Source organism: Carcharhinus amblyrhynchos, chromosome 24 (assembly GCF_965287045.1).
Source record: "Carcharhinus amblyrhynchos chromosome 24, sCarAmb.v2.hapA, whole genome shotgun sequence".
Classification (NCBI taxonomy): Eukaryota; Metazoa; Chordata; class Chondrichthyes; order Carcharhiniformes; family Carcharhinidae; genus Carcharhinus; species Carcharhinus amblyrhynchos.
The window spans coordinates 36852268-36996446 of NC_137347.1; the positions used below are offsets into that span (position 1 = coordinate 36852268).

Consider the following 144179-nt stretch of genomic DNA (forward strand, 5'->3'; position numbering starts at 1 on the left):
CACACTTGCCAACATTAAATTCCATTTGCCATTTCCTGGCCCATTCGCCCAGCCTATCTAGATCCTTCTGCAGACTCTCCACACCCTGGAACAAGTTTTTATTGTTGCGCAAAACTCAAAAAAGTTTTGAGTGAATTGGATCAAGTTCAAAGAAATTCTAGTGTGGATAAGTGACTGCTGGCTAAGAAAAGAATGTATTTTGTTCAGACTTGCATAGAGTCTCATTATAATTGTCAATAACAAACAGACCATCAAAGTGAACTGCATAGGACAGCCCAAACATGAAACCTCAGTTCATATTTGGGCCATGAGTTAGACTTTAATCAGACTATTGGATGTCTTGGATAGCTGCTAAAATCTTTCAGTAACTGAGTTAATTCAATCTTAAAATGCTTCTTAATACTCACAATTTCATGCCTAAAACTGCTGAGGATATCTGCTATGGAAATATAATGCTATTGTAGGGTTTTCTATTCTCATACCTCGTACTCGCTGAGCTGGGGAAGTCACTAAACAATTCTACCATCTTAACAGTTCTACCATCATGCCAATCAAGCTCACATGGGCTTGCACAGTTTGGTGTATAACTCCAAGTCGCATGTGCTGCTTCTTAAACTATAGGAAGTTCAAGTGTCTATAATGCACAGCACCTGATGTATGCCGCACCTGCACTGATGATTGGTTCTCATGTCATTTGTAGGGCATATCTCATGTTCATTATGATACATGTGGTGCACATTGAGTCCTAAGATGTTGTGGTTGGAGCAATGTCCCAGCACTGGACCACAATTGTGAACAGGTTTTGACTCAGTGAAGTTTGGTTCATATACTGAATTACACCTCTGTGTAATCTGCCATCCTTACCTGGTCTGGCCTACATGTGACCCCAGACCCACAACAATGTGGTTGACTCTCAAATGCCCTCTGAAATAGAGGACAGTTAGGGATTGGCAATAATTGCTGATCCAGCCAATTACCCCAAATGAATTAAAAAGAATCTGAACAGATAGATGGAACTTTGATTTAATATCTTAACCACAAGTACATTGCCTCACTCCATGTTGCTCCTGTGAGTCTTTTCAGCAAAAGACTCTATTGCAGGTATATGCAGTAACTAGTTTCCACACAGCAAGAGCCCACAAACAAACTTGTAACATTTTAAAAAAATGCCAGTGAGGAAAAGCCAGGATTCCTGATTCAGAGAAAGTCATAAAGGCTCAAACAATACGTACGAAAGAATAAACCTTCCCATGCCTATCCTTCAGTGATCATTGCTTAAATTTCCTTTTGTTGATATTTACAACATTGAAACAGGTTATTTGGTCATAATACAACTCCACAGAAGAATCCCATTGGAATAAATAGGGGTGGTAGAGTGGCACAGTGGTTGGCACTGCTGCCTCACAGTGCCAGGAACCCATGTTTAATTCCTGGTTTGGGTCACTGTCTATGCAGGGTCTGCACATTCTCCCCGTGTCTGTGTGGGTTTCCAGTGAGCGCTCTGGTTTCCTCCCACAGTCCAAAGATGTGCAGGTTAAGTTGATTGGTCATGCTAAATTGACCCTATTGTCAGCGGATTAACAGGGTAAATATGTGGGGTTAAAGGAGTATGGTCTGGGTGGGATTGTGTTCGATGCAGACTTGAAAGGCTGAATGGTCTCCTCCTACACTGTCGGGATTCTATGAATCTTCAATGAATAAAACTCTGTAAAGTTAAAGACACCAGTTGTTTTCATGTAATCTTGCAGTTCTCTGTGCTCATTTCAGGTTGTTGCATATCACCTACTTCCACTGAGTTTGAAACACATTTTGTACATACTGTACTGGATGTTTTAAAACGAGGCGGTAACATTGAGTGAATTACAGAGATGCCTTGCCTCGAGTTTCTTACTAACTGGCTGGGGGATTTCTGTAGAGCCATATTCAGAAAATTATATTCTATTCCTTGCATACAACTGAATACCTGCTTTGTTACTGTGTTATATACTGTGTGGAATATTGGCTTTGGGGCTTCCTGCATCTTATATTTTCAACAATCATGATCAGCAATGATTATTGAAATGAAAATTCACTTTACCCTTGAATTTCTCAATGTGTGAGGTGTACGTCTTACCAACATCATGTGATAACTGATGCACAATCATTGACAGATCAGTCTTGGTGGGTTAATTTTTTTGATCTGCCTTTGAAGGATATCAACTGGCATGCACTGTGCGAAATCTTTAGCCACAGCAAAGTTCATACAGTTGCATCTAATTTATTCTGGAATTTGTCTGCTGCTAGCTAACCTTTCTGAATCTCACTTTTATAAACCTGATGAATAATTTTCCAGGTTAAAATGTAATGCTTCTTCAGGACATGTTAAGTTCTGTCTCTGAAGGTTGATCACCATCTACTGGCCTTCACTTAAGGATGCAAATGGGCAGCATGGTAGTACAGTGGTTAGCACTGCTGCTTCACAACGTCAGAGAGCCAGGTTTGATTCCTGGCTTGGGTCACTGTCTGAGTGGAGTTTGCACGTTCTCCCCATGTCTGTGTGGGTTTCCTCTGGGTGCTCCGGTTTCCTCCCACATTCTGAAAGACGTGCTGGTTAGGTGCATCGACCCAAACAGGTGCCGAAGTGTGGTGATTAGGGGAATTTCACAGCAACTTCATTGCAGTGTTAATGTAAGCCTTACTTGTGACTTTTACTTTTAAGTGCAAGAGGTTCTGTTTTCAGGATTGCTTTGACAAAATGCAGCTTTCAAATGGATGAAAGAAGGGAGGGAGCAAAACTAAAGTAATTCACAAAGTACCCCTTTTCTATTTGTAATCTTTAGTTCTAACAGTTTACTACAATTGTCTTGTGGAGTTTGACTAAGGTTTACCTGTTACTTATGCTTCATTACTTGTATCCTCATAATTCCAGCACAATATGCCATTTTGGAGAATATTGAATAATGGTGATCTGGTGTCATTGTATCAAGCTTTGGAATTGGACTACCTGTGAGCAACTGGGAAGGAGCAAGAAGCTGCAACAGACGCCTTGCACCCTGTTTGAGGGTGGACCACTAATTTTGTTCATAGTGATTCTTGTTTAACCCAGGACAAACCAGTTGGGATAATTGGCAGTCGAACTGCGTGAATAATCTGCTTGTTAACGCCCAGCATTAACTTAAAAACAAACACAGATACATCTAAATACACACACTCTACTGGAATTTGAGAAGGTTAAATTGTCACTGTTTTAAAAAAAAACCTATTCACAGAATCAAAATGTTGAAGTGGATGTTTAAAGGAAGAAACAATCCTGTTCTGGACTATAGTCGAGCAAGTATCTGCTCCATGTCAAATGCACTGAAACCTCTGCTGGCATTAATATTGAGGCTTTGTGCAAAACATTCTTTGGAAACTTACTGTATAAATGTTCATGGATATCTGTACTTCAGCGCTCTCTACAGACCAACCCGGAGGCAACAATGTTTTATTACTGGGAAGCTCAGCTGCAGAAATGCATTGGAGATTTATTTGATGAATATAAAGGCGCAGTTTTATCTATATCTTTTTGTTTCCAACAGATCTTCATTTCAGCTGGGAGTCTTTTTAAGTGCAATTTTGTGTAGTTTTAAATAAATACCTTTCTCTGGTTGTATACCAATTCTGAATGTTCCCAAGGAGATACAGTGCCACTCGGTACCAGACTGAGCCGCAAACACAGCAGTGTGAACCATTTCAGTTGAACACTAGATGGTGGCAGAGGAAAGAGATGATGTGCTGATCTTCTCCTCCTCTGTCCCTCAGATGTTAAATTGCTTCTTTCTATTTCTTTTGTCACCGACGGAATCGCTACATTAGCGATTTCCCGTTAGCAGCTCCACTCGGATTGTTATTTAGACGTATTTTTACAATACTACAAGTGGACTTTGCCATCACTCTTTTTATAGTCAACCGCCCCTTAGAAAATATCAGACTTGAGCAATTTGGATATTTGAGATGCTGATAATGTGTATTAATTCATCTCTGAATGAATAAAGAGACGGAAGATCCACAGTTGGCTGTGCCTACTGCTGTTTGTTCAAAATATTTGCAAACTTTATTTATTCCAAACTGTGGATTCTAAATGAAGTTTTGAAAATGAATTGCCTGTTTATCTGATGCAATGTGCAGTCTGTACATTTTATCTTTCAAATTAACTGCAACACAAGTTGCGGATAAATTGGGTCCAGTACAATGCCGCAAATATTAAATGACAAGTTAGACTGCAACTCTTTTCCATGAAATTTGAGTGGAATACCTTGTCTAAGAAGAGTGGTTTGCTTTCAGTGCATGCTGCTGTGGCCAAACTAGATTCTTTATAAATAACTCCTTGGCCTTTGTGATCATTACTGCAGCTGAGAACAAGCCATCCCTCGCCTAATTGTGAAGACCATTTTACCTCTGTTAACAAAAAAAAATTACTTATAGAAAAATCACAATTTCAGAACACTTGGCATCATGACATTTTAACAAACAAAATAATCCCCCTGCCATAATTCACTTGAGTCTGATCAGTTAGCACCATTCTGTTTTGTAATTACTGGATGGCGCTTGTGCATTCTTCCTTTCTGAAATCTACTTAATATCCATTGTGCTTACATCAAGATTGTTTACAAATGTCAAAAACCTCCTATTGTTAATAAAAGTGGCCTGGCTACTTGCTTTGCAGAGGCAGAGCTGTTTATGATACCCCCAGTAAGTTATATACACCATGTGACGAAAAGCACATACAGCCATTTCACTGATATCTCCAAATCAACATCTATTTTCTTAAAAGCATTACTAAACCTCTTTACATACAACACTTGTACAGGAATGTTATTAAATCATTTAAATGGGGATTTGGAAAAGTGATACCTCAACCAAAAAATCTCAGAGAATCACTTGAGAGGAGGCTGGAGGTATTGTCACTGGACTAGTAATCGAGTGACCCAGGGTAATCCTCTAGGGACCTGGGTTTGAATCCCACCACAGCAGATGATGAAATTTGAATTCAGTAAAAAAAAATCTAGCATTAAAAGTCTAGTGAAACTGATTGTTATAAAAACCCATCTGGTTTACTAACGTCACAAAGCTGCCATTGTTACCTGGTCTGGCCTACGTGACCCCAGAGCCACAGCAATGTGATTGAGCTGAGAGCCTAGGCAACTAAAGGTGTGGTCACCAATAATGTTGTCATTAAAATCTACTTGCACTGTGCAAACTCAATTTTCTAGATTCCACATTGTGAATCATTTATTGTGTGGTTTTATTTGTAGAGTCAAATTAGAAATTCAAGTTTTTAATCTGTTTGGGTTAAAAGCAAAAGAAAAGATTTTATAGTGGAGATTGGCACGTACTGTTCTGTATGATTGTTTCCCTGGTCCCTATTCCCCTTCTAGCCATTCTGTACTTCCCTTCAGTGATGATAAATTGAGAAGATGGTTTGATTCCTTACTCCAGAGCATAATGCAATAAAGGCCTGCAGGGTTAAAATAGAGATAAATTTTTCATTTCAAAAGAGTTGAAATTGCAGTGTATCTTTTGACTGAATTAGCCTGAAACTTTCTGCTGTGAAAAAGGAGCCCTAAATTGTAGACATGCAAGAAACGGCAGTTTTCTTCCCCATTTATATTGGCAAATGTCTGTCTGCCCGGGGAAGCAATGCACTGCACCCAGGGTGTCTGTCACCAATAATTTGAACATGTAGCTGTAAAGGCTGACCCTTGAGCAGCAGTCCCTTCTGCAGCTGACACAAATTAATAACATTGGCCTGAGGTTGACTGCCATTTTCCTTTCCAGAGGGCTCTCTCTTTCCTCTAACTGGTTGTTTCTTTTTCCTCCTCTGTTTTTTCCTTCTTGACTGCAGCAGGTGGTCAGGAAGGCGAATGGGATGCTGGTCTTCATAGCGAGGGGGATTGAATATAAAAGTAGGGAGGTCTTGCTGCGGCTGTATAGGGCATTGGTCAGGCCGCAGCTGGAGTACAGTGTGCAGTTTTGGTCGCCGTACTTACGCAAGGATATTTTGGCCTTGGAGGGAGTGCAGAGGAGGTTTACTAGGCTGATACCGGAGTTGAGGGGGTTGAACTATGAGGAGAGGCTGAATAAACTAGGCTTGTACTCGTTAGAGTTTAGAAGAATGAGGGGAGATCTCATTGAGACATATAAGATGATGAATGGGATGGATAGGATAGAGGTGGAGAGACTCTTCCCGCTCAGAAAGGACAGTAGGACTAGGGGGCACAGCCTCAAGATAAAGGGGGGGCGGTTTAGAACGGAGTTGAGGAGGAACTTCTTCACTCAAAGGGTGGTGAATCTCTGGAATTCTCTGCCCGTTGAGGTGGTGGAGGCTGCCTCGCTAAATATTTTTAAGAAGCGGGTTGATGGGTTTTTGATAAGCGAGGGGATTAAGGGTTATGGGGAGAGGGCGGAAAAGTGGAACTGAGCCACGACAGATCAGCCATGATCTTATTGAATGGCGGGGCAGGCTCGAAGGGCTAGATGGCCTACTCCTGCTCCTATTTCTTATGTTCTTTATGACTGCTTGTCTCTATTGCAATATGCCTTTCAAGCAAAGCAGCATGACATCACTGGAATGTAAGTGTGTCATGTGATTCAGGCATGGTTTCACTATTGCCTTTGAGCGTCTGCTACTGATGTCTCCAAACTTGCTGCCTATGTATTTCTCTTCTCAGAACTCACAATAATTTTTACCCAATCCTTGTAAGTGATTTGTGCCTATATATCAGGGCTGTCCAATCTTTTTATGTGAGGGGGCATTTTTTTCCCTCACTCGAGCCAATGAGTAGATTTCGCTAAGATACATGAATTTCAAAGAATGTTGGGTATGAAGACAGGAAACAACTTGCTGAGCAAAAATAAAGCAACGTCAAAGCAATAAATTGGTATATTTGTAAATGTTGCCTTCTCTTACACATGTACTCGCACACCCCGGTTGCAAATCTCTTCACTTGCTACGGGAGCCATGTAGCGCCTTCTTGCTCTCTCCCCCAGGCACTGCAGCATTTTCTCTCCCTCTTTCTCCCCATCTCTCCCAGCCTCAGCACACACAGTGCTGCCAGTGATCACTGCTCATCCAATTCGAGACTTTTCTCTCCCACCTTTGCTGTTCATGCACTCGTGCATTTGCTGTGCATGAACCTTAGGGCCTGTGATCATTCACACAGCCCCTTGCAGAACCTTCAACTTCAACTTGCATGTTTTATTGACATTTTGAACAGTAATCCCACACATTTACTATGACTAATCCGCCAAAGCTAGATAAGCAAATAGAGGGAAGGGAATAGAAGGATCTGCTGGTAGGTTAGATGAAGTGGAGTTGGGTGAGGCTGACGTGGTACACGAACCCTGGTATAGACCAGTTGAGCCAAATGATCAAGTTGCCATTGCCTCCATGCTAAAAGGCCAAAAGGCAATGAAGGACATTTGTGAGTGGCATTCTGTAGTTGAAAATGCACTAAAGACCTGTATATTTTGCACCAGATCACCCTGAGTTTTGTCATGTTTAGCAAAAGTGAAAATATCAAAGCACCTTGGGTAACTTGGGTCTTGGGTAACCAGTGCAGTGGGCATTGATGAGTATACCACCATGAAGGAAACAGAACCTGGGTGCTATATGGCAGCACATTGCAGCGATATTTCATAAGAGACAACAACCTGGAGGTGGTGAAGGAGCTGTGCAGGTGGAGGCTAATGGAAGTGGACCATGACTGAGATATGCCATTGGGTACATGAAGGTCTGCTGGGACAGTCAATCATCTGTGACGTATTGCCTGCAGCAGAGAAGAATAGCATTCTGAAAATGCATTTGGCCATTTTCTTTCTCAGAAGCATTTGTTCCCCCAGCTTCTGTGTGTCCTCAATGAAGCTGTTATTATAAGGAACAACTCCTGAATGACAACAATTATTTTGGTGACCAGTAGAACATTACGATTCCTGCTCCTAATTTTGTGCCAATTCCTACCAACATTCAACAGCAACTATAATAACTCTCCACAATCCAGAGGTCAGGTACAAATTAAATGATTGATTCCTCAGAAGTCACAAAATGTCACATTTACTTATAAAACTAATAAGCTTTTCCAGCAGGTGATGAGTAGGTTGGTACTCATTGATATGTTGAAGTACTGTTCTCATTGTGATCGATCACTGTTCTAAGTTACAACTCCAGGTGCAATGGGTAGCACTGCTGCCTCACAGCGTCAGGGACCTGGGTTTGATTCCCGGCTTGGATTGCTGTTTGCATGTTTTCCCCGTGTCTGCGTGGGTTTCCTCTGGGTTCTCCGCTTTCCTCCCATGCTCCAAAGATTTGTGGGTCAGGTTGATTGGCCATGCTAAATTGCCCCTTACTGTCAGGGGGATCAGTAGGGTAAATATGTGGGGTTATGGGGATAGGACCAGGGTGGGATTGTTGTCAGTGCAGGCTCAATGGGCTGAATGGCCTCCTTCTGCATTGTAGGGTTTCCATGATAACACTCTGTCCAAATGACTGCTCTTCATGGGTGAGAGTTGTCAGTAAATGGAATGAGGTTATTCAATTGCAAATACAATCCCAGCAAAACTTAATACTCTCCTTGTGTGATATCAGGTACATTCTGGTTCATTAAATAAATCCATGGCAGGAATTATGGCTTTCTGTTCCTGCCTCATCCCAAAAACATCGAGGGCAGTTGTGACTCAAATCCAACTAAGATCGGATGGCTCTGCAATCTCCAAGAAGATACGAAACTATTGATCTGGCTCCTAAAATTCACTTCTAAAACTTAGCGAATGCCATGATTCAAACAGCAGTTGCCATTGCCATCTGGCTGCTCTGCTGTATAATGTTTTGTCCCTAGTTATATTGACACAGAAACGTGGCTTTGTGGCCTCTGCTGGATCTAACAAATAAATACAGAGAAATTCAGTTGCATAATAGAAAAACAAATAATTCACAATATATATTTATAAAAATTAGTACAGGTGTAAAAATAAAGAGCAGTCGATCTATTGAGGTATTAAGTACAGGATGAGAATCTGCTGAAGGTACAGACTTCAGGTATAATCAGTTCATTCACAGATTGCACAGACTGAAGATCCTGCTCGGATGAATCTCAAATTATCAGTAATTCTAACTTACTAAATCCGAACCAGTTAATATTAATACTTGTTTTTCCCCACATTAAAGCAGTGAGGGTCTCCATGATTTAGGCCACCATCAGTCGCGAACATTTCAATTCCAGTATTTGTGCTTTCAATATCATATACACTGTTTGTTGCATAACTGATCGCATGTGACCACTGTAAATGGCTGCATGACCTGGGTGGGAGGGAGGTTTTTAACATTGTTGCACATAGCAAAATCATAAATGCATTCTTTAGAAATGAGGGAATCATTTGCCACGCTGTGCATTAAAGGAAATGTTCCCATCCTCACATATCGCTGTATTTTCACAATCTGTGAGAAGATATTCAGTCAGTGGTTAGCACTGCTGTCTCACAGTGCCGGGGACCCGGGTTCGATTCCCGGCTTGGGTCACTGTTTGTGCGGAGTCTGCATGTTCTCCCCATGTCTACGTGGGTTTCCGCCGGGTGCTCTGGTTTCCTCCCATAGTCTGAAAGACGTGCTGGTTAGGAGCATTGACCCGAGCAGGCACCAGAGTATGGTGACTAGGGGAATTTCACAGTAACATCATTATGGTGTTCATATAAGCTTTACTTGTGACTAATAAATAAACCTTAATTTTTTTTTAAAAAATATTTCATCTGTCATGTGTAAACTGGCTACTAACTTGTTCAGTCATTGTAAAGCTTGGTTACAGTCTCCAAAGTAGATACACAATAACAACAACATGCACTCTGAGAGCTCAATTTTTTCTCACTCCATTTTCTATTCTGCAGACATTTACCCCCTGTGGTTCTACCTCATTCAAATTGCTGCTGTTCTTATGTGAATCTTGATCCAAATACTGGCAGGCTGGCTGACAACATAATAGCCCAGACTAATTTCCACTTGGTCCACCCCCCTCCCCCAAATCCCAGTCCATCCTCGCCTGGCAGGGGACTGTAGCAATTGGTGGACAGAGCCCCAAATCCCTCCCCACAATTAATTTCTCCTCTCCAAGCCCACAGTGCTGTAGCCACTTATTGTGCTGCTCACACTTTCTTGGTTACACTCAAGTGAGCCAGCACAAACTAGGATCATGCCTTGTACTTTCTCATTCAGATTTTCACTCTGTCCTACCCCAATGATCCTTACTTAATGCAATCCATTTTAGCTGCCTAATTTTGGAACTGATTATACATTACCAGTTCTGCAGTGGTACCTGAAAATAATATATATCTCTTGGGAGCACCATGATATAAGGATATTGTGAAGTCCTTTCTGTTTTCAATGAACTCATAGCTGACTGCACTGTGTTAACTTTTAATAACCCAGACAGCAAAAATCAGTCCATTTTTCTTGACTGATTGATAAATAATCCATCTATTGTACAAGCTTATTAAAAAAAAGTAGAAATATAGAACGGGGAACCTGGCAGCTGAAACAGGAAACTTGGGGCCCTAATTACTGCGGCCAATTCAATACTTTCACTACTGCTCCAATTGAGTTCCGCTAACTCAACAAATCTTAGCCTGGGCACACTGAATAAGTAAATGAGATGGAGGACAGGGCAACTGCAAGACATCTAGAAAGTCTTTCGAAATTTACCACATAGGAAAATATTGGACAAGATTAAGAGGCATTGAATTGGAGGAGCAGTAGATTTTTGGGTTATAAAATGGTTAGAGGTTGGAAAACAAAATAGAACTTCAAGGCAGTTTTATTTGAGGGATTGAGGGAGTTGGCAGTGCCTCAGGATTCTGTCAGTGTACATACTATATTACATAGACATAGAAAAAAGGAGCAGGAGAAGGCCATTCGGCCCTTCGAGCCTGCTCCGCTCCGCCATTCATTACGATCACGGCTGATCGTCCAACTCAATAGCCTAATCCTGCTTTCTCCCCATAATCTTTGATCCCATTCGCCCCAAGTGCTAGATCCAGCCACCTCTTGAATACATTCAATGTTTTGGCATCAACTACTTCCTGAGGGACTGTATTTCACAGGGTCACCACTCTTTGGGTGAAGAAATGTCTCCCCACCTCCATCCTAAATGCTCTACCCCAAATCCTCAGACTGTGACCCCTGGTTCTGAACTCCCCCACCATTGGGAACATTCTCCCAGCATTTGCCCTGTCTAGCCCTGTTAGAATTTTATAAGTCTGTATGAGATCCTCCCTCATTCGTCCGGACTCCAGCAAAACAATCCTAACCTAGTCAATTTCTCCTCATATATCAGTCCCACCATCCCTGGAACCAGGTTGGTAAACCTTCACTACACTCCCTTGAAAACAAGAACATCCTTCCTAAGAAAAGGAGACCAAAACTGCTCACAATACTCTAGGTGTGGCCTCACCAAGGCCCTGTATAATTGCAACAACACATGTAATTGAAACCTCTCGCAATGAAGGCCAATGTATTAGCTTTCTTCACCGCCTACTGCAACTGCAATGCTTACCTTCAGAGACTGGTGCACAAGGATACCCAGGTTCCACTGCACACTCCCCTCTCCCAATTTACAGCCATTCAGGTAGTAAGCTGCCTTCTCGTTTTTGCTTCCAAAGTCAATAGCCTCACATTTATCCAAATTAAAGTGCATCTGCCATTGATTAGCTCACTCACCCAACCTGTCCAGATCATTCTGAAGGATTTCTGCATCCTTGTCACAGTTCACCCTCCCACACAACTTGGTATCATCTGCAAACTTTGAGATGTTACATTTTGTTCCCTCATCCAAATCATTAATATATATTGTGAATAGCTGGTGCACCAATCCCTGTGGCACCCCACCAGTTGCCTGCCAATTTGAAAAGCACCCATTAATTCCTACACTTTGTCTCCTCTCTGCCAATCAGTTTTCTATCCATCTTAATGCGCTCTCTCCAATCCCACGCGCTTTCATCTTGCATGATAATCTCTTACGTGGGACTTTGTCAAACACTTCTGAAAGTCCAAATATACGACATCAACTGGCTTCCCCGTGTCAACTCTACTAGCTACATCTTCAAAGAATTCCAACAGATTTGTCAAGCATGATTTCCCCTTCATAAATCCATGCTGACTCTGTCTGATCCTGCCACTGCTTTTGAAATGCTCTGTTATAAAGTGCTTGATAATGGATTCGAGAATTTTCCCTACTACTAATGTTAAGCTTACTGGTCTATAATTCCCTAATTTCTCTCTACCTCCATTTTTGAATATTGGAGTGACATTAGGTACCTCCAATGTGCAGGGACTGTTCCAGAATCTATAGAATCCTGGAAGATGACCACTTCATCTATTTCTAGAGCCACTTCCTTAAGTAGTCTGGGATATAGCTTATCAGGTCCCAGGGATTTACCCACTTCAATGCCATCAACTTTCCCAGTACCATTTCTCTACTAATATTGATCTCCATCAGTTCTTCCTTCTCACTAAATCTTGCGTTCTCCAACATTTCTGGTATCTGATCTGCATCCTCTTTTGTGAAGACTGAACCAAAGTATGGATTCAGTTGTTTAGCCATTTCTTTATCCCCTATTATACATTCCCCCATTTCTGTCTGTAGGGGACCTACATTTGTCTTCACCAACCTCTTTCTCTTCACATATCTATAGAAACTCTTAGTGTCAGTCTTTATGTTCCCTGCAAGCTTTCTTTCAAATTGTATTTTCCACTTCTTAATCAATCCCATGGTCCTGCTTTGCTGAATTTTAAACCACTCCCAACCCTCAGACCTATTACTTTTCATGGCCAAGTTGTATGCTTCTTCCTTGGATCAGACATCTAATTTCCTTTGTAAACCATGGATTGGCCCTCTTACCCATCTTGCTTTTGTGCCAGACAGGAATGAACAGTTGCTGCAGTTCCCCCATGTATTCCTTGAATGTTTGCCATTGCTTATCCACTGTCATCCGTTTAAGTAACTCTCCCCAGTCTATCAAGGCCAGCTCACACCTCATAGTTTCCTTTATTAAGATTCAGCATCCTAGTCTCTGAATCAACTACTTCACTCTCTATCTTGATAAAAAAAATTCTATCATGTTATGGTCGCTCATCCCCAAAGGGTCTCGTACAGCTAGATTGGCAACGATTCTCTTCTCGTTACACAGTACCCAGTCTAAGATGGCCTGCTCTCTAGTTGGTTCCTCCACAGACTGGTCAAGAAAACTATCCCGTATACACTCCAGGAATTTCTCCTCCATGGCATTGGACAAATCAAATTAGCCACAATCTATGTGCAGATTAAAATTACCCACAATCACCGATATTCCCTTATCACATGCATCTCTAATTTTGTGTTTAATGCCATTCCCAACATCACCACTGCAGCTTGGGGGTCTATATATGACACTTACTAATGCTTTTTTCCCCTTGATATTTCTCAACTCTATCCATACAGACTCTGTGTTGTCAGAGCTAATATCCTTTGTCACTATTGTGTTAACTTCCTCTTTAACCAGCAGTGCCACTCCACCACCTTTTCCTTTATGCCTGACCTTCATAAATATTGAATATCCTGGAACATTCAATTCCCACTCCTGGTCACCCTGTAACCATGTATCTGTAATCCCAATTATCTTGTACCTGTTTACATCTATCTGTGCAATTAGTTCATCGACTTTATGGCAAATGTTCCATGCATTAAGGCACAGAGCCTTTAAGCTTGCCTTTTTAACATTGATCCTAATATTTTTCTCTTTAGCCCTGTTTGAATTTTGTCCTTGGTTTCTCTGCTTATAACTTTTCTTATTCGCTTTTCTACCTTTTGTTTTTGTACGTGCTCCGTCCCTTCTTTAACTCCTTACATAGGTTCCCATCCCCCAGGCATATTAATTTAAACCCTCCCCAACCGCTCTAAATTAATATTGAGCTACACAAAGTAGTGTCTCCATTTTCCAGTAAAATAGGCATAATAAATAATTCAGAATACAAATAGAATCTGCAATATGATATTGATATACTGTTGAAATTCAGTTAGTAAGAGCAGTGTGGTGGCACAGTGGTTAGCAGTGCTGCCTCACAGCATCAGGGACCCGGGTTCAATTCTGGCCTTGGATGACTGTGTGAAGTTTGCATGTTCTCTCCGTATCTATGTGCGTTGCCTCTGAGTGCTCCGGTTTCCCCCCCACAGTCCAAAGATGTGCAAGTTCAGTGGATTGGCCCTGCTAAATTGTCCCTTAGTGTCCCAAGATATGTAGCTTAGAGTGAAAGTGTGGGGTTATAGGTAAACTGTGGGGGAAGAGGGCTGGGTAAGATAGAAGGTCAGTGCAGACCCAATGGGCTGAATGGCCTCTTTCTGCATTGCAGGGATTCTATGAAGTGAGGCAGATTTTAAAAAAGATAGTAATTCGATTTTGAATGTGGCAAGTTGGATGATGTGAATGAGGGGACACATTTAAGACTAAATGTGAACAGACTTTGAAGAGACAATGGAAAAAAATTGTGTTCCAAAGATAGAACATAGAAAAACTACAGCACAAAACAGGCCCTTCGGCCCACAAGTTGTGCTGATCATATCCCTCCCTACAACCCTCAATCCTATTAAGTCCCATGTACTCATCCAGAAGTCTCTTAAAAGACCCTATTGAATTTGCCTCCACCACCACCAACAGCAGCCGATTCCACTCACCCACCACCCTCTGAGTGAAAACCTTACCCCGACATCTCAAAGGTTTTAAAGAAAATTACAACCCGAGTTAGTGATTAAAGCAGAGATCACAGAATATTACAGTGCAGAAGAGGCCCTTCGGCCCATCGAGTCTGCACTGACGCGTGAAATGCTCTGACCTGCCCACCTAATCCCACTTACCAGCACTTGGTCCATAGCCTTAAATATGGCAATGCCAAGTAATCATCCAGGTACTTTTTAAAGGATGTGAGGCAACCCACCTCCAGCACCTTCTCAGGCAGTGCATTCCAGGCTGTCGTCACCCTCTGAGTTTTCCCCAAATTCCCTCCAAACCTCCCACCCCGCACTTTTAACTTGTGTCCCCCTCATAACTGACCGTTCAACTAAGGGGAACAGCTGCTCCCTACCCACCCCGCTCATGCCCCTCATCATCAATCAGGTCACCCCTCAAGTCTTCTCTGCTCCAGACAAAACAACCCAAGCCTATCCAACCTCTCTTTATAACTTAAATGTTCCACTCTGGGCAGCATCCTGGTGAATCTCCTCTGCACCCCCTCCAGTGCATTCACGTCCTTCCTATAACGTGGCGACCTGAACTGCACACAGTATTCCAGCTGTGGCCTCACCAAAGTTCTATACAACTCCATCATGACCTCTCTGCTTTTGAAATCTATACCCTGATTGATAAAGGCGAGTGTGCCATATGCCTCTTTCACCATCTGATTTACCTGCCTTTCTGCACAGATCTACGGACAAACACACCAAGGTCCCTTTGTTCTTTGGAACTTCCCAGTGCCAGACCTCTGACAGCATACCTTCTTGTCAAATTATTCCTTCAAAAGTGCATCACCTCACACTTTTCAGAGTTAAATTCCATCTGCCACTTATCCGCCCATTTGACCATCTCGTCTATATCTTTCTGTAACCCAAGCCACTCTACCTCAGTGTTAACCACCCACCTAATCTTTGTGTCATCAGCAAACTTACTAATCCTACACCTAGCCCACCACCGCCCCCCCCCCCCCCCCACACACACACACCCCCTATGTTTGTTATTTATATAAATAACAAACAATCATAAGAACATAAGAAATAGGAGCAGGAGTAGGCCATCTAGCCCTTCGAGCCTGCCCCGCCATTCAATAAGATCATGGCTGATCTGTCACTGCTCAGTTCCACTTTCCCGCCCTCTCCCCATAACCCTTAATCCCCTCTCTTATCAAAAACCCATCAACCCGCGTCTTAAAAATATTTAGCAAGGCAGCCTCCACCACTTCAACGGGCAGAGAATTCCAGAGATTCACCACCCTTTGAGTGAAGAAGTTCCTCCTCAACTCCGTTCTAAACCGCCCCCCTTTTATCTTGAGGCTGTGCCCCCTAGTCCTACTGTCTTTTTTGAGCAGGAAGAGTCTCTCCACCTCTATCCTATCCATCCCATTCATCATCTTAAACGTCTCAATGAGATCTCCCCTCATTCTTCTAAACTCTAACGAGTACAAGCCCAGTTTATTCAGCCTCTCCTCATAGCTCAACCCCCTCAACTCCAGTATCAGCCTAGTAAACCTCCTCTGCACTCCCTCCAAGGCCAAAATATCTTTGCGCAGGTGCGGCGCCCAAAACTGCACACAGTACTCCAGCTGCGGCCTCACCAATGCCCTATACAGCTGCAGCAAGACCTCCCTACTTTTATATTCAATCCCCCTCGCTATGAAGGCCAGCATCCCATTCGCCTTCCTGACCACCTGCTGCACCTGCAAGCTGGGTTTTTGCGACTCATGCACAAGGACCCCGAGGTCCCTCTGCACCGTCGCCTGCTGCAGTTTTTCACCCCGTAAGTAATAGTCCTTCCTACCATTCTTCCTACCAAAGTGGACCACCTCACACAGGAGCCCAGCACAGATCCCTGTGGCACACCACTGGTCACTGGCCTCCAGTCACTAAGGCAGCCACCTGTCACCACCCTCTGTCACCTACTGCTAAGCCAATTATGAATCCAATTTGTCAGATCTCTCTGTATCCCAATGTGCATTAGCCTTCTTAATAAGTCTCCCACATTGGACTTTGTCAAAGGCTTTGCTGAAATCAATATAAACTACGTCAACTGCACTACCCTCATCCACACACTGGGTTACATGCTCAAAAAATTCAATCAGATTTGTTAGGTATGACATCCCACTGACAAAACCATGCTGACTATCCCTGATCAAACCTTGCTTCTCCAAATGAAGATAGATTCCCTCCTTCAGAATCTTCTCCAGTAGTTTCCCAACCACAGACGTCAGGTGCACTGGTCTGTGGTTCCCTGCCTTGTCTCTACTACCTTTCTTAAATAGTGGGACCACTGAACGTTCTCCAATCCTCTGGCACCTCCCCAGTGGTCAGGGAAGAATGAAAAATTTGGGTCAGAGCCCCTGCAATTTCCTCCCTTGGCTCCCACAACAGCCTGGGAAACAATTCATCTGGACCTGGATATTTCTCCACTTTTAAGCCCTCCACTAACTTGTCAGTCCGTATGATAATTTTCTCTAGAGCCTCACAGTCTCTCTCCCCTTATTCTATAGCTACCTCCTCATTCTCGTGGGTGAAGACAGATGTGAAATATTCGTTTAACGCCCTCCCAATGTTCTCTGCCTCCACCCATAAATTTCCCCGTTGGTCCCCAAATGGGCCCTACTCTTTCCCTGGTTATTCTCTTCCCATTGATATACTTGCAGAATATCTTAGTGCTTTCCCTACTTTTACCAGCCAGAGCTTTCTCATATCCCCTCTTTGCTCTCCTAATCGATTTCTTAAGCTCCATCCTGCTCCTGCAGTACTCCACTAATGCCTCCGCAGACTTACTCCCCTTATATTTGTTAAAAGCCTCACTTTTCCTTCACATTGAATCCTGGATGTCTCTGGTCATCCATCGTTCTCTGAGTTTGTTAAACCTTCCCTAGAGGGAACATGTTGGGCCTGTACCCTCCCCATTTCATCTTCTGTAGATTTCCCCACAAGTAACTCACTCTAGTCTACCTTGGCCAGATCCTGCCTAATTTTGTTAAAATCTACTCTCCCACAACCCAAAATCTTTTTCTGCAACTTGTCAATTTCTTTGTCCATAACAAATTTGAATTGAACCATGTTGTGGTCGCTATCACCAAAATGCTCTCCCACCAACAAATCAAACATCTGTCTGGCTTCATTCCTCAGAATTAAGTTCAACACAGCTCCTTCCCTGTTGGATTCTCTACATACTGACCGAAGAAGTTTTCCTGTATACATTTTAAGAACTCTACTCCATCTAAGCCCTTAACATGATGGCTATCCCAATTGTTGTTGGGAAAGTTGAAATCACCTAATATAATTACCCTGTTATTATTTTTACACCCCTCTGTGAATTGTGCAGATATTTGTTCTTCAATTTCCCGCTATCTGTGGGTCTATAATAACCACCTAGCAATGCAGCTGTCCCTTTTTTATTCCTAAGCTTTACCCACAACATAATTTGATGCCCCCTCCAAGGTATCATCTCTTCTTCCTGCAGTAACTGCCTCCTTAACTAATAATGCAATACCTTTTCTTCTTTTACCCCCACCTCTTCTCACCTGAAGATTCCATATCCCGGAACGTTGAGCTGCCAGTCCAGCCCTTCACTCAACCAGGTCTCTGTGATGGCTATTATATCATAATTACACATGCCAATCCTCACCCTTAACTCGGGCAAGTTAAGGTAAAAGTTTTACCTTTAATACTCTTGCCATTAAAACAGAGGCCATCCAGCCTTGTCTTACTCCCTTGAAACTTACAAACGCTGTATTCCTTCTGACCTGATTGCTTCTGGATGTTGTACTGGTGACCCTATTCTGCTAACAATCTGGGTCCCCTCCCCCTGCCAAACTAGTTTAAACTCTTCCTAACAGTATTTACATCATGTCCACATGTAAGGGTGAGATAAATAGTTAAATGAAAGGAGAATAAAGAGATACATGAACTGGGACAAGCATAGGGGTTTAGAATTAGTGCTTACGCAGCTTGGCCTAAATTTCATATTGCAGTTTCTGTGTAACATGGGTTCTGGGTTAGTATCACAGTGGGGAGTCATTAGAACCCCCCCTTAATTAATTCAGGGTTAGCATCTTCACTTGTCAAGGCTGAGTTTAAGTTAACAAGTTTGTTGACATTCAATGCGTCACCTGACAATAACAGGGGAGGAGAAATCTAGACCAAAATTAATTGAAGTAAACCGGTCCTGATTCAGTTCCAACTGAATGATACTGTCGTAGTGCTTTTTGACCTGATATAAATACAGAAAAAGCTTTGTGGCAGAGAAAAACAAAACCTTTGCATAAATTAACATTCAGCAGATCTTTATATTTTTGTTTCCCCTGTATCTGATTGGTGTTTATTTTCCTCGGGTTTAGGAGGGCAAAATGAGTTGGTGAGGATTTTCATTCTCTCATTTATCAAAGGTCTGCTCTCACAATTCGAACGGAACACATCCTCTTGTAGACTGTCTGTTTCATCAGTTAGCGAGTATTCCACTGCGACGGTAGGATGAAAATACTTGTAATAAACGCATTTCATAATCACGCCCAGAAGATATGACGACGGTACAGCAATAAGGAGTGGGAGCGTGTAGGAGGCGGTTGAAACTGGGTCTCTATAAAACCACCAAAATCCGACTAAAATCCCACAATCCACTGCCATGAATGAGTGATAGATAAGCTGTCTGACGATTGTTCTTCCCTCAGCAACATTAAGCCAGGTGAAATACAAGATGACTGCCACTGTACCCCTGTAGAAAATCTCTTCAGACCACTTGCTCATGAAGTGTGTACCTTGTCGCCATGCCCAAATAAACATGGGTAGGCAAATAAGTGCAAAGTGCAAGAGGACATAGTATTTGAATATGGTTGCAAATAGGGCTATGCTTAAAATCCTAGGATAGATGAATAGCAGGCTAAGCATGAAATAAGATGCCTGAGCTACGAATCCAAGATGCTTTTTATCAGGTAGAGATCGGCGCAGGGACTTTTGAAAGTCTAGGAGAGCCCACGCAATGGAGAGGAAAGAAGCCACGATGGAGAAATCTGAAAAATGGAACAGTGAGAGGATAATGCATGAGAAGGCTGATCACATTCTTAACTGTTTAAGCATTTTATTGAGTAACACAGTGAATATAATATGGGTGGAAAACTGCAATACTCTGATTTCCTTTAAGGGATTAGTAGCATTTTAACAGTAATAATAGTTATGAAATACTTGACAATTACTATACAATATTCTATACAATACTACACAAGAATCTGCTATTCTGTGGTTTCAATATAGGATGCTATCTCCAAGTAAAGTTAAAGTTTTAAAGTTTATTTATTAGTCACACTAAGGCTTACATTAACATTGTAATGAAGTTACTGCGAAATTCCCCTAGGCGTAACAATCCGGCGCCAGTTTGGGTCAATGCACCTAGCTAATACATCTTTCTCTGGGGCACCCAGAGAAAACCCACACAGAAAAGGGAAGAACATGCAAACTCCACACAGACAGTGACCCAAGTCGGGAAGCGAACCCAGCTCCCTGGTGCTGTGAACAACAACTTGCATGGTTATAGGAAAAGTAATGTAAAGATATTTCAAAGTGGCGTAAATAACCCCAAAACAAGCATTGGTGGGAGAAAGGTGAAAAGAAAGGTATGATCAAATAATTGAAATGAAAACAGATTACTGAAAATACTCAGGTCTAGCAGCATCTGTGTAGAGTTAACATTGAGTCCAACGTGACTATTTTTCAGAACTACTTCCATTTCTGGAGGAATCATATGAGACAAAGTGAAGAAAAATATATTTCACTAAAAGGGAAGAATCAACCAAACAAATAAAAATATAAGGGAACAAATTAAGGTTAGGAAAGAGGCATACAACAATTACCTGAACAGCAGAGGAATGCGCGATAATTGAGAATACAAGGAGATCAGGAGAGAAATGAAAAAAGCTATTGGAAATGCAAAGAAGAACTGTGAAATTAAATTATTAAAACAATATATTAAAATATTTCATGGGCCCATCAATAAAAATGAATGCGTGATGAGAATAGGACCATGTGGCCCAGTGGTTAGCATTGCTACTTCACAGCATCAAGGACCTGAGTTCGATTCCTAGTTTAGGTCACTGTGTATGCAGAGTTTGCATGTTCTCTGTGTCTGCGTGGGTTTCTTCTGAGTGCTTCCGTTTCCTCCCACAGTCCAATTATGTGTGGTTAGGTGGATTGGCCATGATAAATTGCCCCTTAATATCGGGGGACTAGCTAGAATAAATGCATTGGGTTATGGGGATAGGGCCTGGGTGGGATTGTGGTCAGTGCAGACTAGATGAGCTGAAAGGCCTCCTTCTGCACTAGAATCCTACGATTCTATGAAACGGCAGTGCTAACCACTGTGCTACCTTGCCGCCCTATTTCATCAGCTCTTAACCTGCTGTGCACTTAAGTTACAAATATCATTCAGCTGTATAAAATAGCTCTTTTGCCTCCTCCCTTTCAAATCAAACAAGAATTAAGTTATGGAGTGCCAAAACTATAATGTTATTTTTCACCTTACATTCCCTTCTGCCATTTGCAAAAGGGCTTTGGGATTGGAATTAGTCAAGGGAGTATCATCCAGTGACTCTTCTTAGAAAGTATTTGTGTGTGAGAATAGAATTGGTATGGGATGATACCTTCTATCAAACAACCTGTTTTCACTCATGACGCAAATTTAAATATGGTTAAGTGAAAGAGTCGAGAAGGAGTTAAAATCTGACCCTTGTAATTTTTCTGGAATCCATCTGAAGAACAATCTGACAATATGTGAAGAATGGAGTTCCCTGAAACGAATCCACGATCACAACGGCCTCAGAGATGATTTTGCAAAGTGGTGGAGTGAGGGAAAGGGACAACTTTTTAGAAGTAGTTACAAAAATGTGTAAGTACATCAGTGATGCATTTCACAGGGAAAATAAAACTTGTACCTAAATAGATTGTTTGAACAGTGGAGGATTGTTTTTACATGTGGGAACAAATGTATGTTAAATAACTGCTCTCACAAGTGTTTTTGATGCAAGAGCCCTTTGTGGATTTAAATTTACCATAAGCTATCCTCCTTTGATTGGAATTTCTTTGTTACACTTGCATGAGTTAGTAGTACCAAATGAAATCTATAAAGAGTGGTCTTGACCACGAGTTCCTGAATCCTCCCTCCAGCCGTCCCCTCCCTCCAGCTTACTTTGCCGGCTTTCTAAAATAACCGTGCGGATGATACTGACTGAATCAAACTCATTTTAATGAGCACAATAATATTGAACTGCTATTTCAAAACATGTATGATCTATTTTTAAATGTGATCAACTTGTTCTAGGTTTTGTATGTCACCACTTTAAACTCTGCGGATACATTGCTGCCTTTCTTTTATGGTTTTCGTTTCAAATGAAGGTGGCTGGGTGAAGCTAGATGCAATAGTTAGCACTTACACTGGTGAAGTTCCACCTGGTTCCTCAGCAGAATGATGTATAGCATCAGTGTGAGTTGAGGAGCACTTTCGAAAATGATCTCAAAGAGTCGTAACATGCTGATGTCACTGACCAGGTAAATGGTGTACTGCAGGTCCATATTGTTCCCTTTTTTGTACGCTCGGAATCCCAGCTCTAGTGCTGTTACATACCTGATGGAACAAAGCAAAATTAATAAAGTAACAAATCTGGTACATCTTGCAACTTCTGTTTTATAGGCCTGAAGACTGATTTTTTTATAAATAAATAGTTTATTTTTGAACAGAAAGAGAGAGAGGGAGAGAGAGAGAGACAATGTTTTCACTGAAAGTGAACAGTTGGTCAGGAATATCCTTGGTACATCATCAGAAATTATACCCTCGATATTACCACCGTTCATTTATCGTTCGCATAGTCAGCCGGGTTTTTCCTCAGTAACAGTTCCTGTTCATGGTTGGCCGAGGTATAAATAAGCTATGATAACATAAAGGGAGGAACAACCCGGAGCACTTGACCCCGGAATCGCCTCCACATACTGGGAATGCCTTTGGAGAAATGATTTGCAAATGCCTTCTGTTCAAAGGGAGAGATGGTGTAGGTGACAATGTGCCGTAACCTGGTCAAGATTCCAAAGTGGCGTCCCATTTTGCAGCCACCAAATCCAAAGTTTTTGCTGTCTCCTTGGCTGTGGCTCTAATGGCGGTGCCTCCTCTCCCGCAGGAAGACTGATATGCATGAGGAAGTTAGTTCAGCCCATCATTATTCATCAATTTCATAGTTTACAGTTCCTCATTGTAGCACCCAACTATCTCTTAGAATATTCCTACAAATTCACCGCTACCCAAAAACCTGTTCTAGGCGTTGATCACGCTTTCTGGGAATAATTAGTTAACAACAACCATAACTTATATGGCACCTATAATGTCTCAAGGCACGACACTTCATTACAGATCAAAGTACAACTCCGTACTAGATGTGGAAGACATTAGGTCAGATGTTCAAAAGTTTAAGGAGTGTCTGTAAAGAAGAAAAGCAAGATAGAGAGGTGTAAGGTTGTAATGTCAGAGCTTAGGACCTAGGCAATGAAGGGCCCAACCTCAATGGTGCAGCCATTAAAATCAGAGATGCAAAAGTGGGCAGAATTGGAAAAGGGCAGATATCTCAAGGGCTGTGAGGTTGGAAGAGATAAAAAGGACAGGAAGTGGTGAGGGCACGGAGGGAATTGAAAACAAATATGAGAAATTTAAATTTTTAGTTAATGTTGTCTTCTGGCTGCAACCTTTTGATATTAAATATCTAGTGCATTCCCTTTGAAGGCCAAGGAGTGCAAACTATCAACAAATCTTCAATCGTTCAACAAGTAGGGATGACCCTTGTGGCTGATCCCAGCATGGCAACAGCATCTGAAAGTGTCATCTGGAAAGCGCTTTTTGAACTGTAATCATTGTTGCAATGAAGGAGAACCTCGTGACCCAATCTACGCAGAGCGAGATCTGCAAACATCAATGGGTCAACAAGTATCCAATCCATTACAGTGGCTTTGTTTCTAGTATTCCTTCTGCACAGCACTGGAGTGTCAGCCTAGACCTCCTGTGCTCAGTCTCTGAAATGGGATTTAAAATGATAACTTCCTGAGGCGAGAATGCCAACAACTGAGCCACCATACCTGGCAGTTCAGGTTGACAGAGGAGAGAGCCTGGGGGCCTGTAGCTAACTGCTAAAAGCAGTCACAAGCCAAAGAGTTTAAAACAACTAAAATATTAAATGATACAGCGAAGAAAATAGTAGAATATTACTTTTAAAACAACTAAGGAGATTAAGACCAGGAGATGTTAATTTAAACTAGTAACATATTAGACTAGAAACCTATTGGACAGGCACAGTGGTTAGCACTGCTGCCTCACAGCACCAGGAACTCAGGTTCAATTCTGGCCTCGCTATTATCTGGGCAGAGTCTGCATGTTCTCCCCATGTCTGTGTGGATTTTCTCTGGGTGCTCCGGTTTCCTCTCACAGTCTAAAGATGTGCAGATTGGGTTGATTGGCCATGGTAAATTGCCCCTTAGTGTCAGGGGATTAGCAGAGTAAATATGTGGGATTATGGGGATAGGGCTTGGGTGGGATTGTAGCCAATGCAGACTTGATGGGCTGAATGGCCTCCTTCTGCATTACGGGGATTCTATGATCCATTTAAGTTAATGGAACTGTATTTACAACAAGACAATGTAAAAAACAATAATTTGATTTATTATTGTCACATGTACTAGTATACAGTGAAAAGTATTGTTTCTCATGTGCTATACAGACAAAGCATACCATTCATAAAGAAGGAAAGGAGATGGTGCCGAATGTAGTGTTACAGTCATAGCTAGGACATAGAGAAAGTTCAACTTAGGATGAGGTAAGTCCACACAAAAGTCTGATAGAAGCAGGGAAGAAGCTATCCTTGAGGTGGTTGGTATGTGACTTTTGCGTCTGTGAGCATCACCTCACAGCAGCAGACCAGCCAAGTTTTACTCCCTTGGAGTCAGCAGCACACCGGTGCAGTGGTTAACACTGCTGCCTCACAGCGTTAGAGACCCGGGTTTGATTCCCGGCTTGGGTCACTGTCTGTGGGGAGTCTGCACATTCTCCCCGTGTCTGCGTGAGTTTCCTCTGGGGGGGGGGGGCGGGGGCTCCAGTTTCCTCCCACAGTCCAGAAGATGTTATAGTTAGGTGCATTGGCTATTGTAAAGTCTCCCTCAGTGTACCCAAACATGTGCCAAAGTGTGACGACTGGGGCATTTTCACAGTAACTTCATTGCAGTGTTGATGTAAGCTTACTTCTGACACTAAAAAAAAACAAACTTTAAGACTTTATACTGATGTTCCTGATTCTCTCCTCTTGGCCCAAACTATCACGAGCCTCTGTCAAATTCTGCTTTACTTTATCTCACTCAGTCTTCCCATTTCTGCCCCTCCCTGGCTCCTTCTTTTCCCTCTTTATTCTTTTTTTCCCCCCCTCTCTCTTTGTTTGCTTTTTCAATAACGCTTTCCTCTCATTCCGCGACAGGAAGTTTCCTCATTCTTTTTCCTCATTCCTTCTCTGAGAGGCAGTCTCCATTCCCCAGGCCCATTGCCCCCTCTCTGTCTACCCCACCCCAACCCCCACCCCCACCCCAACCCAACCACACTCACCCCACCCCACCCCACCCCAACCACACTCACCTCAGCAGGAATCCCAGCTGCAGCCCATGGAAGAGCCGCCGGGCACCGGCTCCCAGCTCACTCTTCAAGGCTGGAGAAAGTTCGGGGTAGGAGTGGTCCTGGAACTTCTCCTGGTCCCCGGCTGCCCAGCACCAGCTGAACAGCTGCACCACCAGCGAGCCGGACAGCAGCAGGGATAAGGTGGTGCCCGCCCAGAAATAGTCTCCCGCCAGGAAGAAGGAGGCCACCACCCAGGCATCCGTGCCCACATCGAGCAGGAAGGTGATCAGCCCGAGGAAGATGAAGATCAGGTCGAGGAGGGGCAAGCGGAGGTCATCGTCCGGAGCCATGTTCCAAACACCGGCACTGACATTCGAGCTGCTCGCTGACTTAAACCTGGGGGAGATCTAGTTCCTGTGTCTGCGTCGCATTGCCTCTTCCGTCTGTCACTCCAAACTCTGCCAGACGCGTTCAGCTGCGATACTTCCCCGGGGAAGAGGTGGGGTCAGTTGTAATTAGGAGGCAATTTTTGTCTTCAAAATGTGAGGGAGTGAATGGAGTCAGGCAAGAGGAACTAGCATTAGCACCCTCTAGTGCTGCCTCCCTCACTCCGACTCAGATTGACGGAGCGGCAAATCTGAGACCAACGCTGGACATCCGAAATAAAAAGGAGGATGCTCACTCGGTCTGGCAGCTTCCACGCGGAGAGAGGAAACAGGATGTATGATGTACAGATGCCGGCTTTGGACTGGGGTAAAGACAGTAAGAAGCCTCACAACACCAAACTGGTTGGACTTTAACCTGGTGTTGTGAGACTTCTTACTGAGAGGAACAGGACTTCTCTTCAGAACCTAAGGGAGGTGAAAATGTAAAGCAAAGTAGTTATTTACATGTCGCTGAAAGCATGCATGCAGGTCCCCCAGTGATCAGGAAGGCAAATGGTATAGTGGCCTTCAGTGCAAGGGGAGCAAGGATGTATTGCTGCTGCAGTTCCAGGCCTTGGTGAGACCACATCTGGAGTATTTCCACATTTCTGATTTGATTAATTGTTGTCACATGTATTAGTATATAGCAAAAAGTATTTTTCTTGTGCGTTGTACAGACAAAGCATGCAATTCATAGAGAAGGAGAGGAGAGGGTGCAGAATGTAGTGTCACAGTCATAGCTAGGGTGTGGAGAAAGATTAACTTAATGCAAGGTAAGTCCATTCAAAAGTCTGATGGCAGCAGGGAAGAAGCTGTTCTTGAGTTAATTGGTCCGTGACCTCAGACTTTTGTATCTTTGTCCCGATGGAAGAAGGTGGAAGAAAGTATGTCCGGGGTGCGTGGTGTCCTTAATTATGCTGGCTGCTTTTCCGAGGCAACGAGAAGTGTAGATAGAGTCACTGGATGGGAGGCTGTTTGCGCGATGGCCTGGGCTTCATTCACAACCCTTTGTAGTTTCTTGCTGCCTTGGGCAGAGCAGGAGCCATACCAAACTGTGACACAACCAGAAAGAATGCTTTCTATGGTGCAGTTGGTGAGAATCTACTCTTTACTTGAGAAAGGATATACTTGCCATAGAGGAAGTGCAACAAAAGTTCACCAGACTGATTCCCCGGATGGCAGAATGGTCGTGTGAGGAGAGGTTGGGTTGACTGGGCCTGTATTCACTGGAATTTAGAAGAACATGAGGGGATCTCATTGAAGCATATTCTGACAGGACTGGACAGAGTGGATGTAAGGTTGTTGTTTCCTGGGGAGGTCTAAAACAAGGGATCACATTCTCAAACCATTTAGGATAGATGGATAAACCAGCCTTCCACCTGTTGGCTCTATCTACACTTCTCGCTGCCTCGGAAAAGCAGTCAGCATAATCAAGCACCGGACATTCTCTCTTCCACCTTCTTCGTCGGGAAAAAGATACAAAAGTCTGAGGTCACGTACCAACCGACTCAAGAGCAACTTCTTCCCTGTTGCTGTCAGACTTTAGAATGAACTTACCTTGCATTACATTGATCTTTCTCTATACCTAGCTATGACTGTAACAGTACATTCTGCACTCTTTCATTTCCTTCTCTATGAACGATATGCTTTGTCTGTATAGCATGCAAGAAACAATACTTTTCACTGTATGTTAATACATTTGACAATAATAAATCAAATCAAAAATGGATTTACAATGAAACACACAGTGCCTTGGCACAGGGCCACAACTAACCGGGGTTGGGGGGTGGGGGGGGGGGGTGGTGGCAGTGTGTCAGTGCCGGACCTGGTCATCAGCATGACATGGCCAGAGAGTTGACAGTTAGCATTGGCATCCATTTGATTCAGTTTCTTTTTGGTTGTGCCATTCTTAATCTTGTTTCTCATGGTTTTGCTTTTGGACAGAGTTGTTCATTATGCTGGAATTTATACTCAGCCTGGACAAACAAATCCTTTGTTTCCTTACACAACCACTAATGCTCCCTTTGCCTTTCATACCATGAAATCTTTTGACATAAAATCTCTCTTGTTGTCCATCCTATCACAGATCTCCCCTGTTTTCTTCCTGCTCCCTCCCCATTTTCATTTGCACAAAACCTATTCCACTTTTATCTTCCTTCAGTTCTGAAGTGAAACATTGACCTGAAACATTAACTCTATTTCTCTCACCACGTACGCTGCCAGCTCTGCCGAGCATTTTTGAGTTTTTATATCTAATTTCACTGTTCTTGTCGTAAAAATGTTAGCAAGAGAGGGGATATTTTACCAGAAAAGTTGGAACCAGTACAAGGTAGAGTTTTCCCTTGGCATCTTGGGCCAATATTTAGAACATAGAACATTACAGCGCAGTACAGGCCCTTCGGCCCTCGATGTTGCGCCGACCAGTGGAATCAATCTAATGACCCTCTAACCTAAACTATTCCAATGTTATCCATATGCCTATTCACTGACCATTTGATTGCCCTTAAAGTTGGCAATTTATAAAAATAGATTATCTGCTTATAATTGCATTGCTGTTTGTGGGAGGTTGCTCTGCACAAGTTGGATGCTGTGTTCCTACACATTAACAGTGGCTACATTTCAAAAATGCTTTGTTGGCTGTAAAACAGTTTAGGACATTCAGAAGTCATGAAGGCGTTATAGAAACGTAAGTCCCTTTGAGATTTTGTACTTGCGTTGACGTTATTGAAAGGAGTAATGTCATCCCATTGATAAGTGAGTTGACTACCATTTTTCATTATAAACCTAATCCTACATTTTTCCCTGACGTTGAAGATTTTGTTTTGCAGATGCACCTCCTATCTTCATTTTCATGTGCTTACTTATTTGGGAAACGTAGCAATTCTTCTCTGTCTAACAATGTTTCTATGCTGAAGCCTGCTCATACTGCACAGTTCCTGGCAGTCCCTCAATATATCACCAAAATGGCCATTCTTCATGTCAGCCAAGATGGCAAGCCTTTGTAGGCTATTCCACTGCTGAAAATATCCCAGCCTATCCTCTCCCAACATCTGCACCTTTTCAGCTGACTTCCTTGGATGGTGATCAGAGCTTGAGATTTTTTTTCCCTTCTCAGGCCAAAGCACTAATGTTCATTGTAGTTAATGCCTTTACCCTTCCCGACCTGAGTTTACCTAACAAAGGGCAGAGGGAAACTGAGATTGGGACAGTTTCTGGGTCCCAAGCCTACACCCAAAGGGGGGAAATAGGCAGACTGTTGAAGCTGTTTGGCCAATCAATTTGAAAGATCATTAAGAGAGAAGGTGGTTCAAGGTGGAGGTGCCCTCTCTCCAATCTTATTTAAATTTAAAAAATGGATCTTGTGCCAAAACAGCAATGTGGGGATGGCTGATGGCATCTACCTGATGGCCTGCCACTGTACCCAGGTAGGGTGAAGGTCCTGTAAGCCTGTCAGGAGTCACCCCACTGTCTGCCACTCGGAGATTGCCTGTATCCCTGCTGCATCCCCATCTCTTCCAGGCACTCCCATTCCTCCTCCACCAAATGGCCCAGAACGGGATTGAGCCGGGGATTTTTAGCCTTCGACCCTAGCCCTGCCTGGGAATGAAAGTCCAACCGAGAGAGTTTCCAGCTTTCTTTAACACTGATGTTTACTGATTCCCCTTTCACTGATGTCAGCTGAAGGGAAATAGGATTTCTACTTGACAGAAAATATCTCCGCAAGGGTTCAATGAAGGGTCTGGTGGAAGAGATAAAACTTATTTGCATAAACGATGCATCAAGATACTTTAACTGTTAGCAAATATCCAGCATTTGGCGTCCATTTAAGAATTTTTAAAGTTAGTTTTGTTACTGTTAAAACCTCTCTCTGCTGGTGGGGTGCGTGCTGTATAATTTTAGCATCAATAACAGAGAAAAAGCTGGAGCCCAAAAACCCAGTTTTTATCAGATTTTATTTTGAGTTTCATAAATGTGCCCTAATATTGATTTTTTGATAAGAGAGGGGATTAAGGGTTATGGGGAGAAAGCGGGAAAGTGGAACTGAGCAGCGACAGATCAGCCATGATCTTATTGAATGGCGGGGCAGGCTCGAAGGGCTGGATGGCCTACTCCTGCTCCTATTTCTTATGTTCTTATGAAACCAGTTTTAGCAGGAAAATTGGTAGGTTGGCAGGGGTAATGTTTTAACTGATACAATCTATGGTTAAAGTAGCACATGATCATCTTACATAAGAACATAAGAAATAGGAGCAGGAGTAGGCCATCTAGCCCCTCGAGCCTGCCCCACCATTCAATAAGATCATGGCTGATCTGTCGTGGCTCAGTTCCACATTCCCGCCCTCTCCCCATAACCCTTAATCCCCTTGCCTATCAAAAACCCATCAACCCGCGTCTTAAAAATATTTAGCAAGGCAGCCTCCACCACCTCAACGGGCAAAGAATTCCAGAGATTCACCACCCTTTGAGTGAAGAAGTTCCTCCTCAACTCCATTCTAAACCGACCCCCCCTTTATCTTGAGGCTGTGCCCCCTAGTCCTACTGTCCTTTCTGAGCGGGAAGAGTCTCTCCACCTCTATCCTATCCATCCCATTCATCATCTTATATGTCTCAATGAGATCTCCCCTCATTCTTCTAAACTCTAACGAGTACAAGCCTAGTTTATTCAGCCTGTCCTTGTAGCTCAACCCCCTCAACTCCGGTATCAGCCTAGTAAACCTCCTCTGCACTCCCTCCAAGGCCAAAATATCCTTGCGTAAGTACAGCGACCAAAACACAAATGTTTATAAAATCAAATCTGAAATTGTTGATGCCAAGGAGCGTGATTCTCCGGCTCCACACACTCACGTGCAAATTGTGCCAGACAATCACGGGGGAGAGCCTGTATTGTGGTTAGCGCCAGCGAGAACCCCTTCTGTAAGGATCAGTTTGGAGCTGAATTCTCCCAGCTCCTGCCATTCTCTGACCCTAGGGTCCAACAGGGACCTGGTGTGAATCACTACTGGTCTCCACAAGCAGATGATGGCTACACTGGGGAGGCCACGGATTGGAGGGGGCTTGTGGGTTTGGGCGGGGGTGGGGGGGGGGTGATTGGTGGTAGGGGCTCAGAGCCTCCAAGTGGTCAGAGCAATGGCTAGATAGTGCCCTGTCTCTTGGCACGCTGACAGTGCCAATCTGACAGTGCCAATTGGGCAGGGCAATGGAGAGCTCCTGAAAGGGGGATGCAATGGGAGAGCGGTTCTCCTTAAGGGGTTGGACAAACTCCACACAGACAGGGACCCAAGCTGGGGATTGAATCTGGGTCCATGGCGCTGTGAGGCTGTGCTAACCAACTGTGTCACCATGCTGCCGCCTATGTTTTCAGGTTTGGAGCAAAGAGGTTCGAAAGAAACTCAACCAAAAAATTGCACTTCTGATGACTCACCCTAAAACTTTACTGATGATGGGAAGGAGGTTGATAGGGTGGAACTGGCCATGTTACATTTAGTCTGTTTTTTCGGATAATTGCTAAAGATTGCACCCAGATGCTGTCAGACATGCTGATTTTTCCCAGATTCTTCCGTTTTTATATCAGCTTTCCAGCATGTTTTGTATTTTGCTTTTATATATAAATTATTGCATAGAGTCACTGAGGTTTACGCATGGAAACAGGCCCTTCAGCCCAGCTTGTCCATGCCACCTCTTTTTGTTTTACCACTAAGCTAGTCCCAGTTGCCCACATTTGACTCATATCCCTCGACACCCATCGTACCCATGTAACTGCCTAAATGCTTTTTAAAAGACAAAATTGCTCCTGCCTCTACTACTACCTCTGGCAGCTTGTCCCTGACACTCATCACCCTCTGTGTGAAAAAATTTCCCCTCTGGACTCTTATGTATCTCTCCCCTCTCAGCTTAAATTTATGCCCTCTAGTTTTAGACTCCCCTACCTTTGGGAAAAGATGTTGACCAGCTGATCCATTCCCCTCATTATTTTATAGACCTCTCTAAGAAACCCCCAAATCTCCTACGCTCCAGGGAAAAAAAATCCCAGTCTATCCAGTCTCTCCTTAGAATTCAAACCATCAAGTCCCAGTAGCACCCTAGTAAATCTTTTCCGCACTCTTTCCAGTTTAATCATATCCATTCAATAATCGGGTGACCAAAACTGTACACAGTATTCCAAGTGTGGCCTTACCAATGTCTTATACAACTTCAACAAGACATCCCAACTCTTGTATTCAATGTTCTCAATGAAACCAAGCATGCCGAATGCCTTTTCACCACTCTGTCCATCTGTGATTCCACTTTCAAGGAGCTATGAACCTGTGCCCCAAGATCTCTTTGCTCTATAACTCTCCACAATGCCCTATCATTAACTAAGTGCTGTCCTGGTTCGATCTACCAAGATGCATCACCTCACATTTATCTAAATTAAATTCCATCTGCCATTCGTTAGTCCACTGGCCCAATTGATCAATGTCCCGTTGCAATCTTAGATAATCATTTTCATTGTCCACTATGCCACCAATCTTGGTGTTATCTGTAACCTTACTAACCATACCTTCTAAATTCTTATCCAAATCATTAATATAAATGACAAATAACAGTGGACCCAGCACCAATCCCTGAGGCACAATGCTGATCACAGGCTTCCAGTTCGAAAAACAACCCTCTACAATCACCTTCTGTCATCAAGCCAATTTTGTATCCATTTGGCTACCTTACCCTGGATCACATGAGATTTAACCTTATGCAACAACCTAGCACGTGTTACCTTGTCAAAGACCTTGCTAAAGTTCATGTAGACAATATCAACTGCACTGCCCTCATCTATCTTCTTGTTTACCCCCTTCAAAAGACTCAATCAAATTTGTGAAACATTATTTTCCACTCACAAAGCCACGCTGACTGTTCCTAATCAGTCCTTGCCTCCCTATATGCCAATAGACCCTGTTTCTCAGAATACCTTCTAACAACTTATCCACTACAGATATGAGGCCCACTGGCCTATAGTTCCCAGACTTGTACCTGCAGCCCTTCTTTCACAAAGGCACAACATTTGCCACCCTCCAATCTCACCTCACCTGTGCTGTCAATGATTCAAATATCTCCGCTAGGGGACCCGCAATTTCCTCCTCGCCTCCCACAATGTCCTGGGATACACTTAATCAGATCTCAGGGATTTATCTACTTGGATTTATCTATTTATCTACTAAATAAATAGTGTTCAGTTCTGTTTATAACTTTAGTAAGGAAGAAGCCCAAACAGCTTTCAGGTTTGGTTCAACAGTCAGGTGACAAACATATCCAACCAACTTCCCCTTACTGTCAGTGACATCATCTCTCTGATTTCTCCATCATCAACACTTTGGGTGGGTCCAGCTTAACTGGACCAGATCTTTACAAGAGCAGGACAGAGGCTGGCTACCTGGCTGGTAGCCAGGTGGTCAACAGCCTGAGCAGCTAGGCCCAATATAAAATTGGACACTTTAAATTAATATACAGCTAGACTGCTTCTACGAGCAAGACCTGCTGGAATGTGGACAAGGTTACAACAGGCCAAAAGCCAACAGGGACCAGCCTAGTACTGTCTTGCATTTTGAACAGAGGTGCTTGACCTTATAATAGGGGAGTTACTATGAACTGAAACCCATCAAGAAGTGGCCATATCTTGAAAAGAGAATTCAGACCTTTTACATATTGAATAGAGTTGCTCGATCTGAACAATGGAAGAGTTATACTGACCTGAAGCCTATCAAGAGGTACTTAGCCAGAAGAATAGGAAAAGACATTATGATTGTCTGTTCCTTAGTTTTAGTCAGACTCCCTGCTATTAACCAAATCTTGGAAGGGATATGTACACCTAGAATGACCTGGCCTCACCTCATTTGGTGGTGTGACTCCCACCCTGTGACCCCATTGGCTGGAAGCCAGAGAACATTCCAGAAGAGCTCAGAGAGGGGGATTAAAAACTGCCATTTTAAGGCAAACCATCAGCGAAGACTTGGCCAGCCTACTACAACCTTTGATGATGGTAGAGGGCATGTGAGATCCACCTTTGAACCAAGAAAACCCTGAGTTCATCTGTTGATGTGAGCTCAGTGAATTGAACCCAGTTAACTGCACCAGAATCTGTAGTATATGTTTTTCAGGTAGACAGCCTAGTTTGGGGAAAAGTTAATTTATTATGCAAGAATGGTTTCTTTAATCTGTAAGTATTTTTAATAAAGCTAAGTTCAAACCATATATCTGTATCTGTCTCATAAAGTAAGAGCACCTGGATAAACATGTTTTGAGTGATAAACTGATCAAAATGTCTGTATAGAATATTTCACAGGCCTGACCCCTAAAAGATTCTGCCATCCAGGGTAACAGACACATCCAAAGACACTGCAGTTAGATTAACAGTGCCACTGAACTCAATATCCACTCTTCAATCTACATTGCATTATGGTACCAATACTGTATATAAGACACAGAAATCCACCAGGATTATTTCAACAGCTACTCCTTCCCCTGAAACCTTAAGAAAGACAAGAGCAGTGATGTCATGGGAATACATTCACCTCAAGTCACATACCATTCTAGTGGATGTATATTGTCAATTGTCGATCCTTCAAAATTGCTGGATGAATATTCTAGAATTACCCATCCACCACCATAGTAGGGGCACCTTCACCACAAGGGGTGGTTCAAGGGAAAGTCTATAACCACTTTCTCAAGGTACCTCAGCAAGAAATGACACCTTGCTGGAATCTTCCATATCCTTGGAAGAAATTTTAAAAGCCTACATTTTGCAGGACATTTGATTTCATTTCTTGTTTCATCTCCATTACAAATCAAAATTGCTCCCCATCTTGCTCAGCTGTGTATCATGGATGTTGATCAGTTGTCTTGGTGGCACTGATCATGCTGTTGCCTTTTACTTGTGCTCGCCTATTAAATTTTGACACAGTGCATCTTTCTATGGCTCTTTCATTTTTTCTTCTGGCACTATAGGTTGTCAGTTGTGATAGATATGAGGCAGCATTTAATCTTTCTTCAAATTCCTCTAATCACTTAATATTTCCCCTCAAGTTACCCTCCTCTAAGACTTTTGTACGGAAGCTGAGTCCCAAGTGTGCACGTGCCATATGAATGCTGTCATTACAGATTTAATTTCCATTAATCTGTAAATAGTTTTTAATATTAATGCAAAATACATCTCTGGATTTCCTAAGAACTGTGAGAATTCATCGTTTAAAGGATCAGTTTTTAACTGTTTTACCCAACATAAAGAAACATCTGTAAATTTAGTCGTGGAAGTAAGTAAAAATTGATTTTAAACTTATATTTCTCAACCTACTGCATTTTCTGTTAGCCAATTGTTATGGTCAGGTGAGAAGTGGTAGAATGACCCTTTCCACTTCCACTGACTGCAGTGAGTGCTTTAAAAGATAATTTGCTTGGTGTGTTCACTGTTTAAGTACAGTGACTGTAAAAGACGTACACACAGGAAGTTTTAAAAGAAAAGGAAATAGTATTTATTGTACTTAATATCCAATATATAAAAATTATTCCCAAAAAATGCTGCAACTTTCTCATGCACATATATTTTCAAGAGTTAGAAAGAGGGAGGAGAAGTAAATGATTTAAAAATCCAAAAAGAGAGTCAATCATATACAGTTTCTGTAAATCAATGACAAGAAGTTTCAGGCCAGGTTCAGTGACCTTTTTAGATTCTGTGTTGAAACAGTTTAAAAGTTGACGGACAATTTCTGTCCCTCCTCCGGGAATCAGCAACTCCTTGGTTTATGTTAAAGATGCTGCCTGTGGGGTTTGACTGGTCGAAATGCAAATTGGTGGCTACGGATGTGATTTCGGCACCCGTAACAGAGAAAAGACTAGACTTCATAAGAACATAAGAAATAGGAGCAGGAGTAGGCCATCTAGCCCCTCGAGCCTGCCCAGCCATTCAATAAGATCATGGCTGATCTGTCGTGGCTCAGTTCCACCTTCCTGCCCTCTCCCCATAACCCTTAATCCCCTTGCCTATCAAAAACCTATCAACCCGCCTCTTAAATATATTTAGTGAGGCAGCCTCCACCACTTCAATGGGCAGAGAATTCCAGAGATTCACCACCCTTTGAGTGAAGAAGTTCCTCCTCAACTCCGTTCTAAACCGCCCCCCCTTTATCTTGAGGCTGTGCCCTCTAGTCCTACTGTCCTTTCTGAGCGGGAAGAGCCTCTCCACGTCTATCCTATCCATCCCATTCATCATCTTATATGTATCAATGAGATCTCCCCTCATTCTTCTAAACTCTAACGAGTACAAGCCTAGTTTATTCAGCCTCTCCTCATAGTTCAACCCCCTCAACTCCGGTATCAGCCTAGTAAACCTCCTCTGCACTCCCTCCAAGACCAAAATATCCTTGCGTAAGTGCGGCGACCAAAACTGCACACAGTACTCCAGCTGCGGCCTCACCAGTGCCCTATACAGCTGCAGCAAGACCTCCCTACTTTTATATTCAATCCCCCTCGCTATGAAGGCCAGCATCCCATTTGCCTTCCTGACCACCTGCTGCACCTGTAGGCTGGGTTTTTGCAACTCATGCACAAGGACCCCGAGGTCCCTCTGCACCGTCACATGCTGCAGTTTGTCGCCACGTAAGTAATAGTCCTTCCTACCATTATTCCTACCAAAGTGGACAACTTCACATTTGCCAACATTAAATTCCATTTGCCAGTTCCTGGCCCATTCGCCCAGCCTATCTAGATCCTCCTGCAGACTCTCCACACCCTCCGCACAATTTGCCGTTCCACCAATCTTGGTGTCATCAGCAAATTTCGACACCATACACTCGGTTCCCTCCTCCAGATCATCTAAATAAATGGTAAATAGCTGAGGCCCCAGCACCGACCCCTGGGGCACTCCACCAGTCACCTACCGCCAATCCGAATAGCACCCGTTGACCCCCACTCTCTGCCTCAGGTTTATTGGAGAAGCCCAAGGTTTATTGGAGAAAATTCTTTTCCATTAGCGTCATAAATGGGTATAAATGTGTTTCAATACAAATTTCTATGTCAAATTCATTTTTACAAGAAAAATACAGATACTGCCAGACCTGCACTTGCAGTGGCTGTTATAGCTGATAAAAATAATCTAAGGTTAAAGTAACACATGACTATCTCAAAATACAGGAAGGGCACATTTGCGGAATGACTGGAGAGAAACAGAGAAATGAACTACAAAATCTTCTTGATGTTACCAATTTGTGGTTTTCCTGTACTCTTATCCTAGGAATCAGTGTCTTTTCACCTTATTTTCTATTATGTGACATTCTATCACGTGACAGAGAGACATAGATAAGCTGCAGAGCTGGGCTGAGAGGTGGCAAATGAAGTTTAATGTGGAAAAGTGTGAAGTGATTTAACTTGGAAGGAGTAACAGAAATACAGAGTACTGGGCTAATGGTAAGATACTTGGTAGTGTGGGTGAGCAGAGAGATTTTGGTGTCCATTTGCATAGATCCCCAAAAGTTGGCATCCAAGTTGACAGGGTTGTTCAGAATGTATACGGTATGTTAGCTTTTATTGGTAGAGGGATTGAGTTTCGGAGCCATGAGGTCATGTTGCAGCTGTACAAAACTCTGGTGTGGCCACATTTGAAGTATTGCGTACAATTCTGGTCACCGAATTATAGGAAGGATGTGGAAGCATTGGAAATGATGCAAAGGAGATTTACCAGGAGGTTGCCTGGTATGGTGGAAAGGTCTTATGAGGAAAGGCTGAGGGACTTGAAGCTGTTTTCAATAAAGAGAAGAAAGTTAAGAGGTGACTTAATAGAGGCATATAAGATGATCAGAGGATTAGATAGGGTGGACAGTGAAAGCCTTTTTCCTTGAATAGAGATGGAGAGGGGACATAGCTTTAAATTGAGGGGTGATAGATATAGGACAGATGTCAGAAGTAGGTTCTTTACTCAGAGAATAGTAAGGGCATGGAATGCCCTGCCTGCAACAGTAGTGGATTCACCAACATTAAGGGCATTTAAATGGTCATTGGATAAACATATGGATGATATTGGAATTGTATAGGTTAGATGGGCTTTAGATTGGTTTTACAGGTCGGCGCAACATCGAGGCCGAAGAGCTTGTACTGTGCTGTAAAGTTCTATGTTCTGTGTTGAGTTCATCACCAGTCTTGGTGAGATTGTGTGTACGAAATGTACAACAATAACAATGTGTAATTCTGACAGAGGTGGATAATTCCAAGGATTGACTAGCTAGCATTACTAAGTTCGTATTATTCAATGGAGCAAAGTCTGTTCTGAAACTGGAGCTATTACGGACATTTTGAGATCTTTAGGAAAGTAGTGAAGATCTTTGAGAGAGTGAAGAGGCGGTTTCCCAGAACAGTTTCAGAGATGAGGGATTTTAGCTACAAAGTTAGATTGTGGAAGCTGTGGTTGTTCTCCTTGGAGAAAATATGCTTGAGAGAAGAGAGGTTTTCTATAATTTAATTGCCAGAATATGGGCATCACAAGGTGGCCAGTATTTATTGCTTGTCTTAATTGCCCTACAAGATAGGAATGAGCTGTCTTCTTGAACTGCTGTAGTCCATGCGTAAGTTTATCACAGATTTCGAGAAGATAGACAAAGAAAAGCTGTAGCCATAAGCTGATAGTAGTAAGGGACACAGAGTTTAGGTTTTTGACAAGAGATGCAGGGGATTGTGAGAAAGAATACTTTTTAGCAGTGAGTAACGATGACATGGAACTTGTCCATGAGAGTGGTAGAACAAGAGAAGATCAATGATTTCAAAATGTTATTGGATGAACAGTTCAGAGAAATAACTGAGAAGGGCTATGGGGATAGAATGGAGGAATGGGGACTTTGTGGATTGTGGGGAGTGGCATGGACTTGATGTCCTGAATGGCCATCTGTGCTGTAATGATTCTCCATTTCATGCAATGAAATTGGTTGTCTCCAGAAGAATGTCCATGAAGATAATTTTCAACATGGACTGGTTGCCACAGATGTAATTTAGTTACATTTCTTCTTCCTTAATTGCCACACGATCATACGCAAAGTCAATGGATTTAAAGGATTATTCTTGTTTACTTAACAAGGATCCCAAGCTAGATTAATCATACTGAATAAAGTGCATGTGGATTTTGAAGTATATATTATCATTCGCATGAAACAATGGGCAGGATTTTCCGGCTGCACTCGTTCCAAAACCAAAAAATCCCGCCCGAGATCAATGTACCTTTGCATGATCCTGTCCCACTCACTACAATTCCCATGGTGGGCAGGATGTGAAAATTCCCTCCACTGTGTAGGATTCTTTTACTTTGGCACATTTATATAAATCTATTCTATTGAAGAAGCAGGATGGAAAGCAGCAGAGATAGAACGATAGATACTTGCGCAGGAAGAGTAGAAGCAGAGCTCTCTCTTTTCACACAATCTTCATATTTATCAAAGTCAACTTCCTTGATTGAACAAATTTGATCAACTCTGCAGTTTGCATCACATTCAGTTAAATCATAGTTTACAGAATTATATTCATAATATTTCTGTAGGTATTTGTTATTATTGTATAACTTTTCCAATGCTTTTTGCATAGATTGAACTGTACCATCTGGAATGTTGAATGCCTCTGTGAGATGATATTCTAGTTGCCACTTTGGACCTATTGTGTTGGCTCGGCTTAAATTGAAGTAGTATGTCACCATATCCTAAAGAAAAGTCATAAGTTATTACAGTGTTGAAACTAACTGAATTATTGATGAATAATGACCATAAAAACCAAAGTGCTTAATTATACAAATACATCATTTTAAAAATTGACAGCAATTTCAAGATTTAGTGTAAATGTAAATCATAGAATCATGGGGTGGTTGCAGCACAAGAAGGCAGCCATTCAGTCCATCTGTCTATGCTGACTCTTTAAGAGTTACTCAGCTAGTCCCACTTCCCTGCCCTTTCCTTGTTGGCCTGTAAATTCTTTCTTATATCGTTGTTACAAATTTCACAAAAAGTAAAAGGAAATGCCTTGTTCAATGCGTAACTTAGTTTTTAACTGGAGATCCAAGCAGTAAGTACTGCTGCACAACTTAACTGATGCTGAAAGAAATATGTTCATTGTTGTTTAATGTCTCCATTATGATTCAGTCCTAGACAGACAGCATAGTAGCACAGTGGTCAGCACTGCTACCTCTCGGCACCAGGAACCTGGGTTCAATTCCCGGTTTGGAGATTGTCTGCACGTTCTTCCCATGTCTGTGTGTGTTTCCTCTGGGTTGCTACGGTTTCCTCCCACGGTCCAAAAGACGTGCTGGTTAGATGCATTGGCCACAGTCCGAAAGACGTGCTGGTTAGAAGCATTGGCCATGCTAAATTCTCCCTTGGTGTGCTTGAACAGGAGTGTGGTGACTATCGGATTTTCACAGTAACCTCATTGTGGTGTTAATATAAGCCTATTTGTGATACCAGTAAATAAACTTTATTTCTAGAAATTAAATTTCTTCAAATAATCAAAAAAATGAAGTATTTCATGAATTTCAGCTTCTATTTTTATCTATGTATGTCTGATATTAAGAGTAAAATCTTTAAGAAGTGACTTGATTATTCTGCTTTTCATTTCCTAGTTGACTGTCTGTGAGGATTTTTTAATGTGATTGGCTACTTGGATAGTTTGCTGCCAACATTGCAACTCAACACTGAGAATCACCATTAAACCATGCTACAATTGATTACAATTTGAGAGGATTAAAGTTCTTGCCGAGGAAATGGCAAGAACCCTCAGTACAACTTTCATTGAAATCTGTGCCAGTGTTCCACTAAAAAAAATTAAAATGGTTAAAAGGGAAGTTCACTCATCAAACTCAGTATATCATGACAAGGTCGCAAAATTATTGAATGATGACTTATCCTCATTAATACCTTCATTGGAACTAAAGTCAGACTAAGCATTAATTTTCAGTCTCATTAAGTTAGGAACCATGGAAGTGTCAACCCTGCAAGTTGGCCTACAGGGGACTCACAGGACATAAGCAGAGTTGAATATAGTTTATCCCAAAGTGAAGGTGAGGTGAGTAAATATTTCTGGGTGTGTAGTGCTCGATGTTTGAATCTCAGTTGTATAAAACAAATATTTCATTTTTCTCAGGTTGTTGAGATATGATTCCGCAGATGCTGACAACTATCCAATGCTTTAAAGTGGACTCATATGATGAAAGTGGCCTTCCATCACATGAGTGTAGATGTGCTATTCCTCAATGGAAGAGATTGTGCGTTTACCAACAATGACTTGGCAATAATCAGAAGTAAGAGACATCTAGTTAATTATTTCCCCCTCCCTAACCAAGGACACTGAAGTCAATTATAACACTTCAACTGGTGTTCGAGTTAACTCCTTATAGGCAAGGAATCAAATTTGGGATTTATTGCTTTGAAATACATGGTAGTTCTAAGTGTGGTACTTTTACCTATTTGGAGATCAGAATAAGGAAGGGAGCATTTCAAGTATGTCTATAAAATAATGAAGTGCTGGCATATTTACTGCAGAGAACCTCTTACCTGGACTTCCAATGTATTTGTATCATACTCAAATATCCGAATCCCGGGGTTGTTAGATCCATTCTCCACACCAGGCAGTGTTGTTTTCCATGGAGTGATGCCAGGTGCAATAAACATAACTCCAATGGGAGAACCTGGGAGAGAAACAGAAGATTTCTGTAGAACAGGGTGCCCAGACTTTAGTGACCTGAGATCTACATTTCAACAGCCATCCGAACATGATGTCCATTCTACCCCCTCCACCCACAGGGACATTCAAGCATGTTGCTTAATGCTGGCCTTATATTGTCTGTCTGGTGAATAAAAAGAACAAAAATACACCAAAACTGTAAATAAGTGAAGACATATATTGTGCTGTAGATCCTTACTCACTAAGAATTGGATTGAGACCCAAGGATAAGATCTTACAATAATACAGGAAAGGCTATTCATATTGTGCACAAGACTTTTGTAGTTAACAGGGGTAGGTGGGAGTTACACTTCATCAGCCTGGGCAAAATTTGAGTTCAAAGCTTCAAGGTTAATGTCTAAAGTGCTGTCAACACAGTTAAAAGTGAAAGTTATGTGCTAACTGCATTCTGCTTTCAACTCTTGTTATGTAGGATTTTTGCAGCTGGCTTCACCAACAACGCACTTCACTAAGTAATATAGTTTAGTTTCTATTAAATCAGTGAGCCAGTAACTTCCATATGTTGAAGAAGTACAGAATAGTCATGAAATGATAAGGTTTTACTTATTTTTTCGAGAGGCAAAGCACATGCAAACAATGCACACCACATTGTGCTGACTCTGCGTGTGTGCAGGTTCAGCACTCACGATTTTGTGCATCAGGCCAACAGCGAAAGTTAACTTGATGCCGTCTTTTGGAAAAGTATTTCCCCACCAACCAGTCGACTGCGATCAGCATCTTGGCTATAGAATACAGCATTCTACCTACCTGCTGTGAAGTTTGTGGTCTGCAGCCACAATGTTCTTTGTTATTCAAAATGGAGCTATTGTAATGTTCCCCTAGACACTCTACATCCCCATTATATGAGCATATAAACATATGAATTAGGAGCAGGAGAAGCCACTCTCTTGTAATACCCCTCCGTCTTTTTACTTCTTTGCTCTTTAAAAACCTTCTCAAGGTCCATCCTAGTGGCCTAGTGCTGAGTCACCTTTCCTAACCCTTGCGCATAGATTGAAGTCCATCATTGTTATTTTGTTGTAAAGCGCTGTGGGAACTTGAAAAATTAAAGGTGATATATAAATGCAAATTGTTGAAGGGGATTCCAATGTACATACGCGTGGCATTCAAAGCAAAAAAAAAATTGAGAAGGTCAAAGGAACATTAACTTGTCCAAACCTCAAAGTATGCACTATTGTGATAATTACAGTGCATACAAATATATGTTACTTTGTAACCAGTAATTTAGCAAGAACACCACAGCTGCACTTGGAAATCCTGTGTATTTATGTTCGATACAAATAGACAGTATTGGAGATTTTTCATTTGCCTTTTTTGCTTCAGAGCTAGAGTCGGGTTTGCAGAGTACTTTCAACTTTAACATCTGTGACTGAAGAAGCCAGAATTAACTCTTCCAGATACTTGAAACTATGTGTTTATGATGTGGAGATGCCGACATTGGGCTGAGGTAAGCACAGTAAGACACCCTTACAACACCAGCTAAAGTGCAACAGGCTTATTTGGGATCACGAGCTTTTGGAATGCTGTTCATCACTCACCAAAATACTTTACAGCCACGGAAGTACTTTTGGATATAGCCACTGACGTAATGTAGGAAAACACAGCAGCCAATTTGTGCACAGCAAACTCCATCAACAGCAACGTCATAATGACCAAATCATCTGCTTTAGTGGTATTGATTGAGGCTAAATATTGGCCAGAACACTGGGGAGAACTTAATGGTGTCATATGATCTTTCACATCTACTTGACAGAGCATACTGAGCCTTGGTTTACCATCTCGTTTGAAGGATACACCCCTGGGAGTACGTCACTCCTTCACTATTGCACAGGAGTGTCAGCTTAGAGTGTTGTACCTAGGTCTCTGGAGTCTCTTAAATGCAGAAAATTCTGACCTAGAGGTGAGAATGTTACCCACTGAGTCACAGCTGGAGTATAGAGTCATGGTAATATGGTAACTATTGGAAAGAGAAGGCAAGTGGGACTAATTGGCAGCCTTTTCAGAGAGCTGGTGTAGTCACAGTGGGCCAAAAGACGGATCTCTTGCGCTGTTTAATTCAATGATTCTATCAGTGTCTGTGTTGGGTGGAATTACAGCCAGACTTACAGGCTGAATTCCCCAGCCAGGGAGAACAGAAAATTTGGCGCTCAGCCAAATCTCCAATCATCGCAGCAGGAACAGCTGTGCTCGTGCTCGGAAAATCCGGCCCAAAGTCTCACCCAGTTAGCCATTAAACACAGGGTAGTAATTATGGGGCTGTTGATATACTATCCATGAATTCTACAAATTAATGTATCATCTTGAAATTTTCACCCTCTATAATCAGAACATGTCCCGCATCTGTTTCAGAAAGGATATATACCACCCAGCACAGTAGTCACCTGTTCTTTATCATTATCCCGTAACTAGTACGAAATGGGTGTTTGCAGAAATCTTCTTCAGGCTCAGCTGTTGCGCTAAACATTCAGGTTTTCAACCAGCCAATGCCCATGCTGTAAGCTGACAAAAGAAGGACTATCTCTGGACTTCATTATCAATGGGAATCACTGAAAATAAAACAAAGAGTGCATTTCATTACCTGAATGACTGTAGAACATCCGGAAGCTGTCGGTATGGTGGTGTCCAAAGAACTGACCGGCTATTACACTGTGATATTTTTGAACAATTTCAATATATCTTTTATTGAACTGGTGTCGAAACCAAAATGTACTTCTCTTCTTTTCAAAAAATCCTGGCGGAATATGTCCAATAATATAAACCTAGGAATGTAGAGAAAATGTGGTTAACCCCAGATACCTCTCAATACAATTATCATTTCATACACAAATTGAGTTGGTTTCTGTTGATAATACTAAAGCATCCTTGCTGATCTCTGCTGAGTTAGCTGTACTGAGCAGCGGCAATGCTGGGACTATAAAAATCAGCTGCTGTACCCTAAAAGAAGGGAAGAACTATGACTGTAACACTACATTCTGCACTCTCTCTCATCTCCTTCTCTATGAACAGTATGCTTTGCCTGTATAGCCTGCAAGAAACAATACTTTTCACTGTATGTTAATACATGTGACAATAATAATTCAAATCAAATCAAATTTCTGATTGCTATCTGGTATCCTTCCACTGCAGACAGCAAGAATGTGTGTATATGTATATAGAGATGGTTAATGATATGTTCATTATATTGTTCAGAAGCGGCTGGTTTAATTCGGTACTTTGTGCATGTATAAATGTACATAAATATGTGTAGTTTGGCTGCATCATCACTTAAATTTATTTAGTTACGTTTCCTTTTGATGGTTTATTTTAGTTACTGTGCCCCAAAAAGGTCTGTCTCCCCTCCCAACCCATCGTGTTTCATTTATTAATTATTGGTTTTATTTTATTAAAAAGATGATAAATGTAGTGGTTATCACATTTGCTTTACACACAAAATCTCCATGGTTCAAAACTAGACAGTAGTCTAGTAAGGGGAAGTTCTGTAATTTGTGTTTCCTGTTGAGTATATAGAGGACCCGTGGTTGGTGGGCAAGTGGGTGCATCATCATCCAGAAATGATATTTTAGTTAGTTAGGTTTCATTTGATGAGTCACAATGCCCCACCATAGGCCATCATCTCCTCTCATTTTTGTTTAATTTATTAATCTTTTAGTTTATATTAAAAGAGTATAAATAAGTGACAACTGGGACACTGGATACAGGAGGAGAGCTGCAAGACTGAACAAAGTCAACCAACTCACTTGATAAAAAAACTCTGTGTTTTGGTTTCTGTTCATCAACTAGCTTGGATGCTCTTAACACCATTGTTTAATTTGCTACCAATCATTGTCCAGGATTGAATAGAAAACAATGGCTCTGAATTTATAAACTCTTTGTCTTCCTGTCTTGACTAACTTTCTCCATCCCATCAAGCAGTTAATACCCTCCGTAGAATTCCCTCGGAGATTCCCCTATGATGACAGATTCCCTTTGTGGCAGAATTACTAACAAAGATTTTACAAACAAACTTTGTTTCGCAGCCCCTCCCCCTTCATTTTGTTGCGGTAGAGAAGGAGTTTATTAAACAAGTACTTTATTTCTAGCTCTGTAATATGTTGTATACGTATTCTGAGTTACAACTTACTTTTTCTTTTGCTGCCACTGCACCTGAAAGAACATCCTCAAGCCACTTAAACTGGCCAGCAGGGTCACTGATCCCAACAGTAAGGTTATTGCTCTTGTAGTACAAGTTTGTGTTTAAAACAATGATTCGCTGGTGACTCTGACCCTGCAGCTTCTCAGTGTAGAAAGCTCCTAAAGACAACCACAAGCTTCAGTAAGTAGGTTCATTTAAAACCTGGACATTTTTTCCACATTCCTTTGCAATTCATATAGCCCCTAGGTTTTCTTCCATTTTCCCATATGGCTCTCATCTCTTTAGTGGAAGCCAGTAACCTAATCTCTCTCTATGATCAAAACCAATGTGACTTTGACTCCAGAGAAATGGCCAAGATGATCAAATTCATCTATTCCTATGACATGAGGGATTGCACAATTGTTTGACCACTTTGTCCAGCAGTCTAGCTGTGTCTGCTGGATTCCACTGGCCAGCACCCCAGGCAGCATTTGCGCTGTGAGCAGACTGCTGTGTTTTCGGGTTGCTTTCGTAATTAATGTTCTTTGTCTTCAGGAGAAAACAGAAAATATCCAAAGTCGAAGCACCATCAAATAGTAAACCAGATGAGACCCAGGGGAGCTCAGTCACCCCACATTCACACTTTGTTATAAACTGGATGATAGCAGATTTTTACAAGGAAGACTTTGTAACTGTAACTATCAATTAGCAAATTATCTGAAGAAATAAACATTTTTTATCTGGAAAATTAGTACTTACAGACCTGCTGCTTCCATCTGTACCATTGTCATCCTGAACATTTCCAAAGCCCTTGCTGCCAAAGGAACAGCAGTAGGCCATTCAGCCCTTTGAGTTTCTTCCTCCATTGTGTTAAATCTCAGCTGGTCTGCAGCTTAACTCCAGTCAATGACCTTTACCCCTCACCGAGCAAATCAATCTCAGGCTTGAAAGCTTATCATCCCATCAAAATGTAATGTGGTTCAAAAAATCTGGAGAAGCTGTGATCTAAATGCCTTTAAAAATTCATCTGGCAGGTTGTCTGAAGTTCAATGTTTTCTTATCTGTATGAAGGTAGTGTCATGCTATCTGTAACAGAGGAAATTGGGGGATAGAGGTTTCCCCAATAACATTCTCGTGATGTCCCACTGTGTTACAGAGCCATTGAGCCCAGGAAAGTACAAAGTTCGATCCAACCCCTGGAGTGCTGATGTTGGTGCTGAAACTGACCTCAGTGCCCTCGAGAAAGGAAAGGGAGAAACCAACAGGAAGGTAAAAGAAACATAATTCAGATAAGCCTTTCATCATGTTTTCTAATACCTCCTTGATCTCATGCTTCCCTGTCCCTTTAACCTCTTCCATGCCTACAAAACTGAGAGATTCCTGTCCTCCTCCAAATCTGCCCACTTGTGCATACCTGATTTAAATTGCTCCATCATTGGTGACCGAGCCTGTAGTTGCCCAGGTCCTAAGATCCAGGATTCCTTTCCTAAACTCCTCTTTCCTCCTATGACTAACCTCTTTGACTAAGTTTTTGGTCTCCTTCCCCAACATTGCCTTTCATATCTCAGTGTCAAATTTCATTTGTTAACAGTCCTATGAAGGGCCTTAATAGAAAATTTTACTATGTTAAAATTGTGATATATTTATACAAGTTGTTGTTTGGCCTCAGGATGGCTCAAGATGCTTCACAGCCAATCGCTATTACTCATGGTCACTAAATTAGACGGCAATGTATGCACAGATATGTTGCAAAAACAGAAATGAAACATGTTTTATTTATTTATTAGTTTCACAAGTAGGCTTACATTAACACTGCAATGAAGTTACTGTAAAAATCCCCTAGTCGTGACACTCCGGTACCTGTTTGGGTACATTGAGGGAATTTAGAATAGCCAATGCACTAATCGGCAAGTCTTTCAGACTGTGGGAGGAAACTGGAGCACCTGGAAACCATGCAGACATGGGGAGAATGCACAGACTCCGCACAGATAGTTGTGTTGGTTCAGGGAAAAATATTGGCCAGGATAATGCGAGAACTCCCCTACTCTTCTTTAAAATGGTGTCTTGCAACACTTGAAAGAACAGGTGAGACATTGGTTTAGTGTCATATTTGACTCCTGTTATTATCCGTTGATGCCTACAGGATAGAAATAGGTCTGGACTCAGCTCTGATAGCCACTCTTGTAAAATATCCTGCCAAACACAATGTCAAGATACACACATAAAGAGTAGTCATTGAAACTGTAAGGCTGTGGAAAAGGGGACTCAATGGTGAGAAGAAGATATACAATTTCCATTTAGATTGTGAATCTTTCTTTAGCCAGACCTTTGTTAAACATTGCAATAGATTGATGGTCCATCCAAGGTGTCCATAGCTCTGCAGTTTTGTTGTAGATTCTGTGATAGTTAGGAGGAAACTGATTTTTTGGATGAAAGTCATGATTTCCCATTGCAGAGTAGACTTTAGTGCCTGTGAAGATATATTCATTTATTACAGACCCGAGTTTCATTAAATTCAAAAGGATAAAACAGTTTATGAAGAAATAATCAACATATGTGTAAAACAGATTCATAGAAAAAGCTATGAATTGGTGCTGATTCACCAATTTTGAGAGAAAATGTATTTTATATTTCCTGAATCTTCTCTACATATAATTTAATTCTCTTCCCACACCTAGTGGTGCACTAAGGCAGACTTTCATTTGTTTCCATAGCTAGTAATTTCCAGTATAGGTTGCTAGTCTGTAGCCAGGGGCTTATAGTTTGAAGGACGCCACTCCAAATCAAGTATTACTGACCAGGAGTCTCTCCCGCTCTTACCACCAGCCCGTGGCGTGTTTGGAAGGATATGCAGATTGATACTCAACCTTCTTGACTTCATTAATGAACGCACCTTCCTTGGCCATCATGTCCTTGGGTGGGACTCGAACCCAGAGCTTCTGGCTCAGGGGTAGGGGCGCTACTCACTGCGCCACAAGGTCTCCACATATACTATATAGTACTGTTTAATTATCAATAAATTAGACAAAGGACTGAATGTCTAATCAAAATATATTATCATAATGGAACTGTGTTCCCTAATGAGGGAACAAACTGAAAAAATCTAAACTGCTTTTAATGGCATAGCTCAACTTCACCCTGACTCAGTGCATCTGCTGCTGAAACCCTCACTCATGCCTTTATTACCTCTAGATTTGACTATTCCAATGTAGTCCTGGCTAGCCTGACACATTCTACTTTCCATTAACTTATGATCATCCAGCTGCCTGGTGCTCATTCTTTCATCAAATCCCATTCGTCTGTCACACTGTGCTCACTGATCCCATTGGCTCTTAGTCAAGCAATCCCTTGATTTTAAAACTTCTCATCCTGTTATCAAATCTGCCTTTAATCTACCGTATCTCAGTGACCTCTTCCAGCTCCATGATCCTCTGAGATGCCTGCACTCATATAATTCTGGTCTCTTGAGCGTCCTGAGGGCCATTGTTGTTACTTGTCAGTTACATTGTTAAGATTTGTTGCTGTCAATCACAGTTAAGAGAAACAAGTGATGGATATTATTGGTCTTTGAGCATATTTAAATAGGGGATACAGTGGCCACTGCATGGGCAGGAGTGTATCATCACCCCCAGGAATGGCATTTTGGTTTGACTTTGTAAGCTTCCTTTTGAAATTCTGAATTTTTGTTACGGTGCCCCACCCGTGGGCTGTCACCCTCTCTTGTTAGTTTAATTTGTTGATTGTTGGTTGATAGATGAACAGGGGGTTCAGTGTGCAATGTGGACATTGTCAGCTGGGAATGATATTTTGAGTTGATTTAGTAACTTCCCTTCTGGAGTTCTGATTCTTGTTGTAATGCCCCACTCAGGGTTGCCAACCCCTCTTAGACCATAAGACCAGAAGACATAGGAGCAGAATTAGGCCACTCGACCCATCGAATCTTCTCCGCCATTCAAACACGGCTGATTGTTAGTTTAATTAATTGATGATCTATCTTACTTTAGAAGAGAATATACATACGGATAGCTAAGAAATTGGGAGATTGGGAAGACTGGACAAGTCAATAAACTCTTTCAATCAAAAAAAACTGTTTTGATTTTAGCTTCACCAACCAGCTTGGATCCTGTTAACAATTTGTGGCCATGCCTTGCCTGAGTTCTAAACTCTGGAGTTCCTTCCGTATACCACTCCACTTTCCCTGAAGATTCTTATTAAACTCGCTCTCCTTGAATAAGGAATTGGTCATCTGCCCAAATATTGCCTTATGTGGTCCAGTGTCTAATGCTTCATGAGGCCCCTGTGGTGTTAATGTCACGATATCAAGATAAGCTGTAGTTATTATAGTGCCTTTCTCCTGTCATAGCAGACTTGTTAAGGCCAATTGGCTGCTCAATTAAGTAACTTTGTTAAACTAAAGGGTTTGAACATTGGCAAAGGAACCGGTGGGAAGTACAGGAGAATTTGGGATTTTTTTGTGCAGAAAAGTTGTTGTGATCTGGGATCAGCTGCCTGAGGGAAACAGATCAAATACCCCTTTCAAAAAGGGAATTTGATCAATACTACTAGGGGCCAAGTTTGCAGGAGTATGGGGAAAGAGCGAGGGGTGGTTTGGACTAATTGGATATCTTCCAGAGATTGATTGAATGGTCTTTTTCTGTGTTGTATGATTTTGTGATAACATGATGACTTTCAATTGTTAAATTGCCTGCAGCATTGTTTATTGTTGGTTGGTGAATAGACACATTTTGTAGATATGCGATTATAATTGAGTCAGGAGAAAGACCTCAGAAAGCTTCTTTACAGATTTCAAAAATAACCAGAGTCCTGTGTCTACACTGAGATAGCTAGTGTGGCAAATCTAATGGGAAGTGTTGGTACAGCAATTCACGATGGTAAATGTTAACCATAACACATGATCAAAAGTGCTTACAAGAGGAAGTAAAGGTCAAAGACAGAAAGACCACACCTTATGCAAGAGTTTTCATATACATTGATATAATGACAGACTAACGTCCACCTAGCTTTCATATGTTCTATGGCTTGGTAGGTATGGATGTGATCGGTGCAACTTGTGGGCCGAAGGGCCTGTTTGTGCTGCAGTGTTCTATGTTCTATTAAATAATTGAACATCAGTTCTAAGAATCTGCATACATAAACAATTCACATGTTGTTGTATGAATTCCAATATTTTTGCTCTTATTTTAAGTACAGTAAGAACAGGAGTTGCTTATAAGCCTAGGTGTTAGGCTGGAGTAGGGAGGTGTGGGCAATGCCAAAAACTCTATAGTGGGTGCTGCCAGGACTGCAATGGATCCCAATGGATCCTAGAGTGAGATAAGCCTGTGGTATTGGGCAGAGACAGTTTTTCCAGTTGGGTATGGTGCTTTCAGAGAACCATTGGGTAAGAAGAAAGGAAGGTACTGTATTAATGGGGCAACCTCAACACACAAAGTGTACGCTTGAAGATAGTAACCTCTTTCCTTCTCACCCTGTTAAAAAACTTTTTGTAAAAATAGCCTATCAACTCCTGCCCACCCCAACCATATTACGGTGTGGGCAGCAAATCATTGGGTACTTTGGCTAAGTAACAAGTTCAAATGATTCTTGATTATTTATTTACATATGGCAGGCGGAGAAACCGCCGATTTCAGCGTCCATCCACTGGCCATATTACAGGGTTGAGTTCGGGGGTCGGGGATGGGGAGAGTGTTGGAAAAGTGGTGAGTGGGCATCTGGCCTATATAATTTGATTTGATTTATTATTGTCACATGTATTAGTATACAGTGAAAAGTATTGTTTCTTGTACACTGTACAGATAAAGCATACAGTTCATAGACCAACCTCCTCTTGCCAGAAACACACAAAATCCAACCCCAGGTTTTGCTATGAATTATCAGGATGGCCTCAGTACTGGCTATGAACATGTTATTAGTAGGGTTGTCAGCAAGGAATAAATTAACAATGCGCAGAATCATCTGAACAGGAACACATTGTTAGCTATTTCATTACTCGAGTCAGCGTGATTGCCTTTTCTCTGTCCCTCTCTCTCTCCTGGAGATCTTTTAACTTCTGGAATAAGTTTGACAGTGTGGTGATGACAAATTCAATTGTGGCTTTGAAAAGATATTGGATAATTAACTGAAGTGAAAAGGTTTCAGGGCCTGTGTGGAAAGGGTGGGAGAGTGGGACAAGTTGAATAGTTCTTAAAGTCAGGACACAGCAACGTCTTGTGTTGCAATTCTATGGTGTTGAACTAGTTGTTTAGAGAACTACAGGGATTCCCAATAACTATCTGTTTGGCCTCGATGGTAATCTTAAAAGGCCAACATCTTCATGAAAGAGTAAATCTTCAGAAGTGCCCAAATGAAACAATAAGAATTGCATCAACATTCTTGTGGTCTGATTTGTCTATGATATTGGTGTTTCTCTCAGGCTGTCCTTCACTTATCCATCATTAAAAACTTTGCCAAAACCTTGTTCTTTAGGATGATTTGTACTAGAGAATAATATGTTAAAAATATGATTTGTACTAGAGAATAATATGTTAAAAATTAGCACGTTATAGGAGAGATGTTTGGTTTTGAACTATTTAAGATTGCAGTTCTGGTTGGTGATTTAGTTTACTTCAGGCTAATGCACTTTAGACATTTAAACTTAGCACTTTGCTGATAAAAGTTCATATTGCCACATACCGGGAAAGACCTCTCGTATGAGCTGGGTTAAGTTGCTTATTATCCGCAGCACTGCATCCTCTCCGTCCTTCTCAGCATAATGAGGGGTGTCGTCACTGAAAAGCAGAGCAATTAATTTCTTGAACTTGAGCACAGGATTGTGACCCGTGATTTGTTTTGGAAATCTCTCATGACTAGGCAATGTTTCCAGAGGAAGTTTTGGGCAGGTTCACAATGAACTTAAGGGTTGAAAGTGGAAGTGGGAAGAATTTTCTAGAATAACCAATCCTCCTTACAAAACTCTAAGAAATCACAGGTGGCGCAGTGGTTCGTACTGCTGCCTCACAACGCCAGGGAACTGAGATCAATTTCCTACTTGGGTCACTGTGTGGAGTTTGCACGTTCTCCCTGTGGCTGTGTGGGTTTCCTCTGGGCACTCCAGTTTCCTCCCACAGTCTGAAGGTGCATTGCCACAAACAGGTGCTGGAATGTGGCGACTAGGGTAATTTCACGGTAACTTCACTGCAGTGTAATGTAAGCCTACTTGTGACTAATAAATAATTTTAAGGTTGTTCACATAAGGCACACATTTGGAATGATTCCTTGGAAAATAAGCCTTGGATAAAATTGAAAAGCAGAGAAGTCAATTGAACCTTGATTAGGCCACTCTTAAAGAATCCTGCACTGTTCTGGTCTCCATACTGTTAAAAAAAGGATATAAAAGCACCACAGAAGGTGCAGTCAAGATTCACAATACCAGAACTAAAAGTTATTTTCTTTAGAAAACTGAACACTGAGGCATAACCTGACAGAACAGTTCAAAATTGTAAAGTTTTTTTGATTAGGTTGAGAAAATGTTTTAAAAGCAGAGAATATTGGAAATCCTCAGTGGGTCTGGCAGCATCTATGAAGAGAGAAACAGAGTTTACTGGTGAAATCCTGTTGCTGTTCATGCCTGCGGGATCCTATAGTCTCACCGATGGCGAACCCCTACATGGGCTTCCCGACGGCAAAGGGTGTTCAACAGGAACTCATTGACAACAGCAGGATCATAAGATTCTGCCACCAGTGAGTGGCATGCTACCTCCTGCCGTAAGACTATAAGACTATAAGAGATAGGAGCAGAATTAGGCCACTCAGCCCATCGAGTCTGCTCCGCCATTCAATTGTGGCTGATGTTTTTCTCATCTCCATTCTCCTGCCTTTTCCCCATAACCCCTGATCCCCTTATTTATCAATAACCTATCTATCTCTGTCTTAAAGACACTCAATGACCTGGCCTCCACAGCCTTCTATGACAAAGAGTTCCACTGATTCACCACTCTCTGGCTGAAGAAATTCCACCCCATCTCTGTTTTAAAGGATCATCCCTTTAGTCTGAGGTTGTGCCCTCTGGTTCTAGTTTTTCCAACTAGTGGAAACATCCTCTCCATATCCACTTTATCCAGGCCTTGCAGAAACCTGTAAGTTTCAATAAGGTCTCCCCTCATCCTTCTAAACTCCAAGTACAGATCCAGGGTCCTCAGCCGTTCCTCATATGACAAGCTCTTCATTTCAGGGATCATTCTTGTGAACCTCCTCTGGACCCTTTCCAAGGAAGGAAGATCCTTCCTTAGATACAGGGCCCAAAACTGCTCACAATACTCCAAATGGGATCTGACCAAAGCCTATTACAGCCTCAGAAGTACATCCCTGCTCTTATATTCTACCCCTCTCGACATGACTGCTAACACTGCATTTGGCTGCCTAACTGTCCACTGAACCTGCACGTTAGCCTTAAGGTTAACCACGAAATATGCCACGGAGAGAGAAAAATTCTGCTCAGCTTTTCATTTTTATGATCTTTCATCAGAACTGGGAATAGTTAGAAACGTAAAAATGTTTTCATTTGTGGGGGAAGCAAAACTAGGTCCAAAGACATGGAATAATCACCAATAGGAAATTTGAAAAACACTTCTTTAAACAAGGAGTGGTGGGAATGTGGAACTCACAACCACAGGGAGTGGTTGCGACAAATAACACAGATACGTTCAGGGGATATATTTAGATAAGCACATGATTGTGAAAGGAAGTGAAAGATACGCTGATAGGAGGTTCTCTTGGAGCATAAACACCAACATGAGAAAACTGAAAATGGCATATCTCAGTACTGACGACAATTCTCTCTGTGACCTATTCCCCATTAAACAGCAATGTTGCTATGACACTGCAAAACAATCCTACAAAAGAAGACAGGGATTCTATTATATACTTTATATATAATTATTTTTCTGCCAGCTTTTGTACCTTTTTCCTTGACGGATTTTAGGACCTATTACACTCATAGATCATGATGTGGAGTTGGCGGTGTTAGACTGACGTAGGCACAGTAAGTAGTCTCACAACGTCAGGTTAAAGCCCCACAGATTTATTTGGTAACACGAGCTTTCGGAGCGCCGCTCCTTCATCAGGAGCAAGAAGCGCTCACCTGATGAAGGGGCATGCTCCGAAAGCTTGTGCTCCCAAATAAACCTGTTGGACTTTAACCTGGTGTTGTGAGTCTACTTACTATGACCAATGGCTCATGCATTCAGAGTATGATAGAACCCAATGTAAGGGCAGAGACTTGGGCAGCTCAAGATAAAGAGGATAAACTGGTGAAATAAAGGGTTTTAAGTTCTCTATAAAAGCCAAAATGCTCTCTAACTGGTAGTGAATGATCACAGGAGTGTTTCAAAGTATTTTATCATACGTAGTAAGATGGCTTTTCACCTCCATATCCTGCATTCGACTACCAGTCTACCTCCTCTGGAAGAATCGACATAGCTGCAGGAATATCATCTAATTATTTACCCACCTGCATTGGAGTTCCCTGCCTGTCCTAATTTCCTTGACAAATTGTCCATTGTAACATCGCAGAAAACATTTTGGTTAATAAGCAATCTGCCAGGAAATACAGAAATCTGATAATTAGATGGACAGAAATCTGACGTTACCAGTGGCCTCAGTCACTGAGGTCTGCACATGTACAATAGCTCCCTCTGCTGTTGGTGGTGAATTAAGCCCCCACTCGCTGCCTGTAGTAGCAAGGAAAGGTCTAGCCCATTTTTTAATGCACTATGTGCACAAGAGTAAAAACTTGCCCAAAAGCAGATCTGCAACTCTCCCATTTTCACTCTAGCTGGACACTTAGAAATTTTCTCATATAATTCCACCCCACCTGTTTAAGCGGCCCCATGCAAGTTTAATTTCACCTTCCCCTCGGCTGCCGGGTATGTAAACATTTTCCTTACAGTGAGTTCCTAATCTCTGTACGAGTAATCAGCAAGTAGTCAGGTCCCAAAAAAGAAAGAGGGAATGTTCCCTCTTTACAACTTCCACCATGTTCCACCTCTCCCTCAGCAGCTCATCTGTAGCCGTGCCAATTCTGAGTGATTTTTAAAGCTCTCCAAATTGACCTGCGTGAAATCTAATTTATTAAAGGCACTGCAGTCCATTCGTAGAAGCAGGAGTAGGCCATTCAGTCCTTTGAACCTGCTCCACCATTCACTTTGATCATGAGAGAAATCGGGAGGACAAAAAGGGGACGCAAGATTGCTCTGGCAGGTAAGGCAAAGGAAAATCCTTCTACAAATACACAAAGGGGAAAAGAGTAAGTAGGGAGGGAGTAGGGCCTCTAAAGGATCAACAACGTCATCTATGTGCACAAGAGATGGGTGAGATCCTAAATGAATAGGCAGCAGTTCTAACCACTGTGCCACCGTGCCACCCTGATAAAGACGAGGTAATGCATTTTGGTAGATCGAACCAGGGCAGGACTTACTCAGTGATGATAAGATGTTGGGAAGAACAAAGAGATCTAGGGGTACAGGTTCATAGCTCCTTGGAAGTGGGGTCACAGGTGAACTGAATGGTGAAGAAGGCATTCGGCATGCTGGTTTCATTGGTCAGAACACTGAATACAGGCAAGGGGCTGTTTTGTTGAACTTGTACAAAACATTGGTAACGGCCACACTTGGAATACTGTGTACAGGTCTGGTCACCCTATTATAGAAAGGATATTATTAAACTAGAAAGAGTGCAGAAAAAAATTATTAGGAAGCTACTGGGACTTGATGCTTGAGCTCTAAGGAGAGGCAGGACAGACTGGGACTTTTTTCCTTTGGAGCATAGGAGACTTAGGATGCTCTTACAGAGGTCTGTAAAATAATAAGGGGCATGGATCAATTAGATAGAAAACATATTTTCCAGGTCGGGGAGTCTGAAACTAGAGGGCACAGATTTAAGGTGAAACAGGAGAGATACAAAAGGGTCCAAAGAGGCAATTTTTTCACACAGAGGGTGGTGAGTGTCTGGAACAAGCTGCCAGAGGTAGTAGTGGAGGCGGGTGCAATTTTGTCCTTTAAAAAGCATTTAGATAGTTACATGGGTAAGATGGGTATAGAGGGATATGGGCCAAACATGGGCAATTGGGACTAGCTTAGACGTTAAAGAAAAAGGGTGGCGTAGACAAGTTGGGCCAAAGGTTTCCATGCTGTAAACTTCTGACTGTATGACTCTATGGATGACCATCAAATTCAGTACCCTGATCCCTCTTCCCCCTCCCCGTATCCCTTGATCCCTTTAGCTCCAAGAGATAGATCTAATTTCTTCTTGAAGTCACACAACTTTATAATGCCCACATCTCTGCCTTGCCAATCTCCTGAAGCCCCAGTCTTTTGATTTTAAGATCCTTATCTTTGGTTTTAAATCCTCCCATGGCCTGGCCCCAGCCTCCCTCTGTAATCTATTCTTGTTGGACATGTTCATCCCTCACTCTTCTGCTCCCACGCTACATCTCAAGTTGCCTTTTGGGTTGGGATCTTCTGTTCTGGAGTCTAAATTCAGTGTCCGGTGTGGAAGTGGGAGTGATTCCCACTGGATGGGGGTGACGCAGGATGGCAGATACACACAATCTTGATTTGTTCAGCTCATTACGTAGGCACCTGTGAGAAACTCACCGATTCTCACTTAGGGGCAGAAAGGAAGTTGCTAACCCTACTGTTACCTCACAGGGTTAAAGGCCCAGGCATCATATTTAAAGCTTATCCAGACAGCTTGCATTAACCCTCCCACCTTTGCTGCGCTATTGTTCCACCCTTCACCACTAACCTTTCCTTGGTCACCCTCCACGCAATGTGCCATCTGATCTCAAGTGAAGGCTGGCATTTACAGATTCACCCCAAAGAAGACACTGCAACAGCAACTCACTGTTACTCAGGGAAGAAGTCAAATTCACCAGGCGCACGCCACTATGTGCAATGGTGAAAGTGCGCATTCTGATTTCTCGCTGGCCGGGAACTTAATTTGGAGGGGGTCGGGGGGGGGGTGCGAAATCTTAATTCCTGCAATCTGGTCTTTTAATGAGCATGCATGACATGTTACTGCATGCAAAAGACCTTCCTGACATTGTCCGTCAGAAAGCTCAATCCACCTTTAACCCCCGCCTTAAAGTCCTGAGAACACAATTGCTAAAGTTCATCCCACCCATCAGAAAACTGATGTTTGGCCTCAATTTAAGATCCCCCACCTGCCAAGCTTCCCCCCTGCTGGCAGGACTGGAAGATTTTGCCCCGAGTAACTGCTCCTTCAATCCTTGCCCGGTGGAACTTGCTGCCTAAGTCCGTCCCCGTGTCCATAAGATTTCCTGCTTCTCTAACTCCATCCTGAGTTGCTGTCCTTGTTCACTTCCTGTTCCATTGCACAATAAGTCTCTTTGAGAATGGGGAATACTAGTGAAATATATTCAGATCACTGCCCTCAAACCCCCCCCACAGACATCGCTGGCCTCATTGCTGGCCTACACACCCCCCTATCTCCCCCACCAGCTCCACTCCCCCACCCCCACATCACTGGCCTCATTGCTGGCCCCCACAACCCCTCCACAGACATTGCTGGCCTGTACCCACCCCCACCCCCACTCCCACCCCCACACATCATTGGCCTCATCACTGGCCTGCTCAACATCAACCCACCCCCCCAACAGAGATCGCTGACCTCGATGCTGGCCTGTATAACCACCCCCCCCCCACCCCCACACAGACATCGCTGGCCTCACTGCTGCCCCTCCCAACCCCTTGTCTTCCCCCACACACAGACATGGCTGCCCGCTCACCTCATGGCCCCATGGATCTGGATAATGCGGGTACCCAATCCCTCCATCCTTCGAACACACTGTCCTCACTGCTGCCCTGCAAAGAACTTGCATTGTGCTGGCACGCACGACCCCAGCTTGTAATCATTCCCTCTCTTGAATGAGAGCCTTGAGTATTGCACCCCTCGAACGCAGCAACTAATTGGTTAGGAGCCCTGCATCCACCCCCACCCCCGTCCCCTCGGACACAGCAGCTTATTGAATGGCAGCCAATCGGCATCCCGAGGGACGCCTGACACTCAGCTGAATGCAGCTTTCAAAATCTCTCACAAGTATTTGTTGCCAATGGGCCCTTGACTGGCCACACTGACTGCACCCGCACTCCCCGAGTAAGCCAGAGCTGTGTATAAGCTGCAGGAATGGACACACTACAAAGATGGCTGCGTGGAAACCGGCTCCCAGATGTTCTGAGACCGACCAGGAGCACCCAGTAGGTGCCATGGAAGAGAGGCGTCATCATCTGTTCCCCGGTCAAGGGGTGCATCTGCCACGGCATTGTGGGAGGAGGTGACAGAAGCGGTGAAGGCCAGGAGCCTGACTCTGGCAGGCAGTACCGCAAAAAAAATGTACGACCTTCTGCGAGCGGCAAGGGGGAGTGAGCATCCCACTTGGAACTGCGCATATGCCTGGCACGGATCTCCAACCCTGCTTAGACACCTGAAGGGAATGCAGCAAGTTACCTTTCCCCCAGGATCTATCCCCTCCCCCTCACCCCTCAACGGGCACCGTTCAGTGGTGACCGCTTTCCCTGAAACTGCCAGCACAATGCCTGAGACGCAGGCACACATTGCGCACCGTGCGCTACGATATATCAGTGCTTGCTATCCACCTTATTTGTGTTCCCACAGGAAAAGACCATCTACAACACGCAGGAAACGGCACGGATGAGGTACCTGACCTGCGGCAGCTGACCAGCATCAAAGAGCATTCCATGGAGCTGGATGGTCACCAACATCCAGGTCAGCCTGCAGCATCAAGTGAGCAGAAGGCCCCCTCAACCTAGGTCCTCCTCTAAGTAAGTGTAATGCTGCATGGAATGTTTTGCCTCCTAATATGTAATCTTTTTTACAGCTCTGGACCCAGAGGAACCCGGCCCTTTGTGTGTTGCTGCCATCCCCACTACTCTGGAGCAAACTGCCCACGACTCCCTGGATGACACCTCAGAAGGAGGCACTCAGGAATCCTCCGAGGGCAGCACCACTAAAGCGTCACTGGCATGTACCACACAGCGCACCAACACAGAGATGATCACCAAGGTGGGTACCTTTTGTGTCGAGGCTTTTGTGTCACGAGCTGGCGAGCACGTCGCAGCCACTGATCACATCGGGTGGAGGCGGGCACATCCAAGGGTTCGGGCATACAGCGGTCTGCCGGAGGCCAGGATTCAGCTGCCCCAAGCCAGTGGCTGGGTCTCTGGGTTTGTTCCTCCCAAGGTGGTGCTGACACAGCATGGGGGCCAGGCCAATACTGCAAGAGTGGCGACCGCAGTGGGAAGTCCTGGCTCAGGGGTCTGCCCTCATGAGTGACAGAGTCCAGGCCATCCTGGAGAAACAGCAGGCCATGGGCAAGTGTGTTACCGGCATCCAGGAGGCACAGCGTTTGATGGCCATGGATGTCGGGGGCATGTGAGAGACACTGCTGGCCATGGCTGGGACTCTGGCTGGCATTCTGGAGACACAGCAGGCCATGACTGTTAGCCTCAACAACTTAACCCAGGCTCAGAGGGCTACTGCTAAAGGTCTCCAGAGCCTGGCTCACTCACAGAATGCTGTAACAGAGGAGTTGGCCAAGTCTCAGAGGGCCAGAGCTGAGGGATCACAGATCACAGGTGCCGCACCTAGGCCTCCAGGACTGGCTGAGCCAGGTGATGCCAGAGCTTCTGAAGTTCAGTCCAACTACCCTGGCTTCCCATGGAGTGCTCCTGGGGCATCTGGGCACCCCAAGGAAGGAGGAAGGGCTTGAGGCCATGCCAGGGTCTTCCACCCAGGAGTTCCAGACATCCTGAGACCTTCCGATTCCCCCCTTACTCACACCAGGGCGTCTCAGGGCCAGCAAAATGGACAGGGTGGCACCAAAGCAGTGCCATCTGCAAGTCAGCTGAGGTCTTCCAGGTCCTGGACACCCAGGGGACATCCGCCAAGGGCATCACAGGCAATGGGCTATGCATCACAGCTGGACACCTCCACCTCCGATGTGCATTTTGAGGTAACACCGAGAAGAAGCAGCAGACAGCATAAAGTTAGAAAGTTGTTGTTCACTCAAGGGGATGGGTGAAGGTCAGCATTAGTCATGGTTTGATAATCATTTATGTTAAGAGCACAATTAAACTGTTAATTGCACATCACGCTGTGACTAATGTGTGTCTGATTCTCTCCCCCACACCGGCTCACAGCACAGTGTTCCTGACTCCCAAACATAGAGGTGCTGTCTGTTGAGCCTTGCAGACTCAGCCAGTTTCAGAGTACCTTCTCCAACATCCACCAGACCCTTGGTACAAGTACCCACACCCCCTCTGCTCTTGGCCAAAAAATGTGTGTCTTCAACCCTTACAGCTACATGGGTCAGGGTGGCAGCGTGCGTTCGGAGTACAGGTAGGAATCAGACTTGAGTTGCATCAGGGACAGGATCGCAGTGTGCACAATAGCGAGTCGTCATCATCCTCCAGCCTTCAACCAAGACTCGCAAACATTGCCAGCCCAGGCACATTAATAGGGTCGAATGTTTCTGGGGGGTAGGGTGATGGGATGACAGAGGCAGGGGAAGAGTGATGTGGTGGTTTGAGGGCACAGGTCGGTTTGGAGGGGGAATGGTGACTGCACTTGCTCCTTGGGGTGTGGTGGATGTGTGTTGGTTGCCCACCACCTCTCCCTCCCACCCCATCACTGCACAGCACCAGCTAACTGAAGCGGGCTGCAATTAAGGCGACCTTTGCTGTCCTTCTGTGCCAGACACTTGCCATCGCCGCCCGCCCTCTTTCCTCCGGCTCTTCAACCAAGAGTATTGCAGCGGGACATCCACCTTATGGCCTTATTGTAGCGAGTCTCCACCTCGGTCTTGGGCCTCCACACAGGCGTCATCAGCCATGACCTTAGCGGGTAACCCTTGTCACACAGTAGCCATCCCAGGAGCCTGGGCTGGTCTTCAAAGAGCCCAGGGATGTCCGACTGCCAGATCACTAAGCTGGACACTCCCTCGGTGGCATGCATCGACCTGCATGATCTTCATTTGATAGTCGCAGACAGTTTGAACGTTCTGGGAGTGTTGCATCCCTGCATGGGGGGGGCCGAAAGGCGACGCGCGCGCCGTCCACTGCGCCCTGCACATTCGGATTCCCGGGCCTCCTGTGTGCATGGCCCACGTCAAAATTAATGAACTGCGCTGCCCGGGCATACAGGACGTCTGTGACCTGTCGCACACAACTGTGCAAGGAGGCCTGGGAGATCCCAGCTCGGTCGTCACTGGGAGCCTGGAATGATTCGGAGGCATAGGAATTGAGGGCAACCGTAACCTTCACTTCCAGAGGGAGTGGGTGGCCGCCCCTCCCCTCAGGTGCCAGGTCTGACAGCACCTCACAAATGAGTTGCACTCTGGTCTCGGACAAGCACAGCCGATGACAGCACATCTCCTCCGAGAGGGCCTCGACGGCCTGTGCCTCCTTAGCCTCGGCACCCTCCGCATTCTGTGCACCCTCTCGGGAGGCTGCCCACCCACCTCCTGGTCCTCAGCGGCAGCCCCCTGCCCTTCCTCCTAAGGGTCTGATGGTGGCTGCTCCTGTAGCAGTCTCTCCATGCCCACCATCTCCTGAGCCACCGCCTCCTTCTCCTCCTCCATTCTTGCTGTCATTAACATGGCAGCTCCAAATCGTGCAAACTGAGATCCATCTGCACAGTGGGATTTGGAAAGAGCATAGAATAACAGATTATTCTCATTGGCTACATAGACCCAGCACCACCTCAATCCCTCACTTGGGCCACAACCCCTATTTGTGGGAGCTGGCAACACCAGACAATGCATGGTGCCATGCGTGGCCCGATTAGGGTTGTGTGAGATTCCCATCATGACAAACGCTGGCACAGATTATGCAGCCATGGGCAAAGCGCACCCTTGAGCCACTGCTATGTGTGCAACAGCAGCATCCATTGCAGGCATGTGTTGCTGGTCTGTGTCACAGGGCAGGCAACACCAGGTTGTGGTCAGACTTTTTACTGTGTTTACGCCAGTCCAACGCCGGCATACCCACATCATCACAGGGCAGGGACAGACCGCAAAGCAGTGCCAGATGTGTGCCCAGTGACAGCAGATTCCATGCAGTCTGTGTCTGAACCACTGCACCCCGGCCTGGAGCAGCAGCTACTTCATCTGGTTAGGCCTCAGTCAGCACATGGTGCACTCCTCCCCCACCCCAGAACACCAGCATTCATTCGAGTCCCCGCGGCAAATCATAGAATCCTACAGTGCAGAGAGAGGCCATTCAGCCCGTCGAATCTGCACCGACCACAATCCCACCCAGGCTCTCCACCATATCCCTAATCCCACTAATCACACTAACCTACACATAGGACACTAAACGGCAATTTCAACATGGCCAATCAACCTAACCCGCACATCTTTGGACTGTGGTAGGAAACCGGAGCACCCGGAAGAAACCCATGCAGACACGAGGAGAATGTGCAAACTCCACACTCACAGTGACCCAAGCCGGGAATCGAGCCCAGGTCCCTGGAGCTGTGAAGCAGCAGTGCTAACCACTGTGCTATTGTGCCACTGCAAAGTCCCATGGAGGGGGAGGTGGGTGGGGAGGGAGGGTGAGCAGGATTCCCTGACAGAAGCTCATCCAGATAGCTGTGAGGAAATAGAAGCCCCCCCAACTCCCACCCCTACCCCAGATTTCACTGGTCTATGGGCCAACATCTGGAGGCAGCAGGGGGAAGGCCACCAGGCACCTCCAGGGCCTGTCTGCAATATTCTCCGCCTTCCGCTAGGGGCACTTACCTCCTCACACCAGTTTAAGGCTGCCATGCCAGGTTGAGACTTTTAAACACCTACTCTGATTCACGCCAAAGAGGTGGGAGATGGCAGACATGGGTGGAGATTGCTGTGTGGATCCTGATAATGGCATGTAAAGATATGTAAACTCATGCTGATCAGCAGCCTGCTAGTTTTCTGCAGGTTCCCAGTGGCGCTATGTTACTCCAGCTGGGAGATGCGAGCGAGCTGTAAAAGCTGCTGGGGAACCAGCAAAATGGCCAACAGTCCCATCTCCCAGCCCAACCCGCCAGAAACATTGCGGGTCATGATGGGAGAATTGCGGCCATTCTTTCTGAATCTATCTTGTCTAACCCTGTAAGAATTTTGTAAGTTTATATGATATCCCATCTCCCTCTTCTAAACTCAAGTAAATATAATCTTATTCCCTTGAATTACAGTAACCACCCCTTTAATTACAGCAACAAAGAACAAACAAATTACAGCACAGCCCTCCAAGCCTGCACCAACCATGCTGCCTGACTTCGCTAAAACCCCCTACCCTTCCAGGGACCATATCCCTCTATTCCCATCCTATTCATGTATTTGTCAAGACGCCCCTTACAAGTCACTAGCGTATCTGCTTTCACTATCTCTCCCAGCAGCGAATTCCAGGCACCCACCAACCTCCGTGTAAAATATCTGCCTTGTACATCTCCTTTAAACTTTGCCCCTCGCACCTTCAACGTGTGCCCCCTAGTAATTGACTCTTCCATCCTGGGAAAAAGCTTCTGATTATCCACTCTGTCCATGCCACTCATAATCTTGTAAACTCCTATCAGGTCACCCCTCAACCTCTGCCGCTCCAAAGTTTCTTCAACCTCTCCTCATAGCTAATGCCCTCCACTCAAGGCAATATCCTGGTAAATCTTTTCTGTATCCTCTCCAAAACCTCCACATCCTTCTGGTAGTGTGGCAACCAGAAATGAACAATTTATTTCTAGTGTGGCCTAACTAGGGTTCTATAAAACTGCAACAAGATTTGCCCATGTTTAAACTCAATGCCCCAGCTGATGAAGGCAAACATGCCATATGCCTTCTTGATTACCTTCTCCACCTGCATTGCAACTTTTAGTGACCTGTGTACCTATATACCCAGATCCCTCTGCCAATCAATAATCTTAAAGATTCTGCCATTTACTGTATAAACCTTTGGTACCTACTAAAACAATCTTAATTGATGTAATGTTGGGCAACAACATTGCATAACCTATCATGATTAAAACATGCTCTCATACTGTTCGCCTCCCTATGCAAAATAAAGTTTGCCACACACTATTTTATGTAGAGACAGAGAAACATAGAAACTAGAAGCAGGAGTAGGCCATTCAGCCCTTTGAGCCTGCTCCACTATTCATTTTGATCATAGCTGATCATCGAATTCAATATCTCCCCTTTCCCCATATCCCTTGATCCCTTTAGCCCTGAGAGCTATACCTAATTTCTTCTTTAAATCAAACGACATTTTGGCCTTAACTACATTCCACACATTCACCACCCTCTGGATGAAGAAATTTCTCCTCACCTCATTTTTAAAAGGTTTACCCGTTATCCTCAAACTATGACCCCTAATTCTGGACTCCCCCGCCATTGGGAACATTCTTTCTGCATCTATTTTGTCTAACCCTGTTAGAATTTTATAAGTTTAAATGAGACCCCCTCTCACTCTTCTAAACTCCAATGAATATAATCCTATTCCCTTCAATTACAATAACCTTTGGTACCTATCAGGACAATCTTAATTGGTGGTTATTTTGCTATTACCCGTATAATTTTCCACTGATAACTCCAAGAACTTACCCAGTCCAAAGAATGAAGTCTGGCTGGGGGTGGAACCTTTTCATGGTGTAAATGGACAGGTTGATGAGGTCCCAATTGGAGTCACACAGGTAGCTGCCCCACTTCCCAGCGTTTGGTACAGGTTGAGAAGATGAGGGACACACTTTGTTTGGGTTCTCTGTCACTTCATATTGAGGGTCCCAGTGAAGATCTGTGATGTGCCAAAAGTAACCTGTTGGAGACAAACATGTAATCTGGATTAGGATACACCATTCCCAAACCTCAACAACTGTTCTCAATGTGGAAATCACGGCAGCTACAAAACACACTTAATTATTACCCAAAAGACAGAGCTGAAGGCAGAGAAGCTCTCTCAATCAATCAACCTGTGTAGCTAATCTAATCACATCATATATAATTCCTGGTTTTCTATGGGCAAATGTGGTTTCCATTGGGGGTACCAGTTTGGCTACAATTGGCTTCATTGTCTATGGGGTAAGGGCAGAAAAATCAGCCACAATTCCTCCTATCTATTGACTTCTATTGGAAAGTGCATTTGGGTGGACATAATGGGTGAGATTTCAATCCCTGTGGCAGAACTCTGCCGCAGCAATGAGTTCCAAATCCTGGCCACACACCAATGCAGAAATGACGTGATGGAAGCAGGATGAAGCCAGCAGCAGGCCTAATTTACAGCGAAAGGAGAGATAAGGCAGTGTGATCATAAAAAAGGTCTAAAATTTAAATATTAGCTTATCCTTCCTTTTTATCTGTCTATTATTTTGCAAAAGATACTTCATTCACAAAATATTTGAAAGATCATTACAAAAAAATTCAGAATGGCTATCACACAAAGTACAATAATATTCAGGTTTTCTACACAGATCATATTGCATTCCTAGGTGCTTCAATACAAGTGTGATATTTATAATATTCATTGTATACATTCAATGTGAGTCACATAGCCCCTTAATTCACCAAGGCTGAAAGGTCTTAAACTGGGACCTCTCTCCATTGTGCCTCTGTGATTGTTGTCCAAGGTTTAGTGCATCCCTCAGCATGTATTGCTGGACTTTGGAAACTGACAATCTGCAACACTATTGTGGACAATTCTTTAAACTGGAAGACCAACAAACTTCAGGCCAACCAAAGTGTGTCTTTCACACAGTTGATGATCCGCCAGCAGAGGTTCATAGAATCATAGAGTCCCTACAGTGCAGAAGGAGGCCATTTGGCCCATCAAGCCTACACTGACCAAAATCCCACCCAGACCCTACCCCCATAACTCCACATATTGACCCTGATAATCCCCCTGATACTAAGGGGCAATTGAGCATGGTCATTCCATCTAACCTGCATATCTTTAGAATGTGGGAGGAAACCCAAGTACCTGGAGGAAACCCAAGCAGACATGGGGAGAACGTGCAAACTCCGCACAAACAGTGACCCGAGGCCGGAATCGAACCCAGGTCCCTAGCTCTGTGAGGCAGCAATGCTAACAACTGTGCCAGCATCCTAGTTGATGTTTGTCTCAGTGCGCATCCTTAAGAACAGCCGGTAGAGCACAGAATCCTGCATCACAGAGCTGCCCAGGATGAACCCTGACAAAAGCCACTGCATCTCTCGCCAGACTTTCTTTGCAAAAGCACATTTAACTTCAGTCTGTATTGAGTCCTATCCGTGTATCTTGGCAATTTGTTGTTGTTCACTAGTCTATTATATCTGCTGCCAAAGCTGTGAGGACCATCCCACAATTTTCTCTCCTCAATGTTACCTTTTATCTCTGTCCCAACTCTTAGCCTCCTCCTCCATGTTGAGCTTCTAATGGCACATCAAACCTGATCATGAAATGAAAATCGTGTGTCTATGTGTGTGTGTGTGTGTGTGTGTGTGTGTGTGTGCGCGCAATGAAGCTCAGAGGAGTAAGGCCAAATGTTATAGCAATGCTAAAGCAGACATATTGAATATGTTAACTGCAGGAAGCGCCATTTTCATCTCTGATTGAATTAAACAACATAAGATTAATCAGTCCTTACCTCTCTGGCTGAAAATGATCCCAAAATTAATAATAAAAAGAAGGAAGCCCAGAAATCCCATGTTTACGAGACCAGTGTGCACACTCTTAGCAATCACTCGGTCGAATTAATGGTCAAAGTTCCAGTGCTTTCTCTTTTATTGTGGCTCAAAGGAAGGAAGTTTGATTCACAGCCAATATCCTGTCCCAAAAGCCATAACTGTCCTATTAGACTGCAGGATAAAATCCTCTGCAACTCATTTCTCTTCAAATAGGTCTTTACCCCTCAGCAGAAATTAATCTCGGTTCCCATCCCAGGTTATTTCCTAGTGATTTTATGTTGCTTTGACATTCACAAGTTTACTGTTAAAACACAGCAATGCCTCAGTGGTTGTGCTCTTGCTTCTGCATCAGAGTGTTGTGTGCCTTTGTTGATTGACATGGCCATTCGTCTGGAGTTCAGACGAATGAATGGAGGATCTCATAAAGACTTATAAAATTCTGACAGGACTAGACGGGGTAGATGCAGGGAGGATATTCCCGATGGTGGGGGAGTCCAGAACCAGGGGTCACAATCTGAGGATTCAGTGTAGACCATTTAGAGTGGAGGTGAGGAGACATTTCTTCATCCAGAGTGGTGAGCCTATGGAATTCATCACCGTAGGAAGTAGTCGATTCCAAAACATTGAATGTATCCAAGAGGCTGCTGGATATAGCATCTGGGGGAATGGGATTAAAGGTTATGGGGAGAAAACAGGATTAGAGTTGGATGATCAACCATGATTGTAATGAATGGTGGAGCAGACTCAAAGGGCCAAATGGCCTCCACCTGCTCCTATGTTTCTACGATGAGCCAAATGGCTTCCTCCTACATCATATATGTCTATGAATCTATGTTCGGGTTCCATTACAGGGACCTGGGCACTGGTGGAAATGCCATCTTTCAGTTAAGATGTTAAATCAAGGTTTCATCTGTTTACATCTGGGTGCAAAATATCCCATGTCAATATTTCAAAGAAGAGCAGGGGAGTTATCCTGGGTGTCCTGATCAATATTTATTCCTCAATCAACATCACAAGAGACTGATTATCTAGTCACCTGTGGACAAATTGGCTGCTATGCTTCTTACCTCACACTTTGGGATGGCAAATGTGGAATGATGGTACTCTACAATTGGCACAGCTTTATAAAGTATGGGTCAGCAGAGAGATCTTGGTTTGCACATACAAAAAACCTTTGGCAGGGCAAGTTGATAAGGTGTTTAAAAATGGAGATTACTCATGTTTATAAATCAAGGTGCTTAATGTGAAAACAAAGTGACAATGGTAAATATTTATAAATCGCTGATCAGGCCTGAACAATAACAACTTATATTTATATAGTACCCTTAATATAATAAAATAACCCAACCCACGAGCATTAGAGGATGAAATATGACATTGGGCCACAAAAGGAGATTTTAGGTCACATGGCAAAAAGCTTGATGAAAGTAGGAATTGGAGCTACATAATTCAAGATTTAAACATCTTAAAAAGAACAGAAAGGAGGTTTACTTCAATTCCAAGGAAGATTCACGTTGAATTTGATACATCAACTCTGTCTTTCTCTTCATAGATGCAGTCAGATCTGTTGAGTTTTTCCAGCATTTTTTGTTTTTCTTTCAAATCTCCAGTATTTTAATTTTATTTAGATTCAAACTCATTGCCAAAATATCTAGAAGGAGATAAGACTCTTTTCAGTGAGTTGTCAGGATCTAAAACCCTCGTTCTGAAAAGTTGGTGGGAGCTGTTTACATAAATAAAAAGGGAGTTGAGAGTGAGAATTTACAGGATTATGAATAAATAGTGGGATGTGGGACTAAGCATGACTGCTCCTCCAAAGATCCAGTTCAGAGCTATATTGCCTATAAAGTACGTTGGGGTATTCTAAGGTGAGAGGTTGACCGACCCACCCACTGTCTGAAGTTATCAGTAGGGGGGAACAAAGGCATCAACAATCAGAGGAACAAAGTTTTTATAACTAGATCGAGGGCTGAAGAAAAGTGTTACTTTTACACATGGATAAATCAGTGAAGATGAGGATTTTAAAATTTATGTGTTGTGGGAATGGGGGAGATCAGTGTATTCCACTGAGAATGTTGGCAATCAATGGGAGATACGGGCTGGAAGTTTACTGGCTGACCCGCCATGGGAATCAGAGAGGCTGAGGGGCAGAGCATGGGAAGGTCCCATGCAGGATTTTACAGCTTCGGAATGAGCAGGGAGTACTCCCTGTGTCATGGCCAATATTTATCTCTCAACCAACATTTAAAACTATCATAATGTCATTGTTGTTTGGGGTAGCTTGCTGTGAATTTGCCACTTCTCATCAAAAATATATAGAACTCCGTAAATTATAAGCTGTTAAAGGTGACACATAAATAAATGTAAGTTATTTCTTTCTTTCCAAATTTACAATATAAATTTCATATTCATACACAGATTCCACATAAACATAAAATAGTGCAAATGAAACATACAGAAGATGTTTAAGCATCAATGTGACTAATATTTTCAGCATTTTCATAATATATTTAATTAGAGTTCTACAGGAGGCCTTTTGGCCCATCAAGTCTGCACCAGCTCTTCGACAGAGCATCCCATCCAGGCCCTTACCCTGTAACCCCACTTATTTACCCCTCTTCCAATCTACACCTGTTGGGACTCTAAGGGGCAATTTAACATGGTCAATCTGCCTGGTGCACAGTGGCACAGTGGTTAGCACAGCTACCTCACAGTGCCAGGGACCCATGTTCGATTCCCGGCTTGGGTGACTGTCTGTGCAGAGTTTACACGTTCTCCCCGAGTCTGTGTGGGTTTCCTCAAGGGTGCTCCAGTTTCATCCCACAGTCCCAAAGATGTGCTGGTCGCAGGTCTCTGGCAGCAATGCTAACCGCTGTGATAGTTTTACATACAGTATGTGCAGGAATGAACACCGATGTGTTTAACTGGTTCACAAAATGTAAATTGTCTTCACCCCTCACGGAAAAGAAACTGAGTGACCGTTCTGCCAGTACCAAAAATGGCAGCGCCCAATGTAGCTTCACAATTGGACTGGTGATGACGTTTAACTGACATCCGGGAAGACGGGGATACTTGGCACCCTCTGGGATCCCCGTCAATGATTGGCTGAAGGAGGGCGGGGATTTGGAGTATGGAGGTCTGTGAGTGGCTGGCTGCCTGGCGCCTGCGCGGGGTCTTGCTTGGCGCGTTTTGCGCGGCGCGAGGAGGCTTTTCGTCTGTTAAAGGGTGACCGGAGGAATGATGTGGAATAACGCGGGTGAGAGGCGTCGCTCGCTGAGGGGGTGGTTGAGACCCAGCCGGTCTTGTCTCCCACCCGCCCACCTTCCTGTGTGGAAGGCGGTGGGAGTCGCGGTCGCCGCTTTGAGTTTGTCCCCGGACTCTAGGAACGGCTTCACCCGGTCGGATTCGCTGCCCCCCTCTTCCTGGGCCCGGGTGATGGAGCTGGGGACAGGGAGGGCGATGGGGATGAGTTGGGGGTTTAGTGAGAGGACTGGATTTAAAAAAACTCCTATATATAACATTGAATCCTTAAAGCTGACACAACCTGGCTTTTGTTACAATCATAAATCGCAATTTTTACAATGTTTACCCTTCATAAAATTATTGTATTTAAACTATGCTATGAGTTGTGGAGTGTAATGAAAATATATGTCCAGTTAACTTCAAGGTTGTTGACTCAGGATGTTCTGCACTCTGCAGTGGTCAAAACCCTGAAAAGTTAACTTTGCTTTCTCTACAAATACTGTCAAATTGGAAATGTGTTTAAGGGAGGAGAGAGTTTTTTTAAAAAATAAAACAACGTTTATTTATTAGTTACAAGAAGGCTTACATTAACATTGTAATGAAGTTTTGCTGTGAAATCCCCCAAGCCTCAGCAGTCTGGTGCCTGTTTGGCTAACCAGCACGTCTTTTAGAGTGTGGGAGGAAACCCATGCAGACATGGGGAGAATGTGCAAACTCCTCGCAGACAGTGACCCAATTTGGGAATTGAACCTGTTACTGTGAAGCAGCAGCGCAAACCACTGATTTCAGAATTTAATGGCCTCAGCAGTTGAAGACACAGCCACCAACGGTGGAACAAGTGGAATTAGATCTCACTAGAGGAATTATTTTTAAATTTCAGCATCTGACAAAAATGAATGTAGGCCCCTTACAGTCAGATATGGGAGAATTCATAATAGGGAATAAAATGGTTGAGGAATTAAATTTGTACTTTATTCATGTCTTCCTTTGTGAAGACTGAAGTAATGTTACCAGAAATTCTGAGACAAGTTTTAGTGAGGAGCTGAAGGAAATCAGCATTGGAAGAGAAATGGTTTGGAGCAATTGATGGGATTGAAGCTACTGATAATCTTCATCCCAGAGCATTTAAGGAAGTGGCCCTGGAAATACTTGATCTATTGGTGGTTATTTTCCAAAATCCTTTGGACTCTGGACTGGTACCTATAGATTGGAGGGTATCTAATGTAACCCACTATTCAAGAAAGGAGAAAGAGAGAAAACAGGGAATGTCAGTACTGGGAATGGAAATCCATTATCAAGGATTTCACAACTCAGCATTTGGAAGGCAGTGATATAATCACAGCATTTGGAAGGCAGTGATATAATCAGACAAAGTCAGCATGGAGATACAAAAATGAAATCATGCTTGTCGAATCTATTGGAATTCTTTGGGGATATAACTAGTAGAGTTGACCGAAGAGAGCCAGTGATTGTGGTTTATTTAGAGTTTCAGAAGGCTTTTGACAAGGTCTCACATAACTTTACATAGCAGCCTGTTAAAGCGCATGGGATTGCAGGTAGTGTCTTGAGATGTATAGAAAGCTGGTTAGCAGATAGGAAGCAAAGAGTTGGCATAAATGGATCTTTTTCTGATCGGCAGTCGTAGTCAATGACAAGTGGGGTTTCTCAGGGGTCTGCTAGGACCCCAACTATTCACGTGATATATTAATGATTTGGAAGAGGGAACAAATTTATTATCTCCAAATTTGCAGATGATAAAGTTGGGTGGGAGAGTGACCAATGAGGAGAATGCAGAGATGCTTCAACATGATTTGGACAGGCTGAATGTGTGGACATATGCATGGCAGATGCAGTATAATGTGGGTAAATGTGAGTTATCCACTTTGGTAATAATAATAGGAAATCAGATTGTTACATAAATGGGTGTAAATTGAGAGAGTTGGATACTTAGTGAGACCTTGGTGTCCTCATGCATCAGTCAGAATACTGCAGTGCAGAAGAGGCCCTTTGACCAATCAAGTCTGCACTGTGTATGAAAGGCCCTGACCTGCCCATCTACTCCCACTTGCCAACACTTGGCCCATAGCCTTGAACATTATGGCATGCTTATCCAGGTACTTCTTCAAGGATGAGTCATCCCACCTCCACCACCTTGCCATGCAGTGCATTCCAGATCGTCACCACCCTCTGGGTAAAAATGTTTTTCCTCAATTCCCCCCGAAACCTCCCACCCCTCATTTTTAACTTGTGTCCTCTCATAACTGACCCTTCAACTAAGGGGAACAGCTGCTCCCTAACCACCCTGTCCATGCCCCTCATAATCTAGAACACCTCAATCAGTCGCCCCTCAGTCTTTGCTTCAGAGAAAACCCAAATCTATCCAACCTTTCTTTGTTTCATCCCACGCAACATCCTGCTGAATCTTCTCTGCACTCCCTATGGTGTGATCATGTCCTTCCTATAATATGGCGACCAGAACTGCACAAAGTACTCCAGTTGTAACCTTACCAAAGTTCTATACAACGCCATCATGAGTGCTTTTATAATCTATACCCCGATTGATAAAAGCAAGTGTGCCATGTGCCTTTTTCACCACCCTATTAACCTGTCTTTCTGCCTTCAGAGATCAATGGACAAGCATGCCAAGGTCCCTTTGTTCTTCAGAATTTCCCAGTGTCAGACCTTTCATAGTACATTTCCTTGTCAAATTACTCCTTCTAAAGTGCATCACCTCTCACTTTTCAGGAATAAATTTCATCTGCCACTTATCCACCCATTTGACCATCTCATCTATATCTTTCTGTAACCAAAGGCAGAAGCTCACTATTAACCATCTGCCCAATTTTTGTGTCAGTCTTTCAGTCGCTGAAAGCAAGCTTGCAGGTACAGCAAGCAGTAAAGAAGGCAACTGGTACGTTGGCCTTTATAGCGAGAGGATTTGAGTATAGCGGTAGGAATGTTTTGCTGTAATTGTGTAGGATGTTGGTGAGGCCACACCTGGAGTAGTGTGGGTACCCTCTGAGGCCAACAAATCCTTCCAAAACTGCTCTCAATATTCCAAATGGGGTCTGACTCGAGCCTTATACAGCCTCAGCAAGTATGTCCCTGCTCTTATGTTCTAGCCATCTAGAAATGGATGCTAACGTTGAAATTGTCTTCCTTACTGCCAGCTGAACTTGCATATTAACCTTGAGAGTCCTGAATCAGACTCCCAAGTCTCTGAGCTCCAGATTTCTGAAGCCTTTCCTCATTTAGAAAATAGTCTATCCATTTATTCTTCCTACCAAAGTGCATAACCTCACACTTTCCCACAATATATTCCACCTGCCACTTCTTTGCCACTTTCCTAGTCATCCTAGTCTTCCCATTTCCTCAACACTACCTGAACCTCAACTTATTTATTTTTATCATCTGAAAATTTAGAAACCGTGCCCTCAGTTCCATGTTCCAGATCATTAATGTATATAGTGAAAAGTTGTCCCAGCACTGACCCCTGTGTTGGGATCACACCGGTTGTCATCCTGAAAAGGACCCCCTTATTCCAACACTCTACCTTCTGTCAGCCAATCTTCTATCCATGCCAGTACCTTGCCTCTAACACGATTGGCACTTATTTAGCAGTCTCCTGTGAGGCACCTTGTCAAAGGCTTTCTGGAAATGCAAATAAATCCTGTTCACAGGATCTCCTTTGTCTAATTTCTTGGATAACCTCCTCAAAAACTTTTAACAGATTTGTTAGACATGACCTCCTTTTGACGAAGCTGCGCTGACTCAGCTCTATTTTACCATGCATTTCCAAGTACTCCGCAATTTCATCCTTAATAATGGACTCCAAGATCTTGCCCACAACTGAGGTGTGCAGGATGGAGATTCCTATATGAAAGGAAAATGAAAACTGGAGAGTTATAATATGCTGACAGGTTGTACATGTAGCTTTATTATGTTTTAGCGTTGTGACTGACCTCTAACCCTATTTTATAGGTACATTTGATGGTGGCTATGGAGGTTTTGGAGATAGTAGTGCAGGAGGTGGGGGCTACTTGCAGTCACCTGGTGGATTTGGCTCACCAGCTGGAGGCAGCCAGAGTGACCGGAAAACTGTAAGTATAGAGCCAAAATGTTCATCACTACCATTTTGATTGTAAAATATAATGTAAAAATTGGGTGACGTAACTGTGAACACTTTTGTCTAAAATATAGAAATGTGTGTTGGTCATGTTTAAATATTAATAGTAACCTTGTGTGAGCTGCTGCATCACATTTCTTTGCACTATTTTTGAAATTTGTTTAGGAAGTGATTTTTATTCCCTTTTTTTGAGATTGCTTATTTTACCTGATCCAAAAAGCATGCAAGAATTGTCTGAAATTACCACCAATTTTTTGAGTCTTTTTACTTGATACTGACAATTTACATAATAATGACATGGACTGCCTTACGATAAAACAGCCTGCAGAAACTGTGCAGATAATAATTGAAGTGCATTATTACATTCTGAAAATTAAATCGATCTGAGCAAAACTGATTTTGAACTGATCAGTGTTATCACGCTTACTATCATGGTATTAAATTTGCACCTAGTTGATTTATGCAAATCCATTTAGTAAAAATGTCATTAATTTTGTTTTACACTACCAGCAACTTATTGCAACCTGAAAACTCTATGATGTCCAGGAAATATATGTCATTTTGCAATGTAATCCTGCTATCAAAATCCTGACTGACCACAAAATTGGGGCAAATAAAATACAACTTGGGCCAGGGTATAGTCATGTTGCCATGGTTTCGGTTTTACTAATGCCATTTATTGCCGAGTCCTGTAATAACCTAATTAAAGCACTGAATTGTCTTCTCAGATGCCTTTTAATGGGGATGGAATAAAATCATTGCTTAAGATGTAATTTTACAATCTTAAAATATATTATCTTGTCCTTAAACAAGTAATATGTCAATTGTATTATCCTTTTATGTGTTTCTGTAAACGTGAAATGAAGGGATCTACTTAATTGTAATCTTGCAGAGTTAACTTATTGATTCTTCTGTCAGAGATCACGGGCCCAGCAAATAGTTCCTTGTACAGTGTCACAGCTAATGTCTGCTAGTCAAATAGATGAAATTTTCAGAGTTGGAGAGGTGGAGTTGTCTCAGGTGAGTAAGCAATTTGGGACTATTGAAAATTCGTAGATTGAGTAGCTGTAATGTGATATATCTTTTTCCTAACTGAGTAAGCCTCTATTTTGGATGAGATTTTGTTTTGGCTCTTGTGTCTTTGTTGAATCTCTTTCTTGCTTCTCTAAAGGAAGTGCAGAAGATAATAAAGTGCTATTTTGTTCAAGTTAGGGTTTCAAATATAATCTGCAGTACCGAATGTGATAATCAAATGTGAAATGACTTGTTTATTAATCTATTTTAAAAGTAGAATCACCCAGTGTTTTTATGAGCTGTTTTTTGAGGTGTAATCTGATCATTTTTTAAAAATATTGTACAGCTACAAGGGAGAAGTCAAAGCTTTTTGCTGTTATTTGAATGTGAAATGCCTGAAATGTTGTTGTAGTTGAACCTTAATAGCTTTTAAAAGTAAGTGGTTAAGTATTTTCGAAATGAAATTTGGGAAAAAAAAGTTGGGCAGAAAGATGGGATTATGATTTGCTCAGAGTCAACACTTCTTTGAGCTTTAGGTACAGCAAGTATTAATGAGTGATGTGTGAATTTCTTTTTAATTTTGCTGCTTTTAATTCTAGGGCTCCTGCAGGGTATTTCTACATGGAATGTACAGATTGTAATGAGTGTTTCCTTTTCTTAGGTAACTGTGGTTGGCATGATCAAAGATGCAGAGAAAGCCCCAACAAATATTCTATACAAGTTGGATGATATGACAGCAGCCCCATTGGATGTAAGACAGTGGGTGGATACTGATGTAAGTAAATAAAGTTCTCCATATGATCTTAATGAATACATTAGCTCCATTATGATGTGTGTTGTGTTCTTTCTATATAATACTACAGTGAATGTGCATTGAATCAGATCACTGCATAATTATCTACTTCTAGGCAAGTATAGCATTTTGAAGGAATCTGTGTCCAAGTCTGTTCATATGTTTATTTAGTTGGAGAAAATACCTGTCTTGTTTGTGAATGGAAATAACTTGGTTTTGTGCTCTCAAGATAATTAAATCCCCTGTTTTTATCAATCACCTGACTTAGTTGAATAGCTTAATGGTGTAATTGGCTGCTAGTGGTAAGATGATGGTTCTTGGTGATAATTTCAAACCTTTTGAGTGGTCAATGCCCATTAGTCTGAAACTGAGATTCTACATTAATTGTGTTTCATAACTCTCACCCTATGGAATTGTCATTCTGATCAGAGTTGCCATTTTCTCTCTTTTTAAAAAAAAGTTAAAGGGGGATAAGCTTCATTTTAATTTACAAACCTAATGTGAAGTGGATTATTTTGTAATCATAGAATAATTTGCATAGTGGAATGTTACAGCACAGAAATACACTGATTATTTTCATTTTTGTCTATAAGTGTCTAATTCCATTTTCAAAACAATTAACAGGCCTTCCTTCAGTAGTTTATAACAGACTTACCAGGATGTTGCCTGGTTTCAAGGATGTGGACTATGAAGAAAGCATGAACAAACTTGTATTGTTTTCATTGGAGCATCAGAAAAAGACTGACTATTCACTGTTTCCAAGCCTGTCATAATCTTGTAAAGCTCTATCAAATCCCCCCTCATTCTCTGACACTCCAGTGAAAACAATCCAAGTTTGTTCAACCTTTCTTAATAGTCCATATCCTTGAAACCAGGCAACATCCTGGTATATCTCTTCTGCACCCTTTCCAATGCATCAACGTCCAGTCAGTGTGGCGATCAGAATTGTACAGTCTACTCCAAATGCGGCCTAACCAAAGTCTTATACAGCTGCAACATGGTTTTCCAATTCTTGTACTTAATGCCCTGACCAGTGAAGGCCAGCACGCCATACGCCTTCTTGACCACCTTGTTTACCTGAGTTGCTGTCTTCAGGGAACTATGGATCTGCAAGCCTCGATCCCTCTATGCTAGTATTTCTAAGGACTCTACCATTTACTGTGTCTTTCTACAGTAAACCTTTCAAATTGCTTCATCTCACATTTGTCTGTGTTAAATTTCATCTGCATCTTTTAGCTCAGGTCTCTAGCTGATTTGCATCCTCTGACAATCCTCCTCGCTATCCGCTACTCCCCCAATTTTTGTATCCTCTGCAAATTTATTATTCAGACTATGTACGTTTTACTCCTAGTCATTTTCCTATTTATATTACAAGCAACAAAAGCCCCCAGCACTGATCCTTGTGGAACACTGTTTGTCACAGACGTCCAATTAGAAAAGTACCCTTCCACTGCTACTCTCGGCTTTCTATGCCCAAGCCAATTTTGTATCCATCTTAACAGCTCACCTCGGATCCTGTTTGACTTCACCTTCTCTATCAGCCTGCCATGAGGAACCTTATCAAAGGCTTTACTAAAATTCATGTATATTACATCCACTGCTCTGCCCTGTTCAATTTTTCTTGTCACTTTCTGAAAGAACTCAATCAAGTTTGTGAGACATGACCTCCCCTTCGCAAAACTATGCTGCCTATTGCTAATAAGCCTATTCTCTTCCAGATGTGAGTATATTTTGTCCCGAAGAATCTTCTCCAATCATTTCTCCACCTTTGATGTGAGGCTCAGAGGCCTGTAATTTCCCAGATTGTCTCTTCTGCCTCTCTTAAACAGAAGAACAATGTTAGTTACTGTCCAATCCTCTAGTACCTCACCTGTGGCTAAAGAGGATACAAAGATTTTGGCCAAGGCCTCAGCAATTTCTTCCCTCACGCCTCTCGGTATTCTGGGATAGACTCTATTTGGCTCTGGGGACTTGTCCACCTTAATGTTTTTTAAAACCTCCAATACCTCCTTCCTTTTTATCTTAACATGTCCTCGGATGTCAACATCCTCCTTTCTATACTCAGCATCCACCACATTCTTCTCCTTTGTGAATACTGATGCAAAGTACTCGTTAAGGATCTCACCCACCTCATCTGGCTCCACACACAAATTCCCTCCACTGTTCTTGAATGGAGCAACTCTTTCCTTAGCTATCTTCAAAGTAAAAGTTTATTAGTCACAAGTAGGTTTACATTAGCACTGCAATAAAGTTACTGTGAAAATCCCCTTGACGCCACGCTCTGGCACCTATTTGGGTACACTGAGGGAGAATTTTAGCATGGCCAGTGTGCCTAACCAGCACGTCTTTTGGATTGACTCTCCCTCCTCATATACGCATAAAAAGCCTTGGGATTCTCCTTAATCCTGCCTGCCAAGGAAATTTCATGGCCCCTGTTTGCTCTCCTTAGCCTCTGTTTAAGCTCTTTCCTGCTATCTTTGTATTCTTCAAGAGCCTTATCTGTTTTCAATTTCCCAAAATTTACATATGCCTCCTTTTTCATTAAGCTCACAATCTCTCTTGTCATCCAGGGTTCCTGAATCTTGCCATCTTTATCCTTCATTTTTACAAAGACATACTTGTCCTGAATTATTAACAACTGACTTTTAAAAGACTCCCACATCAGTCTACATTTCCTAGCTCCTGCCTAATACTGTTGCAGTTAGCCTGCCCCCAGTATAGTACTTTCACTCTGGGACTACTACTTTCCTTTTCTACAAGTATTCTGAATCTTATAGAATTGTGATTACTGTCCCCCAGTGAGACATCAATCACCTGTCCAAGCTCATTTCCCAGAACTAGGACTAAGCCCCTTCCCGAATCAGAGTATCTACACGTTGCCTCAAGAAGCACTTAAGGACACATCGAACAAACTGCCCCGTCCAAGCCCCTGGCACTAAAGGAATGTCTGCCTATATCGGGGAAGCTAAAATCGCCCATCACAGCAACCCTGTTGTTCTTGCATTTTAGCATAATCTGCTGACATGTTCGTTCCTCCACTTCATGCTAGCTGTTGGGAGGTCTGTAGTACCATCCTAACAGTGTGATGGCACTGCTCCTATTCCTGAGTTCTGCCCATATGACCTCACGCATGATCCACCAGGGTATCCTCCCTTTGTATAGCTGTGACACTCTCCCTAATTAGTAAAACAGCACCCCCACCTCTTTAGTTACCCTCTCTATCTCGCCTGAAGCATCTAAGTCCTGGAATGCTAAGCTGCCAGTCCTGCCCTTTCATCCAAGTCTCCATAACTGCCACAATATTATAGTATATTTTATATTTATGCATCTAGACTTAAGTGACCTATAATGATGAGGCCTACTTATGTTGCCCATAAAGATTCTTTTTGTTTTGTTTGACGTTTTTAAATATCTTTTTATTTCCAAAGTATAATTACTCCAATTTTTCCTGCTACCTCTCTGTCAACCCTGCTAACTGGTTTTATGTCCTCAATTTTCTATCCCTTTCCCTTCTCCCCCAAACTTAATTGCTATGGGTCAGCTTCAGCAGCATTCCTTTAATTCCAGATTTATTTATGTGGCCTATTTTTGGTGTGTTTTTTTTTATTGCATTTAACAATATGTGAATTATTATATTCAATTCACAGGACCATTTTCATACCCCCAAAAATTGAATTGACAGATAATTCAAATCACTTAGTTTGAATTAACAGGAGTGGCTGAACAGTAAAGAACAGTCCAATATGTAATACCAATAACAATGCGCATTTACATTTAGCCTTCAATGTTATGAGATACCCCAAGCCACTGGAGCGTTATCAACCATAAGCCGCATCCACTGTTCCTTAACAAGTTTAAAAGATTTGTCAGACACAAGGTTGCCTTTTAAGTCTGTTCCAGCTGCTCTCAATTAGCTTGTTTATCCAAATATTTGTAACTTTGTCCTGCATAACCCAATTCAGCCATTCATAACTCAGTTTTAAGTGTACACTTGTCACTTCAGCAATGTTAGTATATTACTTTCTTCCCTCTCCAAAAGAAGTTTGACAATGAAGAGTGCTAATTATAACTTCATACATCTGTTTTTCCTCTTCAGGTTGACATTTTCTCTTGACTGCATTTAAAGTTTGTCTGCTTCTAAGTATTCTATCAAATGTTGACCCTTGTTTGTTTAATGCAGGAAGCAGGAAGTGAGAATATTGTGGTTCCCCCTGGCAGCTATGTAAAGGTAGCCGGCCATCTCCGATCATTCCAGGTAATGCAGACTCCTCTGAATTGTTGGTCATGCTAATTTTTAATGTGATGTGTTTATACAGAGTGATATTTTGAGGATCTTTTGTCCCATTACATTTGTTTATTATACTTGGATAATTTAGTATTGTGGGGCATATGGCTTTTGGAAATAATGCATTTATTTCCCTTTTTTAAATGTAGTGCAATAATTGAAAGTAATGATATTCTATTAAAATATGAAACCTATGTAAGTAATTTAGGAAAAATATACTGAGATGCTTCATTTGTTTAACAGTTTAGTATGACAATGATACCAAATCAATCGATAAAGATTCTGGATTGCTATATGTAAATCTTGTCATCAGGAGGTATCTATCAAGTTGTAGAGTTGTGGTTCTGTTGAATATATTCCTGGTTTTCTCTGATTTCTGAATATTTAAACCATTTGGTGTTGATGGTATATTTGTTAAAGGCAACTAAATTAGCTGAATTAATGTCTTCAATGATGAGGGGATAGAATTAATGCACAATTCAAAGAATAAGATTACTGGAACACTCAGATATTCATGGATTTATGGCAGTTCCTGTTGCTTGAAGTTTAAACTAAATTCTGACTACCTTCTATATGTATTAAAATGAAACAAAATCAAAAGTTCTTTAACTCAAGTTTTTTTACAAAGTATTTTTGACTTGATTGGCACCTGTATTAGTATACAGTGAAAAGTATTGTTTCTTGCGTGTTATACAGACAAACCATACCTTTCATAGAGAAGGAAACGAGAGAGTGCAGAATGTAGTGTTCCAGTCATAGCTACGGTGTAGAAAAAGATTGACTTAATGTGAGGTAGGTCTGTTCAGAAGTCTGATGGCAACAGGGAAGAAGCTGTTCTTAAGCCACTTGGTACGTGCCCGTAGACTTTGTATTTTTTCCGACGGAAGAAGGTGGAAGAGAGAATGTTCTAGGTGCGCGGGGTCCTTAATTATACTGGCTGCTTTGCTGAGGCAGCAGGAAGTGCACAGAGTCAGTGGATGGGAGGTTGGTTTGTGTAATGGACTGGGCCACATTCATGACCTTTTGTACTTAGACACTTGCAATATGTGAGAATGTTGAATGTGCAAATTAATCCAAAGACCTTGTGATCTTGAACTTTTCCTTTTAACTTGGTAGAACAAAAAGAGCTTGGTAGCATTTAAAATCATGCCTTTGGAAGACATGAATGAATTGACATCACACATATTGGAGGTGGTGCAGGCACACTTATTGTTGAACAAACCCCAGGTGAGTACAAAGCCAAATGTGACAAAATTCTGATCAAGTTCAATTTGTAAAGTGAGACATTGTGCTGTGTTGTACAATAGAACAATCAGTAGTCAGTTAGGAATAAAAACAAAATGCTGCAAATACTTCACAGATCAGGCAGCATTTGTGGAGGGAAAAGCAAAATTTCTTGGTTGATGAAATTTCATGACTGGAAAAAGTTAATTCTGCGTAAGTAGATGCAAAGCAGAATAAGTAGGGAAAGAACTAAAGTTGGTAGCAAGGAAGTGGGTGAGATTAAATGACAAGAATGATGATGCAGGGCAAAAGGATATGGTAATGGAAGAAGAAAAGATGAGTCTAGAGGAGAGGGGTCAAAGGGAAAAACAGAATCGTTAGCAACCACAACTCCCAAAAAAAGTACAGAGGTTATGACCTGAAATTGTTGATTTCAAAGTTGAGTCCAGAAATTTCTTTCTGAAGAGCTTCCTTCTGATAGTGTAGATAGTCAAAGTAGGAGTGGGGATAAGAACTAAAATTGCAGGTGACTGGAAATTTGGGGCCATTTCTGTTGACTAAATGGAAGTGTTTGACATCTCCAGTTATTGGGGAAATGGCACTCCGTGACTATCATGTATTAAATTGAAAAAGTGCAAATTGCTCTTCCGCTTGAAGGAGTGTTTGGAGCCCCGAATGGTGAGAAGAAAGAAGGTGAAAGAGTCGAAGTTTCATGGTCTGTGCTAGCACTGGAAGGGGAGAGTGTTAGGGGTGACTGAGAAGTGGCAAAGAGTCACTGAGGAACAGCCTCTTCAGAATGCTGGAAGGTGTTTGATGTCATCATATGAATGTGGTGGCAATTGCACAAGATAATCCATTGAATGTGAAAATTGATGGAAGTTGAGGACAAAGGGAACCCTCTGTGGCTCTTGCACGTGGGTGGGGAAAAGATTTATTTACACGGCATCTTTCCTAACTTCAGGACATCCAAAGATCTTTGAATCCAATGAAGTACTTTGAAATATAGTGATTTTGGTAGGAGAGTTGCAGCTCATTTGTAGGCAGAAAGTTGTTTTTGTGATGTTGATTGAGAATGACCAGGGCACTGAGGACAATTCTAATGTTGCTCCACCTGAGAAAGCAGACCTGGCTTTGGTTTAATTTCAAGCTGGTACCTCCCAACAGTTCTCCTGTTGAGTCTCCAGCACCTGGAAGGTTTTATTTTTGTAGTCAGCTCAATAACTGATTTGGCCTTTGCTGAAATATGCATCAGTTGAATGTTTTTTCAGTTCATGCAAAATGAACGTCACGTGGGAAAAGTGTGAGTGAGCACAGATTGATGATTCCATCTATATCCATTAAAATGGCTTACAATTTGTAAATTTACAGTCCAAACAGTAAATGAGTATTGAACTATTCATTCTGCAGGGATGCAAGATTGTTTTTTGGGCTACAAAGGGATTCTACTCCCAATCAATATTCAATGCATATGTATAGTTGGCTGCAAATGCGGTTGGGCTTGGCTGATCAACTTTGGTCACTTGTCATTGTTCACTGCTTGGCAACAGAAGAGGGTGGCTAGCATAAGTGGAAAATTCAGTACCTTCAGGTGAAGAATGGAAATGATGGGAAGGGATATGAGAAAAAGATAATTAATCATGAAGTGGCTTTCTCTGAACTTTAGATGTGAAAGTTATTCAGCATTATTGAAATTCATTGAATTTTAGACTAAGCTGATAAGGCTCACCTCAGAAAAGCCTTTCATCCAATGAAGCATTGCTCTGAGGTTGCATTTTTATACTTTCTTTCTCACAGCCACCTGGAGGAACTCTAGCTTTGCACACCCCGATGCGAAATGAAAATGCAATTGGGATGTATGCTGGTGGTAATGATGCATTGATGAATGGACTAACGAGTCAACAAAGTCAGGTAAAACAAACAAGGGAATAAGTAATTGTGATATTGTTTGGACTGATTTTTATTAGCAATAGAGTTAAGAGAAAAGTAATGCCGTTCATCTCCCAAGCACTCTGTTAAAAGGAAATGTAAATTTAAAATAGATTGGAAATATACAATTGGCCACTTTTATGGATATTGCACAGACATGATGTGTTGAGTGGTCTCCTGTGCTGGTTCTGTGAACCATGTACATCAGGGTATCTTAGTTATGACCCTAAATGCAGGAAATCTGACGTATTTGTAATTTGTTTGCTGATTTGTATTACTTGAATTTTGTAAGCCATGTGTTTGGAAAGGAGCATTTTAGAATTATAGAATCCCTACAGTACAGAAGGAAACTATTCAGCCCCTTGAGTCTGCACTGACACTCCAACAAAGCACGGTACTCAGGCCCTATCCCCATAACCCTTCATATTTAGCCAGCTAATTCTCCCTAATCTACATATCTTGGGTCACTAAAGGGCAGTTTAGCGCGGCCAATCCACCTAACCTCACGTCTTTGGCCTGAGGGAGGAAACACAGGCAGACACTGGGAGAATGTGCAAACTTCACACAGTGACCCAAGCTTGAATCGAACCTGGGTCTCTCTGGCGTTGTTAGGCAGCAGCTAACCATGGACTACCATGCTGTTCCTGCATCATGGCTGCCTTCATAGATAAACCCTAAATCATAAAAACCAGGGTGCACATTAATGAAAATTTGATTTAAACTTTACATGAAGTTCCTTAAGACTTTATGTGCACAAAATGGCAATAGAGCTTGAACGGAGCACACCCATTGTAGATCATTATTTTGCTATTTAGTCAAGTGCAATTCAATTTTTTGATATTTTAGTTCTTGCAGATTTCTGTTTAATATATGCAATGTTTTAAGAGGATTGATGCAACAGCTGATTTGTTAATTTATGTAACTTGAATTTGAATTTAGCACAAATTTGTAGTCGTATTTTCTAACTTTGATTAATGCCCAGTGTTGAAGATAAAACTTAAAAGCTTTTGTACTACATCGAATCAGAGATGTATCCAAATGTATTTGATATTTTGAAAAACGTGGAAACATTTTATTTTCTAGTTCTTTTTAAGAAATTGTTTAGCAAGCCAAATATAATTTGGAATTTGAATTTAGTGACTTTATTTATGGTAGCTATAATTTACTTTCAGGTACTGAACTTGATTCGAAATTGTCGAGAACAGGAAGGCATGAGCATTGAGTACATGAGGAGAACACTGAAGAATATGAACATTGTTGCCATCAAGTTAGTGTTGTTTTCAGCTGATATGCTTAAATGTTGAGTTAAATATTCAAGAAAGTCTCATAGTTACAATTTTGTTTTCATATAGGCAAGCAGTAGAATTTCTGAGCAATGAAGGACACATTTATTCTACGGTGGATGAGGATCATTTCAGGTCAACAGATGCTGAATAAATGAGAAATGAAGCTAATTCTTAAGAATGAGGAGACATGAAACCAGAATTCAGAACTATTCTATAACCTGCAGAGTCTATCTCATGGTTAGCAGTTCACCTCAAGTTACAGGAAAAGAGAGTCATCATCCGGTAAAATGTAAATAAAATTTAATTTTAAAGGGATGAAATGATGTGGCTTGTGGTGCTTGAGTTTTCCACGTTGTTTGATTGTAAACAACTGAATTTTCTGTTTTGTTATCCTGCACTTTTATATCACTGAAGAAAATAAACTGAAAACTGTTTTGACCTTAATTACAGTCTCTACAATATTGCAGCAAGGAAACTTGTTCACAATGCCTCTAATCCTCTTAAAACTGTTGCTAATGTTTAGATACAAAATTGAGGTTCAGGTTAAAATTAGGCTTTTGTTAGCACAGAAAAATAAGCATTTGTAAATTATATTAATGCCGAAATAAGTTTTTTTTTGGGAGTTTAATTGAAACTGTATAAAGTTAATCAAAGACAGCACAAAATATTCTCGGATAGTTATTAATGTGATTCATTACTAAGCTTTGCATATGCCCCCATTTCTTAAATCTGAAATGATCTACAATAGTTTTGAGCCTGGGTGTTTCTCTTACTCACAAACTGGGATGGATCAAAGATATGTCACTGATGCACAAAATGTTAGTCCTTGCATAGTGTATATGCTGCCCACAGAAAAGTAGAGGAGCAACTTCAGGTTTTGCGTATCTTAATGAAGTTAATTGGTAAATGTCTTTGAGAAGGGGGCAGCAAATTATTACATTTCTCTTTGGACCACAATGTAAATGTGGGAATCTAGTAATGACACCTTGTGATTGGTTTTTAACTACATTTTTATTTAGTCTTTGCTTCTTTCTGACCTGTCCATCTCAGTTCTGTATGGTTGTTAAGAATTATCGAATAAGGACACAAACAATTATGCTGTTGTCAATATAATGTTTGATTTATATTTTATACATTAGAGTACTAGTGATAAAGCAATAAACAATTGTATATTGCAAACCAGTATTAAATCTCTATTGACTTGCATACCTTTGGATATTATACTAGGATTGTATAATTTGAGTAGATTATAAACAGTTTAACAAAGGCTTACATTTCTGCAACGCCTAATAATGCAGGAAATCATCCCAAGGCACAGGAGCATAATAAATCAAAACTTGACATTCAACTGAAGAAGGACATATTAGAAGACATGGTAAAGCGTAGGTTTTAAGAAGAATTTTAAAAGATGGAGAAAATTTGAGCCTATCCAATACTCTGCTGCCTCTACTCTAGAAAATAGAACATTACAGCGCAGTACAGGCCCTTCAGCCCCTGATGTTGCGCCGACCAGTGGAACCAACCTGATGACCCTCTAACCTAAACTATTCCAATGTTATCCGTATGCCTATCCACTGACCATTTGAACACCCTTAAAGTTGGTGAGTCCACAACTGCTGCAGGCAGGGCATTCCACGCCCTTACTACCCTCTGAGTAAAGAACCTACCTCTGATGTCCATCCTATAATTACCACCCCTCAATTTAAAGCTATGCCCCCTCTTGTTAGCCATCACCATCCGAGAAAAAAGACTCTCACTGTCCACCCTATCTAACCCTCTGATTGTAAATTGTACAAAATCCTTTTCATCCATTATTCCTGTGCCTATACTTGCCTACATTGGCTCCCAACCTGGTGACGCCTTGTTGCTGAAATTTTCATTTTTGTTTTAAACTCGCCATGTCTTTGCCATTCACCATAGCTAATATCCTCCAGCTATATAATCCTCCAATCTCTGCTGTTTTAATGTAAGATTTTATGCATCCCTGTGGTCCATTTAAGTGGTCCATTCAGCTGTCTAGTTCCCTAGGCTCTAAATCCATCCCTAAATCTTTCTAGTTCTCTAAGACATGGCTTGAAACCTTTATGGCCAAGCTTTAGGTCACTGACCTAACACTTTATTACATGATTCAGTACTATTTGTACTTTCTTATGAAGCACCTTGGAATATTTTATAATATTAATTGTGTTTTATAAATATATTTTAAATAGTTTAAACATTATTTTAAGCTCTTATTTTGATTCTATTTTGTTAGAGCTCTAGTCAGTACATGTTATCCTCTGTCAAGTTCTAATTATGATGTGCAGATGCTGGCGTTGGACTGGGGTAAACAGTAAGAAGTCTCACAACACCAGGTTAAAGTCCCAACAGGTTTATTTGGTAGCAAACGCCACTACTTTTGGGGCTCTGCCCTTTCGTCAGGTGAGTGGGGAGTTCTGATCACAAACAATCCGCAGCAAACTACCCAGCCTTCAGGAAAGCAGTGACCACAACACCACACAACCCTGCCACAGCAACCTCTGCAAGACGTGCCAAATCATCGACATGGATGCCATCATCTTGCGTGAGAACACATCCACGAGGTACACGGTACATACTCTTGCAACTCGGCCAACGTTGTCTACCTGATACGCAGCAGGAAAGGATGTCCCGAAGCTTGGTACATTGGGGAGACCATGCAGACACTACGGCAATGGATGAATGAACACTGCTTGACAATCACGAGGCAAGACTGTTCTCTTCCTGTTGGCGAACACTTCAGCAGTCACAGGCATTCTGCCTCTTCTCCAAGATGGCCTTCACAACACACGACAGTGCAGAGTCGCTGAGCAGAGACTGATAGCCAAATTCCGCACACGTGAGGACAGCCCCAACTGGGATCTTGGGTTCATGTCACACTATTTGTAACCCCCATGACTTGCCTGGGCTTGCAAAATCTCACTAACTGTCCTGTCTGGAAACAATACACATCTGTTTAACCTACGCTTAATGCTATCTCCACTCACGTTGACTGCACCTTTAGGACTTGATTAGCTGTAAAGACTTGCATTCTAATCAGTATTCTGTAAACTGAGTGTGTGACTTTATATGCCCTGTTTGTGATCAGAACTCCTACTCACCTGACAAAGGGGCAGAGCCCCGAAAGCTAATGGCGTTTACTACCAAGTAAATTGTTGGACTTTAACCTGGTGTTGTGAGACTTCTTACCAAGTTCTAATTAGCCATCGTTCCTTACCTTGCTCACTGTTATGGAGCAAAATTAGCTTACGGACTTTGTTCCCTTCAATTGCCCAAACAAAGAATTTCACAGTTTTAAAATCAGCTTTTATTTCTATGAGCTAGCAAGGACTCCTGCTGCATTGTAGGGATTCTATAATTCTATGATTTAGTACGCCAGCTGGTGGCGCAAGAGCAAGCATTGGATGCAGCATCACACAGACAGACATACTCCCAAATGTGGTTACAAGTAATTAGCTTATACCAAACACAGATGCACATTTATATAAAAGTTATCTATATTCACTCAACTATCAATTAGGTTGTGCATAAGATTCAAATACAACTAATTAATCACTGCGTGGGTTTCCTCCCACAGTTTGAAAGATGTGCAGGTTTGGTAGAATGGCCATGTTAAATTGCCCCTTAGTGTCAGGGGATTGACAGGGTATGGCTGTGGGGTTATGGATATAGGGCCTGGGTGGGATTGTTGGTGCAGACTCAATGGGCCAAATGACTGCCTTCTGCACTGTGAGATTCTATGATTCAAAGGGACTTTGGTGCGTTTGTCCGCAGATCTCTGAAAGCGGAAGGGCATGTTAGTAGGATAGTGAAAAAGGCACATAGGGCACTTGGCATTACCAATCGAACATAGACTGCAAAAGCAGGGAAGTCATCTTGGAGTTGAGTAGAACTTTGATGAGGCCACAGCTAGAGTACTGCATGCAGTTCTGATTGCCACGTTAGCAGAAGGGTGTGATTGCACTGGAGGGGGTGCCGAAGCGATTCACTAGAATTCTTCAGTGGTCATGGGCATTCGGCCTCTGATCTTCGGGTAAGAGTTCTCCAAGGTGGCCTTCATGACACACAACAGGGCAGAGTCGCTGAGCAGAGACTGATGGCCAAGTTCCGCGCACGAGGACCGCTTCAACCAGAATCTTGGCTCATGTCACATTATCTGTAACCCCCATGACTTGCCTGAGCTTGCAAAATCTCACTAACTTTACTGGCTGGAGACAATACACATCTCTTTAACTTGTGCTTAATCCTCTCTCCACACATTGCCTGTACCTTTAAGACCTGATTACCTGTAAAGACTCGCATTTCAACCATTATTTTGTAAATTGAGCTTTGTCTTTATATGTACTGTTTGTGAAAAGAATTCCCACTTACCTGACAAAGGAGCAGCGCTCTGAAAGCTAGTGGCTTTTGCTACCAAATAAACCTGTTCGACTTTAACCTGGTGTTGTGAGACCTTTTAACTGTGTTTACCCCGGTCCAATGCCAGCATCTCCACATTATACATAAATTGTGCCTGACTTCTGGCTATCAGTTATTCTCCCTGTGTTCAATGACCCTAGTGCTTAATGAATTATTATGTTAGGGAAATTCGATAGACAAATCCTTATGTTCAAGCTGTAAAATTATTGCCTCACTGTGTTATCTTTTGGTTGTCAGGCATGGTAGAATAACCTCTCATTCTTTTACAGAGTGTGAAAGTTGACATCTGCGATGTTTGTGTCTGAGAACTTGCAGTTAGTGCCCTTGGGTGCTTATTGACAGCTAGCAGTGTGTGATTTTTCTACTAAACTGAATCTTTTAATCCTTTAAGTGAGTATGGTTATTAGTATTGCAGCTAACCCTTCACTCACAAAGTTGGTTCTTGGTTCTCAGTGCCTTAAATTAATAATGCATAATTTTTTTCTCTTAAGCCACATTTACCTTTAACATCCTCCATTGCTACATCCCCGTACCCGAACTCCAATTCTATGGTTTTGGCCTTTTGTGCATTCTCTATTCAGGCTGGAAATATTCCTAAGCACTTCTGTGATGCATCTCATTTTAAATCCCACCTCATTAAGTAGTATTTTTTCATGTTTCTGGTCATGTTTTTCCATATGCCTCCAAACTCAGTGCAGTGATAAATTCTGGCCATAAACTGAATTCCTTTATGGATAATGTCATAAAGATCAGGTGATCCCAAATTTGATGCCTGGTCTGTGTAGAAATCAGCCAATTTCAGTTACATTCTTTTGCAGTTAGCACCCTAAGTTATTGAGAGAAGAGTATGGTTCTTGGCTTTGTGACATTTTGCTAATGACTCTATTGGAGTGGTGTACATAAATGTCAGGACAAGATTGGGTTTGGTTGGAATGCTTTCAGTGGCTGAATAGCATGCCATAACCTGCTGCTTATATTTCTTCTGCCATCGCAGCCAAGTGTACATTCATGTACAAGTGCTGCTGCTGTCTCTGATATTTCCTAACTGGACTTTTTGAGAGATGATTAGCCAAATCAAGTGTACAATCTAATGAGAGAAATAAATTTGACCTATAATCTTTGAGTTTTGAATGAGAGGTGATTTCACTGAACCACACAGGATTCTGTAGGTGCTTATCAGGGTAGACACTGTGATCGTTTCACTGGCTAGGGAATCTGTAATGTGGGTCAGTCTCATTTAGAGATTTAGAACTGAGATGAGAAATGTCTTCCCTTGGGTTCTCAATCTTTGGAACTCTCTAACCCAAAGGCTTGTGGATGCTCCATTGCTATATATATTTAAGGCTAGGATTGGCAAGAATTTTAATGTCAGGGAATCAAGGGATTTGGGGTGTTAAAACTGAAGATTAGCCATTATCGTATTTAATAAGGATCAGGCTCAGTTGATTGTATTGTTGCTCCTGTTTCTATTTCTTATATTCTTAAATTCAACTGAAGATACTGCTAAACTTGCAATCAAAGTGTTGCTACTGTGGCTGATGGACTTGTACAGTTGTTGGAAATATTCTAATTTTTAAAAAATTTTTTGTAGACACTGAATAAAAATGCTTTTCTTAATGAAATATTTAAAGACGGTGCAAGTGCATGAGCCTATGAGTAGTTATCTATAAAACCAATTTTCAAGCACCTTTCTTAAATGGGGTGCTTTATTACATAGCTGGAACAGGAAATGGGATTGTATGGCCACAAATCCTGTATAATCCTGGGAACTGAGAGGTTGGATCAAGAGTTCAATCAGAATTATCCAAGGCTGAAGAGCAACATTCCTGAATCTTTTCTCTTGGATTAAACTTTGGCATGATCACCTCGGAACTTTTTTTTTTGCTGTTGTGTAGTTGTGCAGAACCTCTTCAGGGAAAACGATTGCTGGAATATGATGAAGAGCAAAAATAGAAAACAGCTTAATGAAACGTTACATTCAACCACAGAACTGTGTACATTTTTTATTGTTATAATATTTTGTTAATTCAAACACTTGAATGCTGAGCTTGGACCCAGCTACACGAGGATCCAGGTTTTTGTATTCATGTCCTGGAGTGGGACTTGAACTCTCAACCTTCGCAGATGAGCATGTTACGAGCGGCCATGTTGACATACAGTAAAGCCAACTACATTGTTTACAACCTACTTGAATTCAGGTGCAAATGCATGCAACTCAGAAATTAAGTTAATATTCAGCTGCTTCATGGATTGGTGGAACCGCAATTCTTCTGGCAATTTTTAGTAGCATCCAATTCTGGATTTGTTAAATATATCTGAAGAAATAATTAGTTATTTTAAAACTATCTGGAAGAAATTGAATGGTTTATACAAATAAAGTTGGGTATATACTCTATTTACTCTATTCTCATTCTCTTAGGTAGTATCCTGAGTTGTCCAAATGTTTCTCATTATGCAGTCTTTCAGTGATGCTGTGATACCACAATAGCACAAGGAGAAGAAGAAGGTCCCAAGGGCTATACAGGGACTCAATGCATACCATCAGTGTTATACACTATGGGCTGACCCTGCCCGCCCCGCCCCGGTTCATCACTATCCAGGATGTTGATGATATTGCAGCTTCATTAGGCAATGCAAAACCAGAACAAACCCATATCCTGGATATTAGCATTGTTGCAACAAACTTTCTAAATCTTCTGTTATTGCAGCAGTCAAAAGTTTGTGCAAATCAAACTACATTTGGGAGCTATACATATCCAGTTTTAAGAAGTATCGCCTAGATCTCCTGGCCTGTGGATGGCTGAAGACTGGGTGTACCCAGGGTAAATATAAAACTGGGCCTGTTAACTACACCTCCAGCTCCCAATTTCTCCCATCCCAACTCCTACCTATGTGACCCAACTCTTAGCTCCCTTCTGCTGCCCTGACCCAATCTGACAACCCCTCCCTACCCAACCCATCTGCCACCCCTATCCTCATCTCACAAACTTGTTATTCTAACCACCTTACCCATGTCACCCTATTTTCTTTCACCCCCAGTTACCCTACCCATCTGCCACACTACCCACTACCATCAAACCTACCTGCCACCCTACCTCCTTATTTTACATAGCTTTTCGCCGTAGTTGTCCTAAGATAATCTGGGACATTCAAACATGATACTTACCGGAACACACAGTAAGTAGCCTCATTTACTCCTGAGACTACTTACTGTGCCTACCCCAGTCCAATGCCAGCACTCGACATCATTACTGGAATACAGCAGCGGGTGCAAAAAGGGACTGTGACTTCTGTGCAGATTCTCAGTGCTGCTCCGTATGAGATTTGCTGTACTTGTTCGGTTTTGAACCACCCTACATTGGAAGATCACTCAGAAAATTCAGAGGAACCATAACTTTATAAAGGAGGAAAGCATTTATACTTGTATATTAAACCAGTATTTGCTGTTGTGTGTAACTAAAAACCCATTGTGTTGACTATCATAAAACCTTAGTGGTGCATGTAATTTGTCGTCATGTATGTCAAATGTTCTGTACATGTAGAAATAAAACTTCAAGGTTTTATGTGTAAAAGTAGAGAATTAAAAAAAATTATTACGAGTTAATTGAGTCCAATTTACAATGTAGATTGTACAATACGTCAAATTTCAGTTGATATTGCAAGTATTAGCCACTTCCAGTGCCCTACACAAAAAAATTACACAAATTATCTTGTCTTTTTCTTGATCAATATTTTAAAAGGATGTACGCTTGCAGATAAAGCTTAATTGTCTTTACTGACGATCAGCTTTCATGAATGCCCCTTTTTTGTATAAAGTATTCAAATTCCATCATGCATTTACGATGACAGAAATGCACTTAATGCATCTTGAGTAGCAGCAAGTATTGCAATTAAAAATAAACTCTATTTCATTTCCATCAAATGTACATTTAAAGTTGATTGGTAGAGATTGCCAGAATTCCTTTTGATAAAACATTTCTTGAAAAGCTGGAGTCAGTACAAATGCTTTTTGTTTTATTTGGTATGCCTTGGAGTTCAGGACAAGATTTCAGTATTGTCATGTAAGCTGATCTCATTCTATAAATTGCCTAGCTTACTAGTGCAAGCCTTGCAGTCTGGTAAGAATGGCCTTAACTTATTATTTTTCTGTTTACTTCTTATACAAAAACAACTTAGAGTGTGAAACTGAGAGAAGATTTACTCCCTTTCGCCATTTTGTTAATTGTTCTGCTGTTTATGCCTGTCCCCTGAATCCCCACAATCCTTTCTCATTCCAACCCCTCTCCAGTGTTACCAGGTCAGCCTTTGAAAATGTTAACTAAGAAAACTACAACCATATATCAATAAATGTTTCTCATTTTCCTTTGATAATTACCTTTGGCCAGCAATTTTTTTCCCCTAGCAGTAGTTATTTCATGTTGAAAAATATGTCTGCAGGTGTTGCTTTACGGGGCAGCACAGTAGTTAATACTCCTGCCATCACAGTGCTAGGGGCCAGGGTTCAATTCCCGATTTGGGTCACTGTGGAGTTTGCTCATTCTCCCTATGTCTATGCGGGTTTCCTCTGGGTGCTCCGGTTTCCTCCCACAATCCAAGAGATGTGTAGGTTAGGTGAATTGGCTATGCAAAATTCTCCCTCAATCACCTGAACAGGCGTCAGAGTGTGGCTACTAGCGGATTTTCACAGTAACTTAATTACAGTATGAATGTAAGCCTACTTGTGATTAATAAACTTGAAAAGTGAGCTTCTTCCACTTTGAAGCCCAGGTGGTATCTGAGCCTCCTCATCTTGTCCACTTGTACTTCCTTCAATTAATCAAATGTATCTTATTGAAAATGGTAGGAATGGAAGTGCCAAATCAGAATTCCTTGGATACTAGGACCAATAGAGCATCCACTGCTGTCCTAGCTGGGTTCTAGTGCACAAAGACCAGAATTGGCCAGTAATTTCAATACCAGTCTAGGTGCTGCCTTTTATCACTTGGGGAAAATGTTACTTGTTTTAGTACCAATGACTGTGTAGGTGCCATGCAATGGGCCTCCAATGAGGACTTAACCGGGTGTCCTACGAGAGAATGCAGATAAATGTACATGTTGTGCTGCTTGGTACACTGGCAGTCCTTGCACAGAGTCTGTTATCACAGCCAAGGAAAAGGGAGGAGATTTATCATTAATGGAAGTGGATGCTAAATCTAAGACGCAACTTGTGGACCCAGCTAAGGTGCAGCATTTGATGATTGCTATCTCAGCTTCCAATGCAGTAAAGAGAAAATCACCCAATGTGATAAGGGCAGCAGATAAATAGGAACACCACAACCTGCAAGTTCCCCTCCAAGCCATCACCATTCTGACTTGGAAATGTATCATTGTTCCTTTGCAGTTGCTGGGTCAAATTCCTCAAATTCCCTCCCTAATGGCATTGTGTGTCAACCCATTGAACATGGACTGCAGCTATTCAAGAAGGCAGCTCACCACCACCATCTCAAGAACTAGGGATGAACAAAACGGCTGGCTAGCCAGCAACGCCCATGTCCCATGACATAAAAAAAATTACAGTTTTGCAGTGGAAGCTCAGTCAAAGGTCATGAGATCCACACCTCGCTGTCATACAGGTTCAGGCTGCTGTATCAGTGAACAAAGGGATATGGGGGCTCAGCTAATAATCTAGTAATCATCGAACAGATTATGAAGATTGAAGAAGTCCTTTCTTGGAGGAAATGCCAGTAGCTTAGTGGAGAATGGACCTCTCCTCAGGATGACAGCATTTGTGCTCCCACCAGTGTCACATGGTGAATACCTTTGCGTTATTTGCTTGTGGTCAGTCAGCCTAGACTGTTGCTGTCTATGTGGAAGTGATGCAAATTGAAGCTGGGTTCTAAACACAAAAGCTGCTTGAGGATCATTTGTAAGGTCATCTTGATATACTTGGTATGGTAACTTGGTATGGCTCCTGCTCTGCCCAAGACTGCAAGGAACTACAGAAGTTTGTGAATGTAGCCCAAATCATCACGCAAACCAGCTTCCCATCCATTGACTCTGTCTACACTTCCTGCTATACTTCTTGGCAAAGCAGCCAGTATAATTAAGGACACCATGCACCCCTGACATTCCCTCTTCCACCTTCTTCTGTTGGGAAACAGCTGCAAATGTCTGAGGTTATGTACTTACTGACTCAAGAACATCTCTGTTTCCATCAGACTTTGACTGGACCTACCTTGTATTAAGTTGATCTTTCTCTACACCCTAGCTATGACTAATACCACATTCTGCACTCTCTTGTTTCATTCTCTATGAACGGTGTGCTTTGTATACTTTGTACTAATATATATGACAATAATAAATCAAATCTGCAGTCTGTCCTACTGAAAGTTTTCTGCCAGTCTCGCTTGGAGGGAAACTTTCAAGTGATGGTTTTTCCATGCATCTGCCTCCCATGTCCCAGAAAGTTGAAATCATAAGTTTGAAAGACACTGTAGAAAGAGGCTTGGTAAGTTACTGTTGTGTATCTTGAAAATGGTACACACTGTTGCCACTGCATTTGTGGTGGAAAGAGTGAATTTTTAAGGTAATGAATGGGGATTGCTTTCTCCTGGATGGTGTCAAGCTTCTTGAGTGCTATTAGAGCTGCATTCATCTAGACAAATGGAGACTATTTCATCAAGCTTTGACTTGTACATTGTAGATAGTGAACAGGCTCTGAGGAGTCATGAGATGAATTACTCATCTCAGAATTTCCAGCCTTTGACCTGCTCTTTTGGCCACAGTATCTATGTGGTTAGTCCAGTTCAGTTTCTGGTCAAAGGCAACTCCCAGGCTGTTGATGGCAGTGGATTCAAGGATGGTGATGCTGTTGAATGCCATAGGGAGGTTGTCTCTCTTGTTGGAGATGATCATTATCTTGCATTTGTGTTTTGTGAATGTTACTAATAATTTGTCAACTCAAGCCTGCATTTTTTTTCCAGGTCTTGCTGCATGCAACAAATGTTCCTTCAGTACCTGAGGAGCGAGGAATGGAAGTGTACCCTTTGCAATCATCCACAAACATCCCCACTTCTCATTCATGATGGGAGGAATATCATTGATGAAACAGCTGCAGATGATTGGACCAATGAAACTATCATGAAGAACTCCTGCTCTAATATCCTGGGTCAGAGTTGATTGGTCTCCACTAACGACGACCATCTTTCTTTGCGTCAAGTATGACTGTAAGTCATGCATTCCATTGAGTTCAATTTTGTGAGGATTCTCTGATTTCTAAGGGAGTGATAAACAAAATAAAAAAGAATGATTTTAAAAATTGAAAGTGGACTAATTAAATATTAATCGTTGGAACATAACCAAATATACTCCATAGTCTTCATATGGATTGTAAAATATACATTAGTAAAGCAAACTTTCTGATCCTGAGGTTTTAGCTATCTTTTCTACTGACAGCCAGAGGCTGTTGTGACATTGATTGACTTTTAAACCATTTAATTTTAACTGTTCTCTTTATTTAAAAAGATTACACTCAAAATATTGCATTAGTCTTGAACCTATACTTGTTGGGGCAGCTAACTGGGAGAGAGTTGAGAAAAACTCCTGGGAAGAATGCTAGAAACTGCAAAAGACAATCAGAGAGGCGTGGAAATTTGATGAGTTTTTGAAAACCAAAAACAAGAAATTCTCCCACTGTAACAGCAAAGATGTTAACAAAGAAGAATAGAGATTCTTATTGGAAGCAAATCAAATTGAAACAGAGGAAGAACTAGAAATACAATTTCAAATGATTACTTCATGCAAGTATGTTCTGGGGAAGACCCGAGTAACATTCCTGGTTATACATGATATAATTTTTTAAGGAGTGATAAGCAGGTAGAAAAAAAGTGGCATCACAGTCTTAATAAAAGAATACATCAATATAAAAATGTAAGGCTGTTTTGGGTTGTATGAAGACAAAATCCAAATGGATAGAATCATGCATTTTTGGTGTGCTTTACAAGTCGCCAAACACAAAACACTGGAGGAAATCTGCAAACACTTTAGAGAGGCATGCAAAAACAAAAGACAGTAATAATAGATAACTATTTTATGGGTGTGTGGTCAGAATAGGAAAGATATTTTAGGAAGTATTTTAGTTTCTTGAATCAGTGTGTCTCAGTCAGACCAGCAAATTTGCTTGATTTAGTTTTTGGAAATTAAGTAAGGTTAATATGTCCTCTGAAATTAGGAAAGTGAATGGGAAAAATAGAACAGGATCATGACGTGTCAAAGAAAAGTCAGTATTGCTGAAAAAGCCATGTTGTCAAAGCTTTTCCTCTTGCACTCATCAGGACAATTCGCCAAATGTAAAGTGAAATACGATTTATAATTCATAAGAAGAGTGCTAATTGCTTAGCAAGTGGACTTTGGTAGAGCTGCTGCCGTGAAGAATATAGTTAACCACATGGTTTGTTAAAATTCAAAACAGGCAGGTTGACTGGTCATTCCCTGGGGAATGAACCAGAGAATGGCCATGGCCTATTTCGTTTTGTTGAAACAGCTACAATGTGTGTTTTTTTATTGTTTGTGGGTGTTTGTTTTATTTGTGGTTGTCACTGGCTAGGTCAGCCAGGATAAGGATGTTGCCTACCCCTGATTGCCTTTTGAGAAAGTGGTGGTGAGCTGCCTTTTTGAACTGCTACAGTCCTTGTGGTGTAGGAGCACCCACAGTGCTGTTTGGAGAGGGTTCCAGGATTTTTACCCATGTTAATGAAGGAATGATATATTTCCAGTCAGGAAGGTGTGTGCCTGCTGGGGAAGTTGCAGGTTGTGATTTTTTGCACTGCTGCATTTTGTAGATGATATACACTGTTGCCGTGTGCATCAGTGATGGAGAGAGCAAATGTTGGCTGGAATTTTCCAGCCGTTCCCACTGGTCCCGCTGATGGCGAATCCCTGCCATGGGTTTTCTGGTGGTGGGGGGTGCGTACAACAGGGAACTCAGTTGACAGGGGTGGGACCAGAATATCCCGGCCACTGCAAAACACATCACAGAGGTTGCGGAAAATCTCACCCGTTGAGGATGGTTGGTTAGGTGGCAGTCAAGTGGGCTGCTTTGTCCTCGGTAGTGTTGAGCTTCTTGACTATTATTGTTGGAGTTGCACTCATCCAGGCAAGTGAAGATTATTCCAGTATACCCTTGACTTGTGCTTTGAAGATAATGGACACGTTTTGGGGAGTCAAAAGGTGTGTTATCTGCCGTAGGATTCCCAGCCTTGATCTGCTGTTACAGCCCCATTATAAACGCTGCTGGTCCAGTTCAGTTCCTGGTCAATGGTCACCCCCAGGATGTTGATAGTGGACAATTCAGTGATGATAACACTATTGGATATATAGGGGGGTTGGTTTGATTCTCCCTTGGAGTGGTCAGTGCCTGGCACCTGTGAATCATGCATGTTATTTACCATTTAGGAGCCCAAGGCTGAATATAGTTGGGGACTTGCTGCAGATAGATGGACAAGGACTGCTTGAGTCTCTGAAGAGTTGCAACTGGTGCTGAACATTGTGCAATCATCAGCGAACATCCCCATTTATATCTCCACTCTGACCTTATGATGGAGGGAAGTCATTGATGTAGCAGCTGCAGATAATTGGGCCTTGGACACAACCCAAAGGAACACCTGCAGTGATGTTCTGGGACTGAGATGATGTGCGAAGTATGATTCCAATCAGTGGAAGGTTTTCCCCCGATTCTCATTGACTTCAATTTTACTAGGGTTCCTTGATGTCACATTTGGTCAGATGCTGCTCTGATGTCAAAGGCAATTACTCTTGCTTCACATCTTGGGGATGATCCTCCCACGTATCCAACAGGTGGGAAAGTGGGAGATTTTCCCACACAATTTTGGGGCATACTTAGTTACACAAATCTTCTGCACTCTGTGCTTCAATAGCAGTTGTACTGGAAAAGTTTGGCTTGGGGCACGGCTAATTCTGGAGCATAAGTCTGCAGTACTATTGCCAGAATATTGTCAGAGCCTATTGCCTTTTCAGTTCCCAGTATCTTCAGCTGTTGCTTGATATCATGTGGAGTGTATCAAATTGACTGAGGAGTGGCATCCATGATGCTTGGGATCACAGGCGTAGGCCGAGATGGATTATCTACTCAAAATACTTGGGAGATATAAATAGCTGGGCTATTTACACATTATTAGCAGTAAGTGACAACAAACTTGCCATTTTGTCTGCAAATTCTGGGTTAATTGCTTACCTTGGTGCACATAAAAGCTCACTAAAAAAAAACACATTTAGCTATTATTGAATTAGGTTTTTGAACATCTCTCTAACTGGGTACTCAGATAAATAAAGTCAAATATATTGCTTCTTTCTTTACCTGAATCTGATTTGTTAACCTTACATACCAATTGCATCTTTACATGTTTAAGCCAATCATTATGAAGTGCTTCATGGTACAAATCAATTCCAGCCTCCCGGACTACCTGAATTCACTGGAGTTTGCCTACCACCGCAATAGGTCCACAGCAGACGCTATCCCCCTGTCCCTGCACTCAACCCTGGAATACCGAGCTAACAAAGACACCTATGTCCAATTCCTATTTATTGACTACATTTCAGCCTTCAACAACATTATTCCCATGAAACTCATCTCCAAACTCCACGGCCTGGACTTCGGCACCTCCCTCTGCAAATGGATCCTAAACTTCTAAGAAGGAACCCTCACAGACCACAATCAGTACTGATAGACAACAATACCTCTTCCACGATCATCCTCAACACTGGTACCTCACAAGACTGTGTTCTTAGCCCTCAACTATACTCCTTATACACCTGTGACTGTGGCCAAATTCTTCTCCAATTCGATTTCCAAGTTTGCTGACGACACCACCATAGTAGGTCGGATCTCAAACAATGACAAGACAGAATATTGGAATGAGATAGAGAATCTGGTGAACTGGTGTGGCAACAATAATCTCTCCATCAATGTCAACAAAACGAAGGAGATATTCATCGACTTCAGGAAGCATAAAGAAGAGTCTACATCAACGGGGACGAAGTAGAAAGGTTCGAGAGCTTCAAGTTTTTAGGTGTCCAGATCACCAACAATCTGTCCTGATCCCCCCATGCTGACGCTATAGTTAAGAAAGCCCACTAACGCCTCCATTTTTTCAGCAGACTGAGGAAATTTGACATGTCAGCTACGACTCTCACCAACTTTTACAGAAGCACCATATAAAGCATTCTTTCTGATTGTATCACTGCTTGGTATGGCTCCTGCTCTGCCTAAGACTGCAAGAAACTACAAAAGGTCATGAATGTAGCCCAATCATGACGCGAACCAGCCTCCCATCCATTGACTCTGTCTACACTTCCCGATGTCTCAGCAAAGTAGCCAGCATAATTAAGGACCCCACGCACCCTGGACATTTTCTCTTCCACCTTCTTCCATCGGGACAAAGACACAAAACTCTGAGGTCACATACCAACCGACTCAAAAACGGCTCCTTCCCTGCTGCTGTCAGACTTTTGAATGGACTTGCCTTGCATTAAGTTGATTTTTCTCTGCACACTAGCTATGATTGTAACACTACATTCTGCACTCTCTCCTTTTCTATGAACAGGATGTTTTGTCTGTATAGTGCAAGAAACAATACTTTCCACTGTATGTTAATACATGTGACAATAATAAATCAATGATACCTTTGAAAAACAAAACCTTTTTACAAAAATGTTCCAAAAATATTAATGGTAATCCTCTCATTTGCATCTGCTACCAAGAATATATCTTTGAATTGGATTGGCTTGCGTACAGTTGCATTATTTATTGTATTATTTTGCCTGCATATTTGGTTAATGATGGCATGGACTGCAGCATTATAATGTTCCAATTGCTTCACACTGGGCATGCTTTCCTCTGGTCTCTAATGTGCAATAAAAATTAAAGCAGGATATTGTTTGCAAATGGATTATATAATGCACATGAAAGGTAAAACTGGAAAATGCTGAAAATACTCAGCAGGTTTGTCAGCATCTGTGTGAAAGAAACAGATTTACTTCTTCAGGTTGTTGATCTTATATTAGTCCTTATGATTACACATCTTTTGCCATCCTCTTTATAAATTCAGATGAAGAGTCACTCTCTGAAAAATTAGTTTGTCACTTTTCAGTGCCAGCAGATGTGCTGCATAAGTCCAGCATTTTCTTGTTTTGTTGTCCATTCAGATTCATTTTTGTGCTGGAAGAAATCTACTTAGTCACCAGGCTGCTCAGCTGGCTTGAGAATACTAAAATGCCCATCTTTTCATTTTCTGCAAAGTCTTCAGGGCAAGTCCTTCTTCTATCTGTTCATAGTCATGATCACTGTCATCATCTGCCTCCTCTGTCATTTCTGTGAAGGAAAGAGGGGAAGAAAATATTAACATTTAAAACTATCGCATCTGTTGTTGGTGATCAGAGCAAAATGCATTCTGGGAGAAGTTAAATTCTCTTCACAATTTTTAAGTAACATTATGTAAGCTACCACTCCCAAAGATCAACTATATATTGACCACGTTCTGCATGAGGAACTTTCTGACATCGTCCAAAATTTGACCTTAACAAATTTAATCATCTCAAACACATCCGTTTGATCACCCCTTAACCTTCTTTATTCATCGGAACACCAGCCTGGTCTGAGCACTCTGTCCTCTCAAGTTAACCCTTTCAGCCCTGGTATCATGTATGTTATAGTAGGAAGGAAGTAGCTCAGGTAGCTTAATTATGCTATGAAGAATAACGTGTTAAATGTAATTAAGCCAAATAGGCACACATGAAGAAAATAAATGAGATACATCCCTAATGAACTTGTCTCACTACTGTAATTTTGTTTGAACCATTGCTGTGCTCCAGCAATGCTGCACCTCCAGCGTTCAGATGTCTCCACATTTCAAACTCAACACTATACCAAGATATTGTTTGATCAGAACACATAAATGATTTGCTTTTATTTGCCCTACTCTTTAATTGTACTGTTCAACATTTTATTTGTCTTGTAATTGTTCATTTGCAATGATTGGTTGTGTTGTGTACTCTGAAATATTTGGAACTCTTAATTTTGTCCTTAGCTATTTCAACACTGACCATGAAGTATGTATCTTACTATTGCTGACATTTGGGGTCATGATGGCATAGTGGTCAAGTTACTGGACTTGTAATATAGAGATATAGATACATGATACAAGAGACATAAGTTCAGAACCTGCCACAGCAAACGGAAAATGTAAATAATGTAGATCTGACATTAAAAAGCTGTATGAAAACTACTGGATTGTTGTATAAACCCATCTGGTCCATTGATGTCCATTAGGGAAGGCAGTCTGCTACCAGCTCTGACGAAAGGTCATCCTGACTCAACATTGGCTCTATTCTCTCTCCACAGATGCTGTCAGACCTGAGTTTTTTCAGCATTTTCTGTTTTTGTTTCTGATTCCAGCATCCGCAGTGTCTTGCTTTAATCTGATACCTATACCTGTTCTGGTCTGTATGTAACTCCAGATCCACAGCAATGTGGTTGACTCTTAATTGCCCTCTGAAATGGCCTAACAAGCCATTCAGTTGTATAAGGATCAGCAGTAAATACTGGCTCCCGCAATGCAACTTTTGAATGAATAAAATAAAAATGAGAGTGATGCAGACCGTACAGGTCAATATAATATTTGAAAAGGGCATTTTGGAACTAATTTTAGGACCTCCTCTTGAGTTTCAGTAGCTCCAACATGTGCTGCCATTGACGCAGTATAGCTGGATAGATTTTGCAATGTGACGAAGTGGCTCAAAGGAATCTCTGTGCAGCAATCCTGTCCTAATCCAAACTTTATTGAAATGAAATGTCGCACAGTCCCAGAGGATGCTCTCCCCTTTGAAATGAGGTGGAGTTGCCGACGTTGGACTGGGGTGGGCACAGTAAGTAGTCTCACAATACCAGGTTAAAGTCCAACAGGTTTATTTGGTAACACAAGCTTTTGGAGCATTGCCCTTTCATAGGTGAGTGAAGAGTTCGGTTCATAAACAGGGCATATGAAGAAACAAACTCAATTACAAGATAATGGTCAGAGTGCAAATCTTAACAGATAATCAAGTTTTTACACGTGCAGACAATGTGAGTGGAGAGAGGATTAAGCACAGATTAAAGAGATGTGTATTGTCTCCAGCCAGGACAGTTAGTGAGATTTTGCAAGTCCAGGCAAGTCGTGAGGGTTACAGATAGTGTGACATGAACCCAAGATCCCAGTTGAAGCTGTCCTCATGCGTGCAGAACCTGGCTATCAGTTTCTGCTCAGCGATTCTGCGTTGTCGTGTGTCGTGAAGGCCACCTTGGAGAACACTTATCTGAAGATCATGGGCTGGATGCTCTTGACTGCTGAAGTGTTCCCTAACAGGAAGGCAATACTTCTGGTGATTGTCGAGCAGTGTCCATTCATTCATTGTCATAGTGTCTCTCCAGATGCCTCTTCAGAATCGGTTGCATTCTTGGACACACACATCTCCATCAAGAAGAGTCACCTCAGCACTTCACTGTACTGCAAGCCCACAGATATCCTCACAATGCTCCACTTCTCCAGCTTCCACCCTAAACACATTAAAGAAGTCAATCCCTATAAGCAAGCCCTCCATACACACAGGATCTGCTCAGATGAGGAGGATCACAACAGATACCATAGACACTGAAAGACGCTCTCATAAGAACAGGATATGGCGCTCAACTCATCGATCTACAGTTCAGACGCGCCACAGTGAAAAACTGCACAGACCTCCTCAGAAGACAAACAGGGTACACGGCAGATAGAGTACCCTTCGTCACCCAGTACTTTCCCAGAGTGGAGAAGCTACGACATCTTCTCCAGAGCCCTCAACATGTCATTGATGAAGACGAACATCTCGCCAAGGCCATCCCCACACCTCCACTACTTGCCTTCAAATAATTGCGTAACCTCAAACAGACCATTGTCTGCAGCAAACTACCTAGCCTTCAGGAGAACAGTGACCACAACACCACACAACCCTGCCACAGCAACCACTGCAAGACATGCCAGATCATCAACATGGATGCCATCATCTCACGTGAAAACACCATCCACCAGGTACTCAGTACATATTGTTGTGACTTGGCCAACATTATCTACCTGATATGCTGCAGGAAAAGATGTCCTAAAGACTGGTACATTGGCAAGACCATGCAGTCACTAGGACAACGGATGAATGGACACTGCCTGACGATTACCAGGCAGGTGTGTTCCCTGTTGGGGACCACTTCAGCAGTCAAGGGCATTCAGCCTCTGATCCTCAGGTAAGTGTTCTCCAAGGCGGCCTTCACAACACATGTTCACACAAAATTGCTGAGCAGAAACTAATAGCCAAGTTCTGCACACATGATGACAGTCTCAACCGGGATCTTGGGTTCATGTCACACTATCTGTAACCCTCACGACTTGCCTGGGCTTGCAAAATCTGACTAACACTCCTAGCTGGAGACAATTCACACCTCTTTAACCTGTGCTTACCCCTCTTTCCACTCACATTGTCTGCATCTGTAAAAACTGATTACCTGTTAAGACTCGCATTCCAACCATTATCTTGTAATTGAATTTGTGTCTCGTGAAAAAGGACTATAGGGAACTGGGTAGGCAGCTGAGGAAGAGAAAAGCAAAGGTAGTAATCTCAGGATTGCTGCCTGTGCCAAGGGAGAATGAGGGAAGAAATGAAATGAGGTGGAGGGTGAATGCGTGGCTGAGGGACTGGTGTAGAGGGCAGGGATTTCGGTTCCTAGATCACTGGGACCTCTTTAGGGGTAGGTGGGACCTCTATAGTAGGGACGGGTGGCACTTAAATACCAGGGGGACTAGTATCTTGGCGGGAAGACTGGCTAAGGCTACCGGGGGGACTTTAAACTAGAAAGGATGGGGGGAGGGAACTGTGTTGGGGAAACTGGGACAGAGGAGGTTCGCTCCCAGGTAGGGGAGGACCGCAGGCAGTATGGGAGGGAGGTTAGACAGGCGGTGGAGATGGGAAATGCCCAGACTGAGGGGCTGAAGTGTATATATTTTAATGCAAGGAGTATAGTGAATAAGGTAGATGAGCTTAGGGCGTGGATAGCTGTTTGGGATTGTGATGTGGTGGCCATTACGGAGACTTGGATGTCTCAGGGACAGGACTGGGTACTTCAGGTGCCAGGCTTCAGGTGCTTCAGGAAGGACAGGGAGGGTGGCAGAAGGGGTGGTGGCGTGGCACTGTTGATCAGGGATAGTGTCATGGCTACAGAGAAAGAGGATGTTGTGGAGGGATTGTCTACAGAATCTCTGTGGGTGGAAGTTAGGAACAGCAAAGGGTCAAAAACTTTGCTGGGTGTAATCTATAGGCCGCCCAATAGTGACAGGGAAGTTGAAGTGCAAATAGGGAAACAGATTCTGGAGAGATGTTTTAATAACAGAGTTGTCGTGATGGGAGACTTCAATTTCCCAAACATCGACTGGAATATCCCTAGGGTAAGGGGTATAGATGGGGAGGAGTTTGTTAGGTGTGTTCAGGAGGGTTTCCTGACGCAGTATGTGGACAAGCCTACGAGGGGAGAGGCTGTACTTGACCTGGTACTGGCGAATGAACCAGGGCAGGTGATGGATCTTTCGGTAGGAGAGCATCTTGGATATGGTGACCATAATTCTATCTCCTTCACAATTGCGTTGGAACGAGATAGGATCAGGCAGGCTAGGAAGGTGTTTGTCTGGGGTAAGGGGAGATACGAAGAAGTCAGGAAGTTACTTGGACAAATAAACTGGAAGGAGGCGTTCTTAGGGAAAAGTACCGAAGGAAGGTGGCAGATATTCAAGGAATGTGTGTCTGGAGCTCTGAATGACAACGTTCCGATGAGACGAGGGGGTTTTGGTGGGTCGAGGGAACCGTGGTGCACAAAGGATGTGTTGAACCTAGTCAGGAAGAAAAGGAAGGTGTACAAGAGGTTCAGGGAATTAGGAGATGTTAAAGATCTTGAGGAGTATAAGGACTGTAGGAGGGAACTTAAAAGGGAAATTAGGAGAGCCAGAAGGGGTCATGAGAAGACCTTGGCGGGTAAGATTAAGGAGAATCCCAAGGCCTTCTATAAATATGTGAAAGGTAAAAGGATAAGAAGAGAAGGGATAGGACCTATAAAAGGTGAGGGGGGAAAGGTTTGTGTGGAACCAGAAGAAATGGCGGAGGTGCTTAACGAGTACTTCGCCTCAGTATTCACGGTGGAAGCCGATCTGGGAGATTTTGTTATGGATTTGCAGCAGATGGAAAGGATTGAGTACGTGAATATTAAGGAGGAGGATGTGTTGGAACTTTTGAATTCTATCAAGGTAGATAAGTCGCCGGGACCAGATGGGATGTACCCCAGGATACTGTGGGAGGCGAGGGAAGAGATTGCAGAGCCCCTGGCGATGATCTTTGCGTCGTCAATGGAGACGGGAGAGGTTCCAGAGGATTGGAGGATTGCAGATGTAGTTCCTATTTTTAAGAAAGGGAACAGAGATAGCCCGGGAAATTACCGACCGGTGAGTCTGACCTCAGTGGTTGGTAAGCTGATGGAGAGGCTTCTGAGGGACAAGATTTACGAACATTTGGAGAGGTTTGACATGATCAGGAATAGTCAGCATGGATTTGTCAAGGGCAGGTTGTGCCTTACAAGCCTAGTTGAGTTCTTCGATAATGTGACTGAACACATTGACGAAGGAAGTGCCGTGGACGTAGTGTACATGGACTTCAGCAAGGCGTTTGATAAGGTCCCCCATGCAAGACTACTTGAGAAGGTGAGAGGGCATGGGATCCAAGGGCCTTTGGCCTTGTGGATCCAGAACTGGCTTGCCTGCAGAAGGCAGAGAGTGGTTGTGGATGGGGCTTTTTCTGAATGGAGGTCAGTCACCAGCGGAGTGCCTCAAGGATCTGTTCTGGGACCCTTGTTGTTTGTCATTTTCATAAATGACCTGGATGAGGAAGTGGAGGGATGGGTAAGTAAGTTCGCTGATGACACGAAGGTCGGTGGTGTTGTGGATGATCTGGAAGGATGGCAAAAGTTGCAGCAGGACATAGATAGGATGCAGGACTGGGCGGAGAAGTGGCAAATGGACTTCAACGCGGATAAATGTGTAGTCGTCCATTTTGGCAGAACCAACGGGATGAACGAGTACACTATCAAGGGCAGAAGTCTGAGTAGTGTTGAGGAGCAGAAGGATCTTGGGGTCCGGGTCCACAGGACTCTTAAATCGGCCTCGCAGGTGGAGGAGGTGGTCAAGAAGGCGTATGGTGTACTGGCCTTCATTAATCGAGGGATTGAGTTTAGGAGTCGGGAGGTAATGCTGGAACTTTATAAGACCCTTGTCAGGCCTCATTTGGAGTATTGTGCGCAGTTCTGGTCGCCTCACTATAGGAAAGATGTAGAAGCTATTGAAAGGGTGCAGAGGAGATTTACAAGGATGTTGCCTGGACTGGGAGGCATGCCTTATGAAGTTAGATTGAGGGAGCTGGGACTCTTTTCCCTGGAGAGACGAAGGTTGAGAGGCGACCTGATAGAAGTTTACAAAATGTTGAGAGGGATAGATAGGGTGGACTCTCAGAGGCTATTTCCCTGGTTTGAAATGGTCGCTACGAGAGGACACAGATTTAAGGTGCGGGGAGGGAGGTTCAGAAGTGATGTTAGGGGTAAGTTTTTCACTCAGAGGGTGGTGAGTGAATGGAATCGGCTGCCGTCAGTGGTGGTGGAGGCGAACTCGCTGGGGTCTTTTAAAAGACTTCTGGATGAGTATATGGGGTTTAATGAGATTGAGGGTTATAGATAGGTCTGTAGGTTGGTAGGTGATGTGATCGGCGCAACTTGTGGGCCGAAGGGCCTGTTTGTGCTGTAGTGTTCTATGTTCTATGTTCTATATGCCCTGTTTGTGAACCGAACTCTTCACTCACGTGATGAATGGGCAATGCTCTGAAAGCTCGTGCTACCAAATAAACCTGTTGGACTTTAACCTGATGTTGTGAGATTACTTATAGTCCCCTTTGAAAGGGAACTGTCTGGTGGTGATTTAAGCTGAGGTAACCACAGGTTAAGAAAATAAGGTCTTCATAGATAACCTCAGCCAGCATAGGAATTGAACCTGTGTCATGAACCAGCCATCCAGCCAACTGAGCTAACCAATCCACCCCCAAACTTCCCATACAAAAAAGCTCCCTCTATGGACCACTAAACATAATAGATTGCATAATGGATTGACCACAATTGGAGTGTATTTAATGAACGGTATGCTTTATCGTCTCTTAATGTGTGTCTTAGTAAACATAAAGGTTTTTGATAAAATTCATACTGAATAAATAATAAATAATGCATTTTTCTAACATTTCGATATAGTTCATTGTTTTTGCTGTCATTTTTTAACAGATCTCAAAATTTTATGGGAATAGAACTTCTCAGTCAGTAACAGAAGACCTGATGTACAATAGAATGGAAACAGTAAGTGACCAGTTAATATCACCATAAACTAACAAGATGGGTCATTTTTTTGCCATGTTTCAATGGTGAATTTCTCGGAGTGTGAAATTTATCAATAAGTTATTCAACAAGCAGCCAAAAAATAATGGGTGCAATCCTCCCAAAAGTTTTCTGAGGGGAGCAATCTTACAAAGAACATTCTAAGGGCGGAATTTTATGAAAAGAATTCTAAGTGCCGAACAAGTGTGGGAATGTGAGAGTTTCAGACTCGTTATTTGGATGAGTTTAAAAAAAAGCAATCTTATGGCACTTAGTCAAAAACAAAGAGCCACCAGTGCCAGAAAAGCATTAATAACCTAATTCAGGCAGCAAGGGTGCGTCCATCCTGTCCTGGCATTGATCCCATATGTTGCGCTTGTAATGTTCATCTACCCCCGATACTGCAAGGCCTTCCAGCACCTGACCCCCTTGGCACCAGCCTCCAAACCCTCTGGCACTCCTCCGCCCCTCACCGGTCACAACCCTAGACCTCACCTACCTTTCGACATCCCATGCCCTTCCAGCCATCAGGCTTTCAGTCCCCCCTTCTATCCCCAGAGGAGAAAATGGCCCATAATCACTGGGATTGGGAGAAGATGGGGAAGGGAACCCAACCTGAGAATTCTCATTCACTTTGAGGAGAGAGCATTGGATCTGGTGGGGCAGGAGGACAGGACTGTGACTGGCAGCAGGTAAACTTGCAACACAGAAGTGAGCATTCACCAATCCTTCATTTGTTTGACATATCTCAAGTGAGTGACAAGCTGCCATGTACCTGTCCCTCCCTTGCACTCAACCTTGTGTTCTTTGTTTCAGGAAACAACTCCAATGCACCTGGTCCATCTGGCATAGCCATCCCCCTGATGTTTCCACTGAGACACCCCATGACAGCCTGGTGGAAACTATGGAGGAAGTTCTTGAAGTAGCCTTCGAGGCCAGCACCAGTTAATTGACACAAGCTTCCACCACACAATCCACCAGTGCAGATACTATCATTACAGTGGGATAAGTTAGTGGTGAGGCTTCTGGGTCTGGTGTGATGACAGCCATTGATGTACATCGAGTGTTGGCAGGAGGTCTGCTGGCAGATGGAATCAACTAACCCAAGCCACATATTGGGCTGCTGCAATTAGTTCTCTCAGCTGCTGCAGAGTCTGGGAATCCAGAAGGGTTGTCAGTAAAACTGCAGCAACTGTGAAGCTGCTGTGAGGAGTCCCACAGCTTTCAGATGCAGGAGATGGCATCACCACAGCATAGTGCCCAGGCCAATGCTGAATGCTGCAAGAGTGTATCCGCATTGGGAAGCCTGGGGCAGGAATTGGTTGCTATGGGTGGCAGTGCCCAAGGCATGGCTGAGTCCCAACGGGCTATGGCTGCGGGCCTTGAGAGCATAGCCCTCTCAGCAGGACATGGCTGAGGGGCTGCAGAGCTTGGCCCAGTCTCAGAGAGCTGCGGGCTTTGAGAGCTTAACCAAATCTGAGAGGACCATCACCGAGAGTTTGCACACTGTGGAACGAAAGCAGTTGGGTCTCTAGGACTGGCAGGATGAGGTGATGCCAGAGCTTGTGGAACTCAGTCCAGCTGCTCTGCTGTGCCATGGAGTGACCCAGGAGTTCATTGGCAGCCAGAAGGAGGAGGAAGAGCTGCAGCCCAGGCCGGATCCTTTCACCTGAGAGACCTGGCCATTGCTAAACCTTCTGAATCCCTCCTTCCTGACACTGGTGTATCTAAAGAGCAGAAAGATGAACAGCCCCATGGACCTCTGCCGACTATGGCAAGGTCTGCAAGGCATAACAGGCTACATAATAGTTCCCCTTATTAGGGGAGGTGTTGGCCTAATGGTATTATTGCTAGGCTATTAACTCAGAAACTCAGCTAATGTTCTATGGACCCAGGTTCGAATCCCACCACAGCAGATGGTGGAATTTGAATTTAATAAAAAATAACTGGAATTAAGAAGCTACTGATGACTATGAAACCATTGTTGATTGTCAAAAAACCTATCTGGTTCACTAATGTTCTTTAGGAAAGGAAATCTGCCATCCTTACGTGTGACTCCAGAGACGCAGCAATGTGATTGACTCTCCAATTGCCCTGAAAGGTCAACAAGAGATGGGCAATAAATGCATGCCAGCCAGCAACGTACATGACCATGAATGAGTAAAAAAAAACATAGCAAGCTCCTAGATGAAGGTATGTAAAATTGCCAGCTCCAACACACCCCTCCCTGATGAGCTCAATGCATTCTTCGCCTGTTTTGAGTAAAAGGTCAGTGAGAACATGCCCTCCACCCGGGAATCCTCAGATGAACCTGCATCTGAGGTCACCATTGCAAATGTCAGAGCAGCTTTCTCGAAGTTCAACCCACAGAAGACGACTAGCTCGGCCAAGCACTCAGGTCCTGCGCAGATCAGCTGGCAGGCATATTCGCAGATATCTTCAACTCATCTTTACAACAATCTGAGGTCCCTATCTGCTTCAAGAAGACGACCATCATAGAATCATAGAATCCCTACAGTGCAGTAGAAGGCCATTCAGCCTATCGAGTATGTGGCCAAATTCCCCTCCAATTTGATTTTCAAGTTTGCTAATGACACCACAGTAGTGGGTCGGATCTCAAACAATGATGAGACAGAGTACAGGAAAGAGTTAGGGAATCTAATGAACTGATGCAGTGACAATAATCTCTCCCTCAATGTCAAATGAAGGAGATTGTCATCGACTTTGGTAAGCGTAGTGGAGAACATCCCCCTGTCTATATCAATGGGGACGAAGTAGAAATGGTCAAGAGCTTCAAGTTTTTAGGAGTTCAAATCACTAACAACCTGTCCTTGTCCTCCCATGCTGACACTATAGTTAAGAAAGCCCACCAACGCCTCTACTTTCTCAGTAGACAAAGGAAATTTGGCATGTCAACTACAACTCTCACCAACTTTTATAGATGCATCATAGAAAGCATTCTTTCTGGTAGTATCATAGCTTGGTATGGCTCCTACTGTGCCCAAGACCACAAAAAACTATAAAAGGTCGTGAATGTAGCCCAATTCATCACGCAAACCAGCCTCCCATCCATTGACTCTGTCTACACTTCCTGCTGCCACAGCAAAGCAGTCAGCATAATCAAGGACCCCACAAAGCCCAGACATTCTCTCTTCCACCTTCTTCTGTGGGGAAAAAGATACAAAAATTTGAGATCACGTACCAACTGACTCAAGAACAGCTTCTTCCCCGTTGCTGTCAGCCTTTTGACTGGGTCGACCTCGCATTAGGTTGACCTTTCTCCAGACCCTAGCTATGATTGCAACACTACATTCTGCACTCTATCCTTTCCTTTTCTATGAACGGTTTGCTTTGTATAGTGTGCAAGAAACAATACTTTTCACTGTTTATTAATACATGTGACAATAATAAATCAAATCAAATCAATGATAACTTTGAAAAACAAAACAGGTACATCCGTGACATTGGAAAGTCGGCCGCAGCCCTCCAGGGGACGCCCGCCCAGGGCTTCACAGTCAACCAGGCATGGAATGCAGCTGACTGCCTCCACTTCTGATGTACATCCTGTGGGACACGTCGATGCCATATAAGATAAAGAAGTTGTAGGGTTACTAAGAAGACTAAGGTGAAGAAATTTACAAGTTAAGTTTAGGGAATAGGGTACCGTTAACAATCGCTTCCGCCTGTTATATTGCATTAACTATCAGCACCTCATGTTTTGCACTGTTAGTTTCACTAATAAGTGTTATTGCACCACGCAGCTGTGTCTAATAGATGTGTGATTCACCACTCACAGAGATGACTGTACCCTGGCCACTTTCGTGAGACTCTCCGAACATAACATGAGTTGCACCTGGGCATGCGGTGTTGGAAATTCACCCCTCCCCCCCACAACTTGTGTGTGTAAATCAGGGTCAATGCTAATTGGCATTTCTCAGCTAGTAAAATAAACTTCTCATAAACACTTGAAAAGAACAATTAGAATTCATTAAAAATAATCTTTTTGTCGTCTCTCAACTTACTTTCAGGGACTTTTGGAGCTGTCATTGTTTTCCCCTTTTGTTCTTTTGTATATTCATTAGGAGCAGCTTGTACAGGTTGTGAGAAGAATGGTTTCCTCGGATTCAGTGGCGTTGCCTCATGCTTGGTGGTAATCTCAGATTTTAGGGGCACAGGAACTCCCTTAGTGAAATAATTCAGATAAGAGTTAGCTTTACTCAGCCATTTTCATACTCTTTAGATTTCTATTTCTTCAGTGCATACTTTCTCCTGATTACACCTCCTTACCTGAAGTCGCTGATTCTTGCAAGGGGTTACTGTAACAGAAGCATCTACAGATTCCCAGTATCTCAGCCATATTTTATTTATGGGTATCAATATTGACCCTCAATTTATCCATGGATCTGATCTCCATGCACAGGTGTTTTCCAGCAGGGATTACTAGAGACTGATCTGGGCAAATGCATGACTAGCCCAGTGCATGTACAGAGTCATTATGGGACAGAAAGAGGCCATCTGGCCCGTTGGGTCTACGTTTGAACTTTAACCAATTCTGAGGCCAAAGTTGCTGTCCATCCATATTAATTCCCTCAACACAGACCTGGTTCAAATTTAGCAGTTTCTATTTTGTGTGATTTAATAATGTGGTGGATATATCTAGTAAGTTATTGGTGGGAATTTTTAATAAGGTGATAAGCAACAGTAACACATTCTGTGAAATACCTTTCTGTTTTTTCCTTAACCTTTCAGACTTACACTTGAAGACATAACTGCTTTATTAAGTTACTTTACCTGGTCCTTTTATTTGACACTTTAATTTCCATTTTGAGCTTTGTGCCTTCTAGTTCAGTCCTGAATATCTCAGGCTGACTTTACCTACATGTTTATATTTTTATTTTGGAATTCTCATCTTAAAAGGCTTCCGCTATCTTGCCTCCGATAAGACCCTCTTTAAAGTCATCTCGTTGACTCCTATGGCTTGGTGTTCATTTCTCTCTTGCCTTTGTGAAGTGCCTTGGGATATTATTCCACATTAATGGCACCATAAAAAGAGATGTTGCTGTAACATTCTTCCTGCCTCCAGCCATTTAATGTGCTAATATTCCTATTCAACTAGCAAACCAGATCTTTGACTGAAGGACATTTATTATAGCTAATGGATCCTTTAATACGCTCACAGCTCAATACAAGATTCCTTAAATATTTGATTGCACAGTGTTTAAAATTTGAATTATGTAATTGGAATGCACAGATTGAACAGCACCTAGCATCAGCTCAGCGGAAATCAGACTGCATCAATTAGTAATCCTCAATAATGAGACAGGTTTCACACATGGTATTGAATTCTACTGTGAATTGAAAGGAAAAAAGTCAATGTTTCTTACTTGTTCGTGAAATGCAGTACGATGCATCTACATTTTCCATGTAACTCGGCATAAGAAATGCTAGTCGAACAGATGCAATACCCCATCTAGTTCTCATCTACCATCCAGTAGGTCTGCCCACTGGCAGGCTGGGGTAGCCAGTGCTGCAGGCGCATCCAAAGGCCATTCTTGCTTGCCCGCACACAGGGGCACTCACAGACCACTCTGTACAGGTTGTCCATTTCCCATCCTCCCAAGTGCACTAAGGTACATTGTGGTGGCTTGGCTGCAGTTACTATTTTTTAGTTAAAAGATTCAAAACGTTGGAGAGAAGGCTGGTATTACCCGGGCTCTTTAAAGTTTCCTCCAAGCCAGGAGAAATTTCCACCAGTGGGGGTTAAAGCGGGGACCAGGTGTGATCACCTTGCTGGTGAGTCAGAGGCCATTGGAACACCCCTCCCCCAGTTGGCACCCTGGCACTGTGTACTGGGCACTGGGCAATGCCAAGGGGGGCCCTACTGGGGGAACAGGGGCAAGGCCGATCACTGGTGATGGGGGGAGGGAGGTGACCTACTGTGTATTCTGCAGGGTTCGGTGGGGTTGAGATGGAGGGGGTGTGATTGGGGCTGGTCATGTGGGAGGGGGGGTTGGACTGACCATGTGGAGGGGGAGGAGTTGGGCTGGCCACAGGGTGGGGGTGTGGTTGGTTGGGTTAGCCTTGTGGGGAAGATCAGGGCTGGCCATGGGGTATGGGCCAGGGCAGGCAGCGATCAGAGAATGGGGTCACGGAGGCTGGCAGTCGGGTGGAGGGGTCGGGAAAGTCACTGGGGAAGCTAGTGATCAGGAGGATAGCAATGGTGTGGAGCGGGCAATACACATGCACCGATCTCCCCACTGACAGATTGGCACATGTGCACTGGCCTGCTCAGCCGGCTTCTCAGGCAGGATTAGGCCCTGCCTATATGAATCCCTCCCGCGGGACTCAGTGATGTATTGAGTGCCACAAATCCACCACACTAAGTGCACCCAAACAACTGGAGGGCACTTAGATTTTTTGGGGGAAAATTGACCCAGCAAGTCTGACAGTGCATTTGACAGCAAGAAGTATGTTCTGCCTAAGTGAAAGTTCAAAGATTCAGACATTATGCACTTCATATAAACTTTTCATTTAAAGTCTACGTCATATTCAAATGAAATCACATTTGTTTTGAGTATCATCTGAAAGTGAAACAGTCTTTGCTGCATCAAATTAATCTGATTTCACCGAACAAAAATTATGATTTTATCTTGCCTTATGAAAGGACCTCTTCCGATTCTGACTAATGTAATAGCTACCTTGCACAACAATTATCTTCACTCGTTATAATTTACATGTTCTGTTACTTTCTGATAGTTCAAAGGATAAGTGCAACATGTGGCATTATATAAGTTTGCACAGAGCAGGAGACCTGCTGGAAAGAGCCCTGCTCTACACATTCCTTGGACAGATTGCCTATGCAGTGGTACACAATCTTGTTTGAATCAGTCCTGGTCCTATGTATAATAACAGGAATTACACTCAGTACACAAGGCAAGTCTTCCAGGAAAACAACCATCGCCTATCCAATTCCTCCTGAAAACTGTAATTTCCAAGCCCTGGCAATATTCTCCTAAATCACCTTGCTACTCTCTTGAGAGCAATTATCTCCTTCCTGTAATGTCACAGAACTGTACACAAAATTCCAGCTGTAGCCTAACCAGCAGTTTATACATTTCCACATTACATCCCTACTTTTGTATTATACCTCACCTAATAAAGGAGAGCATTCCATATGCTTTCTTGACCAAGTTGTACACATATCCCGCCACTTTTAAAGACCTGTGGACATACATTCCAAGCTCTCTCTCTCCCTCAACTTCTCTCAATATTTTCCCATTTATTAAGAATTCCCTTGTTTTGTTTGCCCTCCCCACAAACCAGGTTAAAGTCCAACAGATTTATTTGGTAGCACGAGCTTTCGGAGAGTTGCCCCTTCATCACCTGATACTGCACCTTTAAGAAATGTATTTCAGTCAAGTTTCTGTTTTAGCAGTTTGTTTTATTAACACCAGCATCACTGGATCTATATCCAGCAGTGTTGTTACTGCAACAGCATAATTGCTAGAATGTTTGTTTTAATCTAAACTAACACTGTTCTGTTCTTTTAATGTTCCCCTGAGATTTTGCAGAGTAGCACTTGATTAGGTAGGTTAACATAAAAATCAGGTGACTGAGTAGAGCTGGATTTACACATGGAAATCAAGGAGTCTGCTGCTTTGGCTCTTTAAAGAGAGGCCAGAGGCCACTTTCTCTGTGTCTCTTTCTCTCTCTGGAGTTGGAGACTGAAAGCTGCCAGATAATAAATCTCCCTCTCCAAGATTCTATTGTTTGGGGATGGATCTATCTCTGGAGATGGTTATATGAGAGTCAGAAGACTATGTCCAGAGGTGTTAATAGGCTGGAAATCTACCATCCATGTGACCATATGTGTTTTTGATGCTAACTTGTTCTAAAAAAAGGGACTTATGTCTATGGGATGCTGCTTACAATTGGAGCTTGACACTGAGCACTAGCAAGGAGAACAGCTAGATTCAAAAAACTATTGGAACAGAACTAACCAAATCCTTCATTGGTCCACCATAGCTGTGAAGGAATGAACCCATTTATTTTAAACAAAGACAGAAAATGATAGAGATAGCTAGCTGTTAAGAATTATAACTTGTCATGTTTAAGTATTTAATTGGTAAAAGCTATACCAGTTCTTTTTGTTATGTTCCAACTGAAGTTTGATTGGATAAAAGCTTCCTAGTTGGTCAATTGAATCTTACCTGGAGTGAAATACGTTAAGCTTATCCTAATGCCAAAATCATAAAAATTTAGGGTCTGGGCTAACTTCATAATATATCTTGGAGTTTCTGATTTGGTCTCTAACAAGATTTCTGCCTACATCTTCTTAGTTAACCTGCAAGTTACTATTTTAATCTCTGATATGCTCTACCTTTTCCTTAGTTATTCTATTGCTCTTAATGTACTGGTAAAAATGTTTGAGGATTTTCTTTGATTTTACCTGCCGATATTTTTTGTTTCCTTTCTTTACTTCCCTAATTTCCATTTTTACCTCACCTCTGTACTTTCTATACTTCTCTAGGCTTTCTACAGTCTTTCTGTAACTATCATAAGTTTCCTTTTTGGCTTTATCTTGACCTGCATCCTTCTGGAAAACCAGGGGCTCTGAATTTGGCAGTACCACCTTTTTTCTTTGTGGAGACATGTCTACACTGTGCCCATAGAATCTCTTTTTTGAAAGTGTCCCACTGATTTGACACAGTTCTCTTCTTAAAGCTGTATTCAGTCCACTTTTGCTAGCTCATCTCCCATGTATGGTAACTTAAAAAAATATATTTAACATGTAGTTTTGTAACTTTTGACTGGTGGCACATATTTGAAAATTACCTTGCTATCAGTGTACATAACAAAACCGGTTCCATCTGGGGGTGACATCGCTGCCAACAGGTTAATACAATGTAAAGTGTTGACATGAGTAATTATTAAACCAATTTGTTACTAATTATTTTCTTTACCTACTCCTTAATAACTACATTTTAAGCGTGAGAAGAGTAATGATTTGTATAGTAGAGTCTTGAACCACTTGAATTATCCTATTATGTTAAAGATGTTATAGAAATGCAAATTGTAAAAGTTGTTAATGAGATTACAATGGAAGAAGCAAAGCAAAATAGAAAAATTCATAAAGTCTCAATTAAAAATGTAAAATTATATGGTGCAATGCTAGCAACAAATACATGAATGTGTTTGGTTAAAATTTATTTTCCAACATTTAAAATAAATTGATATCGCAGATACTGAAAATCTGTAAAAAAACAGAAAATACTGGAAAAGTTCAATAGGTCTGGCCGCATCTGGGAAAGGTGGTCAGACAGATGTGAAATATTGGGCAAAATTCTCTGGCCTCCCAGACGTGTATTTCCTAGGAGTGGAAGGCGGCGTGCTGTTTGCTGGTGATGGGATTCTCTAGCCCCAGCCGTTAACTCTGTTTCTCTCTCCACGGATACTGCCAGATATGCTGTGTATTTCCAGCTATTTTTGATATTATAAAATCCCAGCGCCCTTTTCCAATCTCCCTGTGTTAATTTTATTATGTTCTCTATATACACTTGAGGTCTGTGCAGCATTTATGTTAATCTGCAATTTGTTTATCTAATTGCACAACTAAGCTACGTTATCCTGTATTTAAATTAAAACAACTAAAAAAAATGCAACAGTAAATGGAATTTAAATACCAGTACTAATAAATTATGTATCCAGTGCATCTTACAAAAATGTTACAAGGAAGAGGATTAAACATTGCGAAGAAAAAATTGAGAGAGGCAAGGGAGAAAATTGCTGGGGCCTGAGAGAAATCTTTGTATCCTCACTAGCTATCGGGAGGTCCCAGAGGATTGGAGAATAGCCAATGTTGAGCCTTATATCAATGGTAGGGGAATTATTGGAGAGGATTCTTCGTGACAGGATTTATTCCTACTTGGAAATAAGTGGATGTATTAATGAGAGGCAACATGGTTTTGTGAAGGGGAGGACGTGTCTCACGAGCTTGATCGAGTTTTTCAAGGAAGTGACGAAGATGATTGATGTGGTACGGCAGTGGATGTTGTCTACATGGGCTTCAGTAAGGCCTTTGACAAAGTCCCTCATGGCAGACTGGTACAGAAGGTGAAGTTGCATGGGATCAGAGGTGAACTGGCAAGGTGGATCCAAAACTGGCTTAGCCAAAGAAGACACAGGGTAGCAGTGGAAGGATGCATTTCTGAATGGAGGGTAGTGACAAGTGGTGTTCCAGTGCTGGGACTTTTGCTGTTTGTAATATATATAAATGATTTGCAGGAAAATGTAATTGGGTCGATTTCTAAATTTGCAGATGACACAAAGGTTAGTGGATTTGCGGATAGTGATGAGGACCATCAGAGGATACAACAGGGTATAGATCAGTTAGAGACTTGGGCAGAGAGATGGCAGATAGAGTTTAATCCGGACAAATGTGAGGTAATGCATTTTGGAAGTTCTAGTACGGATAGGAAATATACAGTAATGGCAGAACCCTTAGGAGTATTGATAGGCAAAGAGATGTGGGTGTACAGGTACACATGTCACTGAAAGTGGCAATGCAGGTGGAGAAAGTCGTCAAGAAGGCATACAGCATGCTTGCCTTCATCAGCTGGGGTATTTTATAGAACCTATAAAACAGCCATAGAATCAGAATTCTACAGTGCAGAAGGAGGCTATTTGACCCATTGCGTCTGCACTGACCACAGTCCCACTGAGACCCTATGCCCCATAACCCCACGTATTTGCCCTAGCTAGTCCCCCTGATACTATGCGACAATTTAGCATGGCCAATCATTGTGTTTGGTGCCTTCCCAAATGAACCTTCTCCACGGACCTTTAGGAATTGCTTTGAAGGCATCCCTAAAGTGTTTCTGCTATTTTCCTTGCAGTCCCTTGCTGTAATAGAGTTCCAGGCAGGAGAGGTGCTTCAGGGTCTGGTGTCAGGCACACGAATGATATACCCAGCTGGTTTTGAGGGATTGGTGCCTCACATTGGAGATGATGACGAATACCATCATCTGTGTCTACCTTCATTGAGTGGAGGTTCCCAAAACGTTCCACACTTTCTACTATTTTGTCATTGATCTTAATAAATAGTGTAAGTATGTGGTTTCAAACCGGTATCCCTTTGTCTATGAACATAGAAACTACACTAAAGAATTTACCAGGCTGGTAAGACATGCTTTGATAAGAGTCTCCAATTACTTTTCAATAACCGACAAAAACAGGCTATTGGACCCAGTCAATCCACACTGGCATTTATTCCTCATATCAGCAGCAATATCAATCCCATGTGCTCTCCTTCTCCGCATCTCCCCTTTCCTTCAATCACTTAATTAACTTATTCTTAAAAGCAGACATAGAGGTCAATTTTAACTCCCTCATGCCCAATGAGAATGATGCAAGGGTTTGGTGGGACGGGGTTAACATGACAGGTACCTAAGACCATATCAATTCCACTTGGCAATTATGTTGGCCCCGTTAAAAATCATTATCATTATCATTTCATTATCAGCTTCATTTTTGCAGATGATTTGTCTCTGCAATTCATCATGGGTGTTATGTTTCTGTGACTCTCTTTGCATGTACTGAGTATGATCATATAGAATCCAGAGGGACTGAAACATTTCAACTGATGGCTGATTTTAAAATGCACCATGAGCTTATAAAATGTGTATGGCACTTTGTATATTACATGAAGCGAAATTGTTAGAGTTCACAGATGACACCGGAACTTGGAGGGTACAACCATCAGGAAAGACTGAACAGGCTATGATTCATATGGAAAAGAGAACACAGCAATGTGATCTGATAAAAATCACCTATCATGATTTTTAGGTGATAAAATCATGAAAGGTGATTTTATCATGAGTGGAGGTTCCCAATACGTTCTACACTTTCTACTATCTTGTCATTGATCTTAATAAATACTGTAAGTATATGGTTACTTATACTATATCTAAGTATATACATATTTATATATATATACTTAATACGTATATCTACCCGATCTCGACTCCTTTGTTTTCATTCTATTTTGTTTAACTTTTTACTGTTCTCTACCTTTTATTTCTTTATTGTCTTTCTTCATTTTTCTTCCCCCCATCTCTTTCCCCCTACTTTACACCCTTCCCTTCCCTTCCCTTTTCTCCCTCATTGCTTCTCCTTTTCTAAATCATCCACCGCCACCTCTCCAGTCCCCACCCCAACCCCCACCCCCACCCCCAAATCTCCACAACATCTTCATTTTAGCTTCTCTGCTATTTGGCTATTCACACCCTTTATTCACTTTGTGGACAGCTATTAGCTGGTTTTGCTAGTTTCTGTGGCTATGACTCACGTTTCATTCTCTTACCCTGTAGTATAAATATCTCCCTGATCCTGCAGTATAAATATCTCTCACTTTCTATGACTTTTAGCTTTGTCAAAGGATCGTCCAGACTTGAAATGTCAGCTCTTTTCTCTTCTTACAGATGCTGCCAGACCTGTTGAGATCAATAATAACCAGGTATCCTGTTTCAGTGATGATGGGTGAGGAATAAATACTGGTCAAGCATATAAGCTGAGAGGGCTGAGGACACATATGGATTTCCCTGTTTCCTGATTTATTTGACATGAGCTCCATATCTATTTTTAAACCCCGGAATAGCTCTGGTCCTTTTTGCTGATTTTTAAATACACAGTGGGGAGGCTGATAGCCAGGTGGCAAATTGACTAATTAGCTATTTTTCATGTACAGGCTAGACATTGAGAATGTTTGAAGGTATCGCAGCGGAGTTGCATCCTGTCCACAAATAGATTAATTTTGTTCACCTCACAGCAGCTGCCTGGGGGGCTGCAGCTGTGTGTTAAACTCACAGAGTAGGGTGCATTGATGTTGTGGTTTCCTAAGTTAAAACCAAAACAAAACCTGGAATGAAGAATTTACTAATAACCTTTAAATCATTGCTGATTGTCGGAAAAACCCATCTGGTTCTCTAATGTCCTTTAGGGAAGGAAATCTGCCGTCCTTACCTGGTCTAGCTTACGTGTGACACAGTAAGAAGTCTCATAGCACCAGGTTATCTCCATATCATGGTTACCTGTGACTCCAGAGCCACAGCAGTGTAGTTGACTCTCAGCTGCCCTCTGAAATGCCTTAGCAAGCCACTCAGTTCAAGATCAACTAGGGATAGGCAACAAATGCTGGCCAATCAGCAGCACCCATATCCAGTGAATGAATAAAAACAGCATTTTATAAGTTATACTATTTATTTATAAATTACAGTTTTGTTCTTCTGATCTAAGGAAGGAAAAGCTTGATGTTTCTCCTGAATGGTGAGTCTAGAACCAGGGGTTACAGTCTCAGAAGGGTCAGGCCATTAAAGGCTGAGATGAGGAGGAATTTCTTTACTCAGAAGCTGATGAATCTTTGGAATTCTCCAGCCCAGAGGGCTGTGCAAGCTTAGTCATTGACCACGTTCAAAACAGAAAGCAATAGATTTCTGGACACTAATGACATTAACAGATATGGGGTTAAGAAGCAGAGGCCATAGATTTAAGGTCATGGGTACAACAAATAATGGGATGAAGGAAAGTCTTCTCATGCAATGAGTGGTTCGGATTTGGGATGACCTTCCTGAGTTTGGTGGAGGCAGATTTAATTGAGGCTTTCAAAAGGGTATTGGCTCATTCTCACAAATTAACAAGTTGCAGATCTATGGGGAAAGGTAGGGGTGTCGCACTAGGTGAATTGATCCTTTCGAAGGCTGGTACAGACATGATGAGCCAAATGGCTTCCTTCTGTTCTGTAACCATTCTATATATATCATTAATAATTCCAATAAGGTATTCAGGAGAAATGTTTTTATTCAGAGGGTGGTGGGAATGTGGAACTTGCACATGCAGTGGGAGGCAAATAGCATAGATGCCTTTAAGGGGAAGCTAGATAAGTGCATGAGGAGGAAGAAAGGATTATGCTGAAGGGATAAGATGCTAGGGGGATAGGAGGTATATCTGGAGCATAAATACCAGCATAGACTTATTGGGCTGAATAGTCTGTTTCAGTGCTGTTGGTAGAATTCTCCAAAAATACAACTAACAGTGAGAAGGCAGGAGTGATCCATGCTGATTTTCAGCTTGTGTTGCACTGCAATTGTCCCATACTTTGTGTACTGAAAGAGCTCACACTTAAAACATGCCATTATGGAATCCCCAGATGTGTGATTCGCTGGAACTGTTATCCAGGGGGAACTGCATTTAAACAGTCCTGCTGCTCAGCGGTCCATGTTTCAAGGAAGGGGACCTAGGATGGCTTCTGGATACCATGAAAGAGAGGCAGGTGACCCTGTACCCCTGAGATGGCAGACCATCCAGGAGCGGGAACTCAAATGTGACCTGAGGTGCGGTGGCAATGGCAGTCAATGCCCGTGACCTGACACTGAGGACTGGCAGCCAATGCCTGAAGAAGATGAACAATCTCATTCAGGCTATAAGGGCGACTGTCCATCCATCTCGACCTGACATCAGTCCCGTCTGTCACACCTGGAACAGCCACATCAATCCACACTCTGACGCCCCATAGTTGTCCAGCACCTGACCCCTAGCATTTTCCTCAAATCCTTCTGGCACACCACCACCCCCCTCCCTTCGTCACAACCCCTGCCTATTAAGGCATGGTGCTGACATACACCTTTCCGGCTTACCATCCACCAAGCTTGCTATCATCCCTTTTTGTCTCTGCAGGAGAAGATGGCCTATTACAGAAGGGATCAGGAAAAAAACAGATGGGGGCATTCCTGAATTGCATCTTCTGACCCGCTTTAAGGAGCGTGCGATGGAGCTTTCGGTAGGCATCCAGGTGGGCTGTGAGTGACTGAGGTAGCATGCACCACAGAGGTGAGGACACATAAACTTCAGATGACCTTTCCCAAGTAAGTTCCACGCTGCCCAGATACTTGTCCCTCTTGCACAGACTTTTCTCTTGCAGGATCAACACCTGAAGAGGCTAGGTCCTCAAGAGTCAGTGCCCTCCTGCGATTCCTGCCAGCACCTCGGAGGAAAGCTCTGTGGAAAGCACTGACTAGCTATCACAGGCGTCACCCACACCATCCATCAGCAGACACACACTTTGGTGGGTGGCATTAGGAGACAAATTATGGGATCTCTTTCCAGTAAGTACCACATAGTTGCTGATGCACATCAGATGGAGGCAGGAATGTCTGAGGGATCGGACAGGTGGAGATCTGCTGCTGCAAGGAAGTAGCTGGCCCCCAGACAGATGGCAAGCCACTGGAATCAGTTCTCACAAAGTTGCTGGAGATGCAGAAGCAGAGCTGTGGACTCAGGAGGAGGTGCCAGCAAAATTCTGGCAAATGCAAGGCCACTTGCATTTTGGGTGCAGGAGATGATGCTAGCATTACGTGGCACCCAGGCTGACACTGCAAAGGTGGCAAATGTGGTGGAAAGCCTGGGGCAAGAAATGGTAGCCACGGGAGGCAGAGTTCAAAGCATGGCCATGTCTCTGAGGACCATGGCTGAGGGCCTTGGGAGCAGGGAATACACAGTGGGCAATTGCTTTGTCCAGACTGAGAGAGCTATTGCTGAGAGCTTGCACACCATGGTGCAGACAATGATGGACTTCCAGGACTGACAGAGCCAGGTGACGCAGAGACTGCTGGAGCTCACCCCAGCTGCCCTCTGTCCCATGGCCTGTCCCAGGGACCCCACAGGCATTCCGAGGGAAGAGGCACTGCTGGAGGCCAGACCAGGGAGACTCTGGCAGTCTCCAGACTTTCTGAATCCCCCCATTTCTGACACCAGTATGTAGCATGCAAGAATCAGCTGAGGCTCCCAGGTCCTAGCCCACCAGGGAACACATCCCGGGGCATCAAAGGCCATGGAACATAGAACACAGGAGATCGCCTCCATCTCTGGTGTGCATCCTTGTGGGAAGAGGGGGTGGGCAGTTACCCAGACATTACACCAAACCATGTAAGATTAAAAAGTTGGAGAGTCACCAAGAGGGCAGTGAAGCTGGTATGCACTGTATAGGATAATGAGTATAGGATATTACACCTCAAAGCCTTGAGTCCTCTTTCTATGACCTATCTCCCAAAGGGGGTCCCATACTCCACCTGAGCGTTGTACAGTGCAGGAAAGGCCCATCGAGTCTGTACCAATGATAACTACTACTGATGTTGCTCTAATCCCATTGTTCAGCACCATTCTTCCCATTAGCCTGACTGCCAAGATATTTCAAGTGCTCACCCAAACACTGTGGAAGGGTCATAACGTAACTGGCTTCCACAATAGTCCCAGGCAGTGCCTTCCAAATCCTTACCCGCGGAGATCAAATCGTTTTCCAAATCCCCTCTGAGACTCATACTAAAACTTTTGCCACTTTGCAATTGACCCCTCAACCAAGGGAAACATCTGCTCCCTATTCACCTTATCCATACGAACACATGCATCTCAATCACGTCCCCCCTCTAATGCAACCATTCTCCTCCTACAGTGAGGTGGCCAGAGCTACACACAGTGCTCCAGCTGTGCCCTAACAACATTCCATACAGCTCCAACATAACTCCCCCGCTCTTATACTGTGTGCCATGACTGATGAAAGTGAGTGTCTCATGTGCCTTTGCAGCCACCCTATTCTTTTGCCTTGCCACCTGCTGGCATTCGTGAATAAGTACCTCAAGGTCCATCTGTTCCACCGAACTCTCTGGTGTCTTGCCATTCATTAAATACTCCTTTGTCTTGTTACCCCCTCCAATGTGCATCACCTCGCTTGTATCAGGGTGAAATACCACCTGCTACTGCCCTGCTCATCTAACCAACCCATCCATATCTTCCTGTAGCCTACGATTGCTGTCCTCACAATGAACTACCCTACCAAACTAGGCATTGTCTACAAACTGACTGAACATTCCCCACATTATCATCTATATTCTCTATGTATATAATGAATAATAAGGAATCCAGCACTAAACCTTGTGGTATGTCATTGGGCACCAGCTTTTAGTCACCCAAACCGCTTTCTGCCACTACTGTTTGTGGCCTGTTACTAGACTAATTTTGGATCCATCTCTGTGAGTTCCCAGCCTTCTGTGTGCTTCACCCGGCTCAATCGGTCCCCATATGGGACTTTGTGCAAGACTTTGCTGAGGGGTATATGAACTACAATAACTGCATTTCCCTCATCCACACACTCGACCGCTTTTCAAACAATGCTAGCGAATTCTTTAGGCAGGACCCCGCCCTGCCAAGGCCATGCTGACTATCCCACAATAACCCATGCCTAATCAAGGGGGCCAAATGCTCCTCTTCTGGATTGTCGTCTGCAGCTCCCTCGCCACTTACATGAGACTCCCAGTCTGAAATTAATGCCCTGACTGCCTGCTGAGCAGTCCCAGAGATGAGGGCCATGGAGCCGTGCATGGACCGATAGTATGGACTGGATCCTCATCGCCCACCTAACCCTACCCCTCCACCCGTTCCTGGAGCATTGGGTGGCACAGTGGTGCCCCCGACCCTCATTCAGACATGGGTCCGGGCATCTGTGTGCAGCCATAATACAAGCAGGAGTCAGACTTTGGCAGCACCACAAACTTACCTGAGTTTTATTAAATTATCAATGACACCCTGACTGGCCATGAGAGGTAGGGAGCAAAATGGAATTTCAGGAAGGTGCAAGAAGCAGGCTTTTCTGAGAATAAAAATAAGGCAGAAAAACACAAAATGCTGGAAAATCTCAGCAGGTATGACAGCATCTATGGAGAGAGAATAGAACCAATGTTTTGAGTTTGGGACACTAAGATTGAAATGTGAATGGGCCACTCATTATTAGAACTCCATCTCAAGTTCTGTCTTACAAGGTCTAGGAAGAACAGACACTCAAGTCATGTCAAATCCATATTCTCAGGCTGTAATAACAAAAGCACCCCACTCCCCGCCTCACTGATTGTTTTAAGTCTTCAGCACCAGATTTGATGTTTCAGAACTGTGGATTCTCAGAGGCTATTTCCCTGGGTTGAAATGGTCGCTACGAGAGGACACAGATTTAAGGTGCGGGGAGGAAAGTACAGAAGTGATGTTAGGGGTGAGTTTTTCACTCAGAGGGTGGTGAGTGAGTGGAATCAGCTGCCGTCAGTGGTGGTGGAGGCGAACTCGCTGGGGTCTTTTAAAAGACTTCTGGATGAGTATATGGGGTTTTATGGGATTGGGGGTTATAGATAGGTGTTGATGTGATCGGCGCAACTCGTGGACCGAAGGGCCTGTTTGTGCTGTAGTGTTCTATGTTCTATATTCTATGTTGGCCAAATATTTGTGTCCCTTGTCCAACAGTTTGCTCCTGTGCTCCTCAGCGCACTCTCTGATCCCTCTCTCTCTCTCTCTCTCACTCTATCTCCACGATAAATGCAGCAGAAGGGAGGGTAAAAATGTTGCAGAGACAAATAGAAAAGATGTATAAAAAGTGAACTGCAAGGGGAAGGAAAAGAAGGAGCATTCCAGAGAGTTAAGAAAGAAAGCATGGAGACAGAGAAGAAAGAGGTGAAGGAGACAACAAAAGAGAACTGAAGGGACAGAAAGAGAAATAAACTTGTAATAGACAGTATTTTTCAACCATTGTTAATTGCACATCAGTTGAGGGCGTTGATCAGGTTGTGAATGGACGGTTATTAGTTTCTGTGTTTCTTACTTATAATGTGACTGAGTTAGGGCTTGTAATGTTTCATTCTGTGAATAAATCTAAAATGAAAACCAAGCGCTCTTCACAATTGAATCTTTTTAATTCTGGTATCATTCTGGTGAATCCCTACTATTCTCATTTAGAAAGCCAAGTTATCCTTGCTGAGGTGCAGTGCCCGGAACTGAACATTGTACTTTTCAAGTCTCAAGATAACTCTTACCTTAGGGGGTAAAATTGGTTGTTGCTGCTCACAACCTGCAACAGAGCGACGAGGGGGTCGAACTGGGGCAGAGTCTGGCGAGACAGTACCTATGCTTCCTCTTTTGGGTGGTCGAGGTGGGGGACACACAGTTGTAGTAGAACATTTCCGCAGATTATAGTACATGTAATCAGTCAACTCTTCCAGTGAGACTGCATCTTTAAGGCTACCGTCTTCCTCAGGGCAGTCTTCCAGAAGACAGACAGTCATGGTTATCCAGTCGACGGGGATTGAGTAGTACTCTGAAGGACCCTCTAAAAAACTGACAACCAAACAGTGCATCTCCAATATCTCCTCTAATTTGATTGCTGGAAAGGATGTTAAGATATCAGTTGGTACGGAAGGATCTTTTGATGTGGCTTTCACTTGAAAAGGGAGTTTGAATTTATTACATAGTTCCAAGATTTTGTATCTTTTGGTGTCATGGACTTCTTCTACAAATCGACCCTCCAGATACAAAGGAAGCATCACAGAGTCATCCTCATTCTCATCTTCATTTGCATCGTCATCCTCTGGAATCTTATTGCACATGAGCACGTCAATATTTTGAGTTGTGCCTTCAAAGGTCACTTGCCTAGTAGTCTTAAACATGGTGACAAAACGGTCACCCACACATAGAGAAGACAATCCATCTTCACTCCACATGCAATCTTTTGTAACCACAACACTCAAAGGGTCTTCTTGATTGATGGCATTGCAGAGATCAAACACGGTCGCAAACTCCCTTGGCCGTCTTCTGAAAGTTCCCTTGTAGGTTATGGAAATTAAGAAATGCCGGCTGAATTTATTAAGCGTGGCAGTGGCGAGAACTTTCTTCAACAACTGCTTCTTGTGAATTTTCAGAATATTATCCTTCCTCAGTGAGTGAAACCATTCACCCTTAAAGGGGGGCTGCTGTTCTGGGGCATCCAGGATTTTGACCAACATTGGAAATTTCTCATGCGGCTCATTTATAATATCAGATAGTGATAGTGGTTTGATGAATGTAATGTTTTTGTGTTCCGCCGTTACATCCTTCACATCGACCTCCAGAGTTGAGGGTATTTTCACAATCTCTTTTCTGTCTGCAGGAAGATTTGTTAGCTTTATTAATAAGCATGATTTTGCTTATTGTACATAAAACCTCAAATTATTCACAATATGAAATATTTCCTATCAAATAACCTTTGAAAAATATCCCATTGCAATGTCCTTTTGGGGCTTGCATCATGATCCCTCTTGTCATTTAATCAATCTTCCTAGTTTAATCACAGACCGTCCCATTTGTTTTTTCCACTCCACTGTTCCCCCCCGCACCCCCCTTTCTCTACCTGTCTACTTGCTTTACACCTGTTACATCGCTAACTTTTTCCAATTCCAACGAAGGTGAGCAACTGAAATGTTGACCCAGTTTCTCTCTCTACAGATATCTCCATACATGGTAGATGGGCAGATGCTGAAATTGGCAATGTGGTCATCATATTGAAATATGTAATCAAAAGTCCTGTACCTCATTCCAAGATCCTTTTGGCCAGTGAGAGGCAGAAATCCCACTGGGAGGCAACAACTTATGGTTGCAAGGTGGACCAAGTCAGCTTCACACCAACTTTGCTCTGGAGTTATGATGGGGTGGAGGTGTGGGTGACGGAGGCAGGAAGGTGCGTAGGTGGTGAGCAGGGAGGGTGCAAGCCTAACCATAATTCCCTCCCTGTAACATCCAGCGCAATGTTTCTTCATATCACATTCCTGCTTCTCATTATAGAAAGGTTATAGAACAAAGAGATGTAGTTAAGATAAAGATTAGATTTGATCTAATTGAGCAATGGAACAAGGTTAAGAGTCTGAATGGCCTACTGGACATATTTCCAAGGTAGGATAATGTATGACTTGGAGCTGGTGATGTTTCTTTTCTTCTTCTATGGTATGCGGGTGTCACTGGCAAGATCAGTATTTGTTGCCCATTCCCATTTGCCCTTGAAATGAGAGGATTACGAGGCCATTTCAGAGGGCAGTTAAGAGTCAACCACACCTCTGCGGTTGCAGCAGTCAATTTGTGCACAGCAAGATATCACAACAGCAATGACCAATTCATCTGATTTTTACTAATGTTGATGAAGAAGTAAAGTTAGACCATTGGTACACTGGACGTTTGCTTTTCAACTAATTCCATGGCTCTGATATTGCATTTGAAAAACAGCAACTCCAACAGTTCCGCAATGTGTTGACGTGCACTGAAGTATTAGACAACATTATCAACTTGAAACCTCCAGCTTAGGGTTCAAAGCCATAAACTGGACTGAGAACTTAGAGTGTTAAAACCAAACCAAGGCTGATATTGTAAAGGAAATTCATAAATAGTCAATTTGTTGCCTATATTTTGTTGCCTTGGTGACAGTTGTTGTCTTTCAACCATTCAAGGCCCTGTACCTGTTGGGAAGTCTCTTGTCCTTCAGAGTAGAGCAGGAGAGAAAATTGGAGAGGACAAAAATCTTACATACAGTCACTGTAATAAAAACTACCCAGGAGGAAAAAACAATGAAACAGAGTATTTGTTTGAACTGGTCATGTCATGTATAGTTTAAAATAGAATATCAGTAAAATAGGGAAAAAAGAACACTGGTCCAAACTTTTTTCCCTTCTGGGTAATTAACTGCTTCTATATTCAAGAGCATTTGTGAAGCAAGTCTTTCAGAAAGTTGATGGGAAGTATGAAGATATATTTTTACAATTCTTTCACACAATGTGAGCATCACTGGCAAGGCCAGTATTTATTGCTCCATTCCTAATTGCCCTTGAAGAGGTATTGATGAGGAGCTGCCTTCTTGAATAGAACTGAGTGTCCATTTCAGAGGACAGTTAAAAATCAACATCTCCTTACTCTGGAATCTTATGTGAACCAGATCTGGTAAGGACAGCAGAATTTCTTTTTCAAATGACATTTGGAGGCAATGGCCTACTAGTATTATCGCTAGACTATTAATCCAGAAACTCAGCTAATGTTCTGGGGACCTGGGTTCAAATCTCACCACAGCAGATGGTGGAATTTGAATTCAATAAAAAAAATCTGGAATTAAGAATCGACTGATGACCTTTGTTGATTGTCAGAAAAACCCATCTGATTCAGTCCTTTAGGGAAGGAAATCTGTCCTTACCCAGTCTGGCCTACATGTGATTCCAGAGCCACAGCAATGTGGTTGACTCTCAACTGCCCTCTGAAATGGTCTGGCAAGCCACTCAGTTTAAAGGTAATTAAGGATGGGCAATAAATGCTGGCCAGCCAGTGATGCCCATGACCCATGAATGAATGAAAAAAGTAGTGAATTAGGTGGATTTTCAGGGCAATCTGGTCACCATTACTTATCCTAAGTTTTTAATTTCAGGTTTCATTTAATTAAATTTAAATTCTCATAATGGGATTTGAAGTTATACATCCAGATTGTTCAAATGGGCTTATGGATTATAAATCCAGTGACATAACCAACAATCCTAAACATATCGAAAACATTGAAGTAACAACTAGTCATTGATATTTCCACATAGCAGCGATTTCAGAATTAAGATATGTTCATTACACTTCTGCAGTGCTAAAGTAACAGGAATAGCTGGACTTTTAAAAAGGCTTTGCAGCAGAGACTTGCAATGATCAAAAGAATGATAAATTAATGCCCATACCCAAAACAAAATGCAGAGTTTGGACTGTGTGATCCATTATTTTACAATCACTTTACCATTGAGTCAACTCAACCCATTTCAATTCTTAAGGAAATCTTCTACAAGTTGTTTTTTTGGCCCACAAGAATTCATCAAACGGTTCCAATCTATCCATCTAACATTAACCCTCCTGACATGGCCAGTAGCTCAATAGAAAATTTGAGTAGGTTCTTACTGAATGAACAAACTGAGATGTGCCTGAATTTCAAAATAATGGATCTCATAATCTAAACTGTGCTTTCTTCTGTTTTGGGTTTGGGCACTAGTCTATTATGCTTCTGATCACTGGAAATCTCCACTGCAAAACTTTTTTAAGTGCCCAGCTTTTCCTGTTACTTTAGCACTGCAGAATAAACATATCTGAATGCTGAAGTCACTGCTATATGGAAATATCGATGATTACTTACTTCAGTGGGTTTATGGTTGTTAGTTATGTGCGCAAATTATCTTTTCCATCCATTCCTATCTTGTGTTCTATCATGAGGCAGGTTTGAATGTAAAGGCCCTTTAATGCACTGACGTTCATTCAACCACAATATCAATGCATTTCCCCATTAAAATACCTCACTATTTCTTCAAAGTCAACTGCTCTTCCTGGAAACCGACTCCATCTGTTTTTATTACTTCAGAAATAAGGATGCACTTTCTGACATCTGTATTAAATTTCCCAAAGATGGATATTCTTGCCATGCTCTTGCAATGAGTCTGAATCTTAATTAGTTTCCATATTCCATTAACTATATTACATACCTTTTATAATGTAATGTCTATTCTAGTCTAGTTATCTAATCATCCCTCTGATGTTGAGAATCAGCCTCAACGGTCTCACTTGTATTGCCTCTAGGCTTCAGTAGCATTTGTGAGTATGTTGGTCACAGGAGGTAGGCTTTCAAGGGAAGATTGGGAAGAGTGTCCAGGGAAGGCAGGGGTAATAATGTGAATGGTGGGGGAAATGTCTTGGGAAGGAGATTAACGTGTTGGGGGGGGGGGTGGGAGCAGGTGGTGGGCAGTCAGCAGAACATCTGAGGAAAGGAATGCTCTGGTCAGTGGTGTAGTCCTGGGGAGTTAACTCAGGGTACAGACGAAAGGAAGGAACAGTCATAGTCAGAAGTGGGGAGTGGAAGGGTAGAAGTTCCAGGATGACAGTATGGTAGGTAAAAGTTTTATGGGGGGCGGTCACAGAAGGAGACAACACAAGTGGCTGAGAGGGGGCGGAGTCAGGGTAGACATAGGGATGGTAACGAGTATTGGCTCTGTGTAGAGGTTATTCATGAAAGGGCCCAGGTTAATGGCCGAAGATTCAAGGGTGATAGAAGGGAGAGAAATGGGAATGCTGATGGGTCTATGATGATGGGAGAAGTTAGTGCTTGATGGGAGGGTAGAATGTGGTGGAGCCAATGTGAAAAGAAACAGACGTCATTTTTCCAAATTGACCTTGATTCCAAAGTTAGTCAGTCAGTGAGATCCCTCCAGGAGGGTCTTTTTGAGCACGTAGAATTTAAGGTCAACACAAATGGTGATTGAAGGGACATTGAACTAAATACCAGTAATGTTCAGTTGTGTTCTTCTCTTTATAGTGAAGGTCGCATTGAAGCAGGCTTGTTCCAGACTTATGGATCTCATAAGTGTGGGCTTATGGATCTCAGAGATTCAAGCAAGACGCAGAGTTGCTGTTCACTCTGTGCTATTTGCCATTGGCTGCAGTCAGAAACAGGGATGAAGGGAGAGATGGATGCCTTCAAAGGATATAGCAGGTGAATGGCAGCTATCTCACAACTACAACTCTCTATCCTACTGGGCAAATGGTCATTGCTGACCAGGGTTCATGTGGCTAGACTTTCAAAGCTTCCAAGACAATGGTCCTCCTAGAGTCTGAAGGGTAGTGGAGATGATTGGAGTCGTGTCCTCATGAGGCTTCTTCCAAATGGCTCTCTTTACCCTGGTCAAAGAGCAATGCTCATTCATGTATGAATTGAGGGAATGCCCATTTCTACTCTTCCAGGCTGTCTTTTACCTAGAAGGTATGGGGTGGAGTTACCATGCCTAGATGAAGGTCAGATGAAGGGCTTAGCACTGGCCTGTTGGGTTTGGGATTGAGGGACGCCTATAGAGAACATGTTGATTAAATGAATCACTTCAATTCTTTCACAAACCCACTCAATGGTCAGTGATGTTGGCTGCAGGCAACTTTGCCTTGGTAATACCTCTCATCTAGATGAGAAGGAGGTAGACACATCGTAGGTTGGCACGGTGCCAGGAGGAGCAAGTGCATGAGTAGCAAGAGGGAGGATAACCTCAGTAAGGTCAAGAAGCTGGTAAACATTAAGCTTTGGCCGGTCATTGAGTGTATAGTTGGTGGTACTCTTATCTAGAGATAAGTGAAAGGCGATGCTGGAGGTTTCCTCTTATGTCTCAGCATGTGATTAGTCACATCTACTAGCTTCTGCCGTATGAGTTGTGGCTGCAAGGACTCTGGAGAAGGAGTGCAGAGCTACTAGCCTGGAATGAGTGAATACCTGCCCAGGGGCCATTTAAAAATCGTGACAGGATCTTTGTTCCTATGAGATCAGAGGAGTGATTTCCAGCCCACCCCACCGAGGGGTTTGTGGAGCTCTCCATAGATGTGTAATTAATGAGCTGAAAAGCAGAAGATTGCAAGTATTCACCTGCCTTGTTGCCAATGGGAATCATGCCAAATTTCCCACCTGCCACTGTACTTGGGGGTGGGGAGGCCAAATTTCCCACCTGCCACTGTGCTTGGGGGTGGGGAGGGTGCCCGTGTTTTCACTGGGTGGAAATGGCAGATGGGGATGGAAAATCAAGAGGGAGTTCTAAAACACTTTTCATGTCTGGGAGCTTTCCCTGGTTGATTGTCTCCACTTCCCCACCAATGATACAATGGAGTTCCCACAAGAAAGGTTGGGAATATAAAAAAAGGTTGGAAATATAAAAAATATAAAAACGGACAGTAAGACTTTTTACAAATATATAAAGAAGAGGAGGCTGGCTAGAGTGAATGTTGGACCCTTAGAGGATGAGAGGGGGGATTTAGTGGTGGGAAATGAGGAAATGGCTGAGGCTTTAAATAAGTTTTTTGCCTCGGTCTTCACAGAGGAGGATGCGAATAGTTTGCCGGATATTAAAGATAGAAGGATGATAGGAGTTGAGGGCCTGAATGCGATTACTGTCACTAGAGAGGTAGTTCTTGATAGACTAACGGGACTGATGGTGGACAAGTCCCCAGGATCGGATGGAATGCATCCCGGGGTTCTGAAGGAAATGGCAGCGGTGATAGTGGATGCCTTAGTGATTATTTACCAAAATTCGCTGGATTCTGGGGAAGTGCCGGAAGATTGGAAAACAGCTAATGTTACGCCGCTGTTTAAAAAAGGTAGCAGACAAAAGGAAGGGAATTATCGGCCAGTTAGTTTAACGTCTGTAGTTGGAAAAATGCTTGAATCTGTCATCAAAGAAGAAACAGAGAGGCACCTGGAAAGGAATGGTTTCATAGAGCACTTGCAGCACGGATTCATTAAGGGGAAGTCGTGTTTGACGAATTTATTGGATTTCTATGAGGATGTGAATAGTGCGGTATACAGAGGGGAACCGGTAGATGTGGTGTTTCTAGATTTTCAAAAGGCGTTTGATAAGGTGCCTCACAAAAGGTTGCTTCAGAAGGTTAGGGTGCATGGAGTTGGGGGTAAGGTATTAGCGTGGATAGAGGATTGGTTGTCTAATAGGAGGCAGAGAGTAGGTATCAATGGGTGCTATTCTGATTGGCGGTTGGTGACTAGTGGAGTGCCGCAGGGATTGGTGCTGGGGCCTCAGCTATTTGCCATTTATATAGATGACCTGGAGGAGGGGGCTGAGTGTAGGGTGACGAAATTTGCTGATGACACGAAGATGAGTGGAAAAGCAAATTGCACGGAAGGTGTGGAAAGTCTGCAGAGGGATCTGGATAAGCTGAGCGAGTAGACGAGGACCTGGCAGATGGAGTATAATGTTAACAAGTGTGAGGTTATCCACTTTGGCAGAAATAGTAGTAGGAGGGATTACTATTTAAAGGGCGAAAAGCTGCAGCATGCTACGGTGCAGAGGGACCTGGGGGTCCTTGTGCATGAGTCGCAAAAACCCAGTCTGCAGGTGTAGCAGGTGATCAAGAAGGCGAATGGTATGCTGGCCTTTATAGCGAGGGGGATAGAATATAAAAGCAAGGAGGTCTTGCTGCAACTGTACAGGGCACTGGTGAGGCCGCAGCTGGAGTACGGTGTGCAGTTTTGGTCGCTGCACTTGCGCAAGGATATTTTGGCCTTGGAGGGAATGCAGAGGAGGTTCACTAGGCTGATACCGGAGATGAGGGGGTTGGACTATGAAGAGAGACTGAATAGACTGGGTCTGTACTCGTTGGAGTTTAGAAGGATGAGGGGGGGTCTTATAGAGATGTACAAGATAATGAAGGGGATGGATAGGGTAGAGGTAGAGAGATTCTTCCCGCTTAGAAAGGATAGCAGGACTAGAGGGCACAGCCTCAAGATAAGGGGGGTGCAGTTTAGATTGGAGTTGAGGAGGAACTTCTTCACTCAAAGGGTGGTGAATCTCTGGAATTCTCTGCCCGTTGAAGTGGTGGAGGCTACCTCGCTAAATATATTTAAGTCACGGGTAGATAGGTTTTTGACAGACAAGGGAATTAAGGGTTATGGGGAGAGAGTGGGAAAGTGGAACTGATCCACTTCAGATCAGCCATGATCTTATTGAATGGCGGGGCAGGCTCGAAGGGCTAGATGGCCTACTCCTGCTCCTATTTCTTATGTTCTTATGAATTCATTAGCATACATTATCATATATTTAGCGGGCCTCCCATTGTACCATCCCCCATGCAGGGATCTACCCCTGCCTCCTTCTACTTTGTAAAACAGGAACCTGGTGAATTGTCCCCACCGAGGGTGTACAGGACCGGGGGGGGGGGGGGGGGGGGTGCTGGTGGTGGTGAGGGTGATGCCTTGGAATTAACCTAGTAGTGCCCTCTGGGGAGGTTCTCTCAGGATTCAGGGTGGGGGGAGGTCTCCATGTCCCTGGGGGAGGGGATCCTTTTTTTATTTTTAGGTTGGGGTGTCTAATCGAAGCTGCTGGTAGGGAAATTCAGAGCCTGCCCCACCAGTGTGAATTGTGGGCCCCTCTTCCTGAATATTTTTGGCTGTATCAAAAATTCTTGTAGGAAAAACCAACATTGGAGCGAGTGGACAGAACACCGTTCTTCCTGCCTAAATTGACAATTAGTCAAAAATGATAAAATTCTGATCTTAATATCCAGAAAGGAAAATTCCACCCATGGATATTTATAGTGCAGAAAGAGGCTGTTTGACCTGTTATGTCCATGTGGCTCTTAGAAAGAACTTAATTCCACAACGTTCTCCCCTAGCTTTTTTACCACATCAGTTATTTTTGAACTATGCTAACTCAGGCTAACATTACTTTCAGTTCTCAATTCTCAGCAACTAACTTTAGCAACTTCTAACTGGAAATGCAAAGTAGAGATCTTTATCACCTTGAATTATTTCAAGTGCTGCCAAAGTTCATGGTGACTAAACAAGTCAAATTCTTGTAAATTTTTACCTTTGTACATCCACCTATTTTTCCAGGGATACTACACGTTAATGATCTTGCCTATAATCTCTTCATGCTATTTTTGCATATCAATGTTATTCCAACAGCAGTAGTGATGTGTTCCCAGCAGGTGGGCTTTTTAAATGTTGCTATTGAACCTGCCTCAACCACTTTCTCTGGCAACTCATTCCATATATGCACCTTCCTTTGCATGAGGCCAATATTCTAACTGCAGCCTGAGAAATGATTTGCTTCTGAAAAGAGCCAATGACACAAGTTTTAGTGAAAAATTGTGGCTTGCGCACTGACACTTATTGTGGAAAGCACTGGAAGAGCACAGTTTTAATTCTGTCTCACTAACAATACCACAGTTTGCAGTATTACAAACATTATAGAATATCTAATGAAAACTGTCTCCATTTTTGTCTCACTCACTTCCATAATGGACCAATTACCTAGTTGTCTCACACTTAGGATGTAAATACAATTCTACACTTCAGTCACATGACATAGTTGAAGAATGTTTTTGTCACTGTTGAGGTCAAGAAGGTGAGTAGTTTTGCCAGAATGTTCACTTACAGTGCATAATTGCTTGAATTTCATAAACAGGTGACAGCATTAGTGCCCCATTAAAGTGCTTGGGCATGCAGACACCTTTCGTCTCAGCAAACCTTACTTTCCTTTTTGTCAGAATTTTTGACGTAATGATGTCTTTAACTGTATATAGTCTGTTGTCTTCACATTCATAAAACTCCCCTTTCAACGTAAATGGCAGTGAAACTTGGACCTGCCCAAAATCACCATCAACAATGCAAACTGCATACATCTGTCCATCATGGAACTGAGTTGCTTTGACTCTGATGGGCCCTCCCTTTCCAATGACAACATGGTTTGTCATTATATCTCCAAGGGACTGAAAGGTAATTAATTCTGCATTCTGATTTTCAGTTTCTAATGATTTGATGATTTCTTCAACTGATGTGAAAGGGAATCCATCAGGAATAAGCTTGAAGTTCCCTGCAAAGAAATAAAGAAATTCCATTGTTGTATAATTGTTGAGAATATAATTGTTTTTCATGATATTACGCTATTGATTTAAAAAAAGTATCACGGTCAAAGCATGAGTAGAGAGTGAAATGCTGATCCAATCTCAATTTGGTATTAAACTAAACACCTCTGTGGGAAAGCACTTACTGTAAAACAAAGCAATATAAACTGATGGTGCAACATTAGATCTATAAAAGGAAATGAAGCAGTAAAACCTTCATATTACCGCAGAGTGTTTGAGTTCAGGAACTTAGAGTTCATTACATGAGGAATAGTATAGATGACTTTATGTTTTTGCATTTGTCAGGAAAACAGAGGTAGTTTTAAGATAGTTTTAATACTTGTACCAGTGAATAGTAGAAATTAAGGTATAGGTTTAGGTGGTTTTAATTTAATGCTTCTGTGTAAGGAAGGAAAAACTATAGTTAGTTTCATGCTAGACAAAGGCGTTTGTATTTGGGGGGGAGGTTTGGTTTCAGATAAAATTGTTTCTATTGTACTTAGGCTATGGCATGAAAAATAAATAAAAGCTTGGAGAGGTAGAAAGTAATTAGCAGCGAGGGGCACCTTTAGGGTGGGAATGTTTTTTGAGCATAAATTTTAAGGCTACAGAGGGAACATTTTTCTCAGTTTTACTAGAAGAAATGCAGTAATGATTAAGAAAACAACAGCAGGAAACTTAAAGAACAGCTAATTAGGGAAATTAGAGAAATTAAGATAAGTTTCTAAGAAGTATGAAGTTAAAGAAACATGGCAACTGCTTTCAAAGACAGAACACTTTATGGAAGTTAAAGTCAGACTTGAGAAGAGAGGAGTGATGAGGTTGGCTACAGACAAGTCACATCATAGATTCCCTATAGTACAAAAGGAGGCCATCCAGCCCATCATGTCTGGACCAACTCTCAGATAGAGTATCTTACGCATACCCTAAACCTGTAACCCCACATATTTACCCCACTAATCCCCCTAATCTACACATCCAGGGACAATTTAGCATGGCCTATGTTTGGACTGTGGGAGCAAAAACCCATGCAGACATGAGGAGAGGGTACAAACTCTACACAGGCAGCCACCCAAGCTTGGAATTGAACTGGAATTGCTGGGGCTGTGAGGCAACAGTGTTAACCACTGTGCCGTTGTGCTGCCCTTGCATATCTGAAGTAACTTTATGGTTTGGTATCCTTATTTCCAGTGTTTGAGGCAAAAATTTTCTGCAGGGGATTGAATACTTGAATTTGTGTAAAAACATTTAAGACAAAGGAAACCTGAAAAGAGAGTTGGGGAATCTGGTGCTGCATTCTTTGTTAAAAGTGGAAGCTTCGTTTAACAGGATTATGGGAAAACCTAGTGTGAATTTATAATGCAAACAGCTAATTGAAAAATTTGTTTGCAAGAAGATTTTAAAGCATTATTTTTTGGCAGTGGAGTTTGGAATCTCTAATTGATAAATATCTATGGTGGATTGTGAGGAGAAACCTATAAAGGATTGTTTGAGTGGCATCGACCGTTTCTTTCAGATTGGGCAGCTATTTTTTGAAAATTGTATACATTTGTGAAGCTAGGACAGGAATAAAGGATTATTGTATTATAATGAAACTTTTTGAGTGGAATTTTCTCAGAAGAATTCTAAGTATTGAAAGGCTTTCTCGCCCATTCAACAAGGCATGTTATTAATATTGAAATCAGCCTCGCAACTTTCCTGGGTGTCCTGCCCATCATGGAAATTGCTGAAAAATTCCATCCTCCATGTTTAATGAATGTCTTTGTTGTTAAAAAAAAAAGTAGTCCTGTGAAAGACAAGGGCAGTAGACACATTGGAACACCACCATATGCTTAGCACTGCTGTCTCACAGCACCAGTGCCCCAGCTTCAACTCTGGCCTGGGATGAACATAAGAACATAAGAAGTAGGAGCAGGAGTAGGCCAACTAGCCCTTCGAGCCTGCCCCGCCATTCAATAAGGTCATGGCTGATCTGTCGTGGCTCAGTTCCACATTCCCGCCCTCTCCCCATAACCCTTAATCCCCTCTCTCATCAAAAACCCATCAACCCGCGTCTTAAAAATATTTAGCGAGGCAGCCTCCACCACTTCAACGGGCAGAGAATTCCAGAGATTCACCACCCTTTGAGTGAAAAAGTTCCTCCTCAACTCTGTTCTAAACCGCCCCCCCTTTATCTTGAGGCTATGCCCCCTAGTTCTACTATCTTTTCTGAGCGGGAAGAGTCTCTCCACCTCTATCCTATCCATCCCATTCATCATCTTATACGTCTCAATGAGATCTCCCCTCATTCTTCTAAATCTACACATGACTGTGTAGAGTTTGCACATTCACCCTATGTCTGCGTGGGTTTCGTCCTACAGTCCAAATATGTGCAGGATTAAGTGGATTGGCCATGCTCAGTCGTCCTCTCGTGTCCAAAGATGTGTAGGTTAGGCAAATTAGCCATGGTAAATGTGGAGGTTCACGGGAATAGGAGGTTGGGCCTGGGTAAGATGTTATTTTGGAGAGTTGGTGCAGACTCCTTCTGCGTCACAGGGATTCTATGGTTCCATTTTAGGATCTTATTCTTCAGTAACAGTACCAACTGAGATTGTAACACATGCAGAGCATGACATTGCTCCAAGCCAATCATCTAAGTACAGTTTTACAGTGTGAAGGCCAGTAGCAAAATAAACACAAGCATCTTCCCGTGGGGCAGCACAGTGGCACCGTTGTTAGCACTATTGCCTCACAGCACCAGGGACCCGGGTCCGATTCCAGCCTCAGGTGACTGTGGAGTTTGCACACTCTCCCCGTGTCTGCGTCGGTTTCCTTCAGGTGCTCCGGTTTCCTCCCATGCTCCAAGAATGTGCAGATTAGGTGGATTGACCATGCTTAATTAACCTTAGTGTCAGGGGGATTATCAAGGTAAATACGTGTATTATCAGGGTAAATACATGCGGTTATGGGGATAGAGCCTGGGTGGGATTGTTATTGGTGCAGGCTTGATGGGTCCAATACACTGTAGGGATTCTATGATCTTCCTGCCAAATTCCCATTTGTTGCTGTTTCTGAATGGGCTTCAATATTAGCATCTAACATTTCTACAAGGAACAGGCAGGAGTCTGATTAGGACACAAAGGTCAAAGGACTTAAATGCAAGGAAGACTAGGATGTCATTTTAGCTTTTGGGGCACACAATCTCTCTCACTCAAGTTCCACGCTGTGAACCCGCTTACTGCCTTTAAATGGAAATGGCATGCTGGAAGACTTTAAAAATGTGTTTGGCAAGGCTATTTTGACAACGAGAACCAAAATAATTTCTCCTCTACTGTCACAATAAGAATCTTCCTAATCATAGCTTTCAAAGGTTTGTTTGAAATATGTGAGGGCCCTTTCCAAAAGCTTGATCAAAATGGGTCGTGTTAAATACAGAGGCAAAAAGTGCAGCTGAGGAACCATTCAGTTAAGAAAAAAACACAGATGCAATTTATAGCACTTAACATCTGATAAAATGTATATATTCTAAAAGTTCTAACCTGTTTTTGTCCCAGAAGTTGATAGATCTTATGTGTATTTTCAAACCCACTACCATCTAAAAGGACAAGGGCAGCAGAAACATGGGAACACTGCCACATGGATGTTCCCCTCCAAGCTACTTACCATCCTGACTTGGAATTATGTCATATTCCTTCAATGTTGCTGGGTCACAATCCTAGAACGTGAGAAGGTGGTGGTGAATTGCAGTCCATGTAGTGCTGGTACACACACAGCGCTGTTAGAGGGGGAGTTCCAGGATTTTGACGCAGTGACAGTGAAAGAGTGGTAATATGTTGCAAGTCTGGATGGGTTGGGGGTGACGGTGCAAGTGTGACTTGGAGGGTATGTTGCAGGTGTTGATGTTCCCATGTGTCTGTTGCTTGTCTTTCAAGGTCACAAGTTTGGAAGTTGCTATTGAAGAAACCTTGGTGAGTTGCTGCAGTGCATTTTGTAGGTGGTACACACTGCTATGTAGTGCATCGATGATGTAGAGACTGAACGTTGGAGGTGAATGATGAGGTGGTGAACAAGGGGATGTCAGTTGACAGACTGATCAGCAATGTAGAGCATGAGAGTTAAGCCTGTTCTCGCTTGAAATCTGCAAGTGTGTACTTTCTGGGTTAAAGCCATTGGATAATGATTAAGAGTGATAATTCAAGAGGATTATCCCCCCTTTTTCCTTAATGCTCAGAATAATTGGAACAGAACAACTGCTGTACTGGCTGGCGGCTGAGAACTCAGCATAAATTGCCTTTTCTCGTCTGTATAGTTTAGCAGTGCAATTCCTAATAAGTTTGTGCACTTGGGCAATGAGGGAAATACACTCTCTGGTTTCACTCCCTAAGTGTAAATGCACTGATCCCACATTCATAACACAGAATCTGGTGTAAAGACATGAAGGTAGGAATAAGAGTAGACTTGTTTAGCCCCTTGAACCCCTTCAATGAGATCATGGCTGATTTGTAGCCTAACTCAATTTAACTGCTAAACTCCATATTCCTTCACAATAACCTTGGTGAGCAAAATCAACCTCAGAATCAGAATTATTAACTGAACAAGCACCTGCTGCTTTTTATGGGAGAGAAGTCCATACTTTTACAACACTTTGTCAGAAGAAATATATCCTTAACTTCCCTCCTGAATGACCTGGCTCTGATTTTAAAGTGGTGTCCCTTTGTCCTAGATTCCTAGGGGTGTCACGGTAGCACAGTGGTTAGCACTACTACTTCACAGCTTCAGGGACCTGGGTTTGATTCCTGGCTCGGGTCACTGTCTGTGTGGAGTTTGCACATTCTCCTAGTGTCTGCGTGAGTTTCCTTCAGGTGCTCCGGTTTCCTCCCACAGTCCAAGGATGTGTGGGTTAGGTTGATTGGCCATGCTCAAATTGCTCCTTAGTGTCCTGAGATGTGTAGGTTAGAGGGATTAGCGGGTAAAATATGTAGGGATATGGGGGTAGGGCCTGGGTGGGATAGTGGTCAGTGCAGACTCGATGGGCTGAAGGCCCTCTTCCTGCACTATAGGGTTCTATGATTTCCCCCACCTGCAGATTAAGCTTCCCTCCATTTACCTTATCAATTCCTTTCAAAATCTTGAAGAGTTCTATCAGATTATCCTTTAACATTCAATGTTCCAGGAAATACTAGCCTAATTTATATGATCTCTTCTCATAATTTAACCCTTGGAGTCTTGCTAGATTCTTGTAATTCTGTGCTGCATCCCTTTCAAGATCAATATATCTTTTCTAAGTTGCTGTACCTGGATGTGAAAACAGTACTTAAGGGGGTGTGGGTTTGAGAAGTGGTGGGAGGACAATGTTGTAAATTGTTGTGAATGAAAAGAAACAAAAGAAAAGAGAAAAAAAAACTTTAAAAGTGTTGAGAGAACTGAAGGAATAAATTACTAGTGGGGAATCTCTAACTAGGGATGATAAATATAAAATAGTCACATATCAATCAAAGAAGGAATTCAAGAGAAATTCACACCATTGTGAACTTTTTTAAAAATGAAAGATTTACAGATTTGTTTGCTGCTGCAATGCACCTTGTTAATGTATTAACATGAGCAGGGATACAGATTCACTGCCAGTCCATCAGTCCCTTATCCAACAGCTAGTTTCTAACTTCAGAGCAATGAGTGCATGGATGAAACATAA

The 144179-nt window shown here is 42.6% G+C and overlaps 4 protein-coding genes and 1 pseudogene across 4 annotated transcripts in view; 1 reads left to right on the plus strand and 4 right to left on the minus strand.

Moving 5' to 3' along the window:
• Positions 1–16608: 16608 nt before the first annotated feature.
• Positions 16609–25777, minus strand: xkr8.3 (XK related 8, tandem duplicate 3). The gene is made up of 3 exons (XM_080211538.1): positions 25417–25777; positions 22193–22383; positions 16609–19780 (listed from the first exon to the last, which is right to left on the minus strand). The coding sequence occupies exons 1-3, from the start codon at positions 25743–25745 to the stop codon at positions 19059–19061; spliced, it is 1242 nt and encodes a 413-aa protein (XP_080067664.1). The 5' UTR covers positions 25746–25777; the 3' UTR covers positions 16609–19058.
• LOC145357946 (cytochrome b-c1 complex subunit 8 pseudogene) lies at positions 22607–22910 on the minus strand (annotated as a pseudogene).
• Positions 25778–36719: 10942 nt separating the features above from the next.
• LOC145357795 (acid sphingomyelinase-like phosphodiesterase 3b) lies at positions 36720–67435 on the minus strand. Its single transcript, XM_080211302.1, has 8 exons — positions 67351–67435; positions 65336–65546; positions 52360–52454; positions 47993–48136; positions 45676–45845; positions 44134–44314; positions 41366–41499; positions 36720–39522 (listed from the first exon to the last, which is right to left on the minus strand). Exons 1-8 carry the CDS (start codon positions 67409–67411, stop codon positions 39160–39162), a joined length of 1359 nt encoding a protein of 452 aa, XP_080067428.1. The 5' UTR covers positions 67412–67435; the 3' UTR covers positions 36720–39159.
• A 3117-nt stretch (positions 67436–70552) lies between these two features.
• Positions 70553–86719, plus strand: rpa2 (replication protein A2). The gene is made up of 9 exons (XM_080211492.1): positions 70553–70646; positions 74615–74733; positions 75678–75779; positions 76435–76548; positions 80747–80821; positions 81968–82078; positions 83870–83983; positions 85174–85268; positions 85354–86719. Exons 1-9 carry the CDS (start codon positions 70628–70630, stop codon positions 85436–85438), a joined length of 834 nt encoding a protein of 277 aa, XP_080067618.1. The 5' UTR covers positions 70553–70627; the 3' UTR covers positions 85439–86719.
• A 14851-nt stretch (positions 86720–101570) lies between these two features.
• The window catches only part of themis2 (thymocyte selection associated family member 2), a 66057-nt gene continuing 23448 nt past the window's right edge, over positions 101571–144179 (minus strand). Inside the window, exons 3-6 of the mRNA XM_080211354.1 lie at positions 138040–138477; positions 128128–129230; positions 113251–113410; positions 101571–102091 (exon numbers count right to left, since the gene is read on the minus strand). Coding sequence (XP_080067480.1) covers positions 101988–102091; positions 113251–113410; positions 128128–129230; positions 138040–138477 — 1805 coding nt within the window. The 3' untranslated portion in view covers positions 101571–101987. The remainder of the gene's footprint in view (positions 102092–113250; positions 113411–128127; positions 129231–138039; positions 138478–144179) is intronic.

Coding starts and splice junctions, on each gene's coding strand:
- xkr8.3 (XM_080211538.1), bottom strand. CDS start 25,745: ATGGCTCCGGACGATGACCTCCGCTTGCCCCTCCTCGACCTGATCTTC. Junction 22,384..25,416: donor CAGCTGGGATTCCTGCTGAG/GTGAGTGTGGTT, acceptor TTGTTCCATCAG/GTATGTAACAGCACTAGAGC. Junction 19,781..22,192: donor CCAGGTGGAACTTCACCAGT/GTAAGTGCTAAC, acceptor TCCATTTTTCAG/ATTTCTCCATCGTGGCTTCT.
- LOC145357795 (XM_080211302.1), bottom strand. CDS start 67,411: ATGGGATTTCTGGGCTTCCTTCTTTTTATTATTAATTTTGGGATCATT. Junction 48,137..52,359: donor CATACGAGAGGTCTTTCCCG/GTATGTGGCAAT, acceptor ATATCTTCACAG/GCACTAAAGTCTACTCTGCA. Junction 39,523..41,365: donor CAAATACATTGGAAGTCCAG/GTAAGAGGTTCT, acceptor ACTTTTCTTTAG/GATATGGTGACATACTACTT.
- rpa2 (XM_080211492.1), top strand. Junction 74,734..75,677: donor GCCAGAGTGACCGGAAAACT/GTAAGTATAGAG, acceptor TTCTTCTGTCAG/AGATCACGGGCCCAGCAAAT. Junction 75,780..76,434: donor GAGAGGTGGAGTTGTCTCAG/GTGAGTAAGCAA, acceptor TCCTTTTCTTAG/GTAACTGTGGTTGGCATGAT.